The 121,896-nt window shown below is 43.2% G+C and overlaps 1 protein-coding gene, 1 non-coding gene and 1 pseudogene across 2 annotated transcripts; 2 read left to right on the top strand and 1 right to left on the bottom strand.

Moving 5' to 3' along the window:
• The first annotated feature begins 32,254 nt into the window (after positions 1-32,254).
• On the top strand, positions 32,255-119,109 carry LYN (LYN proto-oncogene, Src family tyrosine kinase). The gene is made up of 12 exons (XM_049781915.1): positions 32,255-32,386; positions 36,992-37,037; positions 50,680-50,785; positions 52,676-52,774; positions 52,869-52,972; positions 53,447-53,596; positions 58,692-58,844; positions 83,604-83,786; positions 86,995-87,071; positions 111,393-111,546; positions 113,883-114,014; positions 118,229-119,109. Exons 1-12 carry the CDS (start codon positions 32,255-32,257, stop codon positions 118,429-118,431), a joined length of 1,539 nt encoding a protein of 512 aa, XP_049637872.1. The 3' UTR covers positions 118,432-119,109.
• Positions 47,641-47,794, top strand: LOC126021326 (uncharacterized; annotated as a pseudogene).
• On the bottom strand, positions 67,694-67,907 carry LOC126021369 (small nucleolar RNA U3). Its single transcript, XR_007499897.1, has one exon. It is a non-coding gene; the product is annotated as a small nucleolar RNA U3 (small nucleolar RNA).
• Positions 119,110-121,896: the final 2,787 nt, after the last annotated feature.

The following is a 121,896-nucleotide window of genomic DNA, read 5'->3' on the forward strand; positions in this document are numbered from 1 at the left end:
GTTTATACATGACTTTGTTTACATATAAATATACAATAATTATATATAAATACAAATAAATAATTCATTTAAAACTATATATGAGTATAAATTATGGGCCTTATTCACCCCTAAGGTCATCTCCACTTGTTCACCGCCCAGTAACTACTTCTTGGCAATCAATCGCTGGTCAGGAATACAGAAGCCTGTATGGCTTTCAGTCGCATCCTTTCATTCAAGAAGCCCAAATGCTTTTCAAAAGCAGCAGCAGGAAGAAGGCACAGGTCTGAGGGCTACCTCCCTTGGTTTTTGTTTTTGTTTTGTTTTATTTTGGGGGCCACACCCGTTTGATGCTCAGGGGTTACTCCTGGCTAAGTGCTCAGAAATTGCCCCTGGCTTAGTGGGACCATATGGGACTAATCATGGTCATAGCGTTTGCAAGGCTTATCTCTGGTGCCACCTCGCAGGCCCTGGGCTACGTCCCTTGGGATCTGGAAGCTGCACAGGAAGCTGAGTGGAGGCCTGAGGGGCCGTTGGCCTGTGTCTGCAAGCACTGTCCTGGAGCTGGGCCTGGAATATACACATCAGCTGAGCCCACCCACAGCTGGACCCCTTGCAGCCCTCCACCTGGTTCCGGCTTCCTCCCGCCAGGCTGGTGGTGCTTGGCACCCTGCATTTTCACCGTGTGGCTGGTGGTGGCCACTAATGGACTCACAAGATATAGACAAGGAGGCTGAAGAGATAGCACAGTGGTAGGGCCTTTGCCTTGCATGTGGCCAACTCGGGAGGGACCCGGTTCGATTCCCAGCATCCCATATGGTCCCCCAGCCTGCTTGGCCCCCAAACAAATCAATCAATCACCTTTAAAATAAACATGACATACTCCAGTTCTATTCAAAGTGCAGTGAGTTGCATGATTTCATCCCTCCTTATAGCTGCATAGTATTCCACTGTGCGTGCCTGTTTTATGTCCTCAAGATTGCAAAGTCTAACATAGGGATAGCAGGTACCAGAGCAGTGTGCGCATGTGAGGCGTGCTAGTCAGGAGTCAGTGTCTCTGCATTGCCTTCAGTCGCTGCTGAAAGCTCAAACAAAGGTCTCCTTTACTACTAGGGGGCAGAACCCTTCCACCTAATGTGCCATTGTTCATGGATAATAAATTGAATAAAATATTTTGGTTTTTGGGTCACACCTAGCTTTGCTCAGGGTTTACTCCTGGCTCTGCACTAAGAAATCGCTCCTTGCTTGGAGGACCAGATGGAATGCTGGGGGATCGAACTGTGCTCTTTCCTTGGTTAGCATGTACAAGGCAGATGCCCTATCGCTTGCACCACCACCGCTTTGGCACTGAGGATCTTCTTTTCTTCTCTTATTTTTTGTTTTTTGGGCCACACTCAGTGATGCTAAGGGGTCACTCCCTGGCTCTGTGCTCAGAAGTCGCCCCTGGCTTGGGGAATCATATGGGATACCAAGGATCAAACCTGGGTCCGTCCTGGGTCAGCCACATGCAAGGCCAATGCCCTACCACTATGCTACCATGATGGCCCCTCTTTAGTTCCTTTAACTCTATTTGTATGGATTCTCTCATCTTCTGCAAGAGTTCTTCCTTGAGTCGGCTGAATGGCTCATCTCTCGATTGCTCAATTCCGCTGACTAGCGCTTCCTTGATTTCGATTGCCAGTGCACCTGTGGAGTGTTGATTTTAGTTCCTCCTCAGCCAGAAACGAGTGATGGGATGTGCTTGCAGATTGGCCTTGGTTCACAATTGCAGCTGAGTTTCAAAATTTCTCCATCATTCTTTGCATATTGTGGGTTTAAACTTTGGTGGAGTTTCGGGTTCCCCATGACTTGAGAAGGGACCCGTGGAATTGTTTCTACCCAATGATGACTAATGATACTTTGACATTGCAGGCTACTTTCCTAACCATGCAGGGTTATTTGAGTATGCTCAGACAATTATTCAAAGTTTACTCTGTTGGGTCAACTGAGTTTTGAGGTTGTCTGAGAGAGAGGTGGAAGTGCAGTAGCCTACCTGCCCAGAAACAGGAGAGACCTATTGGAATGTCTTTTTGGGTTACGTGAAGTAAGCCAGAAGAAGAAGGATAAATATATTTAGAATCTATCACTTGGATGTGGTTCTTAGAATAACTGCATGAAGGAATACAATGGCTTAAATGGGGGTGTCTAGAATACGCATGGCCCCAGAAGATAGTGAGCAGAAGGAAAGAAATTGAGTGGAGGAGGAGAAAGAGAGATGGGAAATAAAGAGGGCCAAGGGCCAAGGGAACTCGGGTGCATTGGTGTGTTGTTAAGAAAGGAAAGAACTTGGAGCCAAAGCAATAGCACAGCAGTAAGGCATTTGCCTTGCACGTGGTCAACACAGGACGGACAGTGGTTCGAATCCCAGCATTCCATATGGTCCTCCGAGCCTGCTAGGCGTGATTTCTGAGTGCAGAGCCAGGAGTGACCCCTGAGCGCCACCAGGTGTGGCCCAAAAGCCAAACAATCAATCAATCAATCAATCAATAATGTTTGGTTGTACATTGATGGGCAAAGGAGAGATATAAGATTGAATTAAATCATTCTTGCATTGGTTGGTCTCTGTAGCCAAAAGATATCTCTCTCTCTCTCTCTCTCTCTCTCTCTCTCTCTCTCTCTCTCTCTCTCTTCCTCCATCTGTATCTCTCTCCTCACTCACACCCTCAGCTCATTGATCTAATCCAGGTCCAGCAAATTTCTTTCTTAATAGGAAGAGCTGGACTTTGTTTTATTTTACGCTGCCAGCACAGTTCTTATTTATTTTTGTAAGAGAAAAGAATAACGTTGCCAAAACATAGAACAAAAATTGTAAATATTGTTTAGTGTAGACTTTTGGTGACTGTCTTTTAAAATGTGCTATGGATATTCTTATTATTGATAAGAAATCCCAGCTCAGAGATAATAAATAACTTGCTCCTTTAGCTATTAAGTACCTAGGGCCTTAGATTGTTGACTCACAAGATATTCCATTATTTAATTTTGAACATTTATTTTATTTTATTTCATTTTGATTATTTATTTTTTTTGTTTTGGGAACACACCCGGTGCTGCTCAGGGGGTTCCTCCTGACTGTGCTAGAAATTGTTCCTGACTTGGGGGACCATATAAGACGCCGGGGTCCAAACCCAGCTTCGTCTTGGATCAGCGGCCTGCAAGGCAAATAAATGCCCTACTGCTGTGCCACCACTCCGGCCCCTGAACATTTATTTTAGCTGTGACTATAATTTGTGGAAAGAAACACCCTTGAGGGGCCGGGTGGTGGCGCTAAAGGTAAGGTGCCTGACTTGCCTGCGCTAGCCTTGGACGGACCGCGGTTCGATCCCCCGGTGTCCCATATGGTCCCCCAAGCCAGGAGCAACTTCTGAGCACATAGCCAGGAGTAACCCCTGAGCGTTACCGGGTGTGGCCCAAAAACCAAAAAAAAAAAAAAAAAAAAAAAAAAAAGAAACACCCTTGACTTAATTCACTCATTATCTCATGTAGTGACTTTTTGTTACATTCAATCTTCACAACTCTTGAGATTTGTGCAATCAGCATGCTGCATTTTTGCCAGTAAACAAAAATGAATCAAGTTTCACAGTGTCACTTCTGCAAAATGGAGCCAGAACTTGGAGCAACTATTTGGGTTCTCATATCTATTGCCACTGCTACTCCATGCTTGGAGTCTGCCCTTGGGCAGACAGATGAATGCTCAGACATTGAAGTGGGGGGCCAGAGAGATAGCACATCAGGTAGGTGTTTGCCTTGCAAGTGGCTTGCCCAGGTTCAATCTCTAGTACCCCAGATGGCCCCTTAAGTCCTCTAGGAAGGGTCTCTGAACATAGAGCCAGGTGTGAGACATGAGCACTGCTGATTGTGGCCCAAAAACAAAAACAAAAAAGAGAGAGACTGAGAGAGAGAGAGAATCTTCTGTCAGTTTGTTTTAATAATTATTATGCTCTCAGTTTAAAAATAAAAAGAATACATTGAAATTGCATTGAAGATTTAAACCCAAAATTAAGATTTTTTTGGTTTTGGTTTTTGTTTTGGGGCCACACCCAGCGACACTTGTGTTATTTCTCTTTCTTCACAAGCTTGGGGGGCCATTGGGGGTGTCATGAATTGAACCTGGGTCCATTCCAGGTCCAAGGCATGCAAGGCAAACACCCTGCCGCTGTGCTATCACTCTGGTCCCTAAAATTAAGAATTTCGGGACCAAGCGGTGGCACTAGTGGTAGGGCACTTGCTTTGCACGCACTAACCTAGGATGGACCACGGTTTGATCCCCCGGCATCCCATATGGTCTCCTAAGCCAGGAGCGATTTCTGAGCACAGAACCAGGAGTAACCCCTGGGCGTCAGCTGAATTTTCCTGTGTTAGTCGATTTGAATTTGTGCTAGAGGGCATACTGTAGTAGGAAAAAGTACTTTTCTGCTCCCAACAAAACAAGTGAAGTCTGAATTATGGTTATTTTTCTTCATTGTGTATCTCACACTTTTTTGTTGTTGTTGTTGTTGTTAAATAGGTATGAAGGCTGGAAAGATAGTAAGGTAGAAGGCACTTTCCTTGCATGTGGCCAACCCTGGCTTGATGCCCAGAGTCACAGTTGGTCCCCTGGGAACTGCTGGGTGTGGATCCACACCCAACAACAAACAACACACATCAAACTTACATTAAACACACTCCGAGATATGTCTCTTGACCTAAAGTATTGATTTAAAAAAAAAAAAAAAGGTAGAAGAACCTTGAACTTTGAGACCTAAACTATAAAGTGGGTATGGTTTTTGCTTTGCATGCCACTGGCCTCATTCAATCCTTGGTACTTAGATGGTTCCCTGAAAATGGCCAGGAGTGATTTCTGAGCAGAGAACCAGGAGTAAGTCCTGAGCAGTACTACTGTGGCTCCAAACTGAGAGCTAAAGAATGAAATCTTGGGGACTGGAGCAGTGTCATAAGTGATAGGGAGTTTGCCTTCCATCTCCAATCTAGGACGGAGTGCAATTCTATCCTCCAGCATCCCATATGGTCCCCCGAGTCAGGAGCAATTTCTCAGTGCAGAGCTGGGAGTAACCCCTGAGCGTCACCGGGTGTGGTCCAAAAACCAAAAAAAGAATGAAATCTTGGACTTTGAAAAGTCATTAAATAACGGTTGATAGATTACCACTGGCAAAGCATCTAATAACTGTCTGAGTCATACTGCAATGATATAGCATATCGCATTTCCAGCAATGCGTTTAATGATACCTGATAAATAATTTTTTTCTGGGAAGTGGTGTCCCGGACACAGACAGTCCTTTTTTTGTTTGTTTGTTGGTTTGTTTTATTCTGTTTTGTTTGGGATACATCCATGAAAAGGCTCCAGGATTATTCCTAGCTCTGGAATAGCCCCTAACAGGACTTGGAGGACCAGAGGGGATGCCAAGATCAAAACTTGGTGGGCTGCATTTGCAAAGCAAGTGCCCTACGTGTTGTGCCCTCTTACCAACCCTGGCACAGCTAGTGCTTTTTCTCAGCACCCGAGTGGGCGGGCACTCTATGGGCCTATTATTCTGGAATCTTTAGTTTTTAAACAACTATTTCCATTTTTGAAAGGGAGGCCTCTGGAAGAAAAATGACTATCATTTCTTTTTCCTTTAAAAAAGGAAAGTTGGGGCCGGAGCGGTGGCGCAGCAGTAGGGTGTTTGCCTTGTACACATGTGACCCAGGACAGACCTGGGTTTCATCCCCGGAGTCCCATATGGTTCCCCAAGCCAGGAGTGATTTCTGAGCACATAGCTAGGAGTAACCCCTGAGTGTCACCGGGTATGGCCCAAAATTAATGTAAAAAAAAAAAAGAAGAATAAAGAAGGAAAGTCTACAAGGATTCCTGTTTCTTTATTCCGGGGTGTCAGGTTACTTTCTCAGAAAAATCTGAATTTTACCATACCACACAGAGTAGTTTTAACACTGACTCTCACCGTGAGAGTAAAAATTAAAAAAATTAGAAAAATTGGGGGCCGGAGAGATAGTACAGTGGTAGGGTGTTTGCCTTGCACTCAGTCAATCCAGGACTGACTATGATTCAAATCCCAGCCTCCCATATGGTCCCCCAAGCCAGGAGCGATTTCTGAGTGCAGAGCCAGGAGTAACCCCGAGTGCTGCTGGGTGTGACCTAAAAACAAAAATAAAAACAAACAAAACAAATAAAAATATCAGAAAAATCACAGTTAATAGATCAATCCCGACATCATGTTTTAGGCTAGTTCTTAGGCTGCTGCAGATTTTTTTAGGGCTATACCTGTGACCCCCTCTGTGACATCTAGCAATTGCCTTTAAGATCTGGCTCCTGGCATATGTGGTATTTCACTGCTGTTTCAGTGGACCTGGAGGCAGAGAGTTGAGCATATCTTGGAGCAGTATCTTTTGTGCCGATTCAGAGGGTGTGGGCGATGTACTTTGGACAAGATTGGGTGCATTCAGGGTGATATGGTCATAGAAGGACAATAGACTTCAGTAGGTCTTGTTTACTGAGACTTCAGTTTTATTGTAGAATTTTTAGGACCTTCTGGGCCAGAAGCCTGTAAAATCATTTCATACACTGTATCTCCAGTCCCATGAGAATGAGTCTGAATCAGGGTCACGCGTGAAATAATCCAGACCAGGCTGAGGGTAAAACACATGTAGCCTGGCAGTCTTCTACCTCATGTGGAGAGCCAGCTGCCTGCCAGAACTGCCACTTTTATTGAGTATAGAGACCACCTCTGGGTGGGGTTTCCATGTAAGACCATCTCTGTTTTGGGGGAAATTTAAATTCTAAACAAACATACAATGAAACCAGGGATGATCTTTGTTTTGGGTAAAATAAGGTGTGACCCAACAGAAGCCCATGCTCTACAGTGGCTAAGAACTTTCCCAGGGTGCACTGAAGGTAGCCCCCCTCTCCCACCCAAAAAAGGTCACAGCTGAAGCAGATTGGATAAGTCAGTATCTAGTCACAGTTTCTGGCTCAACCAAAGATAAATAGAAGAGAAAGGACTTAGTGAGAAGGGTATTAAGACTGAGATCTGGGTTAATATCTACTTAGTACCTTAGGAAAGTAGATACAATCTGGTCCCATTCTTGAATAAGGGCATAAATATGATGCAATATACTCTACCCCTTATGCTTTTGCATGGTCTCCCATTCGTGCACAAGTTGTATCCAATTAATTAAATTAAAGGGTGTTTTATGAAGCTAACATCACCCAAAACCAGATACCAAAACCAGACAGAGATGCTGCAAAAAAAAAAAAAAAAAAAAAAAAAAAAAAAAAAGAAAAGAAAAAAAGAAAAAGAGAAAGAGAAAGAAAGGAAAGAAAGAAAACAAACAAACAAACAAACAAACTAACTAACTACAGACTAATATCCCTGATGAACACAGATGCAAAGAATCTCAACAAAATTCTTGCAAATAGTATCCAACGCCTCATCAAGAAGGACCAAGTAGGATTCATTCTAGGGATGCAAGGATGGTTTAACATCCATAAATCAATCAACATAATACATCATTATCAACAAAAAGAAAAATAAAAACCATATGGTGGTATCAATAGATGCAGAGAAAGCATTTGATAAAGTCCAACACCCATTCTTGATAAAAACTTAATAAGATGGGAACAGAAGAAACTTTTCTCAATATAGAAGAGACAATCTACCAGAAGCCAATGGCAAATATTATTCTCAATGAAGAAAAGCTAAAGCCTTCCCTCTAAAATCCAGTATAAGACAAGGCTGCCCTCTTTCACCACTACTATTCAACATAGTGCTGGAAGTTCTTGCTATAGCGATTAGGCCAGAAAAAGATATCAAAGGCATCCAGATAGGAAAGGAAGAAGTCAAGCCTTCACTGTTCGCAGATAACATGATACTATATATAGAAAACCCCAAAGACTAACAAAAAGCTTCTAGAAACAATAGATTCATATAGAAAAGTGGTAGGCTACAAAATTAATACGCAAAAATCAATGGCCTCATACACGAATAATGCGAGAAGAAATGGACATTAAGAAAACAACCCCATTCACATTAGTGCCCCACAAATGCAAATATTTTGCAGTCAACTTAACTAAAGAGGTGAAGGATCTATACAACAAAAACTATAAAACTCTGCTTCAAGAAATGAGAGGACATAAGGAAATGGAGACACACACCCCGCTCATGGATTGGGAGGATTAACATCATTAAAATGGCAATACTCCCCAAGCATTGTACAGGTTTAATGCAATACTGTTAAGAATACCCATGACATTCTTTAAAGAAGTGGATCAAACACTCCTGAAATTCATTTGTAACAATAGATACCCACAAATAGCTTGGGAAAAGAGTATGGGAGGCATCACTTTCCCCAACTTTAACTTGTATTACAAAGCAATAGTCATTCAAACAGCATGGTAGGGACTAGACAGATATCACAGCGATTGGACGTTTGTACCTGGCTAACCCAGGATGGATGCCGGTTCGATCTCTGGCATCCCATATGGTCCCCCGTACTTGGTAGGAGTGATTTCTGAGTGCAGAGCCTGGAGTAATCCCTGAGAGCCCATGGGTGTGCCCCCCAAAAAAAACCCCAACATGTTATTGGAATAAATTTAAGGGGTGGTAGGATGGGCCAGTCCTCAGTTTGTTTGGAAGCTTTCCCAAGGTCTTGATGGTGTATGAAGATGGTAAAAATACATCTCACTAGATCTAGCCATTGTGAATCATAGAATTAAAATGAAAATGAATAAATGATTACTTGTTACCACCTGGAGCACCAGATTCTAGGCCTCCTGTCATGCTGAAATATACCCAGAGTAGCTGCCTGCCTAGAACAGCCCTTCTGGGCACCCACTTTGAGGACGGGTTCCACAGTGGGGCCCAGTGAGGGTCCCCAAGCACCTGCTCCACTCCCTGCACATGAAGAAGCCTCTAGCATAGGAAAGGGACAGCACTATGGGACATTCTCGTTGATTTTGCCTGTTGTGAGCCCTGTGGGAGCACCTCAGGGTGCCACATTTATGTCTGAAGTGTCCCTGAGCAGGGATCTACTTAGCTCTCCATTTTGCAGGGACATGGAGGTCGCATTCGTTCTGGTGTCAATTTTTGGGGTGGGGCACACCCGGCGACACTCAGGGGTTATTCCTGGCTCTGAGCTCAGAAATCACTCCTGGCTCGGGGGACCATATGGAATGCCAGGGGATCGAACTGTGGTCTGTCGTAGGTCAGTGCATGCAAGGCAAATGCCCTACTTCTGCGCCACAGCTCCACCCCCTCTGGTGTCAAGTTTGCTTGGGGGGGGGGAGATGGGGGCATTGGTGGTGGGAAGGTTGCAATAGTGAAGGGGGGGTGTTGTATCCTATAAATGAAACCCAACTTCCTCTTAATCTCCACAAAGGGAGGTTCCATCAGAGTGAATCAGGAGTTTGTCCATCTTAGCTGGTCAGCGTTTGTCTTGTTCTCTGTGCAAGAGGCATGGGGAGACTGGGAGGGTCTGGCCTGGAATACTGAAGCCGATTAGCCTCGCTCAGGGCCGTCCTCTTTCCTCTTGTGGAAGTTCTGATCCAGGCTGATTGGCAAAGAAGGTGTCAATGTGTTTGGCTGGATCCTATGGAAGCTCAGTTTCCAGTTTTTTGAGGACTCTCCATCCTATTTTCCATAAGGGCTGGACTAGACAGCATTCCCACCAGCAGTGAACGAGAGTTCCTTTCTCCCCACATCCCTGCTCTACCACTCCTAGGGATATATTCTTGAAACACAAAAGCACAACACAAAAATGCCTTCTGCACACCTGTATTCAATGCGGCACTATTTACCATAGCCAGACACTGGAAACAACCAAGATGCCCTTCAACAGACGAATGGCTAAAGAAACTGTAGTACAGATACACAATGGAATATTATGGAGCCGTTGGGAGAGATGAAGTCATGAAATTTTCCTATACATGGATGGACATAAAAACTGTTATGCTGAGTAAAATAAGTCAGGGAGAGAGATAGACACAGAATAGTCTTCACTCATCTATGGGTTTTTAGAAAAATAAAAGATATTCTTGCAGTAATGCCCAGAGACAATAGAGGTGAGGGCCGGAAGGAAAGGCTCTCAATACGAAACTCACCACAAAGATTGGTGAGGGCAGTTAGAGAAATAACAACACTAACAACTACCATGACAACGGTAGTGAATGAGAGAAGTAGAAAGCCTGTCTGGAAGACAGATGGGGGTGGAGGGGTGGGGGGAGGGAGATGGGGGGCATTGGTGGTGGGAAGGTTGCAATAGTGAAGGGGGGTGTTGTATTCTATAAATGAAACCCAACTACAAACATATTTGAAATCATGATGCTTACATAAAGATATTATTAAAAAAAAAAAATGATCCCAGTTGAAATTTCAGCTAAAGGGGGCCTGGAGCAGCTCCCGCCCGTGCCTCAGAAACCCAGTCACCTCTGGCTCTGTGCTCAGGAATGACTCCGACAGGCCCAGGGGATGATATGGGGCATGGGTTCGAACCTGGGTCGGCCGTGCTACCCTCTGTGCTATCTGTCTAAAACAGATTTCCTCGTGTCTTTTACATTCATGGTGGGTCAGCAAAATAGGACAATCCGCAAAGAGACTGATCACTTCCATGGTGGGAATGTGGAGACTGGAGAGTAAAAAGGGAAGGGAAGTCTTTGCAGGAATTCCTTGGGAAATTTTATGCCTTTTTAAAATAAAACTTAATACTATTACTATATAATAAAATTAATATTCTAACATAATAGATTAATATATATTTACAATGTTTGATGATCATAATATAATCATATGATGATATATTAGTATATTAACAGCATAATGTTAATGTTATAATTAATGTATACTATATTTGTGTTTATATAAAAATAAATATATTCATAAAATTATAACTTAATAAAAATTAGTCTACCTGGGCCGGAAGTGATAGCACAGCAGGTAGGGCATTTGCCTTGCACGCAGCCAACCCGGGTTTAATCCCCGGCATCCCATATGGTCCCCAAGCCTTCCAGGAGTGATTTCTGAGCACAAAGCCAGGAATAACCCCAAATGTCCCCCCCAAAATTAACATTACCTATTTTATAACAAAGCAATTCTTCTCCTATTTATATACACTAGAGAACTTTAGATATTTGCACACACAGAAATTTCTGCAGTGGTGACCTGGCAGTTTTTCAATTAATATATACTTTTTAGGGGCCAGAGAGATAGCACAGCGGCGTTTGCCTTGCAAGCAGCCGATCCAGGACCTAAACTGGTTGGTTCGAACCCCGGCGTCCTATATGGACCCCCGTGCCTGCCAGGGTCGATTTCTGAGCAGATAGCCAGTAGTAACCACTGAGCATTGCCGGTGTGGCCCAAAAAACAACCCCCCCCTGAAATATTTATATACTTTTTATTTTATTTCATTTCATTATTTTATTTTATTTTATTATTTTATTGTTTTCACATAGTTTATAAAAGGTGAAAGTGTGAGAACAAAGACATCTTAGAATTTAAGGAAAACCTAATTTATAGACACTGAGCCTGTTTATTTATTCTTCTGCAAATATTATGGAACGATTAAATGCCTCTTTCTGTTCTGGCTACCCTGGAGTCTGACACCAAGAGATAAGACTCTATTTCATTTACATTGTAGTATAGCCAGAAAATAAATTTCATCATGTTAGAATCATAGAGATGGAGCAGCACATGAAGCCTCTGTCTTGCACACCACCAACTGAGGTGGGTTTCTTTTTGGTGTTTTTTGTTCGTTTGTTTGTTTTTTTGTTTTTTTGTTTTTTAAAAGTGAGGGAACCACATCTGACAACACTCAGGGGTTCCTCCTGGCTCTGAGCTCAGAACTAGCTCCTGGCAGGCTTGAAGGCCATATGGGATGCTGAGAATCAAACCTGGATCAGCCACATGCAAGGCAAATGCCCTACCCACTGGGCTATCTCTATGGTCTCCTGACAGAGGTTTGGTTACAGCACCACATACGTAGCCTTTCCAGAAATGTTCCCTGAGTACAGAGACGGGAATAAACATTGAGCAAGCAACATTTACTGTCTGCCTGTCTTTTCTAAGTCACTGATTCTATAGCAGGCAACAAAGTTTGTCTCCTAAATTAAACACTATTGTTTGCTCCAATTCTCTGTGATCCCATCTGAATTCTAACTTGGGGGTCTGCCAGAGGTAGACCCAAGAACTTGTTTTCTTCTGCTGCTTCTTTGTTTATTTACTTATTTTTATGATTTTTGTTGAGACCAATGTGGATTACAAGTCTTTCACAGTTCTATTTTAGGTACTTAGTGACAGTAAATTAGAACCATTCCCACCACCAGTGTTGACCTCCCTCCGCCCCTGTTCCCAGAATGCATCCCACACCTCCACTCCTAGCCCCCTGGACTATAGTGTGACAGGTCCCCTTTGTGTCTAGCTTGTTGAAGTCTGGGTCTCTCTCTTGATTCTGTTGTCGTTGACTTTGGTTTGGGTATTTAGGGCTGATTTTTTTTTTCCACTCAATGTTCATAAGACTGCTTGCCCTGGTACCACCCACTCTTTTTTTCTCCCTCAATTTATGAGACAAAACAAGATGATTTGTGTTCTATGGTTCCTTTGTTTGTTTGCTTGCTTGTTTTTATAAAGGTACTTTGGTCATTGGAAGGCTCTGGCACTTTCTCTGAGGCCCTGATTGCCAGGTGTTTGGGAGGGCACACAGAGGAGCCAGATCCTCTTCCTGGGTTCCCTTCCTCCTAGTCTTTTTCTTATACCAAGTGATTCAGAACCAAACCAAACTGATCTCACTCCAGAAAAGGGAGACAAAGGAAGTGATTATTCTTCTTTTTCTTTTTTTTTAAAGACACATTTCTTTTTTTTTTTGGGGGGGGGTGGGTTTGGGGCACACCCAGTAACGCTCAGGGGTTACTCCTGGCTATGTGCTCAGAAGTTGCTCCTGGCTTGGGGGACACCGGGGGATCGAACCGCGGTCCGTCCAAGGCTAGCGAAGGCAAGGCAGGCACCTTACCTTCAGCGCCACCGCCCGGCCCCTTAAAGACACATTTCAAGGTTATTTATTTATTTATTTATTTATTTATTTATTTATTTATTTATTTATTGTTTTTTTGGCCACACCCGGCAATGCTCAGGGGTTCTATCTAGCTCTGTGCTCAGAAATTGTTCCTGGTAGCTCGGAGGTCCCTAGAGGATGTCAGGAATTGAACCGGGTCTGTCCTAGGTCGTCCACATGCAAGGCAAATGCCCTACCACGGTGCCATTTCTCTGGCTCCGTAATTATTCTTTGAACCTCCTGACATCACGTTTGAGATGGTGAAGTCAAAATATCAGACACCCTGGGCTCTGCTGGGTGTGCCCCAAAAATAAACAAACAAAAGGAAAGGAAAGTATTTGAGGAGAAAAATAGGTTCAATCCATTCTTGATTATTTGTTTTAAATGTTGGGTCATGTATATTGGTGTTTATGAGCAACTCCTCTTTTGGTGCTCAGAGGTTGCTTCCAGAGACTGCCATTCAGGTTCTCTCTCTCTCTCTCTCTCTCTCTCTCTCTCTCTCTCTCTCTCTCTCTCTCTCTCTCTCTCTCCCTTCTCTCTCTCTTTCTCTCTCTCACCCTCTTTTTCTAACTCTCTCTCTATCCCTATTTTATTAATATGGTATATTACATATATTCCTACTTACTGATAGTAGTATTTCAGCTAAAAGAGAAGAGGCAATTCTTTTTTGGAGGTTTGGGTTACACCCAGCAACACTCAGAGATAGCTCCTGGCTCTGAGCTCACAAATTGCTCCTGGAAAGCTCTGGGGACCCCAACATGAGATGCCCAGGATTGAACCCTGGTAGACCACATGCAAGGCAAACTCCCGACATGCTGTGCTATTGCTTCTGCCTCAAAAGGGCGATTCGCAGTAGAGTCCCCTTGTTTTCTGAGGGAAAATGCAAGGTAGAGATGGCGATTCAGGGACCACTAAACTTGAAATTGGCTCCTGGTCGCCTGTGTCTCTGGCGTTTCACCTGCTTTGTATCCGTCTAATCTAATAATATTCTTTTAAACTGGGTGAGTACTAATGGTCATGCCAATTAGATTAAAAAGCATGAATGTATAATTGCATCATGTAACTATGGGTTGATGATATTTTGAACCCCGTTAAGGCCTTATCTGCTATCTGCTTTTCCTTTGGCAAATGCGTCTTAGTTAAATTCTCATCAGCTCCATCAACTTCCATCAAGGACCCCTGCATCTGCCCGTTTTCTGGCATTTTAGAATTGTGCACAGCTTGCTTTCCCCATGAGACTCATTGGATTTTCTTCTGATCTTTGTTGAACTTATGTACTTGATTATTCAATGGCCAATTTTATTTTATTTTAATTTGGGGGAGAGGCACCCCTGGCAGTGCTCAGTGGTCACTTCTAGCTCAGTGCTCAGAAATCGCTCCTGGCAGGATAAGACTACTATACTGTCACTCTGGTCCCAATAACCAATTTTAGTTATATTAACTGTGGTTGGTTTTAGATATGTTCTGTTGAATTATTCCTGAAACTGGGTGCCTCTGTGAAGTCAGAGCCAAATGCTGAATGATAGGAGGTTCTGGGCTGAGAAAGCTGAAGGCTGGGATTCCTTTCACTTCTTCTATGTCTCTGCATCTCATCTTTGGGCCTGTCTGTCTGTCAAGGAAGGGTTGACTCCCAAATCAGTGGTTTTGGAATTTGCATAAGAAGATTGGTGCAAACCCAGATTCCTGGCTTCACCTCAGATGCTGGGATTCAACCTGTTTTTTTTAAAAAAAAGAATAGTCCCTTCTGGCCAAATCTACTTCTTCCAGTCTATGTCAGATCACTCTGGGTCATTTTAGTACCGATGCCTGATTTCTAAACATGTTATTGCTATAGAAGGATGTGCGCAAGATGTTGAGCACAGGCAATAAAGACACATATTTACTGCTGAGGACAGCAGATGTAGCCTGGCGCATGGGGGCAATTGTTTGGCACAGGTACCTTGTCCATGGTGATAAGTCCCAAGCACTGGATGTGAGGGGCCAGGTGAATCCCTCCTCATAAATAAACTATATTTTTCAGGCTACACCACAGGGGAGGCACAGGCTGAACTCTGCTTCTTGTCAAAGAGAGAGAAAGGTGTCACATGCTCTTCAGACTCCGTGATGAGTCATGCTACCTGGGCTCTGTGTGAGTGTCTGCCTGTGCATGCATCTTTGTCTCTGTGCATGTGTGTATGGGTGAATATATGTGTCTGCATGTCTACATGCCTGTATGTGTGCGCTCTGTGTAAATGTGAGTAAGCAGACATGTGTGCATCTTTGAATATGTGTCTGCGTGTTTGCACAGGTATCTCTGTCATGTGCATGTAGGTATGTATATTTAAATGTGGGGGCATGTCTAAATGGAGCATGCATGAAGAAAGAAATAGAAGTGTGAGGGGCTGGAGAGATAGCAGGGACATTGGGAGAGCATCTAGCTGCATGTGGCTGAACCCAGGGCAATTCTTGAGACTCCACAATCTGTGGTCCTCAAACTATGGCCCTCGGGCCACATATTGTATTTGTATCCATTTTATTTCTTCATTGCAAAATAAGATATATGCAGTGTGCATAAGAATTCGTTCCTAAGTTTTTTTTGTTTTGTTTTTGTTTTTGTTTTTGTTTTTTGTTTGTTTTTTGGGCCACACCCTGTGACGCTCAGGGGTTACTCCTGGCTATGCGCTCAGAAGTTGCTCCTGGCTTCTTGGGGGACCATATGGGACGCCGGGGATCGAACCGCGGTCCGTCCTAGGCTAGCGCAGGCAAGGCAGGCACCTTACCTCCAGCGCCACCGCCCGGCCCCCCCAAGTTTTGTTTTTACTAGAGTCACACCCTCCAACGGCCTGAGGGACAGTGAACTGGCCCCTGTTTAAAAAGTTTGAGGGCCCCTGCTCCACATGGTCCCCTGACCCCAAGCAGGAGTGGCACAAAAACAAACATATAAACAAAAAAATTATAAAAGAGAGGGACCAGAGCAAGAGTAAAGTGGGTAGCGCATTTGCATTGTGTGTAGTTAACCCTGGTTTGATCCCCAGCTCCCCACAGGGTCCCACGAATCCCCCATCAGTGATTCCTGAGTGGAGGGCCAGGAAGCCCTGAGCCCAGCAGGGTGTGGCCCAAAAGAAATAAGTAAATAATAATATCAAAATAATAAAATATGGGCCCGGAGAGATAGCGCAGTGGTGTTTGCCTTGTAAGCAGCCGATCCAGGACCAAAGGTGGTTGGTTCGAATCCTGGTGTCCCATATGGTCCCCCGTGCCTGCCAGGAGCTATTTCTGAGCAGACAGCCAGGAGTAACCCCTGAGCATCGCCAGGTGTGGCCCAAAAACCAAAATAATAATAATAATAATAATAATAATAATAATAATAAAATATATATAAAATAAGTAAAGAAGAAGAAAGGGAGAAAGAGGAGGAGTAGGAGGAAGACAGATGAAGAAGAAAGAAAAAAGGGAATTAGGCTATGGAAAAAGACTTTTTTATTATTTTATTTTACTTTATTCTTTTTTTTTTCTTTTGGTTTTTTGGGCCACACCCAGCGGTGCTCAGGGGTTACTCCAGGCTGTCTGCTCAGAAATAGCTCCTGGCAGGCACAGGGGACCATATGGGACACCGGGATTCGAACCAACCACCTTTGGTCCTGGATTGGCTGCTTGCAAGGCAAATGCCGCTGTGCTATCTCTCCGGGCCCTATTTTATTCTATTTTTGGTTTTTGGGCCACACCTGGTGACGCTCAGGGGCTACTCCTGGCTATGTGCTCAGATATTGCTCCTGGCTTGGGGGACCATATGAGACACTGGGGAATTGAACCAAGGTCTGTCCTAGGTTAGTGTGTGCAAGGCAAACGCCCTACTGCTTACGCCACCTCTCTGGCCCCTTTTCATTATTTTAATTTTAGGCAACAAATATTAGGGTTTGCTTGTTTAAAGTTTTGGTAAGAAAGAAGATACATGAATACCAAAGGGTTGATAACACATCTCATGAAAATCATGACATGAACCAGGCTTCATTGAATATTCTATAAAGCTTCCCTGGTTGTAGTAATTTGGAAATAGCTGATTTTCACAGGAAGGGCGGCCTTCAGCCCCCGCAGGGTCCTGGAGAAAGAATCTGAAATTCTTTGGGGTTTAACCATTAGGCAAATCTGCTTCCTGGTTTCAGAAAGAGAAAACAGACCCGCAAAAAGAAAAAAACCCAGGCCCGTGGGAACAAGCCACTTCCTCCTCCTCCTGAGGAACTTGAAAACCCAAAAGCCTGTCCCCGGTCCCTTTGCTGCCCAGCGTGAGTCCGGGGAGACATCCAAGAGGCCAAGGGTCGGCGAAGACAGAGAAGAGGCTTCAATGAGTCATCACCTGCACACACTGGCTGGGGTTCGAGGCTCGAGGCAGGCCTGGTGGCAGGGCAGCTGGTGAACCCTCTTCTCTGAGACTCCCCACCCAAGCATGGGGCCTGCCTGAAACTGCTGCTCGTCTTCTGCCACTCCCTTTGACCTGCCTCAGGTGGAAATGGTGCCAATTCCTCACTTTCCCCTTTTTGGGGGATGACTAACTCGAAATAAAGCCTCTTGAAAAGAATTTTCTGCAAGCCCAGAGACTGTGTCCTGCCCTATCTGGGAGTGTAGACGCAAAGGAGAGCCAAAAGGATGGAGTAGTGTGAGGGGAGCCAGGGGTGAGGAAGGGAGAAGCTCCACTTGAACTTAAGTCAGATGAGAGGTGGGGAAGGCAGGGAGGGAGGGGCTCCTTCTAAGTTATCTGGAACTTTCTGGAAGCTGCAGATTTTTTAGATTCTGGAAGAATCCACCACATACCTAGTTTCCTCAGCAATTTTCATTCAATTATTTATTTTTGGTTTTGGGGCCACACCCCTTGACGCTCCTGGCTATGGGCTCAGAAATCGCTCCTGGCTTTGGGGGGGCCATATGGGACACCAGGGATCAAACCACAGTTCTTCCTGGGTCAGCTGCGTGCAAGGCAAATGCATACCGCTTGCACCACTGCTCCGCGCCCCCTTTTTATTTATTCTTAGCAATTTTTTTATTGAACAGTTTTGTTTGTGCTAAAAGATCAGATGTGTTCACTTCTAATAATGTCACCCTAATGGACACTTGTCAGAGGGGAGGGACAGGAAGGGGAGAAATGGGAAGTAGCCTCAAATTGTTTACTTGCTGGAGATGAAGCGTTTCACAGCTGCTGTTATTTCATCTGATCCAACCCGCAAGTAAAACCTTGAAGGACTATGTCTACACTGACAGACCAGGAAAGGGAAACTTAATTAATTACCTAGGTGACATTTATGTGACAAGGATTAAACAGAACAAGGCTGGATTGGCATCCCATATGGGCCCCCAGCCTGCCAGGGGCGATTTCTGAGTGCAGAGTCAGGAGTGACCACTGAGCACCGAGGGGTGTGGCCCAAAAACCAATCAACCAATCATTAAATAAAAGTTTATAGAAAAGGAAAAAGAAAATGCCATGAACCAGTGGCATGGGATGCCCTGCTAAGGAATGATCCCAAGTCAACGAAAGCATTTGGGGAAAGGGTTATCTACCATTTGTCCATAGCAGAATCATTCACCTCAGTGTCATTGCCTAGGACAGAGGCTGCAACATGGCTCCGCTGTGAGAGGTGGAGGACGCCAAGGGGATGATGGATCATAGGGTGATTGCGCTAAGTGGACTAAGAGAGGAAGTGAAAGACAGTTGCCACATGGTTTCTCTCAATGCAGAATATAAATAGCGAAAGCGCACAACTGTCAAAAAAAACAACAAAACCAAGCTTCCAATTCAAAGGCCGAGGCTGATTTCTTGGGGGAATGGAGAAGGGGTGGGAAGAATGATGGAGTCTTTAAATATTATTTATTTATTTTCCCCCATCCCTTTTAAATTTTATTTTACCAGCACGATTACAAAGTTGTTCACGATTGATTGAGTTTCAGTCTTAAAATGGACATGAAGGGTATTTTTTGGATGATGGAGGTGGTAGGCCTTTGATGGAGAGAGTAGTAAATATTCACATAAAAATAATTCACACAGACAGGGTAAAGCTTGTACTGAGAATCTATATTATTATAAAGTAGTAATCAATGAACAGAGAGATTTTCAGTCCCAGATGTTTAAATGATCACAGATTCTCAATTTATGGTGCTATTTTGATTGTTGTCATGTAGTAGATATGTCTGAGACAAAAATAATATGGATGATTAACATTTATTGATTAATAGGACCAGAGAGAAAGCATGGAGGTAAGGCATTTGCCTTGCATGCAGAAGGACGATGGTTCAAATCCCAGCATCCCATATGGTCATCCAAGCTGCCCAGGAGTGATTTCTGAGTGTAGAACCAGGAATAACCCCTGAGCACTGCCGGGTGTTACCCAAAAACAAACAAACAAAACAAACAAACATTTGTTGATCACCTATTATAAACCAAATAGAGGGTGGTTAATTTTTTTATTTTTAAGATTCTATTTACCAACTTGTTTCTGGCTGCAAATCTAGTCCAAGGGATTTTTATTTTGTTTTGCTTTGTTTTGTTTTATTTTGAGGTGACACTCTGCAGGATTGCTCCTGGCTCAGGAATCACTAGTGCCCAGGGGGCTCCGGGGACCATGTTGGGTGTTGAATTGAACCTGGATCGGCTGCGTGCAAAGCAAATGCTCTCCCCACTGTCCTGTTTCTCTTTTCGCCCTCCTCACTTTCTGTGCCAGGTTTATCTTCACATGAAACTTGCTTTTATTGAGGATAGTCATGGAAAATTCACTTCCTTAAATCAAGAGGCTGTGAAAAAGATGCCAGGACAGCCAGATATGGCACAAAGATATGGCTACTATTTCTCACCATGACTGAGGAGCATTGCCGTATCTCCCTCCGGCCTTGGGGTGTTCTCAGAGGCACCCCTGTAAGATTGCTCTGACCCTGCCATGTCACTGCACAGTGTGGGGACCATCCAAAGTTTTGTTTAGAAAGAAAACTAGTGCCAGAGTGATAGCACAGAAGTAGGGCATTTGCCTTGCATGCAGCCAACTCGGGACAGACCCTAGCACCCATGCTGTCCCCTGAGCCAGCCAGGAGATATTTCTGAGAGCAGAGCCAGGAGTAACCCCTGAGAACCACTGGGTGAGCCCGCCAAAAAAATAAATAAATAAGGAAAGAAAGAAAACTAATGTGTGAGAAAACCACCAAATACATCACCTTGTTCTGTAAAATGTTTCTTCTTTTGTTTTGGGGGGCCACATCCGGTGGCACTTGAATTACTCCTGGCTCTGTGCTCAGAACTTGCTCATGGCAGGCTTGGGGGAACCTTAGGGGACTCTGGGATTTGAACCACTATCTATCCTAGATCAGCTGCTTGCAAGGCAAACGCCCTACCGCTGTGCTAGCTCTCCGGCCTAAAATTCATCCCTTTCTACCCTTTTGTTCTCTTTACCTGCATTGCAACAGCCTGTCTCAGCTGTAGTGCTCTAGGCATCATGTTCGTGGGCTTGTATGTCCTGGCATGAGCTTACCAGGCATTGCTCCCCTTTGAGATGCTCCCCCATGTCTGGCCCGTGTACGTGAGAAACCACCTTTGAACTGCAGCTCCATCAGCTTCAGCCACTTTCCTTTCCCCCATTTCAGCAAATCTACTGTCATACCTTCTACGGGGCCCTGTCATTCCTATGCATGCTATTCATCGTGTTTTTAATTAACTACTGGAACCGACAGAGCCTTATTCGGCATACAAACAGGCACCTGTAAAATGTAGGGCCGCATTAGCAGTTGTACTTTGACCCTTTCGAGAGGCCCAACTGAGGATTACATTCTGGCGGTATTTTTTGGTTTTTGAAATTTTAGATCTAGGATTATGGGGACAGCTGCAATCAAATTTATTAGGGGCAAATAGTGGTAAATTTGCTAAAAGGAGAAATAGCAGATTTTTCAACCTTACTTAGGCAGGGAGCCTTTGAGAACTAGTTGACAAAGAATGCCAAGGATGGACTACCACAAAGCTTTTAGTACAAAAAACAACATAGTGTAGCATTAAATACAAAATCTGTTCTCTTCAGCTCAATTTCCTTCATCATTGAATGATCTGCAATTTTCATGCCAGCTCTGTGTTATTCTAAAACAGATAACATCCCCCCTACATGAGAACTAGAAGGACACGGAGAAATTTCCTGTCAGCTTGTGGAAGTGGGGCCCAAGAGTGCAGAGAGGAGGGCACTTAACTTGCATACAACTAACCTGGGCTCAATTTTGGGCCCCAATATGGTCCCCTGAATCAGGGGTAAGCCCCAAGTACCACCAGCTGTGGCCCAAATTCCCCTCCAGAAACAAAAGTTCTGTCTTCCTCAGATGGAGCAAATCTCCCATGGGTCTGCCTGAGACTAAGTAGAGGTGGGGGTGCGACGCTTCCACTTCCTACTTTGTTGTGGCAATTTTGGGAATTCTTTACTTCTGATGGAGGGAAATGAACTGGTAACTGGAATGCATTGACTTAAAGGTTTTTTGTTTGTTTGTTTGTTTGTTTGGTCACATCCTGCGGCGCTCAAGGGTTACTCTTGGCTATATACTCAGAAATCGCTCCTGGCAGGCTTGGGGGACCATATGGGGATGCTGGGATTCAAATCTGTCCTAGATTGACTGCGTGCTAGGCAAACACCCCACTGCTGTGCTATCTCTCTGGCTCCCTGACTTAAGGTTTTAATTATTGTCTTTTACTGCAAATATTTTTGATCTTGGTATGAAAAATAAAATATTTTGGGGAGTGTTGCGATTTTTATCAGTTGGGACATGCTCCATCCCCAGCACTTTATATTCTCCCCAGAGCCTTCCTAGTTGTGCTCTCTGAGGGCAGAAAAAAAGGAGTTAGCCCTGAGTATGACCAGATGTGGCACAAAAACAAACAAAACAAACAAAAATTCCTGATCTATAGGTTGCCATTTCATATTTTGTGATGGTTGGTTGTTAGGTTACCTCTTATTTGACCTAAAACAAGGATCACCTTTGTTTTCTTTGTATGTTTGTTTACAACTTGGATTGACCCCTAAACAGAGATGGTCTTATTCGTCAGCCTGGGTGGGACTGCCTCAAGGTAGCCTGAGCTATCTGTCCTTACTCTGTCCTTACTGCCCCACCTGGGGGTGGTCTCTGGACTCAATAACCATGGCAGTTCTGACAGGCTCTCCATACTAGGTAGAAGAGTGCCAGACTCCATGTGTTCCACCCTCAGCCTGGTCTGGATTATTTCACGCGTGACCCTCATTCAGACTCCTTCCCCTGGGGTTGGAGATACAACATGTGGGGTGATTTTAAGGTGTCATTCTGCATACAAAGTATTGTTGTTATTGTTCTCAACTGCCATACATACACATGACAATGGAGTGGAAAACAGTGCGATTAAACAATAGCCTATGATCTATCCATACCTCATTCACACAGCCACCTGCCTTTTATTTTCACACTTTTTCTGGACCCCTTCAAAGATTTGGGTCTCTGAACTTCTCCAGTCCGGTTTCATTCACCAGAGTTCTTGCAGAAATAGCGATACTCTCGTGCCATATCCCCCAGGAAAACTTTCTCACGGTTCCTGCTGAAATTCAATCCTTCTTGGCCGGCCTAGAAATAAATCTCCCTTTTGATCACATGTGTCTGCCTCTCACACCCTCCCCCGTCTCCCTGCAAAAGTTTAATACCATGCTGCGTTTCTTCCCCCCTCCATGTTTATTTTTAATAAAATGCTGAATAACATCAACAGATGGAAATGGAAGGATGCCCCCCATTTTGCTTTCTTCCTCCCCCGACACTCGTTTCTTCTCTCTTCATTGCTCTTTTTCAATTTTACTAAAGTTTTGGGAGTTGCAGAAACTGTGATTGACTTCCCTACACGACTCTCAATATGTGGATTTCTTTAGCATGAACCCAATACCATTCCCCAACTCTGGACTTAGACATGCCATAATTCTATGTTCAGTCACATTCACCTGATCCCAATGTCAGATCTGTGCCCTCCACCCCTTCAAGGTGAATTCCTGGACACACCAGTATGTCTAAAGTCTGTCTTTCTGGGCCGAAGAGATAGCACAGTGGTGGGGCCTTTGCTTTGATGCAGCCGACCTGCATCCCGGGAGGGACCCGGTTTGATTCCTGGCATCCATATGGTCCTCTAGCCTACCAGGGGTGATTTCTGAGTGCAGAGCCAAGAGTAGTCCACTGCTGGATGTGGCCCAAAACCCAATCAGTCTATCAATAAACAAAAAAAAGTCTCTCAAAGTTTTTAAAAGCATTTTATATTATTCAGATTTGATTCTATGATTTATAATACTACTAATGACGGCTCCCCTCCCCCACAATTCCAACATCGTCCCCATCCTAGTGTACCTCTCTCTCCCAATGCCCTTTCGTCTCAACCCCTCCCCAAACTAAGTTGTGTGCATCCCATTCTCCCATTATGTTGTCTTTTTTTTTTAAAAACTTGATTGATTGATTGGTTGGTTTTGGGGACACACCCAGCAGTGCTCAGGGGTTACTCCTGGCTCTGCACTCAGAAATTGTCCCTGGAAGGCTGGGGAACCATATGAGATGCCGGGAATCAAACTGGGTCCTTCCTGGATCAGCCGCATGTAAGGCAAATGTCCTACTGCTGTGCTATCTCTCCAACCCCCATTGTGTTGTCTTTGGCCTTTGATGTCTTGCTGTGTATCATGTCCCACATGAGAGAGATAATTCTTTTTCTAGATGTTTTCTTTTCGACTCATTGACTCAGCATGATATCTTCTAGTTCCACACATGTTGCTGCAAATTGCAAAATTTTGTTCTTTCTTAGAGCTGCCTAGTATTCTGTTAGGATTATCATTTTACAAATTCTTATTTATTTATTTATTTGTTTTTGGGTTTTGGGTCACACCCGGCTGCGCTCAAGGGTTCCTCCTGGCTGTACACTCAGAAATCTAAGTTCAGAAATTGCTCCTGGCAGGCTCGGGGGACCATATGGAATGCTGGGACTCGAACCACCCTCCTTTTGCATGCAAGGCAAACACCTTACCTCCGTACTATCTCTCCAGCCCCATTCCACAAATTCTTGATTATACTTAGCTGAGCCTTTCAATTGTTTCCATATCTTGGCTATTGTACCAAGTGCTGCAGTGAATATAGCTAAGCATATGTTCTTCCAAATCAATGTTTCTGTGGGTGTCTTTTATTTTAGGGTACATCCAGTGATGTTCAGGGATTACTCCTAGCTCTGCATTCAGGAAATACTCCCGGCAGTGTATTTAGGATACCATAAAGGATCCTGATGATCCATCCAGGATTGTGCCCATGCAAGGCAAATGTCTTATCTGCTGTACTATCTCTTCAGCCCATTTTTCTTTTTCTTTTTTTTTTTTTGAACTTTATTTATTTATTGGTTGGTTAGTTGGTTTTTGGGTCACACCCAGAGGTGCTCAGAGTTTACTCCTGGCTCTGCACTCAGAAACCACGCCTGGCAAGCCAGGGAACTCTTGGGATGCCGGCAATTGAGCCAGGACCTCCTGGGTCGGCTGCATGCAAGGCAAACTCCCCACCGCTGTGCTAGCTCTCCAGCCCCTCCAGCCCGCTGTTGTGCTTGGAGGATAGAGCACATGGGAATCAGACCCTTATATTTGGAGAGATCTTCATTATAGTTACAATAATGTTTATGGGTTTTTGTTTGTTTGGTTTGTGGTTTCGAGGTCCGTCGTTGCTGCATCTTCACCACCAACCAAGTGCCCAAGCCCCTCCCAACTGCCAGGTCTTGAGTCTGTCCAGACTCATTCTAGTACAGACTATTTCTGTCCTCTGGCCTCACTGACTTTGATTCTGCTGGTCTCCTACTATAGGCTAGTTACTCCCTTGCAGATCACAACTTGGTTTGCTGTTTGTCTCGATCCTTTGTGTCTCCTGTCAACTAGCAGTTACTTGTAGGAGGTTTTGGGTGTGTGTGTTTAAAACGGCAGTAGGAGGGGTCCAGAGCAGTGACGCAAGTGATAGGGCCTTTGCCTTGTCAGTGCTAGCCTAGAACAGACCATGGCTTGATCCCACGGTGTCCCATATGGTACCCCAAACCAAGAGCAATTTCTAAGCACATAGCCAGGAGTAACCCCTGAGTGCTGCTGGGTTAAACAAACAAACAAACAAACAAAAAAGAATTTTAGGGTCACACCCGGTGGTGCTCAGGGGTCACTCCTGCTTCTGGGCTCATAAATCACTTCTGGTAAGCTTGGGGGACCATATGGGATGCCAGGGTTCAAACTTGCATCCATCCTGAATCAGTTGCTTGCAAGACAAACACCCTATTGCTGTGCTTTCTCTCCAGCTCCCCGCCCCAAATTTCTTTTGGAAAATGTACTTAGAGGAACAAATATGCAATGGGATGTTTCAGTCCCAGTTGGAAAAGCTGGGAAGCAGGCCGAGGGATGATTTTTTTTTTCCTGCAGGGCAGTTAGTGAAGGCCTGGAAGGCAAATAATGTCTGATATGTGTGGGAAAGAAGAGAGGAGTGGTGAATTTGGGATACAGTGCCCTGGCCAGGTGTGGTCTCTGTGTGACAGGTATCCTCATTGATACAGCACCACTTCAATAGCTCATTGGTTACCTACAGCTTGGGGGGTGGGTGGGGGCAGCACGGGAGTTGGGTCAGGTAAAATAAAAAGTGTACATTTGTCTTTCTAGTTTTGGACTGGGAGAAGCATGGTTGGGCACACCTGGCAGTGCTCAGGGCTTACTCCTGGCTCTGTGGTCAGGGTCACTTATGGTGGGGCTCAAAGGACCCCTTGTAGTGCTGGAGAGCGAACCCAGATTGACCTCATGTAAGATCTCAACCCCTGAACTTTCTCTGGGTCTTAGGATCGATTCATTCCACACCTCTATACTCGACAACTCATCTTTTGTTTTTTGTTTGTTTGTTGTTGTTGTTGTTTTGGTTTTTGGGTCACACCCGGCAGCGCTCAGGGGTTACTCCTGGCTCTACACTCAGAAATCGCTCCTGGCAGACTTAGGGGACCATATGGGCATGCAAAGCAAAAGCCCTACCTTCGTGCTATCTTTTTCGCCCCTCATCTTTTGTATTTTAACTTTTTTGGGGGGGCCACACCCATTTGACGCTCAGGGGTTATTCCTGGCTATGCACTCAAAAATCGCCCCTGGCTTGGGGGGACCATATGGATGCCGGGGGATCGAACCGGGTCCATCCTACTCTAGCACTTGCAAGGCAGGCACCTTACCTCTAGCGCCACCTTCTCGGCCCCGTAGTTTAACTTTTGCTTAAGCATCTGATTACAGACATAATTCTTGTTGAGTTTCATTCATATAAAGAACATCCCACTTCACCCTTGCAACATTTCCATCACCAATGTCCCCCATTTCCCTCCCCCCCACCAGCCTGTATTTGAGGCAAGCATTCTAATTCTCTCATTCATTAACAATGCTACGATATACAACTCATCTCTTATGGATAGCGTGCTGTTAACTCTGTCCATTTCAGAAACTTTAGTATAAGGAAGGTGATGTGCTCATTTGAGTCAAAGTGCTGGCTGCCCCTTTGTTTGGGGGACTAGAGTTGGCTGGAGGACCATGCTTTGCAGGCTCACAGCCCCACTACTGAAGGAAGAAATCAGTGCAAGACTCAGCCCCAATAGCAACTCATGGGATAGAGGCCAGAGCTAAGTAAGCTGTGAGCTTTCTTTCTTTCTTTCTTTCTTTCTTTCTTTTTTTTCTTTATTTAAGCACCATGGTTACATACATGATTGGAGGTGGGTTTCAGTCATAAAAGGAGCACCCTCCTTCCAGACGCACTCAGTAACATCATGGTAGTTCTCAGTGTAGTTATTTCTCTAACTGCGCTCACCACTCTTTGTGGTGAGCTTCATATTGTGAGCTGGTCCTTCCAACCCTTCCAGCCCTTAACTCTATTGTCTCTGGGCCTTATTATAATAATGTCCTTAATTTTCTTAAAACCCATAGATGAGGGGCCAGCAAGGTGGTGCTAGAGGTAAGGTGTCTGCCTTGCAAGCGCTAGCGTAGTACGGACCGCAGTTCCATCCCCCGGCGTCCCATATGATCTCCCCAAGCCAGGAGTGATTTCTGAGTGCATAGCCAGGAGTAACTCCTGAGCGTCAAATGGGTGTGCCCCCCCCCCCAAAAAAATCCATAGATGAGTGAGACTTTTCTGCGTTTTTCTCTCTCTCTCTCTCTGACATATTTCACTCAGCATAATAGATTCCATGTCCACCCATGTATAGAAAAATGTCATGACGTTATCTCTCCTGACGGTTGTATAATACTCCATTGTGTATATGTACCACAGTTTCTTTAGCTATTCATCTGTTGAAGGGCATCTTGGTTGTTTCCAGAGTCTGGCTATTGTAAATAGTGCTGTGATGAATATAGGTGTGAGGAAGGGATATTTGCATTTCATTTTTGTGTTTTTAGGGTATAATCCATAGGAGTGGTATAGCTGTATCGTATAGGAACAGAGGCATTTTTGGTATTGTGTTTTTGTGTTTCAATATTCTAGCTATTGTAAATAGTGTGGCAATGAATATAGGTGTGAGAAAAGGATTTTTGAATTGTATTTTTGTGTTCCTAGGATATATCCCTAGAAGTGGTCTAGCTGGATCATATGGGAGCTCAATGTCCTGTTTTTGGAGGAATCTCCATGTTGTTTTCCATAAAGGCTGGACCAGATGGCATTCCCACCAGTAGTGAATGAGAATTCACTTTCTCCACATCCCTGCCAGCACTGAAAGGATTGCTAATAGTTCCTCTTGAAAGGTTTAAAAAAAATTTATTAGTGAATCCATCTGGGCCTGGGCCCAGGTGTTTTTGGATTTTTTTATGAAGATTGTGATTACTATTTTAATTTCCTCTATAGTGATGGGGCTGTTTAGATATGCTACACCATTCTTGTTCAACCGTGGAAGGTTGTAAGAGTCCAAGAATTTATTTCTTCCAGGTTCTCATGTTTTGTGGCATAGAGTTTCTCAATGTAGTCTCTGATTATGCTTTGTATCTCTGTATTATCATCAGTCATCTTCCCCTTTCATTTCTAATTCAGTTTATTAAGTTTCTCTTTCTCCCTTTGTGAGTTTTGCTAGTAGTTTATCAATCTTGTTTATTTTTTCAAAGAATCAACTTACGCTTTTGTTGATCTTTTGGGTTGTTTTTTGGATTTCTGCTTCATGGTTTCTTCTCTATGCTTTGTTTTTTTATCTGCCTACCTATTTTTGATTCATTTTGTTGATCATTTTCTAATTTCATAAGCTGTGTCCTTAAGCTATTTATGTAGGCCCCTTCTTCCTTCTTGATGTGTACTTGCAAAGCTATAAATTTTCCCCTTAGTACTGTTTTTGCTGTGTTCCACAAATTCTGATAATTTGTGTCTTCATTAGTTTCCAAGAATCTTTTGATTTCCTCTGACCCACTTGTCGTTCAGTAGTAAGCTGTTTAATTTTCAGGTTTTAAAGTTTTTCTTCTGTGTCTCTTTGCAGTTCACTTCTAATTTCAGTGCATTGTGATTTGAAAAGGTAGTCTGTACAATTTCTGTCCTCTTCATTTTGTGGAGTTATGTTTTGTGGGCCAGCATGTGGTCTCTCCTGGAGAATGACTCATGTGCATTGGAGAAGAATGTGTGTCCAGGTTTCTGGGGATGAAGTGCCCTATCTATCTATATCTATATCTATATCTATATCTATATCTATATCTATATCTATATCTATATCTATATCTATATCTATCTATTATCTATCTATCTCTACTAGCCCACTTCCATTTCTCTTTTTAGACCTAGTATGTTCTTTGTTGGGTTTCAGCCTGGTTGACCTATCAAGAGGTGACAGGGCAGTATTGAGGTCTCCCACTATTATTGTGTTGCTATTGATATCATCTTTTATATTTGTCAACAATTGTATTAAATATTTTGCTGGTCCCTCATTGGGTGTGTATATGTTTAGGAGTCAAATTTCTTCCTATTGTACATGTCCCTTGATTAGTAAGAAATGTCCATCTTTGTCCCTTATAACTTTTCTGAGTCTAAAGTTAGTGTCATCTGAAATTAATATGGCCACTCCAGCTTTTTTTTTTTTTTTTGGTTTTTGGGCCACACCCGTTTGACGCTCAGGGGTTACTCCTGGCTATGTGCTCAGAAATCGCCCCTGGCTTGGGGGGACCATATGGGACGCCGGGGGATCGAACCGAGGTCCATTCCTTGGTAGCGCTTACAAGGCAGGCACCTTATCTCTAGCGCCACCTTCCCGGTCCCCCACTCCAGCTTTTTTAAGGATGCTGTTTGCTTGGATGATTTTCCTCCAGCTTTTGATTTTGAGTCTGTTTGTTCTAACTATTTAGGTGTGTTTCTTGTAGGCAGCAGAATGTTGGTTTCAGCTTTTTGATCCATTTTGCCACTCTGTCTCTTAACTGCGGCATTTAGTCCATTGACATTGAGAAAGATCATTGTCATGGGATTCAGTGCCATCTTTGTGTAGAAGTTTGGTGTATCTGTTGGTTGGTCTTGTCTTAAAGCAGACCTTTTAGTTTTTCTTTTACAGGGGCTTTTGAATCTGCAAAGTTTCTGAGCTGTTGTTTATCCTTGAAGCTATGTATACTTCCTTCAAACCTGAAAGTGAGTCTGGCTGTGTAGTATTCTAGGTGAAACATTCATTTATTTGAGTTTTGTCACTATGTCCCACCACTGCCTTCTGGCCTTGAGGGTTTCTTGTGACAGGTCTGCTGTAAATCTTGAAGATGCTCCCTGTTGAATTGATTAAATTAATAAGAGCCCTGGATGGTGTTGAATGTAATTTCTCTCTTTGACCTTGCTGCTTTCAGTATTCTATCCCTATCTGTGGGATTTGTCGTTGTGACTAGGATGTATCTTGGGGTGCTTTTCCTTGGGTTTCTTTTAGCTGGTACTCTTCAAATATGCAGGATTTGGTTGCATGCAATCTTTAGCTCTGGGAATTTTTCTGTAATGATGTCCTTGACTGTTGATTCTTCCTGGGGATTTTCTTCCTGGGGTTCTGGGACTCCAGTGATTCTTATGTTGTTTCTTTATGTATATTCATTCATTATTCTTATGTTCATTCATTATGTATGTTTCAAAGACTTCTATTTTCATTTGTTCCCATTCTTTGGGATATTTCCACTGTCTGATCATTTTTTAAGGCTCTTTTCCATTCTCTTTTGTTGTATGGCATTTTTATACAACTCATCTTCCAGCTCACTGATTCTCTCCTCAGCTGTTTTTACTCTGTTGGAGAGGCTTTCCTGTGAGATTTTCATTTCACCTACCATGTTTTTCAGTCCTTTTATTTCAGTTTGGAGATTTCTGATTTCTATTTTTATATTCTCTTGATTCTTATTTGTGGTCCATTCAGTTCAATCTATCTTTTCTTTCTTTCTTTCTGCTGTGTGTGTGTGTGGGGGGGCACACCGAGTGACGCTCAGGGGTTACTCCTGGCTATGCCCTCAGAAATCGCTCCTGGATTGGGGGACCATATGGGATGCTGGGGACTGAACAAGGTTCATTTTGGATCAGCCACATGCAAGGCAAATGCCCTAACCACTCTGCTATTGCCCCGCCCCCTCAATCTATGCTTTCATTGAGTTCTATGAGAATCCTTCATATTTATTCTCTAAACTCCTTATCTAAGAGGCTAAATAAGTGGTTGGCACTTTTCAGGTCATTAAAGCTGCCATCTTTATTCTCTATGCCTGGTCTTGGGCCTGCATTGTTTCTCCATTGTTGTGTCTGTAGTGATATGTTTTCTGCATGTTGTGCTAGGGTGCATTGACGAGGAGATGTGTGTGGCCACAGAGTGAAGTGGAGCCCCCATAAGACCTTTTAATGAAACTCACAGCAAATTTAGGTTTTTCTTTGTACATTCATACATATATATATATTTATAGCTATGTAAAATGATCAGATGACAGTGCCATAAGGCAAGGTTTGTATCTGATTCCAGTGTCTTAAATCATCTTTCAGTTCCCACAGAACTTTGCATGTCCTGTCATTATTACTTGACTAAACAAATGAAGGAGTTCACCATTTAGAAATATATTTGACCTGCTCTGAACTTCCTCTGAAATCTTTTTCTTTCCTTGGTTTGTTGCCACACCCAGTGGGTGTAGTTTAGGCCTTACTTCCTAGTTCAAGGTTTACTCCCAACTGAACTGGGGGGACCCTAAGTGGTCCGGGGATCTAATTGGGATCATCCATGTGCAAGGCTAGGCCTGCTCTGTACTATTCTTCTGGCTCATGCTCTAAAAAGTTGCTTCCAATCATGAGTTGATGTTTCTTCCATTGTGCCTCTACTTCCACTGTCTCTCCTAGCTTCTTTGCATGTTTCTTACTAGGAAGCCTCCTAGAATTTCATTGTTTGATTGTTTCTATTCCCAAAAGATGTGCTTTAAATTAGATCTTGTGTGCGTGGTTCAGCCTTTTATCAATAGTCTTGCAGAAATCAGGCCACCACATTCCCTAGGTTGCCACTCACATTATTTATTTATGTTACAGCCGGGGTCTATCATGCCTCCCTCTGAAACTTTGTGGCCCCTCTTCAAATTGACCATAGTGTCCTTTGTCTTTAGGTTAAAAAAAGTTCCTCAGCATGCATCTAATCTCCACATTGCCACTCCGTCTAACCCCTGGTTCTTTGACTCAAAGTTTTAGTCTCCTAGAACTAGAGAAATTTCCTCCAATGAAGTGCTTGAACACAAATTTGTCAACGTCTCAAGGTGGACTAAGCTTAAGGAGCAAGTCACCTCAGAGTTACCACTGTGTGTGATGTTCCTTTTTTCTGGAATCTCTTTCACTTTACCACCTGGCTGATCTTCTAATAAGACTATCAGAACATTTCCTTCAGGAAGCTTTCCCTGACCTCCTCCTTTTCCTCTTGGCTGAATCAGATGTCCTTTCCTAGATCCTGAACACTTTATTGTTGAGCCTCCATGTTGTGCTTCAGTTTTAACTCACAGACCTCAGCCCCATAAATATAATGAGCAACTTTCTAGCAGGAACTGTCACTTGTTGATATTAAAATCTATGCTCAGTAAATAGTCAGTCACTGAACGGCCAGATGAGCAAACATGCGAATCAGTTTGTACAGAGAATCCATGCTCACGTGTGCGATGAAGAACAAAAGTCTCTTCTTCTTGTTCTGGGATTTTAGTGGATTGCAGCCAGTTTTCAGATGGTAAAACTCTGTCGTTGCTTTTCTATTCCAACAGGAAATATGGGATGTATAAAATCAAAAAGGAAAGACCATGTGAATGACGATGGGATAGATTTGAAGACTCAACCAGTACGTAATACTGACCGAACTATTTATGTGAGAGACCCAACGTCCAATAAACACCAGAGGCCAGTAAGTAGATAGTGTCAGGGGACAATTGCCACCACAGGATCAACGCACAGCTGCCTCATTGAAACCCCAAACCTGTAACATGTGCATGCAAAAAAACCCAAAAATCAAAGTGATTTATTGGGTCTGAAATAATTTTGATTTGCTTTCTTAGTTAATTTTTTAAGAGCTTATAGTCATTTTAGGATAAACAGGCCTCTTAATATACAATGAAGAGGCCATGATCACTTTGTTATGCTTGGAAAAAATAATAACCTTTCATATCACTGATTACAAAGATCCGCTTTTGATATTAAATACCTGTGTCACATATACCAACATATGTGTAGAGAGACATGTGAGCACTTAATGGATGGTTCTGATGGACAGATGAACTGAGTCACTTACAATAGGTAATGAGCTTAGTACAGTATTTAGAACAAGAAGGAATGCTGAACTCAAACACAAACTAACAAAGGATCTAGTATATTCTCTGGTGTCTTACATCCATGTTGTCTTTCTTTTCTTTTTTGTTTTTGCTTTGGGAGCCACATCTGGCAGTTCTCAGGGGTTACTCCTGGCTCTGCATTTAGAAATTACTCCTGGGGCCAGAGAGATGGTGCAGCAGTAGGGCTTTTGCCTTGCACGTGGTCCATTCAGGACAGACCTCGGTTTGATCCCCCAGCTTCCCGTATGGTTCCCCAAGCCAGGGACAATTTCTGAATGCATAGCCAGAAGTAGTCCCTGAGCATCACTAGGTGTGGCCCAAAAACCAAAAAATAAAAAATAATAATAATAAAAAGAAATTACGCCTGGCAGGCTCTGGGGATCATTTAAAATGTGGGATCGAACCTATATTAGCCACCTAGAAGGCCATTAGTCCTTCCTGCTGTGCTATTGCTCCTGCCCCCCTCCCATATTGTCATTCTTTAACTCAAAATTGTGCAGACATTAATATCGTATAGTATATTTTAGAAAATTAAGAGAAAAAAATTTAACTCCTTTCTGCCTTCTATCTTTGGACAGATATTGGTGCCAGATATTTTATGTGAGATACACCTTCTAAGTATGTAGAAAATGCTTGGCAAATGAAAAACATGTCATGAAAGAAAGGAGCAGAACTTTAAATAATTATAACTTTTAATTGCAGTTACTTATAATTTTCCAACTAATTATAATATTGTAGTGTACTTATTTCAAATATTACATGTTTTCCACTTATTGTATCCATAGAGACACATACAAACATCCATTTCAATCAACTGGTTTTTAGGGAGTTCCCTTGCATTTAATCTGGGAGCAGCTTATTCCGTATTAGTACTAATATGATGAGTTTATTAAAAGTTTTTAGACTTTCTCTAGTCTGATATGTTTTTAAGTGTCTTGGCTGGATTTGGAATGCCAAGTCAAGCTTTCTGCTCCAACGTTCTGCCCCAACATTTTTCCTTATCCTGCAGGTACAATGGGTGTCACATACTCATCTTATTAATGAAACTTATTAGCTACAGTTGGCTTTCATAGGCTATTAAATTATCAGGCATGGGAATAACATAGCTCAATGGTAGAAGCAAATACTTCACATAGAAGGCCTTGGGTTGACTTCCATTACCAAAAGCATAAAAGTTATTGTACGTGCAATTTCTGGACAGCCAAATAATAGTGTCATTGTATATAGAGAAACTTAAAATGCACAAGACTATTCACAGCTTTAGTTTTATTACTAATAAATTAACACTAATCAATAAATAAAATATTGTTTATTTATTCATTATTTTTTATTAATAAAATTAATAAAGAAGCCAGAGTGAGAGTACAGTGAGATAGGGTGTTTACCTTGCACACAGCACACCTGAGTTCTATCTTTGGCATCCCATATGTTCCCCTGAGCCTTCCAAGAGTCATTTCTGAGTGCAGAGTCAGGAATAATCCCTGTGCACAAATGGGTGTGGTCCAAATTCTAAAAAAATATAAATAAATTAGTTTTAAAACATACACATGTAGCACATGCTATGTAGAACATATACAAAATGTTGAGAAAACAAAAACAAAATTTTGTTCAACTTAAGGAGTCAAAGTCAGTTTTCATACAGGCTTCAATAATCTTTTATAAAACATCTGGCTTTTCTGATGTCACACGCTATGTATTTGACATGTTTTCATAATGAAAATTATTGTGTGTGTTTGTTTCTTTGTCTTTTTGTGACACGAAGATGTCCTTTGATGAGAAAAGCAATGGAAAATAATACCAAGTTTACTAAGAGTTTACTAAGAGTAAAGATAGCTTAAATTCAGTTAGAAAGCAAAATCAGTAAACATGAATGCTGTCTTTCAGTTCCTTCCTGTGCTCTGAGTGTTTTATTAGTTCTTGCTTTTCTGTGGCCCAAATGCCTGCAGTTCACCAGAGCTCTCAGCTCTGGTCAAACTTGGTCCCTGAAGGGAGGATGACAGGGTTGCCTGATACAATAGTGAGGCAGCATTTCATCCATACTCTAAGAATAAAATAGCTGGGGGCCGGGAAGGTGGCGCTAGAGGTAAGGTGTCTGCCTTACAAGCGCTAGCGTAGGACGGACCATGGTTCTATCCCCCGGCGTCCCATATGGTCACCCCAAGCCAGCGGCGATTTCTGAGTGCATAGCCAGGAGTAACCCCCAAGCGTCAAACGGGTGTGGCCCAAAAACCAAAAAAAAAAAAAAAAAAAAAAAAAAAAAGAATAAAATAGCTGAAGGAGAGCGAGAGTAGAGGAACTGTACATACCCCTTTACTTAGTCTTAGAATAATCATTTTAAAACATTTTTAAATTAAAAACTCATTTAAAAATCAGCTCAATAACTGGTACCATTGGGCCAGAGCAGTAGTACAGTGAATAGAGCTTTTGCCTTGAATGCGGCTGACCTGGGTTCAACCCTCAGCACCCCATATGGTCCCCCAAGCCCACTAAGAGTGATTTCTGAGGGAATAACCCCTGAGCACTGCCAAGTGTGGTCCAAACACCTCCTCAAATCAGTTACTTCTTTCTTTTAGTTTCTTGTCTGTTTTCTCTAAATCACTTCAAATTGATCACTGATGCTATTTAGACAAATATAAGTGAATTAAAGCAAGCATAACATTTAAAGATATAAGTATTGATTGATGAAATATAGTAATTTTCTCCACCTCAGCTCAACTCCATCAATTGGAGATTTTGATCAGAAACTTTATTTCAATACAAACTGTGGTGGTCTCATTCTACTAAGTCACTTTGATAAGAAAAGAAATAGCAAAATCACACAATTTCTGGACATGGATTTCTTATTATACCATCCTTGGCAGGATCCAAAAGATCCAACCCTTCCAAGGCCATCAAGCTAGGAAGGAATTTGACTCAAAAGGTCATTAAAGTGTCCACCTTTGTGCCTCTGGGTCCTTCCTGATAACTCACCACTTAACTTAAAAATCAGTGTAGAATTAGGATTTGTACCCAGAAAGTCCGTCAGGACTTGCCATCAGCTTCCAGCAACAGAGCCCTACCTACAATTTTATTTTATTTTTATTTTTTAAACTTATTGATTGATTGATTGGTTTTTGGGCCTTACCCAGTGGTGCTCAGGGGTTACTCCTGGCTCTGTAGTCAGAAATCGCCCCTGGCAGGCTGTGGGAACATATGGGATGCCAGGAACCCAACCGGGTCTTTCCTGGGTCGGACACATGCAAGGCAAATGCCCTACCACTGTGCCATCTCTCTGGCCCCCTGCCTATAATTTTAGAATAAGTCTGGGCAAACTGAAGATCAGCCGCCTTGGGCCAGGTAGCAATGCCACCTGTAAATGACACTGGTGAAATCAGATCCCAAGATGTCAAAGTCACTGGTAAGGTTGGATCCCGGGCTAGTAGAGGACTCACAAAGAAGCATCCGCAGGCCACTTCAGGAGAGTAACCCCATTTATTGTAGGTGGGAGATGACTATTTCTATTAGGGGTGAGTAGGAGTAGGGCATGGACTCTGTCAGCCCAGGAGGTAGAAAGTGAGAGGGGTTTAAAACAAGGTGTGCTTCTAAGAGTAGGGAAGACAGGCTGAGGGGATTAGGAAAAGCAGGGTGTGTGTTCTGGGTGTTAAAACAGGGTGTCTGCTTACAGTGATTAACTTTAGCCACCAGTCACCCAAACCCCAGACCCCTTCCATATCTTGCTTTTGCTCTGTCTTTGTTGGTGTCTGGATTCCAGTTTCTCAAAACAACATGGAGGCAAGAGAAAGGGAGATCTAGCCCTCAGGCCACACCACCAGCTGCTTAGAGATGACTTTTCCCATTGTATCTGCACAGAATTGAAAGTGTTACCAGTTGTTTTTTTTTTATAGATGATCGCCCCAATAATATTAGGGTTTTGTTCCCAAATGAGAGGAAGCCTCTGTCCAGTCTGTACATTTCCTGCCACCACAATCAAATGACTGCCTCTAGAAGGTGTCATTTCCTGAGCCACACACACACACCGGTTGTGAAATAGCGATGCTGACTTCCTTCTCTGTCTTCTCCTTTCCAGTTTACTAACTTAGCATGTCTAAACCTTTGCTAACTGTTCAAAATGATAGGAGGCATAACATGACTGTAAGAAAAACTAAGTGTAAATTTTTCTTCTAATAAATATTCTCTCTTAGGTTCCAGATTCACAGCTTTTACCAGGACAGAGATTTCAAAAGAAAGGTATGTTTCGTAGTCACCCAGTGGTTTTGTTATTTTTGGTAGAGTCTCTAGAGGGAAGCTATTCTGTTGTTTTCTTTTTGCTGTGGATAAATGCATATAGAATATGAAGTTGCCATTAAATCTGTTTTATTTGTTTTGTTTTGGGATCATACCCAGCAGTGCTCAGAGTTTACTCCTAACTCTGCATACAGGGCTCCTCCTGGTGGGCTTGGAGGACCAGAACTTGAACCCAGATTATTCCTGTGTAAGGCAAATGTCCTAGCATCCTATCACTGTGGTCATATTTAATCATCCTATATGCATACAGTTAATTATCCTCCCAGTCTGTCTCCAGAACCTCTTCATCTTCCCAAAGGATCATCAATGCTTAATAGATCCTACTTTCCATTCCTCTTCCCAGGGGCCCCTGGCCACCAGCCTTGTTTGGGTAGGGGGGTGTTTGGGCCATACTTGGCGGTGCTCAGGAATACTCCTGGCTCTGCACTCAGAAATCACACCTGGCAGGCTCAGGTGACCGTAGGGGATGCTGGGAATTGAATCTGGGTTGGCCACATGCAAGGCAAACACCCTACGCACTGTGCTATAGCTTCAGCCCTTCTTCTATTTCTATGGCTTGACCGTGTGCAAACTGTCGGCCCACCCTATGTGAAAACACTGCACATCTGGATTACAACCACCATTGTGGATAGCACCATTGGGAAATAAATGGAGCATCTTACGTGATTAAATAGTATCACAACTTATTACTACTCTAGGTTTGAGCTGAGGCCATGACTATCACACCCTATGTATACACATTAGAAACATGGGTCAAATGTCCCTGAGTCTCAGAAGGCGGAAACAAAAACAAATCAACATTCCAGTGATCCTGCATTATAAGCCATCTCATTCTCTGTGCCCAATGAGCTGGTTAGAAATTTTCTGCCAACATATTCATTTTTTTTTCTTTTTTGCGTAAAGCATGTTCATTTAATCACAAATCAAAAATTTTGATTCCATTGTAGTTCAGAGTCCAAACAGGAGCCACTGAGCTGGGCTGAGGGACACAGGGTCTTTTTATTTTTAATTGCTTTATTTAAGCACCATAGTTACAAATTGTTCATTGTTGGGTTTCAGTCATACAATGAACACCATCCTTCAACACAGCACCTTTCTCTCCACCGATGTCTCCTGTTTCTCCCCATCCCCTCACCTTCCCATCCCTGCATTGCCGCCTTCTCCTCCTCTTCCTCCTCCTCCTCCTCCTCCTCTCTCCTCCTCCTCCTCCTCCTCCTCCTCCTTCTTCTTCTTCTTCTTCTTCTTCTTCTTCTTCATCTCCTCTTCCTCCTCCTTCTCCTCTTCTCTTTATTATAGAAAATGTGTTTCTTAAAATATGGACACACACAATGCAATGCCTTTTTATGTACAGGGGTCTGACAAGAATTACTCTTCTGTGGATCCAATCGAGTCCTTAAAAGGATATAAACTAACTTCAGTTGCATAAAAATATAGAAAGAAACATTTCATGTACAACAAATTTTTTTACTTCAAAGTATATTAATGCAGGACCTGATAGATTTTACAATAGGAAGTGCACTTGCTTTGCATGAGGACTACACTGTATTAATCCCCAGCATCCATATGACTCCTGTGGAACTTCCAGGGTTGATCCCTGAATGTAGAAGCAGGAGTAAACCCTAAATATTGCTGGGTGTGGTCCATAAAATATATACTATGTAGTATATAAATATATTTCTGTAATTGTAAACACTTTATAAAACTTTACTAGCAATTATATTTGTTCTTTGTCTTCTCTTTTTCTTCCTTCTTTCTTCTCTTCTTCCTTCTCTTTTTTTTTTTTTTTTTTTTTGGTTTTTGGGCCACACCCATTTGCTCAGGGGTTACTCCTGGCTATGTGCTCAGAAATCGCCCCTGGCTTGGGGGGACCATATGGGACGCCGGGGATCGAACCGCGGTCCGTTCCTTGGTAGAGCTTACAAGGCAGACACCTTATCTCTAGCGCCACCTTCCCACCTTCTCTTTTTCTCTCCTTTTTCTTCTCTCTCCTTTTTTCCTCCTCCTTCTCTATCTCTCCTTTTTGATACTGTGGTTTGCACTATTGTTAGTGGAGGGGTGCATTGCCTGTTAGTTTCTCCACTTTCAGCACTGAGCTCTTGTTCAGGGCAATCAGTTCCAACTATTATTGTCATTATTATTGACCTATTATTGACCCTTCTCTATTCTAGCTACACTCACCATCTTTGGGGTGAGCTTCCTACCCTGGGCTGGACCTCCTGGTCCTTCTCTCTATTGTCTTTGGGTCTATTACTAAGTTATCTCTTGTTTTTCTTAATCCCACAAATGATTATGTTATATCTACCCCTTTTCTTCTGGTTCATTTTACTCAGCATAATAGTCTCCATGTCCATCCATGTATAATCAAACTTCATGACTTCATTTTTCCTAATGACTGCATAGTATTTCATTGTGTACATGTTGACAGTTCTGTTGTCGGGCACCTGAGTTGTTTCCAGATTCTGGTTATTGTAAATAGTGCTGCGATGAACATATGAGTGCAGAGGGTATATTTTTTTGTGTTCCTGGGGTATATCCCTAGGATGGTGTTTCTGGGTCATATGAAAAATCCATTTCTAGCTTTTTGAGGAATAGCCATATTGTTTTCCGGAAAGGCTGAACCAATCTGCACTCCCACCAGTTGTGAACGAGAGTCCCTTTTTTTGGACATCCATGCTAGCACTGGTTGTTGTTTTTTGTGATGTGTGTTTTCTGTTTCCTGGAAAATAAGACAGTGTCTTTTATATTTATTTTTGCTCCCAAAGATGTGCTAGGTCTTCTTTTCAGGAGATGTCTTGCGTTTCCATGAAAAAGAATATAGTACACATTTATTGTTAAATGAAAATAAAGGAAATTTATTACAATATAGTACAGTAGTATGAGAGTTGCCAACACAGAGCAGATAAACTGTGAATCCTACGGACGCCACTCAGGGTAGCCCTAGCAACCAGTTATGGTAAATTAATTTTCATTCTAAGACAGATCCTGGGTGGGGGGGCTTATTTTGGGGCGATGCCTTATATTTTACCCAGAAGGAAAACTGTAAGTAGGTCTTATTTTCAGAGGATGTCTTATTTTGGGGAAAACATGGAAGTCTCTGTGGTATGACATAATATATCACTGTTGTTTTGATTTACGTTTCCCTGATGATTAGTGATGTGGAGCATTTTTTCATGTGCCTTTTGTTCATTTGTATTTATTCTTTGTGGAAATGTCTGTTCATTTCTTTTCCCATTTTTCTTTGACGAAGTTAGTTTTTTCTTTGTTTTTGTTAAGTTCTGTCAGTATCTTTTATATCTTAGATATTAGCCTCTTATCTGATGGGTTTGAAGATGCCTTTAGTTTTAACTTCATGGAGTGTATTGCCTATGTTTTCTTCTATATACCTTATAGAGTAATTTATTAAATAAAGTAATTTAATTTAAGTAAATTAAAATAATTGATTAAAGAATGATGTATGTCTGGGAAACATTCTCTGAATATTCAAGTCTATTTCATTGATCTGAGGGTCTGTCTTTATCCTACTACCATACTGGTTTTTTTTGTTTTTGTTTTTTTTTTTGGTTTTTGGGCCACAACCGGCAGTGCTCAGGGGTCACTCCTGGCTGTCTGCTCAGAAATAGCTCCTGGCAGGCACGGGGGACCATATGGGACACTGGGATTCCAACCAACCACCTTTGGTCCTGGATCGGCTGCTTGCAAGGCAAACGCCACTGTGCTATCTCTCCGGGCCCACCATGCTGTTTTAATGACTATTGCTTTGAAATACAATTTAAAGTTGGAAAAAGTGATACTTCCATCTTCTTTTTCCTTGGGATTGCTTTAAGTATTCATGAGCGTTTATTGTTCCAAGTGAATTTCAGGAGTGATTGATCCACTCTTTGAAGAATGTCGTGGGTAACCTTTGAGGGATTGCATTAAATCTGTGCAATGCTTTGGGGAGTATTGCCATTTTAATGATGTTAATCCTTCCAATCCATGAACAGAATTTGTGTTGCTCATATCCTTGAGTTCTATTTTATTTCTTGAAACAGTTTGTTGTAGGTTTTTTTTCTGTTTTGTTTTGTTTTGTTTTGTTTTGTTTTTTGCTATAGGTCTCTCACCTCTTTTTTTAAGTTGACTCCAAGGTATTTTAACTTCTGTGGTGTTAATGTAAATGAGGTTGTTTTTATAATGACAACTTCTTCTTTATTATTATTATTATTATTTGTGTGAGGTTTTTTCTGGTTTTCTAGTGGTTTATCTTGTTTTTTTTCCCCCAAAGGAAAAAAAAACTCTTGTTTTCATTGATCTTTTACATAGTTTTTTTATTTCAAACTGATTTTTTGCATGTTTATTTTGTAGCCTGTCACTTTTCTATATGAATCTATTGTTTTCAGAAGCTTTTTGATAGAGTTGTTAGGGTTTTATAAATATAATATCATGTTATCTGCAGACAGTGAGAGTTTGAATTCTTCCTTTACTACCTGGATGCCCTTGTTATCTTTTTCTTGCCTAATTTCTATGGCAAGTACTTTTAGTACTATGATAAATAGGAGTGAAGAGAGGAAACAGCCTTGTCTTGTATTAGATTTTAGAGGAAAGTCTTCTCTATTGAGTATAATATTTGCCATAGGCTTGTGGCAAATGGCCTTGACTATACTGACTGTACTTGACTATACTTTTCTTTCCAATCTTGTTAGAGGTTTTTTTCTACCATGAATGAGTGTTGGATCTCAAAAAATGCTTTATCTGCATCTATTCTTATGACCAGATGGTTTTTATTTTTTATTTTATTGATTTGGTGTATTATGTTGATTGACTTGCGTATGTTAAGCTATCATTGTATCTCTGGAATTAAACCTACTTGGTCATGGTGTATAATCTTCTTATGAGGTATTGGTTTCTGTTTGCCAGAATTTTGTTGAGAATTTTTCATCTGTGTTCATCAGGGATGTTGGTCTGTAGTTCTCTTTTTTGTGGCATCTCTGCCTGGTTTTGGTATCAGGATGATGTTAGCTTTGTAGAAATCATTTGTAAGTGTTTCTGTTTCTTCATTTTCCTGGAAGAGCCTAAAAAAGGATTGGTAGTAGTTCCTCTTGAAAAGTTTTAAATAGGGCCTGGAGAGATAGCACAGCGGCGTTTGCCTTGCAAGCAGCCGATCCAGGACCAAAGGTGGTTGGTTCGAATCCCGGTGTCCCATATGGTCCCCCGTGCCTGCCAGGAGCTATTTCTGAGCAGATAGCCAGGAGTAACCCCTGAGTTTTTGTGGCCCAAAAACCAAAAAGACAAAAAAAAAAAGAAAAGTTTTAAATAGGGCTCGGAGAGATAGCTCAGCGGTGTTTGCCTTGCAAGCAGCCGATCCAGGACCAAAGGTGGTTGGTTCGAATCCCGGTGTCCCATATGGTCCCCCGTGCCTGCCAGGAGCGATTTCTGAGCAGACAGCTAGGAGTAACCCCTGAGCACCGCCAGTTGTGGCCCAAAAACCAAAAAAAAAAGAAAAGTTTTAAATAATTCATTAGTGAATTTATCAGGACCTGGGCTTTTGTTTTGGAGAAAACTTTTTATTACCATTTTAAATTTCTCAATAGTGATGGGTTTGTTCATATATGCTTAATCATCCTTTTAGCCGTAGAAGGTTTTGAATCCAATAATTTATCCATTTCTTTCATTTTCTCTTGTTTGTTGGCATAGTTTCTCAAAGTAGTCTCTGATTACCCTTTGAATTTCTGTAGTATCTGTAGTGATCTCCCCTTTTCATTTGTAATTTGCTTTATTAAGTTTCTCTCCCTTTGTGAGTTTTGCTAGTGTTTGTTGATCTTATTTATTTTATGAAAGGACCACCTTTTGCTTTCTTTGATATTTTGGATTGTTTTTAGAATTTTCTTTTTTTGGTTTTTGGGTCACACCCGGCAGCGCCCAGGGCTTACTTCCTTGCTCTATGCTCAGAAATCACTCCTGGCAGGCTCAGGGGACCATATGGGATGCCGGGATTTGAACCACCATCCTTCTGCATGCAAGGCAAACACCTTACCTCCATGCTATCTCTCCAACCCCAGTTTTTAGAATTTTCAATTCATTAATTTCTTCTCTAATCTTTGTTATTTCCTTTTGCCTGCCTATTTTTGGTACATTTAGTTGACCATTTTCTAATTTTATAAGTTGTGTTAAGTTATTTTTGTAGGCCCCTTTATCCTTCCAATGGATGTTTTAGCTCAGGGCATGGCGAACTCACCCACCTTTTGTCAATATTTTGTTGTTTACTGAAAAACAGAGTTTTCCCATGCATATTTGGTCCACTATATGGATGATACTCTCATATTCTGCTCTACAGACAAGAGAATGACAATGTTTGTGTGAATATGTTATCAGTGGGTTACAGGTTGCTGATTTAAAAATAGTCACAGAAAAAAAATTCAGACTTTGCCTTTGTTTCAATTCTTGGTCTTCAAGTTCATACTGAAGTATACTTCAGTGCATCCTCAAAAAATTTTTATTTATCAGAAAAATCTAAGAACCCTTAATAATTTTCAAAAATTCTTAGGTGATATAAATTGTATCTGTTCCTCCCTTGTAATCCCAAACTCTGAACTCAGCAATTTATTCAGCACACTGGAAGGAAATCCAAACTTAAAAAGCACTCGGTGTTTAACTTCAAAGGCCCAAAAGGAATTAGATTTTTTCATGGACTGGCTCCAAAAGTACTATCTTCCTAGGTTCATATCTGGAGAGAACGTGTGTCTTTTAATTTTTACTACTTCTCATTCTCCTACAGTTGCTATTTCTCAGTTGTGTGGGTCATTTGGAATGGGTTCATTTTCATAACAAGCAACCTCACACATTTGTGCCTTATTTGGAATTGATTGCTGCTTTTTTCATTAAATCTAGGCTCCACAGTTTCTTCATTTGCTTTGATTCTGAAATAATGGTTCTTCCAATTCCAAAAAAGGAAGTAGAATGCATATTTCCTCTCAGTGTGTCCCTTCAAGGAGCCCTATTAGATTTTTCAGGAAAAGTTTCCTCCCATATCTGACTGGAAAGGACTGGGAGTTCTTCAAAGGGACACATTTTGTAAATCTCCTCTGTTATCCATTCCTGCCTTATATCCGATGCCACTGTATCTTACATTAAAGGGTCATCATCAGATAAAGGAGATACCACTGGCCTTTCACTGACTACAGCAATGATTACAAATTACAAGTCTGCTCAACAAATCAAACTTGCTACTTTAAATTACTTACTATAACATATTTCAGAGCCATGCGATGTAGTAACTGATTCAGCATATGTGCTAGGATTGTTCCCAGGCTTAGTAACCATTTCTTTAAATGCTTATAACTAGGTTATTCAACACTTGCTTCAGCAATTACAAGCCCTTCTGCAAAAACATTCTGAGCCAATTTTCATCTCTCACATGAGAGCCCATTTAGGCCTCCCAGGGCTGATGGCTCAAGGAAACGAAACTGCTGACCTTTTAGCCAATATTTAAATTACCTGCAGATGAACTTGCAGCACTACATACAAATGCCTGCCGCCTACATGCGAACTATCATGTACCATAGAGCAGGGGTCTCACACTCAATTGACCTGGGGGCCGCAGGAGGCAAAGTCAGGGTGAGGCAGGGCTGCATAAGGGATTTCGCTTACTGAATATTCCCAATAAAACAATCACATTAGGAAGAAAAAAATTTGCAAAAAAATCGCATTAAACATTTGCATACCCCAAACAGAACTGCTCAGGGTATGTGAATGTTTAATGTGATATTTTTTTCTTACTAATGCATTTTTTATTGCGATTATTCGGTGAGCGAATAATGCGATATTTGAAGGCCAGCCGTGGGCCACAAAATGTTGTGCAGAGGGCCGCAAATAGCCCGTGGGCCACGAGATTGAGACCCCTGCCATAGAGGCAAAGATGGTTGATAAGTTTTTAAGGGAGTTGCTTGCTTAGATGACTGTCCTCCAACCTTTGATTTTGAGACTATACTTGTTCTGACTATTCAGCTGTATTTCTTGTAGCAGAACGTCGGATTCAGCTTTTTAGTCTATTTGCCACTTGGTGCCTCTTCACTGGTACATTTAGTCCAATGATGTTGAACTCCAATGATTCTTATGTTGTTTCTGTTGAGTTTATCAAGGACTTCGATTTTTGTCTGTTCCCATTCTTTGAGAATTTTTTTCCCTATTGTCTGATGCCTTGTTTTAAGGATCCTTCTCAACCTCTTCTTATTTTGGAGTTGTTATGCAACGCATCTTCCAACTTACTGATTCTGTTCTCAGCCACTTTTACTGTTCTAGAGGCTTTCCAGTGAGGTTTTCATTTTGCCATGTTTTTCAGTCCTTATTTCAATTTGGAGTTTTCTCATTTCTGCTTTCATACTCTCTTGATTCTTATTTGTGGTTCGTTCAGAACGTTCTATGCTTTCTTTTAGTTCTATGAGGATCCTCCATATTTCTTCACTAATGTTCTTGTCTGAGAGGCTAAAAAGATGGTTGGCACTTTTCTGTCATCAAGGCTGCCATTTTTTTTTTCTCTAAGCATAATGGTGGCCTGAGATGTTTCCCCATTGTCATTCGTGTAGTGTGGTGTTTTCTAGGTGTTGTGCTGTGGGCCATTCATTCACTAGGAGAAGTGCACAGTCATGTAGCAGAATGACCAGGCTCCTTTGGTTCCACCTTTTGAGGGAGGTGGGTTAGTTCACCTCCGTTGATGTGCATGCAGTGAGTTCCTGTGGGTTGTATGAGTCCTGGTGCCATGGGTCTTGTGGGTCTAGATGGCACCCACATTGATGGGCATGTGGCTGGTGGGGAACAGGCCCTCTCTTTTTTGCTTGAAGCAGTTTTTCTGTAGTTTTCTTTCTATATGCCTTTCACTTTTTTTTTTTTTTTTTTTGGTTTTTGGGTCACACCCGGCGGTGCTCAGGGGTTACTCCTGGCTGTCTGCTCAGAAATAGCTCCTGGCGGGCACGGGGGACCATATGGGACACCGGGATTCGAACCAACCACTTTTGGTCCTGGATTGGCTGCTTGCAGCCACTGTGCTATCTCTCCGGGCCCTGCCTTTCACTTTTTTTTTCTTTTTTTCTTTGGCTTTTGGGTCACACCCAGTGATGCTCAAGGGTTACTCCTGTCTCTCACTCAGAAGTTACTGCTGGTGCCGGCGAGGTGGCGCTAGAGGTAAGGTGTCTGCCTTGCAAGCGCTAGCGAAGGAAGGACCACGGTTCGATCCCCGGGGTCCCATATGGTCCCCCAAGCCAGGGGCAATTTCTGAGCGCTTAGCCAGGAGTAATCCCTGAGCATCAAGTGGGTGTGGCCCAAAAACAAACACACAAACAAAAAAACAAAACAAAAAAATTGGGGCCGGCAAGGTGGCACTAGAGGTAAGGTGTCTGCCTTGGAAGCACTAGCCAAGGAAGGACCATGGTTCGATCCCCCAGTGTCCCATATGGTCCCCCCAAGCCAGGGGTAATTTCTGAGTGCTTAGCCAGGAGTAACCCCTGAGCATCAAACGAGTGTGGCCCAAAAAAATAAATAAATAAATAAATAAATAAAATCAGAAGTTACTGCTGGCAGACTCAGAGAACCTTATGGGAGACCATGAAATAAACCCAGGTCAGCTGTGTGCAAGGCAAATTCCCTACCCACTGTGCTATCACTCAGTCCCCTCTCTTTTGCCTGAGACACAATTGTGAATAGGACTCTTTTTTTAAAATTTTTTTCTTTTTCATTATTTGTGTATAGAATAGCAATAAATTTTTGCATATTAACTTTGTAGCCTGATACTTTACTATACAAGTCTACTTTTTCTAGTTTTTTTTGTAGGATCTTTAGGATTTTCTACATAAAGTATCATGTCATCTGTAAACAATGAGAGTTTCACTTCTTTTTTTCCTATGTTGATGCCCTTTCTGTCTTTTTCTTGCTTAATTGCTATGTCAAGTGCTTCCAGTATTATTTTGAATAGAAGTGGTGAGACTGGGGCACACCTGCTTTGTGCCAGATCTTAGTGGCTTTTAGTTTTTTTTTTTTCACCACTGAGAATAATGTTTGCAATAGGTTTATGATAAATGGCTTTGACAATATTGAGGAAATTTCCTTCAATTTCTTATTGAGAATTTTTTTTTCCCATGAATGAGTACTAGCCCTTGTCAGATGTCTTCTCAGCATCTTTTGATATGGTTATATGGTTTTTGTTTTTTCTTTTATTGATAGTGTGTTTTATATTGATTGACTCACATGTTTGTTTTATTATTATTATCACTTTATTAACTCCTCTGAAACATTAAACAAAAAATTAAAGAAGGATAAAGGGAAATTAAGGCAGGGCCAATGCAAGAATTTAGGAATCAACGACATCTGAGATCAGGACCCTGAAGCTGGTTTTCAGCTGCTGTTTATGTGCTCTAGTTCTGGAAAGGTTTATGCACTGTTTCCCACAGTCGGGACAAGCACACATAATGGACTCGCATCCTTGCATCCTTGAAATGAATCTTACTTGGTCATGGTATATAAGCTTCTTGATTATTTGTTGGTTTCTATTTGTTAGTATATTTTGAAGATTGTTATATCTGTGTTTATCAATGGAATGATCACGAAGATGGTTTCCCCAGAGAGAGGCTCGCCCATTGCACTCCAGGCGTGCTGAGCCCTGCAATTTCCCCAAATGTGGGAAACTCAACTGTGTAATTTATGGTAGTGGAGGACTGCATGTGCGCTCTCCTCTGGGGGGGTGGGGAAGAAAGCTCTATATATCTTCTAAACCACTCTCTTCTATTTCTTCTTTCAGAGCCAGTATATCTTTGTTTTGTCTTAACCTAGTTTACCTATCAAGGGGTGACAAGGTACTGTTGAAATCTCCCACTCCTATTTTGTTATTACTGATGGCTTCATGTTTATCAGCAGTAGTTTTTTTTCTTGTTTGTTTGTTTGGTTGGTTTTTGGGTCACACCCAGTGACGTTCAGGCATTACTCCTGGCTCTGCACTAAGAAATCACTCCTGGAAGGCACAGGGGACCATATGGAATGCCAGGATTAGAAACACTGTTTGTTTTGAATTGGAAGCATGCAAGGCAACTGTCCTACTGCTGTGCTATCTCTCCAATCCATCAGCAGTAGTTTTAAATGTGTTTCACCCATAATTATGCACCCATCATTAGGTGCATATATGTTTAGAAGTATATGGGGCCGGGAAGGTGGCGCTAGAGCTAAGGTGTCTGCCTTACAAGCGCTAGCCAAGGAACGGACCGCGGTTCGATCCCCCGGCGTCCCATATGGTCCCCCCAAGCCAGGGGCGATTTCTGAGCACATAGCCAGGAGTAACCCCTGAGCGTCAAACGGGTGTGGCCCAAAAACCAAAAAAAAAAAAAAAAAAAAAAAAGAAGTATAATTTATGGGCCCGGAGAGATAGCACAATGGTGTTTGCCTTGCAAGCAGCCAATCCAGGACCAAAGGTGGTTGGTTCAAATCCCGGTGTTCCATATGGTCCCCCGTGCCTGCCAGGAGCTATTTCTGAGCAGACAGCCAGGAGTAACCCCTGAGCACCACCGGATGTGACCCAAAAACTAAAAAAAAAAGAAGTATAATTTATTCTTGGTGTACACATCCCTTGATTAGTAAAAAATGCCCATCTCTGTCTCTTTTAACTTTTTTAAGCCCATAGTCTGTGTTGTCTGCTATTAGTATGAACATCCCAGCCTTTCTAAAAAAAGTCGTTTGCTTGAATGATTGTTCTCCAGCTTTTGATTCTTCGTCTATGTTTGCTCTGACTATTCAGGTGTGTTCCTTGTAAGCAGCAAAATGTTGAGTTAATTTTTGATCCATTTTGTCACTTTGTCTGTTAATTGGTGCTTTTGGTTCATTGATGTTGAGAGAGATGATTGTCATGGGATTAGGTGTCATCTATTTGTAGGAGTTCAGTTTGTTTGTTGGGCCTTCAGTAGACTTCGGTTCTTTTTTTTTAAAGTTGGTTTGAGGGGCCGGAGAGATAACACAACAGTAGGGCATTTGCTTTGCACGCGGCTCACCCAGGACGGATCTCGGTTTGATCCCCAGCATCCCATATGGTCCCCCACGCCAGGAGCGATTTCTGAGTGCATAGCCAGGAGTAATCCCTGATCATCACCGGGTATGGCCCAAAGACCAAAATAAATAAATAAGTAAAGTTAGTTTTGAATTTGTAAAAACCATGTTGACTCTTGTTTATCTGTGAAGCTGTGCATCTTTCCTTCACACCTGAATGTAAGTCTGGCTAGGTGAATTATTCTTGTTTTATTTTTGGGGGGGTGGAGGTCACACCCAGCAGCACTCAGGGTTACTCCTGGCTCTACCTATGCTCAAAAATCGCTCCTGGCAGGCTTGGGGGACCATATGAGATGCTGGGATTTGAACCACTGTACTTCTGCATGCAAGGCAAACACCCTATCTCCATGCTATCTCTCCAGCCCCTGGGTGAATTATTCTTGGAGAAACATTCATTTAGTTGAGTTTTGTTACTATATCATACCACTGTATTTAGGCCTTGAGGGTTTGTGATAAATCCCACTGTAAATCTTAAGGTGCTTCTTTGTATATGATTTCCCTTTTTGATCTTCCTGCCTTCATGATTCTATCCCAATCTGTAGAATTCATCATTGTGACTATGATGTGCCTTGAGGTGCTATTCTTTGGATCTCTTTCAGCTGATACTCTTTAGGCATCCAGAATGTAGTTGTATGTACTCTTTAGTTCCGGGAACTTTTCTTCACCGATATCCTTGACTGATGATTTTTCATGTGGATTTTCTCCTTGGATCTTTGGGAGTTTAATGTTTCTTATCTTATTTCTGTTAAATTTATACCAGACTTCTATTTTCATCTGTTCACATTCATTGAGCATTTTTTCCAAAGTCTGGTCATATATTTTAAGGTTCTTTTCCAGCCTCTTCTGTTTTTTGGAATTATTATGCATCTCATCTTCCAGCTTACTGATTCTGTCCTCAGTGGCTTTTACTCTGCTAGTGAAGCCTTTTTGTAAGTTTTTCATTTTGCCTATTAAGTTTTTCAGCTTGAATTTTTATTTCAGTTTGAATTTTTCTCATTTCTGTTTTCATAGCTTCTTGAGTCTTGGTTGTGGTTCAATTAGTTCACTCCATGCTTTCTTTGAGTTCTTTAAATATCCTTCCTATTTATTCTCTAAAATTCTTATCTGAGAGGCTACATAAGTGGTTGTTACTTATCGGGCTACCATCTTCATTCTCTAAGCATGGTGGAGGTTTGCATTGTTTCCCCATTGTCATGCTTGCAGTGTGGTGTTTTCTACATGCCATTCTGGGGTTCTAGAAGAATTCTAGAAGAATTGCGCATCTGTGGATTGAAGTAGGCACCAGTGAGAGTTCACTGGTGTGAGAGCCCCAAAGTTTTACCAAATCTTGTGTACCTGGAATTTTTGTTGGTTTGATACCTCTGTAGAGATTAGTCATAAAGCAGTGAGGTTGGACCGTTAGCATCTGGGATCTTTCTGTATACAGGCTTGGGTTGGTGACTTCCTGGAGTGGTGGAACTTTCACATGAGTTTTAATTGATTCCACTGTTGATGAAACCTTAGATATCATTGTTTTGTTTTCTGATTTTAGACCCAGAGGAGCAAGGAGACATTGTCATAGCCTTATACCCCTACGATGGCATTCACCAAGATGACTTGTCTTTCAAGAAAGGAGAGAAGATGAAAGTGCTAGAGGAGTAAGTTCCCCAAGAGCAATGGCCCCCTTCACCGCACTAGGTCATTGCGTCTGAACATCACTCTTCTGTTTTGCAGACAGAAATACGGAGGCTTTTTTTTTTTTTTCAATAGGGCACTAGATCTCTATTCTTTTAATTCCAGGAAGGCCAACAAAAATTCCTCTCATCTTTATGAATCCTCTCCAGCGATTCTCTTCAGAGATGATTTGCAGTCTCTTCTTCTGTGCTGCCTTAGAAATTCAGACTGATGTGAAACTGGAGTTGGTTTTTTCCCTTCCATACATGATTGTATATGCCATTTATTTTATTCATAGAACTCTAACATAGACTTGAGATTTTGGGCCCAACTTGGTTTGCTTTAGATCTCAGGTCTGAAGCAGTTTCAGTGAAGCTTCTGCACAGACACATGAACATTATCTTACCTTAAAACTGCCCTGTTGCATTGCTTCTTTAATGCCCTCTCCATTCCCCTCTGACACCCAGATCTGGGACTTGAGTCACACCGGATAAAAAACTCTTGGTATTTTAACACTATCTTAACTCCAATTTGCTTCTCCTATCATTGCCCATAATCATCATATTGGCCAACTGGAATAAAGGAGGAAGTTACTTTAAGACATTAAATAGTTTATCAGGAGCAGTCCAGAGCGATAGTTGAATGGGTAGGGTGCTCGCCTTCTGTGTAGCTGACTCTAGTTTGATCCCCACAATCACATATGCTCTCCTAAACCCACCAGGAACAATTCCTAGGAATAATCCCTGAGAGCATAGATTGATGTGCCCCCCAAAATACATCTGAATGTATGCATGTATGTATGTATGTATGTGTTTGTGCATGTACATATATTTTGGTTTGATGGCCACACCTGACTACACTCTGAGCTTACTTCTGGCTCTGTGCTCAGGCATCATCATATTGGGCAGTCAGAGAACATATGCAAGTCCTAGGGTTAGCTGCATGCGAGGCAAGTATCTTGCATCCTGTACTATCTCTTCAGTCCCTGCTTATCAGATGTTTAGTGACTGAGACCCACTCGTGGGTTACTGGTTGGCCATAATCTTGGCCCTGTCACTTGATAATGACTTGACAAGTCACTATGACAGTCCAATGGGAATGACAGTGCCTGTGTCTTGGGGGTGATGTGAAGCTTGCATGTACTGAAGATAAATAAAGCCATAAAGTTAGTCCTTCATGTCTACACTCTAGGATCCCATCTATATGTGAGACTTTGGAAGGTAACATAATTGGGGTGGAGCCTCTACATCTGCTTCCTTCTCAGGCCCCACCCTCCATCTCCATACTGAGGCAGAACATAGTAATGAGGTGATCTGCCTAGAATTATTTTATGGTTTTTAATCCCCACTCTACACCACATTCCCTACCCTCTCAAGATGTGTTTACTCAGGAATTTATAACCTAAACCAGTCATTCTCTTGAGCCTCACTGTTTCTTTGTTTATTTATTTATAGTTATTTATTTAGTTTTGTGAGATTGGGGCCACACCCAGAGTTGTCCAGGACTTACTCTGGCTCTGCTCTCAGGAATTACTCCCAACAATCTTGGAGACTATCTGTGGCACTTTCCACTGATTTTCATTTCTATGAGTCTCCTCAAGTTTTTCTTCAATATTCTTAGGGAAAATGCTAAGCATTTACTTCTGCAAAGTGGGTGCCATTTTTTCTTAACCAAACTTGATTGCACAACACAGAATGCAGAGTTCCACAGCTTTCCTGGGCTTCAGCTTCTAAACATTTTTATTTCAGTAAGAGTTGACTTTTTCCCTGGATTCTGGGATTCTGTGTATCAAGCCCCAAGACAAACATCTTGAGGAAAATTGCTGTTATTCTGCAGTTACAGGAGATCAACCATTGACCTGTGTTTTATTCCAGGCATGGAGAATGGTGGAAAGCGAGATCCCTTTCAACCAAGAGAGAAGGCTTCATCCCCAGCAACTACGTAGCCAAAGTCAACACCTTGGAGACGGAAGAGTGAGTCTTTGGGTGTTGGTTTCTTGGTGGTTTGTTTGGTTCCTGTTTACTCCTCCTGTACCAACATCTGTCTGATGTTCAAATGTCTTCTCAGATGGTTTTTCAAGGACATAACCAGGAAAGATGCAGAAAGGCAACTTCTGGCACCAGGAAACAGCCCAGGATCTTTTCTTATCAGGGAGAGTGAAACATTGAAAGGTGGGTTCTGACTTTGAAACTCCTCCCCCAAAATGCTCTTCAGGAAATCAAAAGAGTCTAATTTTCAGAGTCCAAGTTATGTTTAGGTACTTACTAGTTTGGCTACTAAAAGTAGCATGAAAAACAGACTTATTACCATGTTACCTACATACCATTTTGCCTTATTCTTTAAAGTAAACCCATAACATTGAAGAGAAAGAAAATCAAGGAATTTTTCGATTGAATGAATGAATAAAGCCAAACTTTCTAGAGAAGGAAAATGGCATGTTGGTAAACTTCCCAGCAGGCAAAATGCTAGCTACACCTGTCAAGTGTACTTGAATTAAAAATTACAGTACACCATAGTTTTGTCATTCCTGCAATGCATACAGAATTTATGTTTTGCATACTTTATGGCAAAGCCAGTGTCATGGTGTTGTATAACATAAAGTTTGTTTACCAATAGAAACATGATCTGTACCTTTTTCTCCTCAGGAAGTTTCTCTCTGTCTGTCAGAGACTATGATCCTGTCCACGGTGATGTCATTAAGCACTACAAAATCAGAAGCCTGGATAATGGGGGCTATTACATCTCTCCGAGAATTACTTTTCCTTGTATCAGTGACATGATCAAGCATTACCAGAGTAAGTAAGACATGAAGGTCAGAGAAGAGAAAATATATTTCTCTTAAGTGTTTTTTATTTTTTTGGTTTTTGGGCCACACCCAGTAACGCTCAGGGGTTACTCCTGGCTATGCGCTCAGAAGTCGCTCCTGGCTTGGGGGACCATATGGGACGCCGGGGGATCGAACCGCGGTCCGTCCAAGGCTAGCGCAGGCAAGGCAGGCACCTTACCTTTAGCGCCACCGCCCGGCAAGTGTTTTTTATCTTAATTATTTTTTCTGAAGGGCCATATTTTATAGCTTATTCCAAGTCATCCTATCACTAAATATCAAAAGTCATGTTTGATTTTACTTTTTTCTGGTTTTTGGGTCACACAAGCGCTGAGAGTTCACTCCTGGGTTGGCCATATGCCAGGCAAATGCCCTGACCGCTGTGCTATCATTCCGGGCCCCTGATGATTCTTATATTATTTCTCTTGAATGCATCTCATTGCTCTCTGGTGTGCTGTTCATTTATTTCTGTCTTCTCTTGTTTTCCAGAGATTTCACCATCTCATCTTGGAGCACTTTAATCTTTTTCTCAGTTGCTATTATTCTGCTGTTGAGAGCTTCTAAAGAGTTATTTTTAAATATCATCTACCACACTCTATTTCTGTCGCTTCTTTTTTAGCTTGTTTGTTTTGGGGCCACACCTGGCTGTGCTCAGGGGTTACTCCTGGCTCTGCCCTCAGAAACCACTCCTGGCAGGCTTGGGGCGACCATATGGAATGTCTGGGAATGAACCTGGATCCATCCCAGGTCTGTAGTGTGCAAGACAAATGCCCACCCACTGTGCTATTGCTCCAGACCCTATTTTTATTTTTATCACTTCTGATTGTAATTTTTTTATTTGGTCTCAATATTTTTTGTGCTTTGCTGACAGCCTGCACCATAATTTATGTGAGCTCATTAAACATTCTCAACATGTTACTAAAGTCATTATCAGAGGTTACAGAGCTGTGAACCACCATCATTGTTAGTTTCCAGTCGTTGAACGTGGTGGCCTTCTAAAGAGTTTTCCAATGGAGTTAGCTGTGCTCCTGCTTTGCTGAGGGTGAATCTGGCCCTCCTACGAGTGTCTGAAAGATCAGACTGGGAATTGGTCTTTACCTTCCCATCTGTCTTCATGCACAGAAAGGAAGCATAACTCGGAGCAATATGAGATTTGATGGATAGAGCTGTGAACGCATAGCTCAGGAGACATGGATCTAGGCCTGGTGATAGAGTAGAAGTAGAATTGGAAGCCCTAAAATGTTTCTAGAAGTCTCCAAAGTTGCCAATTGCAAGATTAATCTCATTTGAAATGGTGAAGAGGATTCAAACGATCTGAAAAGCTAATTTTTTTTAATGTTACAGAGTATAAGACAGAGAAGATAGAGCCATAGTACAGTGGGTAAAGCACTTACCTTGCATGTGGCCAATCCAGGTTCCATCCCAAGCAAATATATGGCCCTCTGAGCTCAAAGCTAGGAGTAAGTCTTAAGCACCATGAAGTGTGGACAAAAACAAAAAGGAGAGAGAGGGATGAGGAAAGGAAAAAGGAAGATCTATTTAGATGGGACCATTCAAAATAATAAAAATTCAGGGGCAAGAGAGATAGTCCAGCAGGTAAAGTACTTGCTTGCATGCACCCAACCCAGATTCTATCCATCACCATATATGATCCCAGGACAACCACCAGGAATGGTTCCTGAGTGAAGAATAAGCTTTGAGCTTAGATCGACTGGGTTGGTTTAAAAACAAATTACAATATAAAGAATACAAGCTTTATTGGAACCTTAAATATATAATAGGAATGATGAAGATCTATGTCATGTGTTTATGTGTGTGTGAAAGTCATATATATTTTTTCCTGCTTTGCTGGAAGAAGGGTTGGGTTTAGATCCTGGTACTGAATGATTTGCTTGGGCACCATTGTGAGTGATCACTAAACATAAAACTGGGAGCAGGCCCTGGGCAATGCTAGGTGTGGCCTAAAATAAAACAAGTAAAGGGGAAAAAGAGAGGTCAGTCACAAGACAAGGCTGCCCCCTCTCACCACACCTATTCAGCATAGTTTTGGAAATACTTGCCATAGCAATTAGGTAAGAAAAAGATATCAAGGGCATCCAGATAGGAAAGGAAGAAGGAAAGCTCTCACTTTTTGCAGATGACATGATATTATAATTGTAAAACCTTAAAGACTCTACCAAAAAGCTTTTAGAAACAATAGATTCATATAGCAAAGTGGCAGGCTACAAAATCAATGCAAAAATTAATGACCTTCTTATACACAACTAGTGATAGAGAAGAAATAAACATTTTTTAAAAACAATCTCATTCACAATAGTACCACAAAAACTCAAATACCTTGGAGTCAACTTAACTAAAGAGGTGAAGGATCTATACAAAGAAAACAACAAAACACTGCTTCAAGAAATAAGAGAGGATACAAGAAAACGGAGACACATACCCTTTCATGGATTGGGAGGATTGGATTATCAAAATGGCAATACTTCCCAAAGCATTTACAAATTTCATGCAATTCCTCTAAGGATACTCATGACATTCTTCAAAGAAGCTGATCAAATACTCCTAAAATTAATTTTGACAATAAATATCCATGATAAGCTAAAGCAACCCTTGGGAAAAAGAAGGTGGGAGGCATCGCTTTCCCCGACTTTAAATTGTACTACAAAGAAATAGTCATTAAGACAGCATAGTATTGAAATAAAAACAGACCCTCAGATCAGTGGAATAGACTTGAGTATTCAGAGAATGTTCCCCAGACATACAATCAATTAATTTTTGATAAAGGGGTAAGAAACTCAAAATGGAGTGAGGAAAGCTTCTTCCAGTCTTTCTGAGACAACTGGTCAGCCACATGCATAAAAGCAAACTCAGACCTCTAACACCATACACAAAGGTCAAATCCAAATGAATTAAAGGCTGCTCAATATTAGACCCAAAACTATAAGGTATATAGAAGAAAACATAGGCAAAACACTCTATGGCATTGAAACTAAAGGCATCTTCGAAGAAAAAACACACTGTCCAAACAAGTGGAAGCAGAGATAAATAAATGGGACCACATTAAATTGAGAAGCTTCTGCACCTCATAGGAAACATGGACTAGGATACAAAGGCCACCCACAGAATGGGAGAGACTATTCACTCAATACCCATCAGATATGGGGCTGACATGTAAGATAAGGTACTGATAACAAGAAAAAAGCATTTAAACCCATCCAAAAAAAGGGGGGGGGGGGAAGAACAGACATTTCTGCATAAAGAATAAATACAGATGGACAAAAGGCACATGAAAAATGCTCGACACCACTAATTATCAGGGAGATGCAAATCCAAACAACAATATGGTAGCATCTCATGCCACAGAGATTGGCGCACATCACAAAGAATGAGAACAAGCAGTGCTGGCGGGGATGTGGAGACAAAGGAACTCTCAGTCACTATTGGTAGGAATGGTATGTCGTCCAGCCTTTCTGGAAAATAATATGGAGATTCCTCAGAACATAAGAAATTAGCCCCCACATGATCCAGCAATACCACTATTAGGGATATAAGCTAGAAACACAATACAAAATGCACTCCTTTGTTCACTGCAGCACTATTTTCAATAATGAGAATCTAGAAACAATCCAAGTGTCCAAGAAGAAATGAGTGGCTAATAAAACTGCTACATCTACACAATGAAATATTATGCAGCCATCAAGAGATGAAGTCATAAATTTTCCTATACGTGGATGTACATGGAGTCTATTATACTGAGTGAAATAAGTCAGAGGGAGAGACACACACAAATAGTCTCACTCATCTATGGGTTTTAAGAAAAATTAAGGACAATATTATAATAATTCCCAGAGACAATAGAGATGAGGGCTGGAAGGAAGGGCTCTCAATATGAAACTCACCACAAAGATTGGTGAGGGCAGTTAGAGAAATAACTACACTAACAACTACCATGATAATGATAGTGAGAGAGAGAAATAGAATTCCTATCCCAAAGGCAGGCAAGGGTTGGGGGAGGAGGAAATGGGGAATTTTGGTGGAGGGAAAGTTACACTGGTGAAGGGTGGTATACATCTGATGACTGAAACTCAACTAGGAACATTTTCATAACCATGGTTCCTAAATAAAAATTATTTAAAAATTTAAAATAAGTAAAAGAGGAGCCGAAGAAATAGCATGGAGGTAGAGTGTTTGCCTTGCATGCTGAAGGATGGTGATTCGAATCCCGGCATCCCATATGGTCCCCGGGCCTGCCAGGAGCGATTTCTGAGTGTAGAGCCAGGAGTAACCCCTGAGTGCTGTCGGGTGTGACCCAAAAACCAAAGAAATAAATAAAAATGAAAGAAGGGCCAGAGAGATAATGGAATGGGTAGGGAACTTGCCTTGAACATGGATGACTAGGTTCAATCCCTGGCACTCTAGGTATCTGAGCCCCACAAGGAGAGATCCCTTAGCATAGAACTAGGAGTAAGCCCTAGCAAACCGAGTGTGCCCTAAAAATAAAAAAGAAAGGAAAAAAGAGAAGTGACTCTTCATTTATCATCTAGTTCTCAGAACCCCATCTCATGGCCAATGTTTAGGTTTATTCTCTGAGTGAGTTGTACTGAGAAATTTTCATTCTTATTTATTTCTTCACCTTCTCAAAAGGAGTGTACCTAATGGATTCTAAGTCCCATTGAGGTGGAGAAAGGAGGGTTTCTGGTGGGGGGGGGGGGAACTCCTCTCTTCTCTGCATCTATACAAAATGCAGAGAGTTTGCTGATCCTATACTGAGGTTAGTATGACTAAGGTCCTGTCACTGTTCTGAAAAGGTCATGTCAATTCAGTCATCTGAAATTGCATCTTATTCTGTGTGATAGCATACAGCATTTGTTAACCCACTTATTTGTTGTGTTGAGTTTTTAATATTTCACTTAAGTATTTCCAAGGTTAGGATTATGGAGGATACCTTCAGTAGAAAATTTTAATCCCATAAGATTGGAAGTTGGAAATGAGGGAGCAGCTTTATAGATTGTGATGAAATACAAAGAATGAACATTTTAAAACCTTGATTTTTTTTCCCAAATCAGAGCAATCAGATGGCTTGTGCAGGAGACTGGAGAAGGCCTGCATCAGTCCCAAACCTCAGAAGCCCTGGGACAAAGATGCTTGGGAGATCCCTCGTGAGTCCATCAAGTTGGTGAAAAGACTTGGTGCCGGCCAGTTTGGGGAAGTCTGGATGGGTGAGTGTGTGATTATAAAAGAGAGTTCACTTTGGGGGTGACAGAAGGAAAAACGGAAGTTCCACTTAGCTGCTGGATAGTGTTGTGTTTTTTTTTTTCTGCTGGATAGTGTTGTGTTTTTTTTCTGCTGGATAGTGTTGTGTTTTTTTTCTGCCAAACCCCAAACAGAAGCATCACTTGTTCTTTTGTCTTCACCTAGCATCAAGGACTGGTTGCAAAACCTCTTTAATAGACTTCCTCTTCCTTCTGACCTAGTAATTAGCTTAGAGTGGCACCAATCAGGAAGAGTGCAGAGTGTCTATCTGAATTGTTTTGCCCTTACTTTCATAAATCTCTTATTTTCTGGACATTTGCACCCATCTCAGGGTCTCAATCCATACTTCTCTGTGGATTTATAGAAAACCTCAAATTGATTGCAGTTTCTCTCCCACCAAGATACTCATAGTTTCATCATGAATGAACTTTCCTTTTTCATTCAGGGAGGCTTTCTCAGGCAAGCAAGAAGTTCAACAAAATTAAGACAGTGACTTATCGGGGGAATTCTTTGGCCTAACTCTCTTTCTTTAAAGTTTTTATAGTATGAAATTCTATTTCTTTTATGATAAGATTTTTTTCTTAACTTTTTGTTGGTTTGCTTGCTTGGGTGCCATATCTAGCTGTGCTCAGGGTTTAACCACATCGGCTGCTACAGATTGAACTTGGGTCAGCCACACGAAAAGCAGGTGCTTTACCTGCTGTGTTTTCTCTCAGGCTCCATGATAAGAATTTTTTTTAAACTATTTTATAAAGGGCCCGGAGAGATTGCACAGCGGCGTTTGCCTTGCAAGCAGCCAATCCAGGACCTAAGGTGGTTGGTTCGAATCCCGCTGTCCCACATGGTCCCCCGTGTCTGCCAGGAGCTATTTCTGAGCAGACAGCCAGGAGAAACCCCTGAGCACCGCCGGGTGTAACCCAAAAACCAAAAGAACAAAACAAAACAAAACAAAAAAAAACTATTTTATAAAGAGCAGCATGCTGTCTTTGTTGTTCTGATTGAGAATTCATGACTGGCTAAGATTATGTTAAGTGATATGCATCTTACTGAATCAATTTACTGTGCCAGCTTTGTTGGAAAAACAAATATGAATTTGTAAAAAGAAGGGGTAGGACTGGAGAGATTTGTGGGGCACTTACTGTACATCTGGCTGATCCAAGTTCATCCCCGGCATCTTCTATGGTCTCCCAAGTACCACCAGGAGTGATCCCCAAGTGTAGAGCCAGGAGGAAACTCTGCTGGGTGTGGCCCCAAACAAAAGCAACAATGAAAAATAAAAAAGGATAAGTGGATTTTTAAAATCTGTTTTGGTGAGATTGTGCAGGGGTAAGGTGCTTGCCTTGCATGCAGAAAACTCTGGTGTCCTCTCTCTCCCCTGAGTGCCACCAGAAGTTAATCTTGGAGGAATAATCAAGAATAAGCCCTGGGCACAGCTGGGTGTGGATCAAAATTAAAAAAAAATTAAATGAAAGAAAAAAGCTGCCTAATTTCAGCCAAGCAGAAACCAAAGCTCCTTCCAGTATTACACGTACGTGGCCATTTCACTTCCTCATGCAGGAGTCTGCAAAGCCAAGTGTTGGCCTGTGAAGTCGTGGCTTCTTTGCATAGCAGCTCTGCCCAGCTTACTTCTGACGCCTCTGCTTTGCTTGGTGTCCTTTAAAGAAGACACTAGAAGAATCCCCTTTCCTCATTGAAAGTTTTCATGGAAATCTGTGTGTGATCCCGGTGAATGATGAAGTGCACAAACGCACTTCCTTCATTTTGGGGATCCACTTCAGAGTCAGTGGCCCCACTGGCAGTCAGAAGCTGCTGGGCATAGGTGCTGCCTCTGCTTGGCAGCTCAGTGCTTTCACCCTCTTCCCTCCGTGCCAACATTGTCCTGTTGTTGCTTTTCACTGAAGTAAAGTCCACTCATGACTATCAGGCATTTTTAAAGGAACAATTCGGTGATATTTGATACTCTCACAATGTTGCACTGCTTTCTGTTTATTCTGAAATATTTTCAAAAGGAAGCTCTGGGGCCAGAGCTGTGGCACAAGTGGTAGGGCACTTGCCTTGCACACGGCTGACCTAGGACGGTTCCCTGGCATCCCATATGGACCCCCAAGCCAGGAGTGATTTCTGTGCGCAGAGCCAGGAGGAACCCCTGAGCTTCACTGGTCGTGCCCTCCCCTCAAAAAAAGGAATCTCTATCCCCATCCCATAGTGACTCAGTTCCTTCCGGCCATCTTCTTCCTGTCTCTGAAGGTCACTAACTTGGGTGACATCTCTAAGCAGAATGGCAGAGCAATTATCCTTTCATGTCTGGTTTATTGGATTTACATAATGTCCTCACAGTGCAGCTACTGCTACGGCAGGTGTCAGAATTTCAGCTGTTTTTTATGAAGTATTTGTTGCACAGACATACTACAGTGTGTTCATCCATTTTCCATTTATCTGTTGATAGGACTTGTGTTTTCCACCTTTTGGCTATTGTGAATGTTGTTTTGGCAACCTGTGTTCCAATTACTGTAAAGATAAAAGTTCCATTTCTCTGAGGATGGAACTGATAGCACAGTAGGTAAGGCACTTGTCTTTCACAGTGCTGACCTGTGTTTAATCCCCGCATGCCATATAGTCCCCTGAGCCTGCCACAAGTAATTTCTGAGCACAGAGCTAGGAGTAAATTCTGAGTGCTGCTGGATGTGGCCCTAAAACAAAAAACAAAAACCAAAAAAGTTTCCATTTCTCTCTCTCTTTTTTTTAATATATAAAATCTTTATTTAAGCACCATGATTATTAGCATGATTGTAGTTGGGTTTCAGTCATAAACAGAATACCCCCCATCACCAGTGCAACATTCCCACCACCAATACCCACCATTTTTCTCTTAAATATAAAACAGGGGAGCTGGAGAGATAGCAGTAAGGTGTTGGCCTTGCATGTAGACAGATGATGGTTTAAATCCTGGCATTCCATATGGTCCCCCCACCTAGCCTACTAGGGGCGAACAGAGCCAGGAGTAACCCTGAGAGCTGCCGGGTGTGACTCAAAAAAACAAACAAAAAAGAAATAAAAGGGCCCGGAGAGATAGCACAGTGGCGTTTGCCTTGCAAGCAGCCGATCCAGGACCAAAGGTGGTTGGTTCAAATCCCGGTGTCCCATAGGGTCCCCCGTGCCTGCCAGGAGTTATTTCTGAGCAGACAGCCAGGAGTAACCCCTGAGCAATGCCAGGTGTGGCCCAAAAACCAACCAACCAACCAAACAAACAAACCATAGTTTATATGCAATATTTGTTACCACCTTCCTGCCACTTTTGCTTCTCTTCCTAATCAGTTAATTTCTTTTTTTATAATTATCTTTATTTAAACACCGTGATTACAAATATGATTATAGTTGTATGATTACAGTCATGTAAAGAACACCCCCCTTCACCAGTGCAACATTCCCACTACCAATTTCCCAGATCTCCCTCTTCCCCCCCACACACACCTGTACTCGAGACAGGCTTTCTACTTCCCTCATTCATTCACATTGTTATGATAGTTTTCAGTGTAGTTATTTCTCTAACTGCACTCATCACTCTATGTGGTGAGCTTCATGTCATTAGCTGCACCTACCAGCCCTCATCTCTCTTGTCTCTGAGATACTTTTAAAAATGTCTTTCATTTTCTTAAAACCCATAGATGAGTGAGACCATTCTGCATCTTTCTCTCTCCCTATGACTTACTTCACTCAGCATAATAGATTCCATGTACATCCATGTATAGGAAAATTTTATGACTTCATCTCTCCTGACAGCTGCATAGTATTCCATTGTGTATATGTACCACAGTTTCTTTAGCCACTCATCTGTTGAAGGGCATCTTGGTTGTTTCCAGAGTCTGGCTATTGTAAATAGCACTTCAATGAATATAGGTGTAAGGAAGGGATTTTTGTATTGTATTTTTGTATGCCTCTGGTATATTCCTAGGAGTGGTATAGCTGGATCATATGGAAGCTCAATTTTCAGTTTGTGAAGGAATCTCCATATCACTTTCCATAAAGGTTGTACTAGACGGCATTCCCACCAGTAGTGAAAAGAGTTCCTTTCTCTCCACATCCTCGCCAGCACTGCTTGTTTTCCGTTTTTGTGATGTGTGCCAATCTCAGTGGTGTGAGGTGGTACCTCATAGTACTTTTGATTTGCATCTCCCTTACAATTAGTGATATTGAGCATCTTTTCATGTGCCTTTTGTCCATTTGCCTTTCTTCTTTTTCAAAGTGTCTGTTCATTTCTTCTCCCCATTTTTTGATGGGGTTAGTTGTTTTTTTCTTGTATAGTTCTGTCAGTACTTTGTAAATTTTGGATATTAGTCCTTTATCTGATGAGTATTGGTGAATAATTTCTCCCACTCAGTGGGTGGCCTTTGTATTCTGGGCACTATCTCCTTTGAGATGCAGAAGCTTCTCAGCTTAATATAGTCCCATCTGTTTATCTCTGCTTCTACTTGTTTGGAAAGTGCTGTCTCCTCCTTAAAGATGCTTTTAGTCTCAATGTACTGGAGTGTTTCACCTACATGTTGTTCTATATACCTTATAGTTTCAGATCTGATATCAAGGTCTTTAATCCATTTGGATTTTACCTTTGTACATGGTGTTAGCTGGGGGTATGAGTTCGCTTTTTTGTAAGTGGCTAACCAGTTGTGCCAACACCACTTGTTGAATAGGCTTTCCTTGCTCCATTTAGGATTTCTTGCTCTTTTATCAAAAACTAGGTGGTTATATGTCTGAGGAACCTTCTCTGAGTACTCAACCCTATTCCACTGATCTGAGGGTCTGTCTTTATTCCAATACCATGCTGTTTTTATAACTATTGCTTTGTAATACAGCTTAAAATTGGGGAAAGTAATGCCTCCCATATTCCTTTTCCCAGGGAGTGCTTTAGCTATTCGAGGTTGTTTATTGTTCCAAATGAATTTCAGAAGTGTTTGATCCACTTCTTTGAAGAATGTCATGGGTATCTTTAGAGTAATCACGTTAAATCTACAATGCTTTTGGAAGTATTGCCATTTTAATGATGTTGATCCTGCCAATCCATGAGCAAGGTATGTGTTTTCATTTCCGCGTGTCCTCTCTTATTTCTTGGAGCAGTGTTTTATAGTTTTCTTTGTATAGATTCTTCACATCTTTAGTCAGGTTGACTCCAAGATATTTGAGTTTGTGTGGCACTAATGTGAATGGGATTGTTCTCTTAATGTCCATTTCTTTCCTATCATTATTAGTGTATAAAAAGGCCATTGATTTTTGTGTGTTAATTTTGTAGCCTGCCACTTTGCTATATGAATCTATTATTTCTAGAAGCTTTTTGGTAGAGTCTTTAGGGTTTTCTAAGTAGAGTATCATGTCATCTGCAAACAGTGAGAGCTTGACTTCTTCCTTTTCTATCTGGATAACCTTGATATCTTTTTCTTGCCTAATCGCTATAGCAAGTACTTCCAGTACTATGTTGAATAGGAGTTGTGAGAGAGGACAGCCTTGTCTTGTACCAGAATTTAGAGGGAAGGATTTTAGTTTATCTCCATTGAGGATAATATTTGTCACTGGCTTGTGGTAGATGGCCTTAACTATATTGAGAAAGGTTCCTTTTATTCCTATCTTGCTTAGAGTTTTCATCAAGAATGGGTGTTGAATCTTATCAAATGCTTTTTCTGCGTCTATTGATATGACCATATGATTTTTATTTTTCTTGTTGTTTATGTTGTGTATTATGTTGATAGATTTACGGATGTTAAACCAGCCTTGCATTCCTGGGATGAAACCTACTTGATCAAAGTGAATGATCTTCTTGATGAGGCACTGGATCCTGTTCGCCAGGATCTTGTTGAGGATCTTTGCATCTATGTTCATCAGGGATATTGGTCTGTAATTTTCTTTTTTGGCAGCATCTCTATCTGGTTTTGGTATTAAGGTGATGTTGGCTTCATAAAAGCTATTTGGAAGTGTTCCTGTTTTTTCAATTTCATAAAAGAGCCTGGCCAGGATTGGTAGTAGTTCCTCTTGAAAGGTTTGAAAGAATTCGTTCATGAATCCATCAGGGCCTGAGCTTTGGTTTTTGGACAAATTTTTGATTACGGTTTTAATTTCCTCAATAGTGATGGGGGTGTTTAGATATGCTACATCTTCTTTATTCAATCATGGAAGGTGATATAGTTCAAAAATTTATCCATTTCGTCCAGGTTCTCATATTTAGTGGCATAGAGTTTCTCAAAGTATTCTCTGAATACCCTTTGAATCTCTGCAGTATCTGTAGTGATCTCCCCCTTTTCATTTCTAATACGTGTTATTAAGTTTCTCTCTTTCTATTGCTTTGTGAGTTTTGCCAATGGTCTATCAATCTTGTTTGTTTTTTCAAAGAACCAACTTCTGCTTCATTGATCTTTTAGATTGTTTTTTGGGTTTCCATTTCATTGATTTCTGCTCTCAGCTTTGTTATTTCCTTCTGTTTCCCTATTTTTAGTTTCTTTTCTTGATCATTTTCTAATTCTATAAGCTGCGTCATTAAGCTATTCATGTATACTCCTTCTTCTTTCCTGATGTGTGCTTGCAAAGCTATAAATTTTCCTCTCAGTACTGCTTTTGCTGTATCCCATAGGTTCTGATAGTTTGTGTTTTCATTGTCATTTGTTTCCAGGAAATTTTTTATTTATTCTTTGATTTCATCTCAGACCCACTGGTTGTTCAGTAGTAGACTGTTTAATTTCCAGGTGTTAAATTTTTTCTTCTGTGTCCCTTTGTAGTTCACATCTAACTTCAGAGCCGTGTGGTCAGCAAAGGTAGCCTGAAAATCTCTATCTTCTTGATTTTATGGAGGTATGTTTTATGTGCCAGCATGTGGTCTATCCTGGAGAATGACCCATGTACATTGGAAAAGAATGTGTATCCAGGTTTCTGAGGATGGAGTGTCCTATATATATCTACTAGGCCTCTTTCTTCCATTTCTCTTTTCAGGTCTAGTATATTTTTGTTGGGTTTCCATTTGGTTGACCTATCAAGTGTTGACAAGCCTGTGTTGAGGTCTCCCACAATTATTGTGTTATTATTGATATCCTTCTTCAGATTTGCCAACAATTGTATTAAATACTTTGCTGATCCCTCATTGGGTGCGTATATGTTTAGGAGAGTGATTTCTTCCTGCTGTACATATCCCTTGATTAGTACATAATATCCATCTTTGTCCCTTACAGCTTTTCTGAGTATAAAGTTTGTGTCATCTGATATTAGTATGGCCACCCCCGCTTTTTTAAGGGTGTTGTTTGCTTGAATGATTTTCCTCCAGCCTTTGATTTTGAGTCTATGTTTATTCTGACTATTCAGGTGTGTTTCTTGTAGGTAGCAGAAAGTTGGCTTCAGTTTTTTGATCCATTTCACTACTCTGTGCCTCTTAACAGGTACATTTAGTCCATTGACATTGAGAAAAATAATTGTCATGGGATTTATTGCCATCTTTGTGTAGAAGTTTGGTTTGTTTTTTGTTCTGTCCTGTCTTTAGAATAGATCTTTCAGTTTTTCTTTTAAGGTTGGTTTTGAGTCTGTAAAGTTTTTGAGCTGTTGTTTATCTGTGAAGCCATGTATACTTCCTTCAAACCTGAAAGTGAGTTTTGCTGGGTACAGAATTCTTGGCGAAGCATTTATTTCATTGACTTTTGTCACTATATCCCACCATTGCCTTCTGACCTTGAGTGTTACTGGTGACAGGTCTGCTGTAAATTTTAAGGATGCTCCCTGGAATGTAATTTCCCTTTTCGATCTTGCTGCTTGCAGTATTCTATCTCTATCTGTGGGATTTATCATTGTGACTAGGATGTGTCTTGGGGTGTTTCTCTTGGGGTTTCTTTTAGCTGGTACTCTTCGGGCATGCAGGATTTGGTCACATGTTTTCTTTAGCTCTGGTAGTTTCTCTGTGATGATGTTCTTGATGTGCAGCCCCTGCGGCCGGCTCCACACAGCTCCAGTCGGGCCATGTGGTATGGGGGGCCGTGTTGAGGCAGCATCCTCTCTGCACTACAGACTGAGGAGAAACAGAGGATAGAGCTGTGTATGGGTCAGTGGCTGCATCATGGTGCCTGGTGAGTCACTGTCCAGCCTAGACCCTGCCCCATCCCCTCCCCTGTGGAACAATATTTGTATTGGGGCCCTGTGAGCCAGAGCTTCACACATTTTTTAAATCTAGGAGCCAGCAAAGTAAGTTAGTGGCCAGGTTCTGAGGTCAATATATAACAGTACCAGTGAGGACTATGTGAGTGAACCTTGCTTAAAATATTCATGATGAGCCCCACTAATTTTATAATACTATTTACACACACAAAGATGCCATATATATGTCATCCACAGATCCCCCCATAACAGTGCGTCATCATCCTCAGTTCCCCCATAACAGGGCGTCATCCACAAATAACAGTGCGTCATCCACCGATAAATACCAGTGTGTCTTCCACAGATAAATAACAGTGCATCTTCTACAGGTAAATAACAGTGCGTCATCCACAAAGTCATCCACACACCATAAGGTGTGTCATCCAATAATCCTTCTTTTATTTATTTATTTATTTATTTATTTATTTATTTATTTATTTATTTTTGGTTTTTGGGCCACACCCGGCAGTGCTCAGGGCTTACTCCTGGCTGTCTGCTCAGAAATAGCTCCTGGCAGGCACGGGGGACCATATGGGACACCGGGATTCGAACCAACCACCTTTGGTCCTGGACCGGCTGCTTGCAAGGCAAACACCACTGTGCTATCTCTCCGGGCCCAATCCTTCTTTTTTTTATTTATTTTTTATTTTTTTATTTTTTTACCACTCAAACTGCATCCTCTCCCTCTATCCCTACCAAAGGAAGGAAAGAACGATCATCAATGGCCAAAGGCAGTCGCAGAAGTGACACCTAGAGCCGGCTTCATGCTCAGGAGAGAACGCTCTGGCTCCTCCTCATGGCTTCGGGTGCTCTACATGATCAGAGAAACTTCTCTAGTCACAAACTATAGAAATGATCCCTGAAAGCATAATCTTCAATATTACTTCTTTTATGTGATTAAGGATGCCGGTTTGGTATTGGTGGCTTTATTTTAAAATGAAACATTTTTATAGGTGCCCCGTTTGACATGGCTACAAAGAATAAACAACAAAAAATGGAAGACGAAAACCGTGAATTTAAAATGGAATGGACCGAGCCTTTCAGGTTTCAGAACATAAATGGCTTTCCAGCCTGTCTTACTTGTAAAGAAAAGTTGGCGCATAACAAAAAATCTAATTCGGAGAGACACTTTACAACGAAACACTTGTCCTTTAGTAATAAATATCTTGTTGGTGATGCAAGAAAGAAAGCAGTTGAGGAACTTCTGAAGAGTCAAGAAAAATCAAGTTCTGTGTTTAATCATTGGGTGCAATCTTCCAACTATGTTAATTTTGCAAGTTTTGCAGTTAGTCAAGAGATTGCTAAGAGAGGCAAACCATATACAGATGGCGAATACATAAAACAATGTTTTATAAGTGCATCAGAAGAGTTATTCAGAGATTTTAAGAACAAAGAAGAAATTCTAAAAAAAATTAAAGAGTTACCATTGTCTGCTAAAACAGTGAAGGATAGAACAGCCAAAATGTCTTCCAATATAACCAACCAGCAAGTTGATGATCTTAAAGTGGTTTCAGCTTTATCAATAGCAGTTGACGAGTCTTGTGACTTAAATGATACAGCTCAAGTCTCACTTTTTGTAAGATTTATGTCAGCTACAGGTCCTAAAGAAGAACTTTTAGGATTATTGCCACTGAAAGGTCAAACACGTGGAGAGGATATAGCAAATGCTGTAATTGGTTGCATTGAAAAGTATCATATTCCACTTGATAAAATCATCTCAATTGCAACAGATGGAGCAAAAAGTATGACCAGCGTAAGAAATGGATTTGTTGCTATTATGAAAGAAAAAATTAGTCATGAGATACTTACATACCATTGCATCGTACATCAAGAAGCATTTTGTGTGCAGACATTTCCAGAAGAAATGTGCAAAGTTATGGAATTGGTGATTAAGATGATCAACTGCATTCTTTCTAAAGGTCTTCATCATCACCAGTTTAAGGAATTTTTAGTTGAAGTGGACAGTGAGTACGCAGATCTTTTGCTGCATAACAAGGTACGTTGGTTATCAAGAGGAAATATTTTGAAACGTTTTGCTTCCTTATTATCAGAAATTAAAGCATTTTTCCTCGAGAAGGGTGTTCACTATCCAGAATTAACAAACGATCAGTGGATTCAAAAACTGTATTTCATGGTGGATGTTACTTCACATCTAAATCAGCTTAATCATAAACTACAGGGGAAAGGAAACACAGTTTTTTCGATGTTAGAAGAAGTTATTTCATTTGAAAACAAATTGTCCGTTTGTGCTCAAGATTTTGACAGAGAAACTTTGATTCACTTTCCAAGCCTGTTGAAACATCGCCAAGAAAATAATTCTGATATTGACATCACCTATTTTAAAACAGTACTTTTAAATATGAGGGAAGCTTTTCTCAAGAGGTTTCAGGATTTCAGAAACAGCAAAGCGACGTTGGCCTTTGTTAAAAAACCTCTGGATGCCACTGTAACAGAATTAAATTTTTCCCCCTTTAATATCGACATTGGCAACTTTGAAATGCAATTGCTGGATTTAAAAAACAGAACTGTGGAGCTCAAAATTTGAACGTCTTTGTGCGAATTTAGAAAGATTGGATAACCGCAAATGTGAACTTAGTTCACAGCACAAGTGGTCTGCTTTGGAAGACCTGGAGAAGGAAGATGTGTTGATTTTTAACACCTGGAATAGTATTCCTGACTCATATGATCAACTAAAAAAGCTAGCGTTTGCTGTTCTTTCCTTGTTCGGGTCTACATATTTATGTGAACAATCATTTTCAAGCATGAATCTTATCAAGAATAAATTGAGAAATCGTCTCATTGATGAGAACCTGGAATTGTGCCTAAAATTAAAAACATACAAACCTGACTTACTCAAACTATCCAAGGAAATGCAAGGTCAATGTTCACATGAGTGTTTGTGATTGTCAGTCATTGTCAGGATGTAATTTTCTCTACATTGTAAGGCAAATTTTATGGAATTTAACATTATCGATAAATAATATTGTTCTAAAGTTTTTGTTTTATTAGTTGTGTTATTTGTATCCTCCCGACCTATGTGGATACTTGCATGCAGAATATTCTCAATAAAAACTTATTGAAACTGGGCCCGGGCGGTGGCGCTAAAGGTAAGGTGCCTGCCTTGCCTGCGCTAGCCTTGGACGGACCGCGGTTCGATCCCCCGGTGTCCCATATGGTCCCCCAAGCCAGGAGCAACTTCTGAGCACATAGCCAGGAGTAACCCCTGAGCGTTACCGGGTGTGGCCCAAAAAAAAAAAAAAAAACTTATTGAAACTAAAATCAGTGTACCATCCTATGTATTTTCAGTTTTAAAAATGTGGCTCTCTTGGGCCCGGAGAGATAGCACAGTGGCGTTTGCCTTGCAAGCATCCGATCCAGGACCAAAGGAGGTTGGTTCGAATCCCGGTGTCCCATATGGTCCCCTGTGCCTGCCAGGAGCTATTTCTGAGCAGACAGCCAGGAGTAACCCCTGAGCACCGCCGGGTGTGGCCCAAAAAACCAAAAAAAAAAAAAAAAATGTGGCTCTCAGGGCCGAAGAGATATCATGGAGGTAAGGCTTTGCCTCTCATGCAGGAGGTTGGTGGTTCGAATCCCAGCATCTCATATGGTCTCCTGAGCCTGCCAGGAGTGATTTCTGAGCATAGAGCCAGGAGTAACCCCTGAGTGCTGCTGGGTGTGACCCAAAAACCAAAAAAAGAAAAAAAAAGGGGGGGTGGAGAGATAGCACAGTGGTAAGGCATTTGCCTTGCATGCAGAAGGTCGCTGGTTCAAATCCCAGCATCCCAGATGGTCCCCCTATCCTGCCGGGGGCGATTTCTGAGTAAAGCCAGGAATAACCCCTGAGCATTGCCGGATGTGACCCAAAACCCAAAACCCAAAAAAAAAAAAAAAAAGTGGCTCTCAAAATAAATTTCAATCGTGGTTTTGGCGAGATTTGGCTCAGTTGAAAAAAAAAAGGTTGCAGACCACTGCACTAGGGGGAAAAATCCCCCCAAATACTTCTCACATTTTGGCCCATTTGATGAATTCCCTATCTTAGAAGAAATGATGTCTTTGAAAAACTAAATATGTCTCTTGCCTACTTCTAGGCTTCTTACACATGTCTGCTCTGGCCTCAGCCCAGTAATTAAAATCTCTGCTTCCTTTCCCCGTTTCTCCCTTTGGAGTCTTGTGTCTTCACTGAGACTAGGTAGGAAATTATGAAAATAATTATGTTAACTGAGCTCTGTGACTGAGTCCATCTGCACTCACTTTCCCTCTTGCCAAACCTGAGCAGGGAGGAGCAACTGGCAGTGGGTCACCAGGGAAGAGTGAGGGGAAGAAACTGAGCAAAAAGACATGTCCCAGGGGCTGGAGCGGTGGCACAAGCAGTAAGGCGCTAGCCTAGGACAGGCAGCAATTTGATCCCCTGGCATCCCTTATGGTTCCCCTAAGCCAGGAGCAATTTCTGAGAGCATAGCCGGGAGTAACCCATGAATGTCACCGGGTGTGGCCCAAAAACCAAAAAAAAAAAAAAAAGAAAGAAAAGAAAAAGAAATGTCTCAGCACTAGAGTGTCCCTGGTACATCGTCATCAGTTGGTTCATACCTTTAATTCTGAAACCACAGTAGGCAAGCATTCATTGTCAGCATTTGTTAGGGAAGGACACTGGGAATCAGATCAGCAACTTTTGGGGGAGAGGGGGACACAATCAGGGGTACTCAGGGATTACTCCTAGCTCTGCTCTCAGAAGTTGCTCCTGGCAAACTCAGGGAACCATATGGGGTGCTTGTGATAGAACCCTGGCCAGCTGCGTGCCAGGCAAATGCCCTATCACTGTGTTATCAGTTCAGCTTCTAGATTAACAACTTGCCTGAGGTCATTCAAAGCCAACAAGAAACCAGCAATCTGGCACCCTAAAACTTGGCCTTGCTTGCTTCCAAAGTTTTTTCATATCAATTAACCTCAATAACCTCGTTAGTAATGTGGGCAAGCAACTATCTCATTATTGTTGAGAGGAACACTTGTATTATGGGCCTGAGTGTTTCCTATTTCTTCTTTTTTTTTTCCTAATGTTTATTATAACACCATAATTTACCAAGTTGTTCATCATACAGTTGTGTCAGGCATTAAATTGGTTGTTCATCACCAATTGTAACTGAATTTCCTTCACCAGTGTCCTCAATCTTTTACCACCATAGCCTGCCTTTATGTGGCACAAACATTTACTTCAGATTCCTTTACAATGCAAAGGTAAATAAAATGATCAAAACTTAGATCAATATGGGTCAATTTGAAATGAGTCTTGTATCTCTCCATAGTGTGACTAAAGTCAGGGACCAAGCACTTGGCTGTGGTCAATGCTACTTGAGCCTTCTCTACGAGTTTAGGTTTATTGAAGTTAGTAGATTACTATGTGATTTTTCCATCAGATTTTTTGGATTAGCGATACTATAAGATATTGAAGTGCCCAGGATTTATAGACCTAAAACATATGGAAGTTTGATAAGGTTAAGTTACAAAGTTGGGTTGTTTCTGTCTGAGGGTGTAGGGGAGAGTGTTGAGTTGCTGGAGTTCATACAAAAAGGTGGGAGTGTTGCACTGGTGAAGGGAGGTGTTCTTTTCCATTTGAAAGTCAACTACAAACATGTTTGTAATCATGGTGCTTAAATAAAGATATTATTATGAAAAAAGGGGATGGAATCTGCCTCTTACCCTATTCCCAACTTTTTTCTGAGAATGCCACAGGAAAATCAACCATTACTGGACTACCTGGAAAGGATCAATGGCCGTTATTTCCTTTTGGAGTTTAGTAGGGAAGTCTCGCCATTAGAAGAACAAACTCCTGCCATTATGAGAACTATTCTCAGTGCCACTGTTTTTATTTTCATTTTGTTGTATTGAGTTAGACTGATTGGAAGTCTTTCAAATTCAGTAGAATTTTCCAGTTTTAATCAGATATATAAACTATAAAAAAAAACAGTTAGACCTTCTGTGAGATATTTTCAGACAAAGGAATAACATACGTATCAGGAAGAGAAAATTAGCATGAATTTAACTGGGTCTGCTTGTTTGCATTATGTATGAATTTTCTGTTTGGAAATTTGGAAATTTCTGTTTGGAAATTGTTTTCACTTTGTATTAGAGCCAACAAAAAGTCATCAAATTCATGTCATGGCTCCCAAATATGAGACTAGCTTTACAAATCTCAAAAGTTGCCTATTTGAGGAGAAAGAGATTATGACACTCATGTTTTTTTCCAAAATTTTCTTGAGGGTAACTCCCAAGTCAAATGGGAACCTTTTTTGGGGGAAAAGCTTTGGGGTCATACTCAGTAGTGCAAATTGCTCACTCCTAACTCTATGATCAGGGATCACTTCTTGTTGAACTCTGGACCATATGTGGTCCCAGGAATTGAGTCCAGGCCCACAGCATACAAAGCAAGCTCCCTACCTGCTTTCCCATTGCTTACATTCCAATTGGATGGTAGAGTCAGTCACTCCAAATGGGTATTGAGGTATTGGGGTAGATGAAAATGCCCCCCAAATCAAAAATAAATTAAAAAAATAATGCCCCAAGAGGAATAGAGAGATAAAACAGTACATAAGGTGCTTGCCTTGTGTGCAGTCAACCTAAGTTCAATCTTTTGGCATCCCCTATAGTTTCCTGAGCTTCTAGAGTTAAGCCCCAAGCACTGCTGGATATGTCCTTTCCCACAAGAAAAAAGAAAAGCATTTTCCATGCACAAAGCCAACCAGGTTAGATCCTTGACGTCACGTATTATCTCTGAGCCACTGCCAGGATTTATCCCTGAGCTCAGAGCCAGGTGTAAGCCTTGGGCACCCCACCAAAAAAAAAAAAAAAAAAAAAGGAGGGGGAAAGAAAATAGCTCAATAATCAACTGGTGATCGAGTTAAACAGCTTTGAATATTTTTGAATCCCAACATATTGGGGGAAATGGTATGATGTGTGACTTAACCTTATCTCAATGTGATATAAAAGGACTAATAAAAAATGTACATTTGGCCTTTATTTAGTTTTCTCCTAGAGTAATCTTAGAAAAAAATGCAACATCATTTTCTAAATATTGACATTGGTAGTAGTCTATTTTTCTAATTGAAGAAAAGAATGAAAGGCTAAAGAGATCATTTATTTTACAAATGGGAGGTCTGGGCTCTAACCCCAGCACTCTCTGGTCCTCCAAGCACCACTGAGTGTGACCTCTAAGCACCACCAGAGGACATCAAGAAGCCAAAAAATAAACAAAGAATAGAGAGACAGAAGGCGGTAGGGAAAGAAAGAAAATAAAATGTTGATTTGTGGTCTTTGGCAGATGATGTCTATGAATTTAACTAACAGGAAATTTCTTCCTGTTGAAATATTGTCATTGTGTGGTATGCTTTTAGCTAAGTGAGACAGGGAATTGGCCCCCAAAGAAGAGTTCTTGGAGATGTCTGGGGTCTCTAGCCACATGGGTGCTCATCTTTGCTGCCTGAGGTAACAGGGCCTACAAAGTAGAGCTGCCAGAATCTGTCTCACCTTTCTTTTTTTTTTTTAATTTTTTTTTTATTTTTAATTATGAGAACAAAGGTACAAAGAAAGAGGACAAGGTAAAGTTACAGTGGAAGGACAATCACCCATAACATAATTCTCAGAAGTCCCCTTGCTGATATCTTAACTTTGAAATTTCAGCCAAAGAACATTAAGATAAATAAGACAGAATCCATGTACAATTACTTTGTCCCTCAAGTCCCCAGATTGTAACACATTATAATATTTCTTAACAGTACGCAAAGCAATCTAAAGCCATAAAACTTACGTAACTCCTTAAACATTACAGGCATAGTATTTTCTTACATTTCCATATACATGCATATTAGCTTACGTTAACCTCAAATTTTAAGTGAGTTCTTTTTAAAGATTAGAGTCAAAGGAGCACAGTAAAAATGGCGCTAGAGTGGCAATTGTTGTTTGCATAGGCCCACCAAAATATGAGGGACATGGAAAGAAATAACCCTGGCCTAAGTACAAAGAGACCAGACCCCTGAAGTTTCCTGGCATAAGACCAAGTCTAGGCCTCAGGCAAGCTAGATCGTCCAATCCAATACATTGTCTGTAGTGCCAACACACTTTTATTTTTCACACAGTCTCTGTTGTTGGTATCATGTTTCTGTATTAAAGATCCTGGAATCTGCATATCTCACATTGAAGTCAGGATGTGGAGCATCCTCTCCTTTCACCTCACAATCAAAGGGCAATGCAGGGAGCCCTGTCCTGTAAGCAGGTCGTTGTCGTTGTTAAGTCTTCTCAGTGTCAAGGGAAGTCTCTTTTGAGCAGGTCAAAGTCTGAGCAGTGTAGTTCTTCCGTGGTAGAGCATTGCTTCCAGGTGATGTTATAAACCAGCCTGGATGTTTCATGGATGGCTTCCCTGGTTCAGGGGAGAATGGATTATGCCCTTTCTTCTGAGGTCTGTGCCAGGTCGTTATGTCAATGTTCAGGGTGTAAGGTCCCTCTGCACTACAAGATTTGTGTGTTCCAATCTCTATTAACTAGGATCTTATTTGTATGTATAGTATTTTCCCATTTTAATGTGCCTATGCAAATAAGAAGCAATGCCACGTGGTGTTATTGACACATATGGGGGCCATAAGAACAATTCCAATGATTCCCATGACATGGTTCAATCATAAGCATTAAACTGGGGGACTCTTCCACCAAAATTCCTTGTTAAACAGCTCAAAAAGAGAAGATAAAAAGGGGTTAGAATCATCACTGTATAAGACAAAATTTAGTAAGAATTATAGCTGTCCAAAAAAAACCACAAAATATTCTAAAGAAATACGTGTCCATTTTATGTATCTTGAAACAATTTGGGGTTGTCACACACAATGCACATCTTTGGACTGTGATTAGGATTGTACACTACTGAAGTTAAAAAGAGTAATGTAGGTTAGTGATGTTTGAGAGGGGGTTAGAGAGTTAAGGAGTAAAAAAGAGCTTTGTATGGGTGTGGGAAAGGGCAGAATACAAAATAAACATTCTGTATATGCAAACCATAACATAAGAATAAGGAATATTCTGAATACATGAAGTATATGAAGTACGTGCGGGGACTCATGCCCCCACGCGGTTCTGTAGTTTTTGGATGCCTAGGGAGGAATTTCTCCCCCCCTCCCCTCAGGGCCCGATTAACCAGGCGTGGCCTTAAAGACCCACCAGGTTTGGGGGGACCTTGGTCCCCTGGACTAGGTGGTCAGCCCAGGGGGCCTGTGGCTAGCTGTCCTGCCCAAAGCCCCCAACATACCAGGCAAAGACCCAGAAATCCTGGCATGCGGAGTGCTCTGAGCCCAGCTGTGCCTCTGTAGTTTTTGGATGCCTAGGGAGGAATTTCTCCCCCCCTCCCCCCAGGGCCCAATTAACCAGACGTGGCCTTGAAGATCCACCAGGTTTGGGGGGACCTTGGACCCCTGGACTAGGTGGTCAGCCCAGGGGGCCTGTGGCTAGCTGTCCTGCCCAGAGCCCCCAACATACCAGGCAAAGACACCCAAAAATCCTGGCATGCAGAGTGCTCTGAGCCCAGCCGAGCCTCTGTAGTTTTTGGATGCCTAGGGAGGAATTTCTCCCCCCCTCCCCCCAGGGCCCGATTAACCAGGCGTGGCCTTAAAGACCCACCAGGCTTGGGGGGACCTTGGTCCCCTGGACTAGGTGGTCAGCCCAGGGGGCCTGTGGCTAGCTGTCCTGCTCAGAGCCCCCAACATACCAGGCAAAGACCCAGAAATCCTGGCATGCGGAGTGCTCTGAGCCCAGCTGTGCCTCTGTAGTTTTTGGATGCCTAGGGAGGAATTTCTCCCCCCCTCCCCCCAGGGCCCAATTAACCAGGCGTGGCCTTGAAGACCCACCAGGTTTGGGGGGACCTTGGACCCCTGGACTAGGTGGTCAGCCCAGGGGGCCTGTGGCTAGCTGTCCTGCCCAGAGCCCCCAACATACCAGGCAAAGACACCCAGAAATCCTGGCATGTGGAGTGTCCTGAGCCCAGCCGAGCCTCTGTAGTTTTTGGATGCCTAGGGAGGAATTTCTCCCCTCCTCCCCCCAGGGCCCGATTAACCAGGCGTGGCCTTAAAGACCCACCAGGTTTGGGGGGACCTTGGTCCCCTGGACTAGGTGGTCAGCCCAGGGGGCCTGTGGCTAGCTGTCCTGCCCAGAGCCCCCAACATACCAGGCAAAGACACCCAAAAATCCTGGCATGTGGAGTGCCCTGAGCCCAGCCAAGCCTCTGTAGTTTTTGGATGCCTAGGGAGGAATTTCTCCCCTCCTCCCCCCAGGGCCCAATTAACCAGGCGTGGCCTTAAAGACCCACCAGGTTTGGGGGGACCTTGGTCCCCTGGACTAGGTGGTCAGCCCAGGGGGCCTGTGGCTAGCTGTCCTGCCCAGAGCCCCCAACATACCAGGCAAAGACCCAGAAATCCTGTCATGCGGAGTGTTCTGAGCCCAGCTGTGCCTCTGTAGTTTTTGGATGCCTAGGGAGGAATTTCTCCCCCCCCTCCCCCCAGGGCCCAATTAACCAGGCGTGGCCTTGAAGACCCACCAGGTTTGGGGGGACCTTGGACCCCTGGACTATGTGGTCAGCCCAGGGGGCCTGTGGCTAGCTGTCCTGCCCAGAGCCCCCAACATACCAGGCAAAGACACCCAAAAATCCTGGCATGCGGAGTGCCCTGAGCCCAGCCGACTGTCTCACCTTTCTTCAGGGCCAAGAAGCCTTGAATTTGGCAGACACCAACTCAGGCTTCCCCTACTGTTAGCTGAAGTAGACTTCTCATTGGCGATGCCCAAATGGCTCAGGACCCAGCCGCCTTGTGTCCTAGTCTGGATATAGTGAACAAAAACCAGGAAGTGAGTCTATTAGGAGGAGGCACCCTGAAGAGAGCGGAGCAGGTTTTCTGCAAGCTGTTTCCCTTGTCCCTGTGTTCCTCTCCACCTCTGGCTGGGTGACAGGTTTTCCTCCATGAATCGTTGGCTTCTGAAAGAAGCTCTAGAGGGTGTTTCCTGTTACCACTTGGCCTAGTTAGAGATGCTGCCAAAGAAAGGAACTGACCTTGCATTGAATCTGCAAAACGTGTTGCCATTTGCTCCAGTAGCATTGAATGAATCATTCCCCAACTTCCAAAACTTGTATTTTAGTCCATACTCCATTCTGAGGTACTTAGGCACACTTGAACCAGTCAGCCAGGCACTTCTCAGTGTATTGTCAAAATGTCTTCTCGATTCTCCTTAACTGTAAGAAAGCAGAACTCCCTTGGAAATTCTTTGCTACCTTTTTTTTTTTGTTTTGGTTTTTGGGTCACACCCGGCGGTGCTCAGGGGTTACTCCTAGCTGTCTGCTCAGAAATAGCTCCTGGCAGGCACGGGGGACCATATGGGACACCGGGATTCGAACCAACCACCTTTGGTCCTGGATCGGCTGCTTGCAAGGCAAACACCGCTGTGCTATCTCTCCGGGCCCTCTTTGCTACCTTTGAAGGCTGCTTTTTTTTTTTTTCTTTTAAGCCAAAGTAGTGCCTAATAGGATTGAACCTGGACACTACTGAGGAGTTTCAGAGTAAACTGAAATTTGCTCTCAGAGAAAAGTCTGCCTGTAATGTTCTGTCATTTTTCAAGTCATGGCCCTCAGAGAACACTGGGCGGAAGCAGCTATATCTCATGAGAAGCTAGTGTGATGAGGCTGTGACAATCACTTTTTATCTCAAACTCCAAATTAGCATATTTTTTCCTGTCAGCAGCTGCAGCATTGCTGCAGTCTTTATCTTTTCTAGAGTTATCTTTAGAAAATTTTCCTCTTTCTCTCCTACCTATAATTCTATATAATGTGAAAGTTTAGGTGAGTTTCTTCCCTTTATAATTACAAAAGGAAATTTATTTATTTATTTAATTATTTATTTATATTTGTTTTTTTGGGCCACACTCGGTGGCGCTCAGGGGTTACTTCTTCTGGCTCTGTGTTCAGAAATCACTCCTGGTAGGCACAGAGGACCATATGGGATGCCAGGGATTGAACCCGCGTCTGTCCTAGGTCAGCCACATGCAAAGCAAATGCCCTACCGCTGTACAATCTCTCTGGCCCCACAAAAGGAAAAATTTACTATTTTCTTATTATTAAAAAAATTAGGGCCGGGTGGTGGCGCTAGAGGTAAGGTGCCTGCCTTGCCTGCGCTAGCCTAGGATGGACTGCGGTTCGATCCCCCAGTGTCCCATATGGTCCCCCAAGCCAGGAGCGACTTTTGAGCGCATAGCCAGGAGTAACCCCTGAGCGTCACCGGGTGTGGCCCAAAAACTAAAAAAAAAAAAAAAAAAAATTAGAAGAATGTTTATCACGCAGATATTTTATTTCAGGTAACGATAGAAGGATGATATGGTGATCACGAGATTAGAGGGAGAATTCGGATGTACCCCCATCCCTTCCAATCATAGAACCACAATTTCTGTCCCCAAAGAATACACACCTGTCTCCCAAAGGCAACTGTGACTCTGATTTTCCTGAGAACTCCTAGATTTTGTGTATGGCTCTACTGTCTCTTGTATGGGCATGCACTGTAATTTTGTTTTCTTCTATTGGGGGGCACATCCAGTGGTGTTCAGGGGTTACTCCAGGCTCAGGGCAACTTTATAGAATGCCAGGGAACCTGAGTTGGCCATGTGCAAGGCAGACACCCTATCTGCTATGCTATCACTCCAGCTCCCCATAGTTTGGTTTTCTGCTTTCTCCTTCCTCATATAAATAAAATGTGCTCTCATTATATCTGCACTATTTTAGTTTCTTTTATTCGACATTACGTTATGAGATTAGTCCATGGTTTGAGAGTAGGTGCCACTCATCTTCCTTGCTATATAGAATCGAGTTGGGTTTGTCCATTAGCTTTGGTTTTTTGGAGGGTTTAGAACCTTATCTAGAGGTAGGTGCTCAGGGGTTACTCAGGTTACATCACTCCTGGAATACTCAGGGGACCATTTGGGATTCCATGGAATTGAACCTGGGTTGGACACATGAAAGGCAAGCCCCTACTGATTGCACTACACCTCAGACCTTGGTAATCATTGGCTTTACTCTCAATGTGAAACTGGAATCGCTCCCAGATTTTTTTATTTTTATTTTTGTTTTTGTTTTTTTTGTTTTGTTTTTGGACCACACCTACTGACGCTCAGGGCTTCCTCCTGGCTATGCGTTCAGAAATCACTCCTGACTTTGGGGACCATATGGGACACCGGGGGATTGAACTTCAGTCTGTCCTAGGTTAGTGTGTGCAAGGCAAATGCCCTACCTCTTGCACCAATACTCCGGCCCATACTCCTGGATTTTGGCTACTACAAATTGTGTGGCTATAAATCATTTTTGTGCAGATGAGAGATACAAGAGTGTCCCCAGGTGACTGGAAATGGAGGTGTATCTATCTTCAACTTTTTTAAGCAGTGCCATATTGCTTCAAAAGTTTCCTCTCATGATGAACACAGTCTTTAATGTTCTGTTCTCTGAAGATTGTGGGCCCTCAGCTGGCCAAGCTCACCAGTTGGTGAGGTCAAAATCCTGAACTCTGTCAGCATTGTTCGTGGGGTCCTGGGCTACTGTGACATGACCACTGGGTTCCAGTGATGCTCAGGAAAGGTCAGAGGGGAATGAGTCAGTGTCAAAATTGTCACGTTGAATTTTTTTTTCCTAGTTGCTTGGGGTTTTCTCCACATGATTTTATTTTCATTTCTCTGATTGTTAATAAGAGGAGTTTCTTTCACATGTTTCTTAGTCATTTAGAATTTCTTCTTTTTGAAATACCAATCTCACTCTTTGCCTACTGTTCAATTTTTTTTTTAACCAATTTGCCAAAGTTCTGTTTTGTTTGGTTTTGGAGCCACACTGGTCAGTACTCAGAACTTATTCCTTGCTCTGCACTCAGGAATTCTTCTGGCAGTTCTCAGGATATTGTATAGGATATTGGGGTTCAAATCTGTGCCAGGCGCATGCAAGGCAAACTCCCTACTACTATAATGTCACTCAGCCCCCAAGAATTCTTTATATATTTTGAACTCTGGTCTTCTTTCATATATCAAGTCTGTTTTCTTTTTTTTTTTTTTTTTTTTGTTTTTGTTTTTGTTTTTGTTTTTGGACCACACCCGGTGACGCTCAGAGGTCACTCCTGGCTATGCGCTCAGAAGTCGCTCCTGGCTTGGGGGACCATATGGGACGCTGGGGGATCAAACCGCAGTCCATCCTAGGCTAGCGCTGGCAAGGCAGACACCTTACCTCTAGTGCCAATGCGCCGGCCCCTCAAGTCTGTTTTCTTGTGAAGCTTTGCCTGGATATATTAATGTGACTGAGGATACTTCTAAAAAGTCTTAAATAAATTTATTAGTGGATTAATCTTGATACAATTTAAAATAACCATAGAAGTAATTGACTTTTACTCTTTTAGAACCACAGAAATGGTCCTATTATATCTGTACATATCTGTTTAATATGTTCACTATTCCATTCTCTTTTGAAGGTTGTAGCTCTTGAGAATTGCCAAAGGCAAGACTTCATCAGCTTTTATTACTGTCCAGTCATATCTTCTAATATTCATCTTATAGACAGCATCCCTCATTTTTCTTGAGGATACTGCAATTGCTATTCAATACACAATAAAATGGGATATGAAAGAAAAAACTTTATTGTAGAAAACAGGATTAATGGTTAGCTTTTTCCTTTAGGGTTATTTGTTTGTTTTCTTTTGGGGCCATACCCAGTGACACTCAGGGATTACTCCTGGATATGCGCTCAGAAATCGCTCCTGGCTTGGGGGACCATATGGAAACCCGGGGAATGGAATCGTGGTTTGTCCTAGGCTTACCTCTTGCGCCACTGCTCTGCCCTGTAGGGTTATTTGCAAGATGTTCGCTAACACTTTATTTTGTTTGTTTCCCATTGGAATGCATACAAATATAAACCCTTCTCTTGAAAAAATGATTTCTTTTGTCAAAGACACAGACCCACTCACAAATTTCGTCAAACTAGAAAGAATAGATGAAAGAAAACATCACCCCAAATGTGTGGTGGACATTTCACTGGGGGCAGGAAGAAGACACCACTTTCCCATGTTTTCTTGGGTTCCCACTGCCAGGAGTTATTACCCATACAAATGTTTTGGAGAGCAACCACAGCCATCCTCTCCTCACCTGCCCAGAGAAGCTCAGAAACTGATAAAAATAAAGACCTGGGAACCGGACAGGCCACATTTCTGGGCAGCAAACCACAGAAAAGAGGCTTAAGTCATGCTGAAAGTGAACCACATCCTGGAGGCAGCCCCAGGAGGCTGGTTGTGGGGAGCAAGAATAATAAGTCGGCATTCCCCACTGGGCTTTCTGTGGGGTGTGATCAGGCCATTAGCACATTAGCACAAAGAAATTTGGGAAATGCAGAATGGAGGCCAGAGAGATAGTACAGCAGTAGGGCATTTGCCCTGCATGCATGCAACCCAGGACAGACCCTGATTTGACCCCCAGCATCCTATATAGTCCCTCCAGCCTGCCAGGGATGATTTCTGAGTGCAGAGCCAGGAGTAATCCCTGAGCACCTCTGGGTTCAGCCCAAAAGCCAGTCAATCAATCAATCAATCAATCAATCAATAAAAAAAAAAACTTTGAAACTGCTGAAGGTCCTGCTGGAAAGGGCAGAAGGGCCAGGGTATGGAGAGCCACTGCTCCCAGGCTTTCCACAAAGAATGCTTGTCTCAAGAAGATTCTGGAAGACTCTGGAAAACTGAATTGGGATTATTACCTCCTACGGTGTGTTGTGGGGGTGGGCAGGAAAGAGGCACTCCTATCACCTTGCTATCTTATTGTTTTTTGGGGAGGGGGGTTGAGCCACACCCAGTAGTGCTCAGGGGTTACTCCTGGCTTTGCACTCAGAAATCGTTCCTAGTAGGCTGAGGGTGGGGGATATGGGATGCCAGAAATCGAACCCGGGTCTGTCCTAGGTCAGCCACAAGCAAGGCAAATGCCCTATTGCTGTGCTAGCACTCCAGCCCCACTCTCACTATTATCTTTTTGTTTTCCTGGTGTTTGAGCCACACCCAGTGATGCTCAGGGTTTACCTCCTGGCTCTGCGCTCAGTAATCAGTAATCAGTAATCACTCCTGGCTTGGGGGACCACATGGGATGCCGGGAGATTAAACCACAGTTCGTCCTAGGTCAGGGCATGCAAGGCAAACACCCTACCCCTTGTGCCACAGCTCCAGCCCCTCTCACTGTTATCTTAAGTCCCACATATGAGAAAGATCGTTCTGTATCTCGCCATTTCTTCAGACGGACTCTACTCAGCATGATCAGACACTCTAGTTTTATCCATGTAGCAGCAAATTGCATGACTTTGTTCTTTTTTTCATTAGTATTAATGCAGAGAACTTCCTGGATACTCTTCACGACCATTCCCTAATATCCTAGTGAGAATTTTGCTCAGCACCAAGACCGTAGAGTTTGACTTGCATTGTTTCTCCATCTTGAACCTTCCTCCCATGCACAAAGGGGCCGAGTTTCTGTTTGCTGACATGTGCCTCCCTCTGTCTTCACAGGTTTCTACAACAACAGTACCAAGGTGGCCGTGAAGACCCTCAAGCCAGGCACCATGTCTGTGCAGGCCTTCCTGGAAGAAGCAAACCTCATGAAGACTCTCCAGCATGACAAGCTGGTGCGACTGTACGCCGTCGTCACCAAGGAGGAGCCCATCTACATCATCACCGAGTACATGGCCAAGGGTGGGTACCCGAACAATGCGCATCCACAGGGCTTGAGGTTCAGGGAAAGTTGAAGTTCTTCCACTGGGCACAGCGACTCGTGGCTGAAAACCCGGAAAGCATGAGAAGTTGAGGCACTGTCCTCAACTCGCCAGAAGTTTGTGTGCTGATATTAATATTGCCTTCCTGTTTTCTCCATTGGTCTCCTTACTAAGCCCCAGAATAGTACCCCGTATACTTAATAGGCCCTTAATATATATCAGTCAAAGAATAAGTATTTCAAACAAGAGCATTTTGTTCCATGTCTAATCGGTGAGATCTTCAAATTCTAAAACTTGTTTATTTTCTTCCTTAGCATTAGTTGCATATTCAGAGTGTCATTAAGAAGGGTTGATATTACAATCATGCTTGCGATCATGGTGCTTAAATATTTTATTAAAAAAAAAAAAAGAAGGGTTGATATTGGGATCAGAGAGATAGCACACTGTAGGGCATTTGCCTTGCATGTGGCTGACCCGAGGGGCCTGGTTCAATTCCTGGCATCCCATATGGTCCCCAAGCCTGCCAGGGGCGATTTCTGAGTCCAGAGCCAGGAGTGCCACTGGGTATAGCCCAAATCCCAATAAATAAATAAATTAGGTAAGTAAGTAAGTTAAAAAAAGAATGATTGATATTGTTAATAAACTACATAAAAAGTCATTAAAATATTGAAATTCCAATGTAATCATTGGCTAATAGAGTAAGAGGTTTCAGGTCTCTTTTCATCCATTGTAATCACCTTCAGATAAAAGTGTTTAAAAAAAGGAAAGAATGATGGCTACAGAGATAGTACAATGAGTAAGGTGTTTGTCTTGCATGTGGCAGACCCAAGTCTAATCCCACAACCCCATATGATCCTCAGCACACTGTCAAGAGTGACCCTTGAGCACAGAGCCAAAAATAAGCCCTAGGCACTGCCAGGTGCAGCCCAAAAGCAAACCAACCAAAAAAATACTGAGTGATTTTTTTTTTAAAAGGGGGGGGGGCAGATCCATAGCACAGCAGTAGGGCATTTGCCTTGCACACTCTGACTTAGGACAGACCGCAGTTCGATCCCCCGACATCCCATATGGTCCCCAAGCCAGGAGCGATTTCTGAGTGCATAGCCAGAAGTAACCCCTGAATGTTACCCAGTGTGGCCCCAAAACAAAACAAAAAAACCTCTGAAAGGAATGCAGGCAGAAAACAAATGAACATAATATTAGTTACTCAAAGGTCTTCCCCAAAAGTCACTACTTTCAAAAAAAACATAAATAAATAATAACCATACATACTAAAATACCTAGTCCTAAAAAAGAATACCTTAATGTGCAAGGATTCAAAAGCAGACTCAAGGTCTCAGTTCCTTAAAAATTATCAAGTTAATACATAATATTCTGTATCACATATATAATTGGAATTTCCTCTATAAAAATATCCGACCTTTACCAAGCACTGAGTACATATTGGATTGAACGTCATATGCTTTCCAAGATGATCTCACTTCATCTTTTCTGTAGTCTCAGGGCTAAGTGGGGGCTAGGGAAGTGGTAGCAGAACTGAGCCCTTCTCCTTTCCAAGTCTGTGGCCCATGCGTCAGATACATTCCTCTCAGGGTCTTACTCTAAGCTACAAAGGCAAGTCCTTTTTCTAGGAACTCTACCAGGTAACCAACTTGCCCAAAACTACTCAGGCTAGTCCTCTAAGTCATGGGGGGAAGCAGATCTTGATTTAGAAATGAAGATTCACAAAACAGGACATTTGGAGCCCAAGGGATGGCACAACAGGGAGGGTGTTTGCCTTGCACACAGCTGGCCTGGGTTCGATCCCCGGAGTCCCATATGATTCTCTTAAGACTACCAGGAGTAGGTTTTGAGCTCAGAGCCAGGAGTAATGACTGAATGCCCTATGATTTAAAAAAAAAGAAAGAAAGAAAGAAAGAAAGAAAGAAAGAAAGAAAGAAAGAAAGAAAGAAAGAAAGAAAGAAAGAAAGAAAGAAAGAAAGAAAGAAAGAAAGAAAGAAAGAAAGAAAGAAAGAAAGAAAGAAAGAAAGAAAGAAAGAAAGAAAGAAAGAAAGAAAGAAAGAAAGAAAGAAAGAAAGAAAGAAAGAAAGAAAAGAAACTAGGCATTTGTTGAGGTAACTTTTTTGTCTTGTTTCATTTTGTTTTTGTTTGGGGGTCACAACTGGCGGTGCTGAGGGGCTACTCCTGGCTCTGTCCTAAGAAATCATTCCTGGTAGGTTTGGGGGACCCTATGGGATGCCAGGGATTGAACCGGGTTCAGCTGCAAGGCAGACACCCGCCCCTCTGTGCTATGGCTCAGGCACTTGAGGTAACTCTTTCACAAGCAAAGGTCCTCAGGTACTCATAGAGCACTTATGGCCATTTGAAGTTCTGTGCATTGGCTCACAAAGGCCAAAGCAAGTCTAATCAAATATACTGAGGACTTGCTGAGTATGCTTTGTTTTTTTGTGTTGTGTTTTGTTTTGTTTTGGTCCACACTCAGAGATGCTCAAGTGTTATTCCTCGCTCTCCACTCAGAAATCACTAAGTGATGGCTCCTGAAGCACCCTATAAGGTGCCGGAACTCAAACCCAGGATGGCATCTCAGCCTCTATCCTATTGTTTTACCGCCAACTTTCTGGTTTCTGCTTCCAAAAAAGCTCAGGAGATCACGGGGCAATTCTGACCTTGAGACAGCAGGGACAGGGTGCTCTGAGACTTGTCTGTTCAGATACTAATACTGATAAAATCAGAGACACTGGTCACCATTTGTCACCAGGAGCTTATGTAACCTTTCACATCAGGTCAAAGGTAAATGGATTTGACCTCTCTCAGAAGAGACAATATGACCACATTTAAATGCAAAGCCAATCATTTCTATCCCCCTCAGCTACCATCCCATAATACCATAATAGTGACCATTGAATTTTATATTGACTTTTTCTTGTCTTTTTTTTTTTACTTTATTTATTGACTGGTTAATTGATTGATTGATTGCTAGGCTACACCCGGCAGTGCTCAGGGGTTCCTCCTGGCTCTGCACTCAGAAATCACTCCTGGCAAGCTCAGAGGACCATATGGGATGCTGGGAATCGAACTCGGTCCCTCCCAGATCTACCTCATGAAAGGCAAAGCCTTACTGCTGTGCTATCTCTCTGACCCTTTCTTGTGTTCTTAACATCCTGACCTTGTTCTGCCTCTCTCCACAGGGAGTTTGCTGGATTTCCTGAAGAGCGACGAAGGCGGCAAAGTACTCCTTCCCAAGCTCATCGACTTTTCAGCTCAGGTGAAGTACTAAGGGGCAGCAGTTTGCAAAACCTTCCTTGGTCAGACCTGGGAGGAAGCTGCCCAGGGAAACAGCTTGTCTGTGGACTCGAGTCATAATTATGATGATTTATGGAGATAGCATTAGGGTTGCAATCAGAAAGATCATGACATGTGCTCAACTCTTGTGCTGAGTTTGGACGGGTTGTCATCTTTTCAGTCACTATGATGCGCCTCATGGACCCCTTTTTGTGCCCTGGTTTGGACAGGCGATTGCATGGGGTAGCACCTCTTACAAACAATGATGAGTGATATTTAACTTACTGACCCAGGGACTGATACTTTGACATTTTTGTTTTCTTGACGATGGAATTCTATTCCTTTCTTACCTTACTACGGATAAGTTCTTGTCAAATATATCTTTCAGATTCTGAGAAATAGTCATTGATCGTATTCCTAGTACTGGCAGAAAAGTTTCAAGTTTTACTTCAGAATCCTACATTTTCTTTTTCTTTTTTTTTATATTGGTTGAATGATTGATTGATTGGTCTTTGGGCCACACCCAGCAGCACTCAGGGGTCACTCCTGGCTCTGCACTCAGAAATCACCCTGGCAGGCTCCAGGGAACATATGAGGTGCCAGGAATCAAATCAGGTTCCTTCCTGAGTCAGTCGCATGCAAAGTAAACGCCTACCGCTGTGCTGTCTCTTCAGAATCCTCTATTTTCTATCGTGTATTTAAAGGCAAAAGAAAGATCTTCAAAAGCCCAGTGTTGTGCTTAGTAGATCAAGGGAGTGCATGCTGAAAGATCTTCACTATTGACATTTCAGCCTTGTGTGTCTTCTTTGGTAGTCTGCCTTTTTTTTTGAGACCGGTTTGGGTGACTTTGTGTTGGGTAAGCCAAATCTCATAAAGCTTGAAGTAGCATAAGAGATCTTTTTACTTTTTTTGTTTGTTTGTTTGGGCCACACCCGGCGGCGCTCAGGGGTTATTCCTGGCTGTCTGCTCAGAAATAGCTCCTGGCAGGCATGGGGGACCATATGGGACACCGGGATTCGAACCAACCACCTTTGGTCCTGGATAGGCTGCTTGCAAGGCAAACACCGCTGTGCTATCTCTCCGGGCCCCGATCTTTTTACTTTTAAACTTTACTTATTAATTGATTGATTGGTTTTTGGGTCAACCCGGCTATGCTCAGGCGTTACTCCTGGCTCCGCACTCAGAAATTGCTCCTGGTAGGCTCAGGGGACCATAGGGGGTTCTGGGAGTCAAACTAGATCCCTTCCGGGTTGGCCGAACGCAAGGCAACACCCTCCCACTGTGCTATCTCTCCAGCCCCAGCATGAGAGATCTTGTAGAAGGTCTAGAATAGATTGAGCTTTCTGAGCTTCACTTCTTTTTTTTTTTTTTTTTTTTTTGGTTTTTGGGCCACACCCTGTGACCCTCAGGGGTTACTCCTGGCTATGTGCTCAGAAGTTGCTCCTGGCTTCTTGGGGGACCATATGGGACGCCGGGGGATCGAACCGCGGTCCGTCCTAGGCTAGTGCAGGCAAGGCAGGCACCTTACCTCCAGCGCCACCGCCCGGCCCCTCTGAGCTTCACTTCTTAATCCCACTTCTCTCAGACCCTCCTATTGTTAATTAGCTAACAATTAAGACCACTAATTGGGAAAATTAGATTACAAAAGTGAGATTATTTGGTTAACCGAGGTTCGAGCCTCATCCAACTAAGGGAGTTTTGGTAAGGACCCCGAGTCCAGTCTTCAAGCAGTTTATATAGGAATTCCAAACAGTCACAGAACATTAAGAGAACAATCATTTCATTGTATAGCTGTCTTAATTCATCACTGATTTTTCTGGCTCAACCTTGGCTATGTAGAGATACTATTAATTCGAACCCTGGTTGTGGGGGGGTCTCTGAGACAGATCCTGTTTGTTGGTGGGGGGATACTCTGATTTAGACTTTTGGCTTTTTCCAAGCTCACTCAACCCCTAGTTCCTTATTCCTGGGTGAGGGCACCAACTTTGGTTTCATTTCTGAGTTAACTCTTTCTCTGCCTTCAGCTCGGAGTGGAAAAGGCCACTTTACTAGGGTTTGGGCTCGTCTTAGTCTAGAGTTCTTTATCATAGACTAATGGGGAATCTTGTTGCTTACGACGTGGAAGGGCGCCAGGATCACAGCTTGAAAACCACTTCAGAATGATGAAGGGTGAGTTGGAGGTGCCAAGCACTCCCTGTCGTGTACAGAAAGAGCTGCAAGTAGAGGAAGTCTGATCTGGTGGGTCACCCTAGGCCCAGATGAACAAGGAGGGCCCCTGCTCAGGTGGCAGTGTGGCCAGTCTCTGCTGGAAAGGACACTTGAGGAATTTCCACATGGAAGTTGACATGTGTGACCGGGGTCTGCAAGGTTGTGGTTGTTCCATCTGTCACAGGATCTAATTGGTACCTGAGATTCTGGAGGGAGAAATGATAGATACGGGGAAGACACTGGGCAGTGACTTAATTCCGTCATGTGGGTATTTTGATTTGGATTATACCTTTCTTATAAAACCTTCTCTTTATTTTGTTTGTTTGTTTGTTTGTTTGTTTTGTTCTGTTTTGTTTTGGGGCCCTTCCAGTGGTGCTCAAGGTTACTCCTGGCTCTGCACTTAGGGATCACTCCAGGAGGAGCTCAGGGGTCATTGGGGGTGATGACAGGATCAACCCCACTGGCAATATGCAAGGCCAGCGCTTTCCTCATGGTGCTATGTCGATACCCACCCCCACCCCCCGCCCCTTCATGGCTGTTTCTGAATGTCAGGGCTCTTGCACTTTCAGTCCTGGTGCTCACCGCCACTTGGCCATCGAGCACTAAAGCTGGCAAGTGTTGCTCTGGCTCTAGAGATCCCAACCAGCAGAGTTACTGCATTGTGCAGAGGCCTGTGGGGCAGTGCCCAGATTCAACCAGGGTCTTCACCAGCCTCAGACTTCCCAGGAGACATCTTACCTCTATAGTGATTTCCTTTTGACCATTTAAGACAGAATGATGATAGAGACAGATAGATGGGTAGAGGGATGGAAAGATGGATGGATAGACACAGACAGACAGACAGACAGACAGACAGACAGACAGACAGACAGACAGACAGACAGACAGACAGACAGATAGATAGATAGATAGATAGATAGATAGATAGATAGATAGATAGATAGATAGATAGATAGATAGATAGATGATAGAGATGGTTGGAGGGATGGAGAGATGGATGGATAGACACAGAGACAGATAGACATATAGATAGATGATATTTTTTTCTCCTCTAGCAAGCAACTGGCCTAGAGTAAGCAGCCCCTGAGCACCATCAACAGTAGCCAAAAAACCAAAAAAGTATATATATATATATATTTTTTTTTCTCCTCTGTACATTTATCCAAAGATCTAGGAAACTAGGTGCTCACTGGAGGACTTGGTTAAATTTAGTAGTATTTCTCAGTAAGAGATTGGGGTAGAAATTAACCGGGTTTCTTTTTTTTTTTTTTTTTTTTTTTTTGTCCCAGCCCCTTTCTGTGACTAAGAGGTTGAAGGACAGCGTTGGGACTTTACCCAAGGTCTTTTTCTGGCCTCCTCTTCCTTCTCCCAAGACCTACTTCCCTTCACTGTCCCCTCAGAGATACTGGCATTAAAACAGGAAGTGGGATGGGAACACATGACCACCTCTCAGGGCATGTGAGAAGCTGATTTCAGGACTTCCTGTCACAGAATGAATTCTCAGATGCTCTTCTAAGTGCAGACGTGCACCGTCTCTCAGTCCACACCCATTTCTCTCCACCATTAGTGAAGAAATCCTGGCAAGAGCTGAGTTGCCCAGGGCTTTGCCTTTCTTCTGTGGTGGATGAAGCAATGGTGTGCTGAAACAGGAAGGCGATCCCTGTGGGGAGGAAGTTGCATGCTTTGGGGCCATACATTCTGAGGAAATGCCGTTCCACCCGTCCAGATTTTGCTTCTCTGAAGCAAAGAAGAAGAAGGGATGAAAATATGTGAGAATTTCCCTTAGCAGAAGTTGGAATGGATTCAGAGACTTTTAAAAATAGGAGAGGAAAAAAATAGATGAGTCTTTACTTGTAGTTCTATGGCCAAAGAAATCATTTTAGCCGATGAATCATTTTCTTTGGGTCCAGAAAATGAATCGAAATGTTTCTGGCTATTTCGTGGCCACATCCCTGAAGTGCAAAATTTACTATAACAATATGTCAGTAAAGCATCAGTAAAATTTCAAAGGAAAATCAACACTTAATTTTCCACAAGAATGAAAACAATCATGATAGCTAGCAATATTTCTTTAGCTTTTTCTAATTGAGAAACATTTTAACTTCTGTTATATAATTTGAGGGTAATAGCTTGAAGATAGATAGATGATTGATGGCTAGAAAGAGATATAGAAAGAGATGATAAATAGATGATGGGTAGAGAGATAGATGTTAGATAGATGGATGGATAGATAGATAGATAGATAGATAGATAGATAGATAGATAGATAGATAGATAGATAGATAGATAGATAGATGGACAGACAGATGGACGGATGGATGGATGGATGGATGGACGGACGGACGGACGGACGGACGGACGGACGGACGGACGGACGGACGGACGGACAGATGGGCGGATGGATGGATGGATGGATGGATGATAAATAGAGACTGACTGACTGTCTCAATCCTGGGTCTTCTAACTCTGGATAACTAATTCTTTTCCTGTGTCTTCCTGGTTTTCCAGAAACTAGATTTGCTCCTGGGATGGTTCTGTTCCAGACATTATGCTGATATGCATTTCCCCCTCTTTATTGAATTTGCTCATCAAGATTATTGGTGTTTTTTAACTTTTTCTTTCTTTCTTTGGTTGGTTGGTAGGTTTTGAGATACACCCAGTCATGATTAGACCCTAGTGAGAAAGAGAGAGACAGACAGATTAGATAGACAGACATAGACATAGACATAGTTGACTCAGGTTCAGTCCTTGGCACCCCATATGGTCTCTCAAGCCCACCAGCCATGATTCCTGAGTTACAGAGCAGGAATAGGCATGAGCAGCATTGGTGTGGCCCCAAACCAAAACAAAAGAAAAGTCTCTCTCACCAAGCCATAGATCTCTCTACTTCATGGGGTCATGTTCAAGATCTATCTTGTCTCCTAGTCGTCATGGTAAAGAGACATGAGTGGAAATATGGAGGATACAGCGGATCTCAACATCTCTCCATTTATTAAAGGACCTTCTTTAAATAAGGCCTTAACATCAGAGCTTTTCTAGTCTTCCCTTAGTCTACTATCTGCTGACTGACAAAACGTTAAATAGACCCAGGAATAAACTTGGGTTGGGACCCACCATTCTGATGGTGGTAAGGCAGACTTGAAGTATCTGGAAGCATATCCTGAGAAGTTTCTAGAACATTTGTAGCTACTATCCAACATGGGTCTGTTCTTATTGTCTCTTTATAAAATTTAAGTGAGATTCCTATTTTCTTTTCTTTTTTTTATAAACTTTATTTATTCATATTGATTGATTGATTGATTATTGGGCCACACCCAGCAGCGCTCAGGGGTTACTCTGGGTTCTGCACTCAGAATTCACCCCTGGCAGGCTGGAGGAACATATGGGGTGCCGGAAATCAAATCGGGTCGTCTGCATGCAAGGCAAACACCCTACAGCTGTATCTATCTATCTATCTATCTATCTATCTATCTATTATCTATGTATCTATGTATCTATCTATCTATATCAAGTATTAGTCTCAATCCCTTGTTTAACAGCCATTATTAGTTTAAAAACTTAAGCTAATGTAAATAAGGACAACTGGCATGGCGTTGTTGAACATACTCCACCACCAGTGGAGACCTAGACTTAGGAATAAAGTTTAGTTCGCACTGACCCACAGGTACATTCCTCCTGCACTGTGTTCCTTCTCACCACTGTGCCTGGGGGCTCTTATGCTCGGTGATTTCAAGACTCTGGGTGCTTGAAAGGATGGGAATTGCCTCAAAGGGGCATCCATAGAAGAGCCCTGGAGAGAGAATCATCGACCTCATAAATGAACGGAGGCTGCACGCCCTTCTGCCCAGAATGGTCTGACCACCAAGGTCACTCTGAGCACCCGTGATTGGACACTCTCACTTTCCTGATATAAACTATCCTGCAGGAATGGTGACTTCCTCTTTCTGCAAACTAGGAGAAATAGGCTGTGACTTTGTATGGAGAGCTACAGAGGGTACTAATGGGAAAGAAAGCGCTTGGTCAGTGCTTTCTTTAAATAAATAAAGAACACTTAAATAATTATTTAATAATAATTATTATAGTATTATATGTTAATAATAAGAAATAAAACAAAATAGTAAGAAATAAAAAGGCATCAACAGGTATTGCAGGACTAAGAAAATCTCAAATTTTGGTAGCCAGTGGGTGCTATTTGCAACACACACACACCTCGGAATATTCAATATATTTATAGGTCTGTTTTATGGAAATATGTGACTATTAACTGTCTATTGAGAAACCATGGGACTCTCTGCTGGCTTCCTGAAGGTTTCTCCCTTTGCTGTTTTGTTGTTTGACTCAGTGCGATTGCCCTCAGAGGTCTAGCTCTCAGAAACAGTGCTCCTTGACTTTGGAGCTGTGGGGGAAAGCAGAAAGGTGGAGACACCTGAGCTGAAAATTACAGGTTGGGTTTTTTTCTACTCAGGGAATGAATTTTCAAGATACACTGTCAGGGAGAATATTAACCCCTCCACTCCTTGTCCCTTCCACCCCTCTTGCTCCTGCCCTAGTTTGGTTTTTAAACTGGAGTTTAGGAGGGGTGGAAGGGACAAGGAGTGGAGGGGTTAATATTCTCCCTGACAAGTTTTACCTTTTATTTTAGAAATCAAGGGACAAGGGCCGGAGAGATAGCATGGAGGTAAGGTGTTTGCCTTTCATGCAGAAGGTCATCGGTTTGAATCCCGGCGTCCCATATGGTCCCCCGTGCCTGCCAGGAGCAATTTCTGAGCATAGAGCCAGGAGTAACCCCTGAGCACTGCTGGGTGTGACCAAAACACACACACACACACACACACACACACACACACACAAAGGAGGGCCGGAGCTGTGGCGCAAGTGGTAAGGTGTCTGCCTTGCAAGCACTAGCCTAGGATGGACCGTGGTTTGATCCCCAGCGTCCCATGTGGTCCCCCAAGCCAGGAGCAATTTCTGTTACTCTCAGGAGTAACTCCTGAGCATCACCAGGTGTGCCACCTCCCCCAAAAAAAAGAAAATCAAGGGGCAGGGCCTGAGTGGTAGCACAGTGGTAGGGCATTTGCCTTGCACACACTGACCTAGGACAGACACACTTTGATTCCTGGCATCCCATATGGTCCCCTAAGTCAGGAACTATTTCTGAGTGCAGAGCCAGGAGCAACCCCAGAAATCCAAAAAAGAAAAAGAAATCAAGGGACACCCAGGTCCAGATGCCTCTCCAGCACTCAAATGCTCCAATAACAGGAGTGTGGGGTTTGGAAGGGAGGGTGGTGGGGGTCCAGGAGCTGAAGAGAGTTTTGGAAGACTGGGTTGGGTCTGTCTGTGGAAAGTCCCTGAGGTGGGAGGTGACAGCGCCCTGAGCAGAACTGAGAGAGACACAGATGCCCAAGGGACGGAGCCTGGTGGCTGGGAGCAGTGCTCCAAAGGAAAGGCTGTCCCATGCAGAAGGACAAGTCAGTTCTGGGAGAAATTTCTAGGCCCTTTGCCGTGTCACGGTTTCTCTGAATTCCAGACATCTGACTCTGCTGTCTGCTCCCAGTTCCTGAAACCCATTTCTTGTTTTCACACTTATTTCCCAGCCCCCCTCTAAAAACACACCCCTGCCCAACCCTCCCACCTCCTCCTCCTCCTCCTCCTCCTTCTTCTTCTTTTTCTTTTTGGGCCACACCTGGTGACGCTCAGGGGTTACTCCTGGTTCTGTGCTCAGAAATAGCTCCTGGCTTGTGGGACACTGAGGGATCAAACCATGGTCCGTCCTAGGTCAGCACATGGAAAGCAAACATCCTACCACTTGTGCCACTTCTCCGGCTCCCTTCCTTCCTCTTCTTTTCCTCCCCTCTTCTTCCCTCTCTTTGTTTCCTCTTAAAACCACCTCATTCCTGTGAGTCCCTCTAGGAAAGTGCATGATCATTTTCTGTAAAATCTGTTTCTATGGAAAGAAAAATGAAATAAGATTAGAGCGTGACTTGTATTTTTCATGCTGGTTTTTGGGCTCTTGGTTGTGCTCAGAAGATCATGAAACAGGGGTCGGAGAGATAGCACAGTGTTAGGGAGTTTGCTTTGCACAGTTCGGGACGGGCAGTGATTCGAATCCCAGCATCCCTGATGGTCTCCTTAGCCTGCCAGGAGCGACTTCTGAGCACAGAGCCAAGAGTAATGTCTGAGCACTGCCTGGTGTGACCCCCCCAAAAATCATCAAACAAAATATCAAACTTGCGTGGGTGGCCACATGCAAAGCAAGTGTCCTTCCTCTGCTCACTCTCTCTCTCCCTCTCTCTCCCTCTCCCTCCCTCTCTCTCTCTCTCTCTCTCTCTCTCATGCTCGCTCTCTCTCGCTCTTTCTCTCCCCAACCCTCAAAAGGGAGACCTTTAAGTTATAAAACTTAAGTCTTTGTGTTACAAGGCTCATGGGATTATGTACAATATATTCTTTACATGAAAGTTGAATCCATACAAATGACTGCTCCCCATGGAGGTGTAATTTGTTGGGTTCTGAGTTTCTGTTGAGGCCACATGGGTTCCTGGAACGTGCTGTCCCAGTTTCTTTGGGGAGCAGGTCACAGCCTCTGGGTGTTTAGCAGAGCCTGAGCCAGCTGCCACCTCAAGAAGTTGCATTTCGGGCCTGGAGAGATAGCATGGAGGTAAGGTGTTTGCCTTTCATGCAGAAGGTCATCAGTTAGAATCCCGGCATCCCATATGATCCCCCGTGCCTGCCAGGAGCAATTTCTGAGCATGGAGCCAGGAGTAACCCCTGAGCACTGCCGAGTGTGACCCAAAAACCACACACACAAAAAAAAGAAGTTGCATTTCAGAGCCGAAGTGCTGGCACAATGGTAGGGCATTTGCCTTGCACACAACTGACCCAGGACAGACCTGGGTTCAATCCCTGGCATCCCATATGGTCTGAGCGCAGAGCCAGGAGTAATCCCTGAGCATCAACAGGTGTGCCCACGCCCCCCCCCCAAAAGTTTCATTTCTGTAGCCCTAGAAGCGGCTTCAGGGTTATTTCTCCAACCTGCCCTTCCACCCTCTGTCCAATCCTTCTCCTTTCTCTCAACTGTCCTGTCATATGCCTGCCATCTGTTCTGTCTGGGTGTTTGCAGGCTTGGACAAAGAGGCAAAACTGGGGGCCTCTCATTCTATGTAAGCTCTGGATACCCAAGGAATTCAGTTTCAGCACACAGCTCCCTGATGCACTGCCTCTGGCCCTGCCCTTAGAAACCCAACCACAATCATGTTTGTAATCAAGGTGTTTAAATAAAGATATTAAAATAAAAAAAAAAGAAATCCTGCCTGTGTCCTCTAGTGCCAGTAGAGTAGGTAGAGAGAGGTCGGTGAATGGATCTTGCCAAGTTTGTTGAGGTAATAGTGTCTTTAAAAAAAAAATAGGGGTCACTCCTTGCAGAATTTGGCTATATTCAGCAGTGCCCACTTTGGGCCATACCCGGTGGTGCTCAGGGGTTACTCCTGGCTGTCTGCTCAGAAATAGCACCTGGCAGGCACGGGGGACCCTATGGGACACCAGGATTCGAACCAACCACCTTAGGTCCTGGATCGGGTGCTTGCAAGGCAAATGCTGCTGTGCTATCTCTCTGGGCCCAGGGTTGACCTTCTGCCCTGTGCTAAGGGCTGAGAGGGCCATTGTGGTGCCAAGGTGGAAATCAAGGAAAGTGCTCTCCCCGCTGTATTATCACTCTAGCCCTTGTTTTATTTCGTGTTCAGTCACCAGGTCCACGCCGAGCAGCACCCTAGAATGAGACTGTGATATCAGGGGTCCAATGTGGGGCCTCCCACAAGCCAGGCGTGTGCCCTGCTCACTGAGCCACCTCACAGCCTCCCAAAGGGCCAGTTTTAGTGTCCAGGTAGGGGCCATCTATGCATAGCACCACTCCCGAACTTTCTCTGACTTTGTCTTCTCAACTGACACTCCTCCATGGAACACTGACTTTCTTCTCAGCCCTGACCAAGCCTTTCATCTTATATTTATGAATCCGATGGTGAAAGTTTACGGTTATATAATGCATGACAACCTTCACCAGTGACATTTTCTGCCGTCAATGTCAACAGTTTCCCTCCTACCCTCCCCAGTACCCTCTTTCCTCCCCACATCCTCCCTGCCTGCTTCTGGGGCAGGCATTTTACTTCTGTCTGTCTTCTTGTATGACACTGGTTTGCGCTACAAACCACTATGCTATGGATTGTTAATAAACCCTATTGTGGTCTGTTAGTGAAGGGGTGCCAGGTATGTTCCATTCATAGTAGACCTTTCTCTATCTCCACTCTCTGTGGCAAGCTTTCTACCACGGATTGGCTCTCCTGATCCTCATTCTATGGTCTCTGGAATATCATCCCCACACTGTCTGACCTTGCGTATGGGACCTTTCCGCAAATCTGGTGGACTCCACCTTGGATGAAAATAGAATTTTCTATTTTCATCTGTCTTCTTTATCTGTGTCATTCGATCTCTCTCTCACTCCTGGTAGTCAAGCCCAATGATCACTCTGTAAAGTGGTGGGCATGGAAGGTTTCTTCACAATGAGCCAAGTACCTGATGGTGCTTCTTCCTCAGACTCAACCATCATCTATCCCCACTACCCACCCCTTCTCCTTAGCCCCCTACCCTCACACATCGAGCCTCACATCCTCCTCCCATATCTCTGAGAATAGCAAAAAATGCACAGACGAGCATGGAGAGCCAGCTTCTGCAGGCATGGTGCCTGGACACATTGTTTCACGGACTCCTTTTCAAAGGGTTTACAGGTAAATAAAGATTAGAGCACATAGGTTTCAGGTTCTATCTGGAACGTCTCGGGTCTCATTACAGATTTCCTTCTAATCTGTTGAAAGACAAATAAGCAAGGGATTATTTTGAAAAGCTAGAATTTGGTCTTTGCGTGGGGATTCTTCTCGTCTTATAGAATTCAAACGCAATGCTTGAAGATATTTTGTGGGAACGGAAATATTTTAGTCCCTGTGCCTGCTGTGTGTTCTCGTCACCTCTTTGCAGTCTGGTATGGTTACATCTATCCTGACACCTGTTTCTATTTTGCCTGCTTCGAAGGAAACTTTCAGTAGTGTGGACTGTGGCCATCTGTCCACTGCTCCTAGAACTTAGTCCCAGCTCTAGCAAGGACACAGAACCACACATGCAGAGGTCCAAGTCTCATGTCAAAACTTACTCGAGTGAGCCAGAGAGGGAATATCATGGGTAGGGTGTTTGCCTTGTATACAGCCAATCCATTATTGGTCCCCGGCATCCCATATAGTCTCCTGTGCCTGCCAGGAGTGATTCTTTTTGTTTGTTTGTTTGGGCCACAGGGGTTACTCCTGACTTGGGGAACCATATGGGATGCCAGAGATCGAACCCAGGTCTATCCTGGGTCAACCGCATGCAAGGCAAATGCTCTACTGCTGTGCTATCACTTCAGCCCACCAGGAATGATTCCTAAGTGCAGAGTCAGTGGTAAGCCCTGAGCACCCTCAGGTGTGGCCCAACCTCCACCTTACAAAAAACTTCAACTCAAAAATCCCTTATTGTAAAAACAAAAAACAAAAAGAAATCCCTTATTGTTATCATTTTCTTCTTTTCTTTTTTTTTTTTGTTTTTGTTTTTTGGGCTACACCTATTGACTCTCAGGGGTTATTCTTGGCTATGTGCTCAGAAATCACTCTTGGACTTGGGGGAATCATATGGGACTTGGAGGGGGGTGGGAGATCGAACCTTGGTCCATCCTAGGCTAGCATGGGCAAAGCAGATGCCTTACCACTTGAGCCACTGCTCCTGCCCCCATTTTCCTATTTTTTGATGATCTGAGATTCGTTCACATTTCTTGTCTTTCTGATACTGTCTTCTTCACAGGCTTATTTTAAGGACTATAAAAATATAAATGCCTGACAAGCATCCTGGACAGGGTTAGCAGCCAACACATGGTAGTCATCATGTCTGTCCTCATCATATCTGTCATCATTAGAGTAATATTCTTAGTTAGTGATTTTTCTTTTCTTCAAAATTACTAAAATTATACTAACCAGAGCAGACTGAAACCAAATTGCTAAGAAAAGCTGGCCCATAGTCACTCAGTAACATTTCTAGTCTCCTCCTTCATCCAGATTATGGATTAGCGGGACAGGGTCCAAAATAGAACATCAATAAATATGAAAGGTAGAAAAATATCTCAACAAGGATTTTTTTCTTTTTTTTTTTTCTTTTTTTTTGTGTGTGTGTTTTGGGCCACACCCAGTGATGATCAAGGGTTTCTCCTGGCTCTATGTTCAGAAATTGCTCCTGGCAGGTTCGGGAGATCATATGATCTCCATGAGATGCCAGGATTCGAACCACCGTCCTTCTGCATGCAAAGCAAACGCCCTGCCTTCATGCTATCTCTCTGGCCCCTCCTTCAACTATTTTCTTTTTTTTGTTTGCTTTTTTTCGGGCCACACCCATTTGATGCTCAGGGGTTACTCCTGGCTAAGCGCTCAGAAATTGGCCCTGGCTTGGGGGGACCATATGGGACGCTGGGGATCGAACCACGGTCCTTCCTTGGCTAGTGCTTGCAAGGCAGACACCTTACCTCTAGCGCCACCTCTCCGGCCCCTCCTTCAACTATTTTCAACGTTGTTTCCTTTCTATTCCACTTGACCCCTCAGCAAGCCTGAAGTCTGACCCAGTTACTCCTGGTTTGCCCAGTTCCAGGCTATGAATAGAATCATTATTTCATAAGCGTCGTGGAGTCTTTGAAAGTAATTCTCTAAAATGCACTTTCCCTACGTGTAGGAAGGAAATACGCCTCTAACCAGGGAAGCAGACAATGCCTGTGAGAATTAAGTAAAGCCACGCGGAAACCAGATTTTCCTTCTTTCCTGCCTTTGGGCTGGTTTCTTGCTCGGCCTCTTTCTGCTTGTCTAGATGACAAATGTTTTCCTCTCGGCCAATTAATGCGACAGCAGGTTGTGTTTTCAGTTCCAGTTTCTCACTGAGCCTGGAATTTCCTGGGTAGATTTTAACTTTGCTTGAAAGATCACATTGAGGCCCTTCATTAGGTCCCTTTCATTCTTTATGCCCTCCCTTCTCTGACTCAAATGTGGGTTTCTTCTCATTAAAATAAAATAACTCCCTGCATAAGAGTTTGTAATTTGCCAATTTCTCTTAAAAAAAAAAAAAAAGATAGTAATTAGGTGAATTTGAGACCAGGAAAGCAAGACCTGCCAGACGAGGCTGTCCAGACAAGCATTCCATTATTTGACCTCATGGATTCTCTTGGAGAGCCAGCGCAGCACAGAGGATCATGCACAAAATCATGTATGGGGAAGAGCCCAGCTGCTGACGTGGGGAGCAGAGCCTGTCTGCTGGAACCTCAAGGGCTGACAGCCTGAGATGACAGGATGAAGCATGATCCTATGAGCCCCGTGAATGAGAAAGAACCATGCAAGAGGCATGATCTGAGTTCTTTGCTAACACATAAACCCATGAAAAAAAATTTATTTGGGGTTTTTGGGCCACACCCGGTGACACTCAGGGGTTACTCCTGGCTCTGGCTCCGAAATCGTTGCTGGCTGGAGGGACTATGTGGGATGCCGGGGGATTAAACCTCAGTCCGTCCTAGCTTAGTGCATGCAAGGCAGATGCCCCACCACTTGCAGCACCACTCCGGCCCCGAAACCATGAATTTTATCTCCTCTAAAGTTGCCTGAGACACAAGGGCGAAGGTTTGTTAGCTATTCCTCAGACCTCTATCAGAACCTCTGGTGAGGCAAATTGGTTTCTCTTTGAAAGTGGCTTGATCTGCTTTTTATGCTTCCTGGCATCATTCCAGGCAGAGCTATGTGAGGGTTGCTCCTACCTGTTGCTTACCTTCATTAGAGACTTTTGCTGGTTTTTGTTTGGAGGTCACACCCAGCAGTGCTCATAGCTCTGTGCTCAGAAATCATGCTTGGAAGGTTTGGAGGACCATGTGGGATGCCAGAGGTTGAACCCGGGTTGGTCCTACTCACAGTGGTCTAGCTCCATGACTCCATTTTTAAAAATTATTATTATTATCATTATTATTTTTTTTGTTTTGGGGACACACCCGGCGGTGCTCAGGAGCCACTCCTGGCTCTGCGCTCAGAAATCGCTCCTGCCAGGCACGGGGTACCATATGGAATGCTGGCGATTGAACCACCATCCATCTTGGGTCACCCACGTGCAAGGCATATGCCTTATCACTGTGCTATTGCTCCGGCCCCTCCTGAGAGACTTTAAACTGAAGCACTGGTCATGGAGAAAATCACAAAGGAGGATGCACACCTCGCTGCCTCCGAAACTCTGGGTCTCGTTTAACATTCTGGAAAAATCTATTTGTAAGTCAGAGAGCACCAGAGACCTTGTACTGTGTGTAGTGTGCCCACCTGCTCTTCCTAACGGTGTGGCTACCAACATCTGAGTGTGTGTGCACCTGGCAGAGAGTGGCGAGCAGAGTGGCAGCTGTCGTTCTTTATGTTTTTTAAATGATTTTTATTGTGACCAATATGAATTACAAGTCTTTGACAGTTCTATCTAAGGCACATAGTGACAGTGAAGAGGGCCATTCCCACCACCAATGCTGACCTCCCTCCACTACTCTTCTCAGCATGCCTCCCAGACCTCCATCTTTAGCCCTCTGGACTGCTAGTGTAACTGGTCCATTTTGTGTATAGCTGGATGTAGATTGGGTCTCTTGATTTTATTGTCATTGACTGGCTTGGGTCTGATCATTTTTTAATTTCCACTCAATGTTCATAAGACTCTTTGCTCCTGGTACCACTTTTTTCTCCTCAATTTATGAGGCAGAACAAGATGATTCAAGTTCTGTGGTTCTGTTGGAAAAAATTAAAAAATTAAAAAAGAAAAGAAGGGGCTGCAGTGGTGGCACAAGCAGTAGGGTATTTGCCTTGCATGTGCTAACCTAAAACAGACCGTGGTCTGATCCCTAGGCATCCCATATGGTGCCCCTAGCCAGGAGCAATTTCTGAGTACAGAGCCAGGAGTAACCCATGACCATCCCTGGTGTGGCCCAAAAACAAAAACAAAAAGAAAAGAAAAAGGAAAGCTGGGAGGAGCCAGGCTTCTGAACCCTTTCCATGTGTTTGGATGCATTTGCGTGTACAGACTTTCACATGTAAAATCATGGATCTAGGTACGGATGTGTCCCAACACAAATGTCAGTTAGCCATACAGAACTACTGTGCCTAACTGCCCAACTGGATTTCATCTGAGAGAACTAGCATTGTTTTGACTTGCTCTGGGTCCTGCTCAGTGTGTCAGCACATTGGCGTGACACTGTGACATGTGTGTCTCTGGACCCCAATGGGGCCCTACTGTTGGGAGCTCCTTGGCAAAGCTGGGCTGCTCCATTCTCCTCAGGTTCACCGCAAAAGTCCTCTCACCACTCGTCCTGCAGTCTGCAAGTTTGCATCTTTAGCGCCTGTAAGATAAAATAATCCTTTACTTGGAACCATCATTTGTTAACATTTTCCTCTGTCAAGAGCAGTTTTTTCACCAAAATATCACTTTGGTGTACAGCCTTCAGTTCTAGAAGTTCCTTCTGCCCATGCAAAGCAGCACCAACACACATATTATGCGCCTATACGCACGTGCATCTGTTAATGCACACATAGACACATGTCAATATACATGTACATACAGACATATGTCAACATAGACATGTGTGTATCTGCACTGCATCAGCCTGTATGACTACATGCTACATGTATATCTATATATAAACAATGCACGCACCATCAGGGGGAGAAAAATGCCTCGTATTTTTACTGAAATGGGCCAGATAGTATAGACATTCAGACATCACCATATACTAAACAACTTGGGTTTGATCCCCAGGAAAACATATGGTATCCCCACGTGCTCCCAGAAGTAGTCCCTGGGGCCGGAGAGATAGCACAGTGGTAGGGCGTTTGCCTTGCATGCGGCTGGCCCAAGGCCAACCAGGGTTTGCTTCCTAGATCCCCTATGGTCCCCCTTGCGTGCCAGGAGTGATTTCTGAGCGTAGAGCCAGGAGGAACCCCTGAGCACAGCCGGGTGTGACCCAAAAACCATACCAGAAGTGATCCCTAAGTACAGGGCCTGGAGTCAGTCCTAAGCCTGGCCAGATGTTAGCCCCACCTTCACCTCCCACGCCCAGTCCAAAAGAGGAACCGAGAATTCGCTCATTTGCTGGGCTGTTTGACCAGAATATAAGAAATGCAAAGCACGTCCACACCCAAACCAGTGAGTTTTAAGCCAGGACTTCATAACTCACATTTTCATCTTTCTTGACTGTTCTCAGGTTAGGTCAGGCAGATGCTTTTCTTATTATTCTTATTATTATTCTTATTATTATTATTATTCATATCTATAGTTGCTTCACATCCAGACTCGAGCACAGAATTAGATCGGCATGAAGTTGAGAGGTGTTTTTAGCTACTGCCTTAGGACCAACAGGCACTTTAAGAAATCATGGGTCCATTACAAACATGCTTGTAATCATGGTGCTTAAATAACGACATATATATTTAAAAACAAATAGAAAGAAAAGAAATCATGGGTCCAGGGAGGACGGAATGATAGCACAGTGGTAAGGCTTTTGCCTGGCACACAGCCAACCCGGGACAGACCCAGGTTGGATCCCTGGCATCCCATATGGTCCCCCAGCCTGCCAGGGGTGATTTCTGAGTGTGGAGCTAGGAGTAAACCCTGAGCACCGCTGTGTGTGGCCCAGAAACCAATCAATCGATAAAGGTTTAAGAAAAATGGAAAAAAGTCAAAGAGTAAATGCATTTCCCACACAAGATAACCCTGCTGGTTTCAGCAGGATGACATGAGAATCCTTTGCTCTGAGCCTGCAAGAAAAGGAGTACTACTGAGTTGTAAGAAAAACTATGCTCAGGACTCACAACAGTCAAATGCTCCCCTGCCTTTACTTAGTAATCACTCAGGCTTTGCTCCACCAACTCCTAGTCTCAGCTCTGAACTGCCCCCTAGTGGAAGGATTGACTTGTCCCCCACATCCCCCCAAAAGCTTGTGTGTAGACGTGTTAAAGGATCAAGATTTTGTTCCAAATTTTGTTTGTTTGCTTGCTTTTGGGTCATACCCGGTGGCACTCGGGTTCCTCTGGCTCTACGCTCAGAAGTCGCTCCTGGCAGGCTCAGGGAATCACACGGGATGCCGGGATTCGAACCACCGTCCTTCTGCATGCAAGGCAAACGCCTTACCACCGTGCTATGGCTCCAGCCCTTTGTTGCAATTTTACATAGAACTTTAAACCTTAAGATGGTTTAGTTCAAGGCATAGGAACTCGAAGTCCTGTTTCTCCACCTTCACACGCATGCAGATTTTATTGGAGATTTGAGTTCTGGTTGAGTAGCCTCAGGATCAGAGTCCAAATTCCCTCGTTCTGTGAACAAACTCCCACGTCACTTGGCAGCTGCTCGCCTAGGACCACAGCTGGTGACACGGGTCCCACCTGGACTGTGGGTGGCTTGCCAGGCCCGCTCCTGCAGATTCAGAGATGATTCGGGTGAGACCCCGTTATCAAGGTTCAAAAGCTCCCGAGGGAGCCAGCCCAAGTTAGGGACTGTTGGCATAAAGAGTTACAGAACTGAATGTAATCATAACACACCGAGAAGGGGTGTTAAACTCACTGGCAGGTCATTACACTCACCTGTGGGAGGTGACTCTGGAAAAGTCATTTTCTTCTGCACCATCAGCATTGTTTTTGTTTTGTTTTGTTTTTGCAACATCTTGTGCTAGGTTGAATGAAAGAGTATTCTTTTCTTTTTAAATTTTAAACTTTATTGGTTAATTGGGTTTTGGCCACACCTACAGTAGCTCAGGGGTTCCTCCTGGCTCTGCACTCAGAAATTCCCCCTGGCAGGCTGGGAGACCATATGAGATGCCGGGAATAGAACCGGGTCCCTCCCGGTTAAGACCACTGTGCTATCTCTCCAGCCCCAATGAATGATATTACCAACACCTATCTAGCAACTCATTTATCAAACCATCTCCCTAAAGTCATCCTTGTAGTAAAATATCTGGGGTCACAAAGTAATTTTCTGAATCACACACATTCTTTCCTCAACCACTCCGTAACTGTCTCAGAGATAGTGAGAGGAGAGAAGGGGCCTTCTGCTGGTCCCCAGCAGCCTCAGAGTTGGTGCTCTGCCTTCCTCTGACAGCCCTGTCTGTCCTGCTAACAACGAATAGAATCCTGGCCTGGCAGGGAGAAAATATTCTGTGAAAGGCACATTGATCTTCGAGTCCAATAGCAAAACAATCTCTGGTTTCTTCCTGCTGTTGTGAAATCCAGCGGCATTTACTTCAGCCAAAGTAAATACGACAGCCGGGGACGGGGAGAGCAGGACTTTCTTCTGGAAAGGAGCAGCACAGAGAGGAAAGAATAAGTGATGTGGAAGAGCAGAGCTGCAGCCTTCCATGCTCTCGACCGCAAGCCATAACGGGGAGCTGCCACTTGGCTCCCCACGTCGATTATGCATTCGGCTTGGCTGACATTCTTGTTTTAAATCCTGGTCGCGGCGAGCACAATACTAGTATTATTTTTTGAAATATGAACTCCTTGAAGCACTCTGACACGGGCAGGAAGGCCAATGTAAACTGGGCTTGAGGCAGCTCTGAGCTCTGTTCTTATGTCAGAGTTATCTTTAAAAATGCAGCCGGGTTGTGAACATGCAGAACTTGAGTGGCTGCGCCACAAACATTCACGAGTTCCAAGACTTCATAGAAGCTGGTGATTAAAATCTGTTACCAGGAATGAGACACACAGTCCCTCCGGCCGGGTCCCGGGCTTTGCCTGTGCTACCAGCTGTGCTGTTGATCTGCAGCTCTGGAAGAGTATCAGCACAGCTTTTCTTTTCTTTTTCCTTAAAACTTTATTTGTGGATTGATTAATTGATTGATTGGTTGTTGGCCCACACCTAGTGGTGCTCAGGGGTTCCTCCTGGCTCTGCGCTTAGAAATTGGCCCAGGCAGGCTGAGGGACCATCTGGGATGCCGGGAATCAAACCGGGTCCCTCCCAGGTCAGCCACATGCAAGGCAAATGCCCTACCATGTGCTGTCTCTCCAGCGCTCATTCTTTTTTTTCTTAAAATTTATTGATTCATCACAAGCTATAGAGTCATTCATCATTGAATTTCAGTTGAACAATATTCCAGCACCCATTCCTTTACCAGTGTCCATTTCTTTCCAGCAGTGTCCACTGTTTCCCTCCCACCCTCCAGTCTGCCTCCATGACAGACACTTTCTATTTTTCTTTTTATCTTTTTGTTTGTTTGTTTTTGGGTCACACCTAGCGGCGCTCAGGGTTATTCCTGGTTCTGCACTCAAAAATTGCTCCTGACAGGTTTGGGGGACCATATGGGATGCTGGGATTCGAACCCCTACCACTCCTAGGTCGGCTGTGTGCAAGGCGAACATCCTACCACTGTGCTATCTCTCCGGTTCCTTTTTCTTTCTTTGTTTCTTTTTTGGGGGAGGAGGGGGAGAAATGTGCTTTGCAATGCTGTTCAACCGAAAGTATCTCATATCACTTGACCTCCTGTTAGCACCCAGGTCTTGTCTACAATGATTACAGCGTTCCCTCTCCCACCTAATTGTCCTCCTTCCTTTGTGGCATGCTCTACTAAGGACCAGTCCTCGGGCCTTCGTTTCTGTTATATTTGGGGATTTCTTGATATGCCATAAATCAATGGGATCATGCTGTGTCTGGCACTCTCTCTCTCTCTCTCTCTCTCTCTCTCTCTCTCTCTCTCTCTCTCTCTCTCTCTCTCTCTCTCTCTAACTCATTTCACTCTCCATATCCATCCACATATCAGCAAATATCACGACTTCTCATGGCTGCAGAGATATACCATTGTACAGAGAAGCCAGCGTTTCTTTGTTCACTCATCTATTCTTGGGCCCGTGAGCTTCTTTCTGATTTTAGCTATTAGGAATCAGCAGTGTCTGATGGTGCCTGTCACTTCAAGTGTCACACCTAATTGTGTTTGTATCCGACTTTGGGTCTTTCGGGTAACTGGTCCCGCTTGTACCTAGTTCTCTGGATGTTATGGAAGTGCCTCAATGGAAGTGCATGGCTCCTCCAGTTGCTCTAAAGATTTACATGCCTGTGACTTTCAGAGCAGTTCTCTCAAGAGGCGTAGGAAGCCCCAGGACAGAGCCACTGGAGGAGGAGGAGAAGCAAGAGGGGCTTCTTAGAGAGGTAGTCTATCTGTTAAGGCATGCACAGTGAATTGCTAGGGGTGGGAGCAGAGAGGGGTTGGAGCATGGAATCCGGAGAGTAGAGACAACTTAATCCTGGGGAGAAGTCCGGAGGGTGATGGTCCCGTGGAGCCTACGCTTCTGTATACGGAAGCCCAAGCTTGCTGAGACTTCTCCGGACAGAATGACCTGCACAGACGAAGGACTAACTCAAGCGTTCCTAGCCCAAGCCACAGTCAACCCGGCCATCATGGCAGAGGGTGATCTGAGTGCTCCCTACAGGGCAAGCCCCACCTGGCACAGTCACTTCACCTGCACTGCTCCAGTGCACGAAGGTTGCAGACTCGTCACTGTGACCTTGATTTTCTCTGTCCAAGGCAACAATCGTTGGTGTGAAATGGTGGGTTGTGAGTTCTACAATCCCCAGAGAGGGAGGAGTCGCGTGTCCCCAATCCAGGTAGACAAGAGACACTGGTCGATAGCCATTCTGACGCAGGAAATAATCTACAGCAGTTGGGAAGGAGGAGCAGGCCAGAAACTCACACCGCAAGCTGTTCACCCACAAGCCAGTCACTCCAACACGTGGAACCAGGAGCCAAGATGGCAGCCTCCCTTCCAGGCCTCCTGAGTAGCCATTATTGGGATAAACAAAGCCCACCCCCAAGGGGAGGGGAAAAATCCAGATGGGGTGGCAATGGGGAAACATCTTTTTAACAAGAATACCCAAGAAATCAATCGAGAGACATCTGATTAGATCGCAATATGAGGGGGCCCGGAGAGATAGCACAGCGGTGCTTGCCTTGCAAGCAGCCAATCCAGGACCAAAGGTGGTTGGTTCGAATCCCGGTGTCCCATATGGTCCCCCGTGCCTGCCAGGAGCTATTTCTGAGCAGACAGCCAGGAGTAACCCCTGAGCACCGCCGGGCATGGCCCAAAAACCAAAAAAAAAAAAAAAAAAAAAAAAAAGAGAGAAAAGCTCCAGATCGCAATATGAGGATCGATCCAAAGGCCTTTACCAACACTCTTCTTTCCATCTTCTTCCTTCGTTCCTTCGTTACCTACTGCTCCAATCCCTCTTTGCTTCCTCCTATCCTTTCTTCTCTCTCCCCTTTCTCTTCTTTCTTTCTTTTCCTTTCCCTTCCTGATTCTTGTCTTTATAATCTAGTGTTTTTGCCTTTACGACCAGATTCTTCTTCCTTAAAAATCTACCTAGTTGTAAAAAAACCTACCTAGTTTTATGTCTGAAACCCAACTATGAACAACCTTGTAAGTCACATGGTTTCAATAAAAACTTTTTTCCAAAAGCGTACTTTATGCCCCTGGTGAGGGATTTAAAGAGTTCAAAGGGCTGGTGTGTCCAGCAGGTACAAAGCTTCAGGTTCATTCAGTCTTTGCCAACACACCCCTATCAGGGTTCCTCCAACTTTTTCAACAGGGGGCCAGTTCACTGTCCCTCAGACCATTGGAGGGTCTGACTCTAGTAAAAACAAAACTCATGAACGAATTCTTATGCACACTGCATGGATCTTATTTGGCAATGAAGAAACAAAACAGATGCAAATACAATATGTGGCCCGTGGGCCATAGTTTGAGGACCACTAGATGTACCACTCTGGGATCAGCTGGATGCATAGTGCTGGGCAGAGCAGCACTGCCAGTGACCCCCTGGCTGCCACTGGGAAGTCTCCTCAAAAGATAATCAGGATTCTGTGCCAAACAGCAAGCCAGATTCCTTTCCCCTACTTAATGAAGTTTTGGATTCTCTCCAGCCTCTCCAGTGACTGTGCTTTGTGCTCAGGCCAGCTAGAGAATGGAGGTGCCGGAAGGGTGTGGAAACCAGTTGTAGGACTGAGATTAGGTTGACAGCTGAGACACTGCTTGTTGAATTAAATGTTAATTATAGAGTCCTAGGTGGTGGTGTGTGATGATGGTGGATGGATGGTGAGGCCTTTCTCAGCCTGCCCGGAGCCTGCACCCCCTTCCTGCAGCAGGTCTGAGGGTTCAGGGTAGTGGAGAGGAAATGAACCACAAGCAGTGAGTAGAAGTCAGGAGACATGAAGCGTTATTGGAAGGCCCTACCCACCATGTGTGGCTTCTAAGCTGACCTTTTAAGCAGCCTCCTTCCGCCGCCCTGCATCTACATCTGCTGGCCAAGGCTGCCTCCTGGATGCTTCAGCCAACCACTTGTCTTGGCTTGTCCCTTGCTTCGGCTGCCGTTCCCTGAAAATCTGGATATTTGCATCTTCAGGCAAGCTTTCATTAGAGGTCTTAAAGGGTTTGTACCCAGGAGAAAATGTCAGGACATGGAGCTGTGAAAGAATGAGTTGGGAAGTGATTTCAGTATGGAAGCTTTTTTTTTTTTTTTTTTTTTTTGGTTTTTGGGTCATACCCAGCCATGCTCAGGGGTTACTCCAGGCTCTGTGCTCAGAAATCATTCCTTCCTGGCAGGCACCGGGAACCATATGGGATGGAGGGATTCGATCTGCCCTTGGTTGGCCAAAGGCAAGGCAAACACCCTACCGCTTTGCACTCTCTCTCTGGCCCCTGGAAGCTATTTTTTAAAATTCCTTATTTCTTTTAATATATTTTTGTTTGTTTGTTTTTTGGGTCACACCTGGCAGCGCTCAGGGGTCACTCCTGGCTCTATGCTCAGAAATCGCTCCTGGCAGGCTCAGGGGACTATATGGGATGCCGGGGTCCGAACTACTGTCCTTCTGCATGCAAGGCAAATGCCTTACCTCCATGCCCTCTCTCCGGCCCCACTTTTTAATTTTTTTATTTAAAGAAAATGCATCACATAGTTGACATAACTAATCATAATACATTTGTTTCAAGGTGATGGAAAGCAAAGTCATTAAGGAAATAGAAAAACTAAAAAAATAAAATGGAAGAGAAGAAAAATGAAAAAGTTCAGTAGCAAGTATATTTGTGAAAATCATTGTAACTCCAATAGTCATTCATACAGTAGCTGAAGATTTAGTAAGTTCTATTTTAAAGATAAGAGATTAAAAAATACAATAAAAAAAGATGTGTGTGTGGTAGCAGTTGTTGTTTGCATAGGCACAGCAAAATATGGGGTAAATAGAAAGGAAAAAACCTTTGACCTAAGAACAGGGAGACCTTCCCCATGAAGCATCCTGGCATAAGACCAACTCCAGGCTCCAGGCATGCTAAGTTGTCTAACCCCAAAGACTTTCTCTGTGGTCCCAGGAAAAGCTCTTCACAATCACAGTTGTAGCGGTCAGGTTCCTGTGGTTAGAGATCCTGGGTTTTGTACAGATCCTAAGTCGAAGTCAGGGTGACCTGGAGCATCTTCTGGTTTTATTGCACCATTAGGTGGCCAATATTGAAGCTTTGAGAAAGGCCTCAACAGGGCCAGAGCAGTGGCACAAGCAGTAGGGTGTTTGGCTTGCACACACTGTCCTAGGACAGACCGCTGCTTGATTCCCTGGCATCCCATATGGTCCCCCAAGCCAGAGGCGATTTCTGAGCGTAGAGCCAGGAGAAACCCCTGAGAGTCACCAGGTGTGGCCCAAAAAACAAACAAACAAACAAAAGGCCTCAACACATGCACTCAATATTTTTGACAATTAAAATATAGGTGAAGCATCTCTAGACAGGTTGTATTTTTTCGTTTAGTTTTGTGGCTACATCCAATGAGGCTCTGAGGCTACACTTGGCCTCTGGTTACTCCTGAGAGTACTTAGGAGACCAGACGGGACATTGGAGCTCCAACTTGGGTCAGCAGGTTGAAAGGCCAGTGCCCTCCCCCTGCACTACCTTTCCTGGCTGGCCCTGCGGGGAGGTGGGTGCTGAAGGCAGAGATGAGAGAGCTTGCTCTGTTCCTTCAGATCGCGGAGGGAATGGCCTACATCGAGAGGAAGAACTACATTCACCGCGACCTGCGAGCAGCCAACGTCCTCGTGTCCGAGACTCTCATGTGCAAAATCGCAGACTTTGGCCTGGCGCGGGTAATCGAAGACAACGAGTACACAGCCAGGGAAGGTGGGTGCCAGGGGCCCATCTGGGGGGCCTTTATGGGGTGTTTTATGCAGCAGTGACAGCAGTTATCAGCAGAATTGACCAGTTCATTATTGATCAGTTCATTTGAACTAAGAAGAATTTTTTTTAATAATTTTTTTTTTTTTTTGGTTTTTGGGCCACACCCGGTAGTGCTCAGGGGTTACTTCCAGGCTATCTGCTCAGAAATAGCTCCTGGCAGGCACGGGAGACCATATGGGACACCGGGATTCGAACCAACCACCTTTGGTCCTGGATCGGCTGCTTGCAAGGCAAACACCGCTGTGCTATCTCTCCGGGCCCAATATAATTTTTCTTTTGACCCAAGTGGATTACAAATCTTTCACAGTAGTATTTTAGGTGCATAGTGACATTGAATCAGGGACATTCCCTCCACCAATGTTGTCCTTTCTCCACCCCTGTTCCAAGCATGCATCCCATAATGCCCTTCCTTTGCCCCCCCTCACGCCCTCCGGGCTGTTAATATAAGTGGTTTTGAGTGGAGGAGCATCCAGCAGTGCTCAGGGCTTACCGACTGCTCAGGGATTCCTGGCAGGAATCAGGGAATGATACGGGATACCAGGGATCAAACCTGGATTTTCCATGTGCAAGGCAAGCACCCTACCTGCTATACTATCTCTCCAGCCCCTGTGTCCACCATATTTTAGAGCTGTTTTTTTGTTTTGTTTTGTTTTGTTTTTTTCGGTTTTTAGTTTTTGGATCTCACTCGATGGTGCTCAGGGGTTACTCTTGGCTCTGCACTCAGAAATCTCTCTTGGCAGGCTCGGGGGACCATATGGGATGTTGGGATTCAAACCACCATCTCTTGGATCGGTTGCATGCAAGGCAAACGCCCTACCACTGTGCTATCTCTCTGGCCCCATTTTAGAGCCTTCTTAATTTTGCCTCACTCCTTGATTCTGGGCTCAATTTCTCTCTCCTGGCAAGTGAAAGAAATGTCCTGGCCGGACCGAGGTTCGATCCCCCGGCATCCCATATGGTCCCCCAAGAAGCCAGGAGCAACTTCTGAGTGCATAGCCAGGAGTAACCCCTGAGCGTCACAGGGTGTGGCCCAAAAACCAAAAAAAAAAAAAAAAAAAAAAAAAAAGAAATGTCCTGGCATTAATAAAATTTGGGGGGTAATGTCTGAAGTTTATAGGATTAAATACATTTATCTACAAGAATATATGCATGCCAGCCAGAGATATAGTGCAGGAAATAAAGCACTTCCTTGCTTGCATGCAGCCAAACCCACTTTAAATATTTACTCAACCCCATATGTTGCTCTGAGGGCCCATAAGAAGTGAACCTTGAGGGCTGGAGTGATAGCACAGCAGTGGGGCATTTGCCTTGCAGGCAGCCAACATAGGACAGACCCCAGTTCCATTTCTGGCATCTCATATGGTCCCCAAACCTGCCAGGAGTAACCTCTGAGCACCACTAACAAAAAAAAAAAAAAAAAAAAAGAAGTGAACCTTGGACACAAAACCAGTAAGCCCTGAGCACTGCTGAATATGGTGCCCCTCTCCCAAAAAAATTATATATGGATCAAGAGATATATTTATTCCCATTAATGAGTTCATTAGAGGAAAATGGAATATCAAAACTTACAGTGCATTAGGGGCTGGCACCAAGCAACACAAACTAAAAAGAAAGCCTCTATTCTGTCACATCTTGTGTGGTTTTATTAATTTGTTTGATTTTGGGGGGATACTTGGGTATTACTCCTGGCTCTGCACTCAGGAATTATTTCTGGCAGGCTGGGTGGGGGAGAGGGAGAGGGGACCATATGGGATACCGAAGATTGAACCCAGGTTGGCCACGTGCAAGGCACGTGCAAGGCCCACCTTCTTCTATCTCTAAAGGGAGCTGGAGATGGTCTGAGAGGATGCATCGGAAACTGTATGTTAAGAGAAAAATACCAAAACGGGGGAGCCGGAGCAATAGTGTAGTGGTAGGGTGTTTGCCTTGCATGTGGCTGACCCAGGACAGACTTGGCTTCAATCCCCAGCATCCCATATGGTCCCCCAAGCTAGGAGCAATTTTTGAGTGAAGAGCCAGGAGTAACCCCTGAGCTTCACCGGTGTGGCCCCAAAACCAAAAACAAACAAACAAAAATACCAAAAAGGGAACTACAAAGCAGGCAAACATTTTGAGCACAACATGTTGTAGTGTATCTATGTTGCACTGTGTAGGTGCTGCCTCTTTGAGATAAATTAGGGAGAACATTTCCCACAGGGAAAGAAACTGGGCCCCTCCCTGTTCCTGAGGGTTTTTGTGTCAGCTCAGTGGCTCAAGCGAGACCCCTGTCTTCTCCTCAGGTGCTAAATTCCCCATTAAATGGACAGCTCCAGAAGCCATCAACTTCGGCTGCTTCACCATCAAGTCGGATGTGTGGTCCTTTGGGATTCTCCTCTATGAAATCGTCACCTACGGGAAGATTCCCTACCCAGGTACAGTTTTCTTGCCTTTATCAAACCCATTGGTAACTGTGGGGGGGAATCAAATTGTAGGAAGCAAGGAAGGAAAAACAGCCTTTTTTAGACAGAAATGGGCTACACCTTGATTTATTTTGGGGGGATGGGGACCCCACCCAGCGGCGCTCAGGGGTTTCTCCTGGCTCTGCACTCAGAAATCACCCCTGGCAGGCTGAGGGACCATATGGGATGCTGGGAATCAAACTGGATCCCTCCTGGGTTGGCTGCATGCAAGGCAAAAGACCTATCACTGTGCTATCTCTCTGGCTCAGAAAGAGATATTTCCAACACAATTCACAGGCCTTGCTGCAGTTTCAAATGTGCTTTGCACTCCTCTTCCCATAGACCTCAGACCTTGACCCCTGGCCCAGGTCGAAAGAAATACAGATATTTATCCCAGTGAACTTGGCTGATTCCAAAAGTTCTAAAGCCACATAATTTTATTTTGACCAGAGAAGGGGGATGGAAATCATGCTCTCCTGTTTGGAGCAAGAGAAGCAAATGAAATCTTCCACTTAAAACTTTCCACCTACACAAATATTTGAAGATGAGGTTTCAGCAGGAGACAGAAGCAAAACATAAATAACACTGGAGTGATCTTCAGGTGTGCTTGACTCTTTGCCTTTCAAAAACCAGGAATCTTCTGCAGCAGAAGTTCAATATTTTTTTTCCAGAGATTTAACTCCAGTCCTTGAGTCCCTGGGTATGGGAGGAAGGAAGGTCAGCTCAGGGCAGATGCGCACACAAGAAGCAAGGAAAGAAGTAGATAGAAGAGGCCGGAAAGACAGTGATGCAAGTGACTGATCCAAGTTCAATTCCCAGCATCCCGTGTGATCCCCCAAGCCTGTAGGAGTAATTCCTAAGCAGAGAGTCAAACTCACTCTGACTCTCATCCTTGTCTCTTTCATTCTGCTATAAATTATTTTTATTAAATTTATTTAAAGAAAATGCATCACAAAGTTGACATAACTGATCAAAATGCATTTATTTCAAGGTAACCAAAAGCAAAGTTATTAAAAAAAATAGAGAAAAACTAAAAAGAAAAAAAAATGGAAGAGAAAGGAAAGAAGAAAAAATTCAGTAGCAAGTATATTTGTGAAAATTATTGTACCACTAATGAACTCATTAAAGCAATAGCAGAAGGTTTAATAAGCTCTTTTTTTATTTTTTAAGGATAAGAATTTAAAACAATACAGTAAAAACAGTGTGAGAGTGGTAATTGTTGTTTGCATAGGCCCAGCAAAATATGGGGGAAACAGAAAGGAAAAGCGTTGGCCTAAATACAAGGAGACCTTACCCCTGAAGTTTTCTGGCATAAGACTGACTCTGGGTTCCAGGCATACTAGGTTGCCCAAGGCCTGAGTCATTCTCTGTGGTTCCAGTAAAATTTTTTCACACAGTCGCTGTTGTTGGTGTCAGATTTCTGTAGTTAGAGATCCTGGTTACTGTGCATTTTCTACATCAAAGTCGGGGTGATATGTAGCGTCCTCTAATTTCACCTCACCATTAGAGGGCAATCATTCTGCTATAAATTATTTTTAAACATGCCAGCTCCCTAAAAAAATATCTATTTTTCTTTTTTTTTTTTTGTTTAACTTGGCATGAATTATAATACTGTTAACAATAAAATGTCAATGCATACACTATTCCACAAATAAGTATATTTGTCTGCATATACTTGGGAACAATATGGTCTCTAAATCCATGCTAAATAACCCTCTCAATGCTTTATTGTTTGTATATATTTCATATTGCATATTTCAAGAAGAGCCAGAGTGCTCCTCTTGACCTACCCCTCAATATAAAATTTTTTCCTTGGGATTTTAGGAGCACTGCCAGTATTGCTCAGAGATCTCTCCTAGCAGGCTTGGAGTGCCATGGGTCAAACCCAGGTCAGCAGCATGCTAGACAAATGCCCTCCCTGTAACTTGTCCTATCTCTCCAGGCCCCAAAATCAATTTCTGGGTTGACTGACCACATAGCTGGTGACCCATAACTTGAAAATAATTTTTTAGAGAGTACATTTAAAGACTACCTGCATTCTTTACAAATCTGGTAAAAATCATTTCTCCCAAAACTACACTCCTTTGGAGCTTTGCAGTAACCTTTAGTTGATCAGCTATGTGGCCATAGAAAGGCAAGGAATTGGTTTCAATGGATGCAGTCCCTCATACATCTAATAGTTTATATATTCTTTTTGGTTTGTTTGTTTGTTGTGGGCCACACCCAGTGATGCTAAGGGGTTACTCCTGGCTCTGCACTCAGAAATTGCTTCTGGCAGGCACAGGGGATCACATGGGGTGTCGGGGATCAAACCCAGGTCTGTCCTGAGCAAATAATAAATATTATTATTGATTATATTATTGAAATCTTATTTATTTTGCAAAAGTCCTACCCCTGTGCTATTGCTCCAGCCTAATAGTTTATATATTCTTCAGGAAATATTTCTATTTCTTCCTTTTTAGAGGAAAATATGGCATCTAGAAACTATACAAACTATATAGCTAGCAGGACCAGAGCTATAGTAGAGTGGGTAGGACACTTAACATGCACACAACCAACTTGGGTTCAATCCTCTCGTCCCACATGACCCTGAGTATCGCCATGAGTAATTCCTCAATACAGGGTCAGGAGTAAGGCCTAGGTATGGCAAAACAAAAGCCAAAACAAGGGGCCAGAGAGATAGCACAGTGGTAAGGCATTTGCCGTGCAAGCGGCCAACTCAGGACCAATGGTGGTTCAAATCCCAGCATCCCATATGGTCCCCCATGCCTGCCAGGAGCGATATCTGAGCATAGAGCCAGGAGGAACGCCTGAGTGCTGCCGGGTGTGACCCTCCCCCCCAAAAAACCCCAGAAAATTATAGTTTGTATCAGATAATACATTGGGAACATAATTTGGGTCACAGGTATTACTGAAAAATAAATGGATGGTGAAGGGGGTTGTTCATTTTATGACTGAAACCCAACTACAAACATATTTGTAATCATGGTGCTTAAATAAAGATATTATTTAACTCTCCAAACAAATGGAGTTTCAGCATCAGGCTGTGATTGGAGTAGTCAGCAAAAGCCTCAGTGTGTCCAGAAGCCTTTTGTCCTTCCACAGACCAGCTCTCTTCTACTCACCATATTTGCCTGTTTTTCTCTAAAAACTGAATACTGCCCACATTCCCATTCACCCTAAAATTTGTGTATTTTTTCACTTGGAGAAACTTCTTTAACCTCCACATCTGAATTCTGTAATTTGTTGTTGTTGTTGTTGTTGTTGGTTTGAGAGCTGTCACAACCGGTTGGTACGCAGTGTTTAACTCCTTGCTCTGTGCTCAAGGATCACTCCATACCAGTCACATGCTGTGTCAGGACCACCTCTGCTCTTGGGGTTGTTTTATTTAATTTTTGTTGTTGTTTTTTCGTTTGGGATTGTTTTAACCAGCATAGACTGGTGGCCTGAATAGCAGAGATCCATTTTCTCACTTTGGGAGAGGTCAAAGGATGAGACGAGGTATTAGCAGTTCTGGTATCTCTCTCTGACAGCCTTTCTTCCAGCCTGCACATGTCATTCCCCTGACCAAGGCATCCTGAGTTCTCATTTCCTCTAAGGACACCATAGTTTTGTGATGGACCCCCCCATACAGGGCCTCATTCTAAATTGTTTGCCTCTTCAAGGCCTTCATCTCTAGAGACGCTTTCCTTTTTTTTTTTTAATGAATTTTAAACTTTATTGATTGATAGAGTACAGGTGGGGGTTGGGTGGGGAGGAGGGAGATTTGGGACATTGGTGATGGGAATGTTGCACTGGTGATGGGTGGTGTTCTTTACATGACTGAAACCCAGACACAATCATGTATGTAATCAAATGTAATCAAAATAAAAACTTTATTGATTGATTGACTGATTGATTGGTTGTTGGGCCACACCCACCAGTGCATCAAAGGATGCCATCCCATATGGGATGCCGGGAATCGATCTGGGTACCTCTTGGGTCGGCCACACGCAAGGCAAATGCCCCACCATTGTGCCATCTCTCTGGCCCCCATGAGATGCTGTTTTCCTGAGGCTAAGAGTGGGAAAAATGGGACCTGGAGGTGGGAAGATAGATTCAGCCCACCCACACCTGTAAGAGTAATGCCCCACTGCGGGGTGTGCTGGGCCCAAGCAGGTTTCTAATGCTTCAGGTCTGTTTTTTAGGGAGAACCAATGCAGACGTGATGACCGCCCTGTCCCAGGGTTACCGCATGCCCAGGATGGAAAACTGCCCAGATGAGCTATACGACATCATGAAGATGTGCTGGAAAGAGAAGGCGGAGGAGCGGCCCACCTTCGACTACCTGCAGAGCGTCCTGGACGATTTCTACACGGCCACCGAGGGCCAGTACCAACAGCAACCTTAGCAGCGGGCCTGGTGGACTCAGGGACAGTTGTCACCTTGGAACAGGAAAGTTGGCATGCATAAGTCACACCAGCTGGCCCATGTGCTGGCCTCAGCAGCTTGCCCTGCTGAAAGATGGGGGGGCCTCGTGGAACTGGGTCTCTGCCCCTGCCCGCTTGGTGGCCACCGTGTGCAGCTGGCCAGCTTGCTTCACCAGACCCCACCAAGGTCGAGGCCCCTCCAGTCCCCTGCCCTGGCCTGACTCGAGTTTGCACCGAAACTCAAGTCCAGATCCTGAAGTCTTTCACTCCATCCCTGCTGAAGACTCTCATGTATGAAGCTCAGACGCTCGCCTGGACACTTGTTTGATTTTTTTCTCTCTGCTTTCGCTGATTTCTTTAAAAATTACTAACCCGACCCGTTAGAGCTTGCAGGTAAAGTCAGATGCTTAAATAAACCAAAGCCATCCCAAAGTGTCTTGACCAGATTGTAGTCTCAGATGGTCCTCGAATTCGAATAAAATATATTTTCATCCATGAATCCAGCTCAGACGTCCTCCTGCTAGCCTGTGAAATGCCAACTAGTGCCCAGCCTGTCAAGAGACCCACAGAGAGTCTCTCACAGAGAGACTCATGAACTGGGACCCTTAGGAAGAATATCTTCCAAGGGTCCAGATTCTCAGTTTCACAATTTTTTTCTCTGCAGACTTTATTTTTGGGGGGAGGGACTGTTTAGTTCTAAGAACTATCCAGGGTCTCTACAGCCTGAGAATGCTCTTCATTGCTTCAGATGATTTGAACATTGTTTTGACAGTCAACTGTTAATTTGAGTTATATGCTTGAAAGTAAAACAAAAAACCACGCAATCTTTGGAACTATTTTTGTGGCTTATGCGATCTCCTGAACTGTTCTAAGATGTGTCTGATACTATTTATGCAAGATTAAGATTGATGAGATTCTGTTGACTACAGTTTTCTAATCTAAGCCTAGAATTCAAAATGCTCCATCACATCTTGTTCTTCTTACATTGTGTATATACCTAATATTTCTTTCTGATTTTGTTTCAATATACTTGACCTAATAACTTCTCAAGACTTTTTACTTGTGTCTACTATTTTCAGGATTAAAAAAATGAGCATACACTTCATAGAGTGGCAAAAGATAAACAGCCTGTACCAGTTCTAACGTTGAATTACTTCAGATTGGGAAATTGAGGGCTTGGTGGCCTTTATGACATCCAAGCAAGATTTGTTTTCAAATAACTTTAACAGGCACCATTAGTTTTTCAGTTGTTAGTATTGGCTCAACCTCAGGTTAGGGGCAAGAAGAAAACATTCTTCTTTCTTCTAAATTTTTTTCTCCTAAAATTTAACTTCCTCTCCAGTGGAACATTTCACATATTAATTCCAAAATATTCAAAACTCTAAATTTGCTAGTGCCTTAGCCATACATAAAGACAGAATATTATCATATGGTGTCTGCAGATCTCGGTTCAGAGACATCAACAGACATTTTTCCTTCATACCAACATCTGTTCACATTTTCTTTCCAAATCCCTAACATATTCATGCCAAGTATAAAGAATCCCTCAAGCAGAGTCTTGGGAAATGACTGGTTGTTTCTGTGTTTTGCTTTTCTCCTCTATATAGCTTTTGGATGTTTATATTCAAGTATCTCTCTAAGTTGAGAACATTAACCCTTTCTTCTGAATCTCTTTTGTTTGTTTGTTTGTTTGTTTGTTTAAGGGTCATACCCAGCAATGCTCAGAGGTTACTCCTGGCTGTGCATTCCAGAATTACTCCTGGCAGTGTTCAGGGAAACAAACATATATGGGATGCTGAAGATCAAACCTGGGTCAGTCACATGCAAGACAAGCACTCTACCCACTGTACATTTCCTCCTGCCCCTTTCTCTGAATCTCTTTGTTTGGTTTTTGTTTGGGGGCCATACCAGGTACTCGGGGTGTGAGCTGGCTCTGTGTCTCCAAATCTGTCAGATCAATCCATCCTCAGCACTCTTCCAGTTTGTGCTCAGACTACATGGTGCTCATGTAGTGAAGAATAAGCGAACTCCGCCTTTGACCCTGACCCGTGCTCTCACGGGCAGGTGAGCCATAGAGCTGTAAATATGATTTAAGATCTCCAGATGTGGGGCCGGAGAGCTGGCATGGAGGTAGGGCATTTGCCTCTCATGCAGAAGGACAATGGTTCGAATCTCGGCATCCCCAGCCTGCCAGGAGCGATTTCTGAGCATAGAACCAGAGTTATCCCTGAGCACTGCTCTGGTGTGACCCAAAAACAAACAAACAAACAAAAAAAAACTATAAAATAGATTTCTGAGCATAAAGCCAGGAGGAACCCCTGAGCGCTGCCGGGTGTGACCCAAAAACCACCCCAAAGAAAGCATCTTCAGATGTGAGCAGAAGGATTTTTAGTTAATATGTTCAAGGGGGCATGCATGCAGTATGCCCGTCAATAGGCATTCATCACTCTGACATGACAGAGACCCAATGGGTCATAGTTATTGCTGTGTCATGGCTGTTTCATCTGGGTTTGAATGGTCACACTCTTAGCACCTTAGACACAACGACCCAATCACCTACTGATGCCTTTCTTGGGCCACATCCGCACAAGAAGGGACACGCGGAAGCTTTCCAGGAAGGACAAGAGCAGCTCAAATCGGAGAGCAGCACTCCTGCCTGGATCCTCATTGCAAAATCTTTTGCTGAGCACAGAGCACCGTTCTTTGGGTTGTTCCAGGGGTTCGTGGGGAAAACAAACTACTTGGGCCCTCTCTTATGGGAGCTATTCCACCATATCTGCTGCTCAAGAGCGTGTGAGTGGTCATGCAAAGAAATACATGTCTGCGGTATTTGCCTGAGTCCAAGCAAACACCCAGCCTGCATCTCAACATCTCATCTCCTACTATTTTTGTTTGTTTTTGTTTGGTGTCCTGCCTACCATGCTCAGGTTTTATTCCTAACTCTGTGCTCAGGGGTTACTCCTGGTGGGCCTCTGGGAACCATAGGATGTAGCCAACATCAAAACCAGGTCAGCCATGTGCAGGCTGATCAAATAGATTCTGAGGATACTGCCATTAGTATTAGTATTCTGATGAAATCACTACCTAGTGATTTACTTAACTATAGCCCTGTAATCAGAGAGTTCAGAAGCCACAGTGATTGGCTAATTTAGGGAACTCAAACAAAAAGAAGCTCTTTTTATCAAATGAAAGTTGGCGCATGCAGTAGCATCCTATTCAATTTTGAGCACGTGGAGACAATCCTCACTTCTTAACTGTCACCCAGTTTGGTGCAGGCACTGAGGGTCGAGTTGAAAAGCCAGAACTGAAGAACAGAAAGCTCCATGCAGGCAGCTGCCCACACTTTTCTGCTTTCAGTGAGAGCAATCAGTGAACAGATTCGAAAACATTTGCTCTGTCAAAAAATTACATTCTAGGGCCAGAGAGATAGCACAATGGTAGGGCAT

This window comes from Suncus etruscus, chromosome 10, assembly GCF_024139225.1.
Source record: "Suncus etruscus isolate mSunEtr1 chromosome 10, mSunEtr1.pri.cur, whole genome shotgun sequence".
Lineage (NCBI taxonomy): Eukaryota > Metazoa > Chordata > Mammalia > Eulipotyphla > Soricidae > Suncus > Suncus etruscus.

Bases quoted from the DNA above. Each gene is read 5' to 3' on its own strand.
- LYN (XM_049781915.1), top strand. From the start codon at position 32,255: ATGGGATGTATAAAATCAAAAAGGAAAGACCATGTGAATGACGATGGG. The intron at 32,387-36,991 runs GTAAGTAGATAG...ATTCTCTCTTAG, and splicing joins CCAATAAACACCAGAGGCCA to GTTCCAGATTCACAGCTTTT. The intron at 52,775-52,868 runs GTGAGTCTTTGG...ATGTCTTCTCAG, and splicing joins AACACCTTGGAGACGGAAGA to ATGGTTTTTCAAGGACATAA.